Source organism: Amborella trichopoda, chromosome 10, assembly GCF_054954075.1.
Source record: "Amborella trichopoda isolate Santa Cruz 75 chromosome 10, AtrichopodaSantaCruz75HAP2 v2.0, whole genome shotgun sequence".
NCBI lineage: Eukaryota > Viridiplantae > Streptophyta > Magnoliopsida > Amborellales > Amborellaceae > Amborella > Amborella trichopoda.
Window position 1 is genome coordinate 39,443,089 of NC_142345.1, and position 107,770 is coordinate 39,550,858.

The 107,770-nt window shown below is 36.8% G+C and overlaps 3 protein-coding genes across 29 annotated transcripts; 2 read left to right on the forward strand and 1 right to left on the reverse strand.

Annotated features, from left to right (window-relative positions):
* Positions 1-2,310: 2,310 nt before the first annotated feature.
* Positions 2,311-19,206, forward strand: LOC18434041 (NAD(P)-binding Rossmann-fold superfamily protein). Of its 2 annotated transcripts, none has more exons than XM_011624977.3 (10): positions 2,311-2,504; positions 9,301-9,436; positions 9,538-9,626; positions 10,415-10,470; positions 10,554-10,609; positions 12,456-12,549; positions 17,729-17,808; positions 18,239-18,281; positions 18,507-18,598; positions 18,741-19,206. In XM_011624977.3, exons 1-10 carry the CDS (start codon positions 2,440-2,442, stop codon positions 18,912-18,914), a joined length of 885 nt encoding a protein of 294 aa, XP_011623279.1. In that variant the 5' UTR covers positions 2,311-2,439; the 3' UTR covers positions 18,915-19,206. The 2 variants fall into 2 exon arrangements, with proteins under 2 accessions (XP_011623279.1, XP_011623280.1); XM_011624978.3 differs by having other exon boundaries at positions 9,304-9,436.
* Positions 19,207-20,494: 1,288 nt separating this feature from the next.
* LOC18434040 (proline dehydrogenase 2, mitochondrial) lies at positions 20,495-27,065 on the forward strand. 2 transcript variants are annotated; one of them, XM_020667011.2, is made up of 4 exons: positions 20,495-21,128; positions 25,184-25,829; positions 25,946-26,186; positions 26,454-27,065. In XM_020667011.2, the coding sequence occupies exons 1-4, from the start codon at positions 20,589-20,591 to the stop codon at positions 26,569-26,571; spliced, it is 1,545 nt and encodes a 514-aa protein (XP_020522670.2). In that variant the 5' UTR covers positions 20,495-20,588; the 3' UTR covers positions 26,572-27,065. The 2 variants fall into 2 exon arrangements, with proteins under 2 accessions (XP_020522670.2, XP_006844178.3); XM_006844115.4 differs by having other exon boundaries at positions 26,887-27,065.
* A 1,592-nt stretch (positions 27,066-28,657) lies between these two features.
* Positions 28,658-71,649, reverse strand: AAPT1 (aminoalcoholphosphotransferase 1). Of its 25 annotated transcripts, none has more exons than XR_016042046.1 (20): positions 71,413-71,649; positions 68,223-68,437; positions 59,864-59,914; positions 57,929-57,963; positions 53,692-53,767; positions 53,576-53,598; positions 53,372-53,472; positions 47,435-47,529; positions 41,758-41,826; positions 35,750-35,825; positions 33,891-33,954; positions 33,770-33,810; positions 33,586-33,670; positions 30,562-30,624; positions 29,843-29,901; positions 29,676-29,728; positions 29,439-29,511; positions 29,316-29,361; positions 29,020-29,078; positions 28,658-28,918 (listed from the first exon to the last, which is right to left on the reverse strand). XR_016042046.1 is itself a non-coding variant. In XM_088848804.1 (19 exons), the coding sequence occupies exons 2-18, from the start codon at positions 68,275-68,277 to the stop codon at positions 29,340-29,342; spliced, it is 1,041 nt and encodes a 346-aa protein (XP_088704930.1). In that variant the 5' UTR covers positions 68,278-68,437; positions 71,413-71,649; the 3' UTR covers positions 28,658-29,078; positions 29,316-29,339. The 25 variants fall into 25 exon arrangements, 9 of the variants coding, with proteins under 9 accessions (XP_088704930.1, XP_088704935.1, XP_088704931.1 ...); XR_016042048.1 differs by having other exon boundaries at positions 29,283-29,361; XR_016042057.1 differs by adding an exon at positions 31,487-31,636 and having other exon boundaries at positions 28,658-29,078.
* Positions 71,650-107,770: the final 36,121 nt, after the last annotated feature.

Below are 107,770 nucleotides of genomic sequence, written 5' to 3' on the forward strand. Positions count from 1 at the left end.
CCCTACCTTCATTGCTTTGCCCCTAATGGGGCAAATGCTAGAGCATTATTGTAGGGCGGAAAGTGTTGATGGCTATCAAAGGTAGGGTCATAGTGGAGAGACTACTAATTTGATTAGATGTTTCCCAGATGAACAAGAAGTACTTTGGCACCCTATTTGGCCCCCGGACAAAAATCAAGGACCTCTACCATGATAGAAGCATGGAAGTAGTGTAAGGATACAACATTGAGGCAAATGCCTAGCCCAGATGGTTTCGACCCAAAAAATATTAGTGGTATACTTTATAAAATCCAAATTATATACTATGAGACCATTTATCTTTGTCACAAAAAGGTCACAATTACTCATAGCCATTAGATGTTAGATTGGATGGCTTGAGATGTATCACAGAATTTTTTGATCTTTGAATCTAGAAAAAAACACACTCACAACCACCGAAGTCAAAGACAAGCCTACATTATATAAAAATATTCATTATTTGCATCTATTCCATGTTATTTGCCATGTTATTCATGGTTTATCAATCTTTTGAAAAGTACAAGCCCCCCATTACACAGACATATTCATGCTTTGCGTGTATGTTCATGATTTGCATCAAGACTTCTCTCTATATTCCAAAATATCAGCAACTCTCTCTCTCTCTATTGTGGGGTGCCTTGAGTATGCATAAAGAATGAGTAAAAGTGAAACTAAAACATGAAGGGAGGCTCCATGATTTCTAGACTGAAGAGAAGGTATGACTGAGAACTAATTCGAAGTTCATGGGAATTACACGTGTTTCAACACACGTGCCACACGTATCATGTTATGCGCCACATAAAGATGAGTGACTTGCTCTTGGTTGTGCCAAGCACCTCTTATGCATGTGATTACCCCAATCTTCTCACAAAAGTACATGCTGCATGCTTATCAATTAAATTAAAAACAAATACCAATATCCAGTGTTAAATTGAAAAACACTATTATCCATGAATCAGTGTTTACTATCTTGACCATGGTGAGATGAGTGGGTAATTGTTAAACTTGAGCCAACGAATTAAAGATTTGAGAACTTTGAATTAGTGATTTTTTTATTTTAAAATAAAGTTTTTAAGGATGAGTGCATTAGTCTAAAAATCCATTTTAAAGATGAATTTTAGATTTAAAATTTTACAAGTTGTTAACCTCGACATTTATATGGAAAGAAATAAATTTTGAGTATTAGATCATCATGGAAACTGCTATAGAAATTTAGCTGAATCCTACCCTAAATTTGCCAATATATTGTACTCGTAATTTCTAGATCTTCTTTTTCTTCTTCTTCTTTTTATTTTTTTATCTTTTAATTCAACAGTGTGAACCACATAAATTTTTTTTGGCAAATTGTTGTGATCCCTAAATTTGATATTCAAACAAAGAAACAACTCCAATGGGCGTAATTTTATTATGTAATCCGAAGTCTTGATTTTGGAATTCTACAACCAAAAATAATGAGAAATAATAGAGAAGAAAATGATGAAAGGAATAATTAATTGACATTAGTAGGCAAGTTATAAACTGCTCCATCCCAAACCACCCAAACCTAGAGAGATTTGTGTTAAGTGAGAAGTCAACATAAAACTTTGCCACATCTTATAAAGCAAAATGGTAGAACACTATTCATCTAGTCGACTCCAAATAATTGACCTAGATGTCAATGTTGAGAAGGAAAAATTATAATTAAGGGTGCAGTTGGCATACAGATGCATTTGTAGCTGTAGAGGTAAGGTGAACCTTCAAATTTTATCATGGTATATAATTTTGATGTAAAATATTGTTAAGATTATCTCAAAATCTATTTTCATATCTAATTATAAATTTGTAAATTTAAAAAATAGTTAAAATCAATTAGGTCTATAAACATATGAAAATATTGAAAATGGATGGTGTAGATAATATGTTGTAAAATGCACTATTTCTGATATTTACATTTTTTTTATTTTTCATGGTCATACATCTCGATGTCAAGATGACCAATCAAAATATTTTTCAACATTAAAACTATTTTTTTCGATCGATTTTTGAGGTGCATATGTAGTCGTACATTATAAGGTTGCATCCTTATATAAACTTTTTCTTTTATAATTATGATCCACCTCACAACAAAAAAGTTTAAGGATGTCCTCGTCACAAAAAAAAACGTTTGAGGATGTTCTCGTCATTTAACTTAAGATTTGGGTATTATACGTCATGCTCCGCACACTTGGAACGGTAGGGTCACACAAGTAGGCTCCACAAGAAATGCCATCAAAATAAAAGAAACAGAACTTTGAAGAAAAGGAAAAACCGATGCGTGTTGGCTTTGAAAGAAGAGAGAGAAAGAGCAACGATAGGGAGAAATAGAGAGAGAGCAACGAAATAGTGGACTGAGAAGCTTCATTTGATCGAGAATTCGCCGCTGTCACTCGCATAGACACTCTGATGCCCCAAATGAAGATGGTTCTATCTCGTGTGTTGCAATATCATTCTTCTCGCTCTAAATTCTGGTAAAGTATTCATTTTTTTCTTCAATATTCTCTATCTAGGCCCTGGTTTACTTTCTGGTTGGTTATGGGGTTTATAACATGTTATTGTTAAAAACCCAACATCCAGAAACTGTTTCTTGGTTGATTTATTAATGGGTTCTTGGTGCATGGGGCGCCATTGTGTTTTTGAATGGGTGTTGAAAGTTTATGGGGAATTCTTTTTCTTCTCCTTTGTATTATGATAATTGCTAATAAACAGAGACTATTGCATTATCTACCATTGTATTTGTAATGGGAGGTAAGCGTTTCTGGTGAAGTTTACTGCTTTTTTATTGATCATTGAGAAATCCCATCAAGGAAAAAGCTTAAATTTGTAATTCATAGATGCGTTCTGGTGTATGAGGTGGGTTCTGGGCTTGGATTGGAATGGTTTTTTTTTTTTTTTGCTTATATGGATTTAGAAAGTAGAATTTCTTTCCTGCTTGTGTTTTTGCAAATAGGTGGTTAGGGTGGCGGGGGTGGCTTGTGTTCCATTCCTAGGGACCTTTCTCCACTGAACTGAAGACAAAAGATAGAATGACTGCTTTCATTTTGATGTTTTAATGGATATACTTGGTTTTTTTATATATGTTTCATTTCTTGGTTTGAAATGATGAACACCCAAGAGCGACAGATTAGAATTTCTTCTAATTTTCTTTGGGGAGTTGGAGTCGGTTTCATTTTATTAATTTAAGAATGCTGTTCTCTATAGTTATAGTTCATTTTGTAATATCAGGGTACTCTTCTCTCTAGCTGTTTGGTCCTTCCTTTGTTTTATTTGTTGGCACAATGCTTAAGGTCTTTCGGAAGAAGTTAACCATTTCCTCAAAAAAAAAAAAAAAATGCTTAAGGTCTTCCGGAATAGTAACCATCTTCATCTGAGTTGGCTCAACTTGGGCACTAGCCTAGTTCTTGGGACCTATCAGAGTCTTCTTAATTCTGAATAAATTATTTGTTTAAAACCTGGTGGAGTTTATATTAGTCTTGATCAAGTCTTATAGATTCAACCTAGCTTAGGACTAAGTTGAGTCCAAAGCTGACTCCAAGTTTTCAAACTTTGGTATATCTTGGGTGTTTCCCTGTAGGATTCAAACTTGGGGACATGAGCTTTTTGTGTTTTTTATTTTTATTTTGCTTTGTTTTCCTTAAGATACAGGCATTAGTTGCATCTCACTGCATGTCAAGTGATAGATATCTTCTTCCTTATAATGTCAATGGAAGTTTTCCTCCCACTTAAATTGGTGGCTTACTCTTAGGAAAGTCCAAAATTTGAATTATCATTGATTAAGACACTTGGAGATAACTTCCAGAGGAAAAATGCTTTCTAGAGGAGTCATCTAATCTATAAATACCATATTGAATGGATTAATTAAGTATATGTTAATATATTGTACTTAAGTGCAAAGGCATATACCATGGATATATGTTAATATATGGAAGTTCAATTTTGATGGTTGCTCCCTTGGCAACCCTGGCCCCTTTGGCATCGGCGGCATTTTCAGGAATTCTGCAGGCCTAATTTTGTCATTTTTTGCTATTCCCATTGGTGTGTCGGATTCCACCAATGCCAAGGTTGTGGCTCTGCGCAAGGGTTTAGACGTTTCGATCAAACTTGGGGAACACAGTTAATGGTGGAGGGTGACGCTTTAAACACTATCTCATGGGCTTCTGGAGCATCCCCCACTCCATGGAAACTTGACGCCATCTTTGCTGAGATTGTCCATCTATGTACTTTCCTCAAAATTGCTTGGAGACGCACACATAGGGAGGCTAATGCAGATGCGTTAGCCAAGGAGGGTGTGAGCCTCAACCCCCCTTAGAGGGCTAAGGCAGATTCTGTTTTTCCCCCTACTTTAGGGGTCTTAGTGGGGCCTAATGGTGTTGTATAGCTTTCCTGAACCCTTAGGGGTTCTGCTTTAGGCCCCCTGCTGTTTTTGTATCTACCAATACTTTGTACTTCCTTATTTTATTAATACAATAGTCAATTTACTCAAAAAAAAATATATTGTACCTAACATTCAAAGGCATATGGTAGACCATGGAAGATTGAGTAATACAAGCATAAAAAGTGAAAAGAGTAAGCGTCGCAAAAATTCATAAGCTTTCCACCTGTAGTTCTACGCCTCTCTAGCCTCTTCACACTCTTGGCTTAAAATTTCTCACATTGATCTCCTCAACCGTCACTGCAATGCCCAAGCCCTTGAGTTCTTTAATCCTCCACAAATTTCTGCTTAATGCTGGAATCTTCATCATAGACTCTACGCTCGCCAATCCTGCTAAACCTATTCTCATAAAATGGGTTATCCCAGTGTACTTTTGTGAGACGAACCCAAGAAAAGAATACAAAGATAAATGAAAAGAATACAAGGATAAAATAAACTAACTCAGAAACAACTAAATAGTAAATAACATGAATGAGCTATAAAATCAAGAACGTACTAGATATATGGCCACTTCAAGGGCTATCTCCTTTCTACTCAATGTCAATTTCTTCTCTCCCTATCCACTACCTAAGGCCCATTTTTATAACCATCAAACATGACGTGAAAGGAAATAAGAAACAGAACCCATAATTGATGCTACCTGCTACTTTTATTCAAACTAAATCAAACAGCATTTATGGATTCCTAAATACCTCCCTAAGTGAATATCTTTCCCTTTTAACTCATAGTACATGTTCATTATTAACTATTTTCACATGCACCCTTCTTTATTTGGCCTGTTACATGCCACCCTCCCTGGGAGACCCTTGTCCGCAAGTCTGAAATTTGCACATTCTCTAGTCTCGGTCAGCTCCCAAACTGTGCATGCTGGTATGCACCAGGTTCAAGCTATAAAGTTCATCAGGAAGTGGCTTGTATGTAGGTTTGTCTTCCTATTTCTTATAATCTTCCATTTCTTAGAAGTCCCCTTAACATATATACCTTTTACATCTGGCTTCAATGATCAGGGCTATACTTCTCATCAAATATAACTTTTGCATCTGGCTTTAACTTCTCATCAAAATTATAGCGGAGGCCCTTTTCTTGATGTGTGGCTGTTTTGGTAACAACAATTTCACTTGTTGTCTTTTTTATGAAAATAGTTAACTTTCCAAGATCTTCTTGCAGGCATGCCAACGCCAATCATTTCCAAGATTGATGATGGTTTAAGCATTTGTACATCACGGTGAATGTCTTCCTTGCGCCCACTAGCAAAAACAACTGTTAGAAAAGGCATTTGACAGGCCAGTTGTTTGATTAACCAATTTCTCAAATTGGGTATGGTGCTCATGCACTGAGGCAGTTTGACAGCTTTTTTAATGCCCTTGTGAAGTCCTTGAATTGGCTCGAACCATAACATGGGCTGTAGTAAATTCTTTCCAAGGGGAAGTTCCATTAACCTTTTCAAACCATTGTTACCAGTGAACAACTTATTCTTCTAATTAGGAGGCAAGGCATACCTTATTCTCCTCAAGGACTTGATTGAATGCATAGTTATTGTTCAACTCTATAAACCTAGCTAGTCGGATCATTCCCATCAAAGCTGGGGAAATCTAACTTAGCGTTTCAAACTATGTTCAAGGAAGAACTTGAACAAGTTCAAAATGTTTAACATACATGATATCATTTTGATCTTTGGTCAAGGAAGAAGACATGGCATCTAGTTTGCAGCAATTAATGCCTGTATATTTTTGAGGTCCGAGAATGCTATTGGGTAGCATCTTTAACTTGTTTCACTCTTGCTCTAGTTCTTTGATAGCTTTCATTATTTTTTGCCTCTTGGTAAAGGGAAATGTTTGGAAGTGGATGTTAGAGATGGGCAAGGTGTCAGTTCACCCTTACGGTTCGATTCTTGATTTCTGATGTGCTAAGATCCAATGAGGGCAGAGCAAAGAGCATGCGTCAAATAGAATCGCTTTCAAGAAAGAGCATTTATACGAAATGAGACGAACCCAAGAAAAGAATTCAGGCATAATAGAAAATAATTAAGGAATAATTAAATGGAAAAAAAAAACAAGAATGAGCTAGAAAACCAAGAACCCACTTGATAGATGGCCACTTTGAGGTGGCTACCTCCTTACAACATAAGTGTGCTACTTTGAGGAGGCTACCTCCTTACAACATAAGTGTGCTACTTTGAGGAGGCTACCTCCTTACAAGATTCAATGTCAATTTCTTCTGCCCCTGCCCACTACCCAAGGCCCCATTTCCTTTTATTTTTGATAAGCCCAAGGCCCCATTTCCTTAACCATCAAACAATACATAAAAGGAAATAAGAAAACACAACCCATAATTGATCCCATATGCTACTTTTATTCTCACTAAACCAATCTGCTTGCATGCGTTCCTAAATAAGCTTCCTAATCGAATATCTTCCTTATTATCTGGTTTGACATATTACACTTAGTTAACTATTTTGACAGGCACCCTTCTTTATTTGGACCACTATAAGTCTGTAGTTTAAATTCAACATTGGAATTTGCTAGTGATTACTAGTTACCCCGGAATTTGCTAGTGATTACTAGTTACCCCTTTGACTCACATTATTTTGGATGCGAAAGTCCTTTAAACGGGTGCATCCAAATGCATAGAGAAGATAGGGAAGGTGGGTGTGCCTTCTCAATGGCACGGTCCTTCCCCACTAGATCAAGCTTTTTTTTGAGGTTGAATCCCAAATGGAGCATCACAAGACCCATGGGATTCAACAACATGGGAGAAATCCTAGATGAAGCACTCTTTCCCTAAAAGAAAAAGGCTAATCACTTTGGAAGACAACCAATCAAAATGCTATCACCCCAGTTGGAATAGGAGAAGGCGATGACCCGTCATTGGTTTGACTCGTAGCCAAAAAGGATCAACTTCCATACCTGAAGGACTCTAAAATTTACACCATCGGTTAGAAAGAGTAGCTAGTTTCACATTTAGGGGCCCAAATATTCTTGGTTGTCTCCATGCTCCGGGCACATCTGGGATTAGGGTTAGAATCCATGTGCACTAATCTCCTATGCTGAAATCTAAATACTATCCTTCTTGATTAGAACCACAAATGTCTCAACCTTGCATCCCTCCAGTGCCACCTCATGTGCTAGAGCCAACAACCACTCTCCTAGCCCTCTACTTGGGACACAAGCTACCACATTGAAGTGGCTCATCATATCTGTAGAAGATGCACATACTTGTGCTCCGATCTACCAGTCCCTTCTCTTTCCTCTCCATTGATGGTTCAATCCTTGTTATAGAAACCTCCATTCCCCATTTTCTACACTGCTGCTATGTTGTGAACCTGACAACTACTGCCATTTCAATGAGGGCAAATGTTCTCCTACTCATACAACCATCATGGCCATCCCATTGGTGGGCACAGTTGTCAACCTCATTGATACCGCAGATAAATCCACTCCACCTTTATCTTCCCCCACACTCACCCCCAGGTCCCTTGAGGCACATTACTAATATTAGTTAGGGTTCTTGACCTCCAAGCCTCCACCATGACATTGTCTTCCCACATCTCAGCTTCCACCAATTTCTATTTGTTTTCTCTCCTTTGAGGAGCTGCAAAACTTTGTCCTCTAACTCCTCAACTTTGTCTCTTTCATGTCTCTTATTTCTAGGCTCAAGCATTCTCTAAAATCTTTTCTTTTGTTTCATGGTTCAACTCTACCTCAAAGTAGAACCATGCCTCTCTTAAGAGTACTCATCTGCTCCTCATACATCGCTTGCCCCTTTGAATCAGGCACTGCCATTGACCAGCAACAGAGAGAGCTGCTGATCCTTAGTTGCTGATAGTATTGACCTCCTTTTTAGTCTTATAAACTTGCCTCCCTAGAAGACTATGGCATTGATCCAAAATCAACGCCCCTTTACAGCTAAAGCAATGAACTTCAGGATGGATAAAAAATTGACAACAATTGGTTGTTGACCTTCCTCCGACCTCAACTCAACGTCATTGACTCTACTGCACACCTCTCCTATAGCTTTGAAGGTTGCTGTTGACCAGCTGTGGAGAGGTCTCAAATATTCCAATATCCAAGCTCCATGTTCTTTAACATCTTCTGTAATTCTCCCCTTTATTGGGGCCAATGAGAAATTGTCCTCTTTAAGAGGATCCTGCACTGAGAGAGAAGAAAACAAACAACATAAGTTCTGAGTTCTCCCAATTTCCTGCCTGTGTATTGGCAGTTTCAAGGATGCTGGGAATGGTTGTGAAGTTATTATCAATTCTACCAATGATGTCTCACCAGTTCAGAAAACTTTAATCAAGAGTATGATCAATTTCTATGATTATCTGTGCTAAAACCTTTGCAATGGTTTACTACATGCATGTTTGGGGGATGATATTTGATCGTTCATGTCAGACATTTTCTCTCTCTTGAACAATTATCTTTCACTATTTTTACTAGATGAAACATGCTTTTGGAAGAACCTTGAAATTTCTTTTAAAATAGATCTTCATAAAAAAACCTAGAAGGGATAAATTATGTGAAAGTCTGATAAAGAAATTGACTAAGGGAGGGAGGTTGGTGGTCTTTGGTCCTGATTGGTGCATCCCCGGAACTGCATTGTGGCAGTAATGAACATGTTTCAACCTGGGTCCCTTCTTTTGAAGGGAAAAACCTAGAATTTAATACTTCCTTGCAACATGTCTTGAACATAATTATTTGAATTTATTGTTCCTTGCTGTTTCAACTTTCAAATTTTATATTATGCCGTTTGAAATTGTGAAACATTGGTTTGGCTGCTGACTGCATGTGCTTTTCTTCACTTTTGGAATTAGATATTTTTGGCTTTTGTTGCAGCAGTATTGCATGTTTATCTACAAAGGGAAGATTATTCTCAACTGGTTCTGATCACATTCCTGGCAAAAATATTGAAGAACCCGTGAAAGTTGAAGAAGCAGAAACAGTAAATGTTTTGCCACCTCCGTCAGAGAAGGTTAGAAGCAATGTGAACTCAAATGATGCTCTTGTATAAGAATGTTATTCAGCGCTGGGCTTTGAACACTTCCTGATTATGATATCCTTCATATGTTCCAGCTACTAGTGTTGGGTGGAAATGGATTTGTCGGTTCACATGTGTGCAGAGAAGCTTTGGAACATGGGTTATCTGTCAGTAGTCTTAGCAGGTATCATATTCTCTTCAGCTATAATACATGCAATGGTGAGATCATCACTGGGAAATTGTTAACATTCAACTGAATAAAATTTTCTTTTCCTCAATTGACTTGCTGTAAGACTATAATTTTTCGTTAGTTGGATATTTCATTGGTGAAGGAATACTAATATAAAAGGCAGAAAACAGTTGAAACTCCTTAGTTGGGAAGATATTTGGTATTTCCTTTCCATCTTTAGTCATGTGCGCACATTTTAGAATAAGTACCACCAATTAAGATTTTGTGCATTTCTATTCCTTAAAGTTATGCATGGCTATCCCTCGCACTTAATGCTCCCCTTTATTTTGCTATTATTCCTCTCCTTGGACGTCCAGTTCATTTCAAACTCCCAATGAAGAACCATGGTTCATCCAAAACCAAATTTTTGCAAAATGCAGACTTACTTTCTTGAATATAGGGTGTGCTCATGTGTTGGGACTAAATATTCTGGACTCGGTTGAATTCGAGTGATTTGTGCTTAGGAACTTCTTTATTTATTTCCATGTATATATCAAACAAAATTGAATGTGAAATGCAAATCAGAGTAAAGATTCAAGATTAAGCCATTACTAAAGAGGACGCATCTGGACATCTGTTGTGGTTTATTACTTTATTACAACTGTTATTATTACTATTATTATTGTTCTTATCGTTGTTTAATACAGTCAGATATATGTTTCAGTTTTACACAAATGAAGAAAATGAAAAAGAAAAATTGAATGATTAAATGCTCAAACTTTATGCTTACCTCGATTTCTCAGGTCTGGAAGATCATCTGTACATGGGGCTTGGGCAGACCAAGTCATATGGCACCAAGGTTTGCCCTAGGGTTTTTTATTTTATTTTTTTAAGTAGTTTACAGTGCTAACTAGAAGGATGATAATCATACTATTGATTCAGGAAACCTTCTTGTACCGGAGACATGGAAGGATGTGCTGAATGGGGTAACTTCTGTGGTATGTGATTTACTTCACTTTTACAGAAAACTGCAAATGTCTTCAGGGTTGCCTCATTTTTTGTGAAGCAAGGCATGGAGCTGACCTGTAAAAGATCAGATATAATTGTTATATAACTGACATATACGTTCTGAAGTTTCAAAAAGCTGTGATTGCTCTACATTAGTTTCATCATAGAAATGGAAAAATTGGATGTAATCAGTTCTACGATGCTTTCAAAGAAATTACTGATTGTGAGTTTGGTTAGGAAAAGATTGAACTCCATTTCAGTGGGCTAATCTTGTAACTTTTCAACGGGACAAATTATTGAGTACTTGCCTAAGGATTCTATTGTCATTACTTCTATTGACATGTAATAGAGTCATCTATTGCTTTTATGTCTTGGAAATGTCTGAACCATCATGTGTGTTATGTCAGTCTTCTTTTTCATGGACATTCGAATTGAACGAATAATTATTTTCTTTTTAGTAAAATCTAGTCTTTCTACACACGTGATCAAGGCCTTACTTCGAAAAGGCTTCTTGGAAATAGTCTCTTAGGAGAACACTTGGGCAGATCACTAAAGTGATCTCCATTCCCCATTTGGGGGCATTAGGGGAATTTGTTTCACCCCAAACTTTGCATACATTCTCTTGGACTTGGTGAAGCATCCCATGACAAAAATACAAGAAAAACAAACACACGCAAAAATTTTTCTTTTTGAACTCAGTTAGCTCAAACTGCCCATTTCATTGGCAGCTAGATTTATTAGCCCTTCAAGAGCTGAAAAACCAATTTTTTCTTTTTCGTTGTTCATTTGGTGATTATTAGACAATCTACCAATTTTTTCTTTTTCGTTGTTCCTAAATCGGACAGCCTATATTCACTACGTTTTCTCCCTCCTCAAAAGAGCATTTTTCATCTTTCTGATTTGAATTCTTTTTAAGTTCTTCTTTGCAGGGTCCAAGAGGATATGTGCTCCAAATTTGGGGCAAAACAAATGCCCGTCAGGTCTCCAAATAAGACCATTATCTTTCATTTCTCACCTATCCATTTTTTATTCAAATCTGAAAGCAGATAGGCTGAGTTTGTGCCAACAAATTTAACTCATTTACCGAGTCATCTTCTCAACAAAATTGAAGTGACTGGAGTCTAAGTTAGTTTGGCACGAGGACATGGTCCAAGGACTATGCTTTTGGTCCTATGTTGCAAATTTGTGAGATATATGGTTAGATATTGGCATTGTCATTTATTTTTATAGAATAAATGAAAAATTGCAGGATATATTGTTAGGTATTGGTAATGTCATATAGCTTTCTGAAATGGAAATGAATTTCCATATTTTGTCCAAGTACTAGGAATAAACATTGGAGTTTTAGAAAGGAAATTCATGATTTGTGGCATCTCTTATCCCAATGTGCAGTTGTTTTTGTTCATTTTTCATCTATCGATTAAATGGTTGATCGATTTGAATCTTTGTACCTCTACTGATCACATCTAGGACTAATATCTTTTCTTCATCATAATATTCTTCTTGCTGTCGGTTTCTCTTGGTCTTTCATAATTTAAGGTTTGTGTAAGTTTTAGTATTGGTCCTTATATTTTGTGTTTGGTGGTAGCCTCTTTAATTGCAATGGAATGCCGTATTCTAGTATTGTCTTTTTGCTAAGCATTTGGAATTCTATACTTTCATAAAATTTGAGCTAGCTTGTTCTTTTAGTATGTCCACTAAAGGTTTGTCTGGGATAATTTTGTGATACTTTCTAAATGATGAAATCACTCTTCCATTCTTCTTCTGTTTTTCTATTATTTATCCCAACACTATGGGTGTGATATTTCCTAACTGATTTGAGGAAAAACCTTTCAGATATCTTGTGTTGGTGGTTTTGGCTCAAATTCATATATGTACAAAATCAATGGGACTGCAAACATTAATGCAATTAGAGCTGCTGCAGAACAAGGTATCAATCATCTCTGATCTGGTTTATTTTCAATCATAAGTTTATTTTCAATCATAACAAACATTGGGTCCTTGACCATTGAACAGTAAGTAAAAATGGGACCGTGTAGCAAATATGTACTTTTTGCTGCTCAATTTAACACAATGCTACAGGACTTGCCTCGGCCAAGGGACTTGGCCCTTGGTGTCTCGGCCGAGCCTTGAACAAGGCTGAAAAGCCCTAATAAATTAAAAAATAAGAAATTTTGAAAAATAAAAGAAAGGCCATAAAAGTACAATAAAACCAAAAATAACCTTAAAAGCTTAAAATAAGCTTAAAAAAATACCAAAAAAATTAAGTTACAATTTGGGACATCTTAAAAAATCCAAAAACATGAAAATATAAAAATAGGGATTATGGAAAAAAACACTCATCAGTCTTTGTCAAGAACATCCAAATTATATTACAATATACATACATATATATATATATATATAGCATTTCTATTATGTGTTCGCCGTATACCAATGAGGCTGAAGGGCAAGTTCTACAGGACAACAGTAAGACCAACTTTTCTAAATGGGTTGGAATGTTGGGCGGACAAAAAACAATATACCCATAGAATGAGTGTAGCGGAAATGAAGATATTGAGATGGATGAGTGGCAAGACAAGAAGGGATAGAATTCGCAATAAATCTATTCGAGAGAATTTGGGCGTGGCACCAATAGACGATAAAATGAGAGAGTAGCTTAGGTGGGCTAGCCATGTGTGGCGCCGACCAAGTACAACACCTGTTAGGAGGTGCGAATTAGTACAAGTGGAAGGATTGAAAAGGGCAAGGGGTAGACCCAAAAGAACATGGTTGGAAGTAGTCCGAAAAGGTATGGGAACTTATGGCCTCGCTGAGGATATGGTCTTTAATAGAACGGAATGGAGAACTAGGATTCATGTAGCCGACCCCAATTAATTGGGAAGAGGCTAAAATGATGATGATGATGATGATGATATAGTACTTCTATATTTATTACAAATCTTCTGGATTTTTTAAAATTGTTTTTATGTACTCAGAGTTATAGCATAACTGGGGGTTACTCGCAAGTTACTTGCCCAAGTCCGACTGGATTCGGGTGAGTCTTGTAACATACTGGAACTTCCACCAAGTTTAAGCTAAACCGGTGACATGGGCCATCGTCATAGCATGGGTGAGGACTAAACCCCAATTTTGGGGTTTTACAGTGAATAATTTCAGCAATGAATTGCTGGACATTGTGAATGGCAAATGCAAGAGAGAAGGAAAGTCTAGTAACTGGGTGCTCCCAACAAATGGATTGAAGCTAAATTTTAACGGAATTTCAAAAGGTAACTAGGGTTGCCAATGTAGGAGGGATAGTGGGAGATAACTAGGACAGGACATTGCTAACTTTCTCCAACTCATTGCATCAGTGCAATTCAATAGATGCTGAGGCTTGGTCCTTCCAGTGGGTCTGAAAAAACTAACTACTGAGTGGAGTAGAATCATTTATGAAGGGGTTCAGCCTGTGCACTTGCTTGGGTGAGTGGAAAGGACGAAGTCACTTGGATACTGATAAATGCATCCAATGAAATTTCTGATCTTTCAAGTAGTAAAGTTATAGAATTCCAATATATTTAACGGGAGTCTAATGAGTTGGCAGACACTTTTGTCAAAGTAGGAGGTCCAAACTCTTCTTTATTTTTTTGCCCAATTTGTTAGTAGTGACCATCATCATCGTCAGAGCCTGTTTTTCCTAACTACTTGGGGTTGCCTACACAAACTTGGTTCGCCATTCTGCTCAATTAAGGGACACCTCGGTGAAGCCGTAAGTCCCCATATCTTTTTCTCACTACTTCCAACCATGTCCTTTTAGGCCTACTTCTTGCCTTTTTTGAGCCTTTCACTTGAATTGACTCGTACCTTCTAATAGGTGTTGTATTGGATCTGTGCCACACATGATCAGCCTTAAGTCTACTTTCTCTCTTCTTATCGCTTATTGTTGCCACGCCTAAATTCTTCTGAAGGTATTCACTTCAAATTATATCCCTTCGTGTCTTGCCACTCATCCATCTCAGCATCTTCATCTCATCTACACATTCTATGGGTATGTCGTTTCTTAACCGCTCAACATTCTGCCCCAAAAAGCAAAGCTAGGCTCACAACTATCTTATAGAATTTGCCCTCCAGCTTCATTGGTATGTGGCGATCACATAAAACTATGGTTGCACATCTCCCTTTCGCCCACCCAACTCTAATTCTATGTGCATCATCTTCCTCATTCTCTCCATTTTCCTGGATTATTGATCTAAATTATTGAAAATGCGCTCTTTTTGGTATTTTTTTAACTGTCAATCTTAACTATTTCCCCGTCTCAACTCCTATTATTACTAAACTTACATTCATATACTCTGTCGTAGTTCGACTAATTTTAAAACCTTTAGATTCTAAATAATACCTCCAAAGTTCTAACTTTGTAACGACACCGTTTCGGGTCTCTTCGATCAAAACTATGTTGTCAGTAAAAAACATATACTACGGTACCTTATCTTGTAGGTGCTTAGTTAAGTTGTCCATAACTAAGACAAAAAGGTGTGGCTCAGTGCTGACCCCCAATGTTAACCTATTGTCATTGAAAAGTCACTCGTCTCTCCACTAGTTGTTTGTACACTAGTTAGTACCCCCTCGTACATATCTCTCAGCAAGTCAATGTAGTGTCAGGAGACTCATTTCTTTTCCAACACCTACCAAATTAAATCTCAAGATACTCTATTATAAGATTCCTCTAGACCAATGAAGACCATGTGGACGTCTTTTCTTTTCGCCTTAAACTTCTCAATCAGTTGCCTAAGTAAAAAAATAGCCTCAATTATGGACCTCCTTGGCAGAATACCTAATTGTTTTTCTTGCCTTAGTCAATGCTCAATCACTCTATCCTACAACTTCATAGTATGGCTCATACGTTTGATCCATTGATAGTTCGCATAATTCCGTATGTCTCTTTTGTTCTTGTAAATAGGTACCATAGTACTTTTTCTTCATTCGTCTGGCATTTTCTTTGTTCTCAACATCTTGTTGAGCAACTTGGTCAGCTAGTCAATGCCAATTTCCCCCATGCACTTCCAAACCTCTATCGGAATGTCATTTGGTCCTAAAGCCTGTCTTATCTTCATCCTCTTCAAAGCTTCTTTCACTTCTGATATTCTAATCCTATGAATGTATCTATGACCTTTGCTTTCATTTATGCTAACTGTTCCTTCTACCGCTATGTTCCCATTGTGTTCGTCATTTAATATTTTTTTAAATAAGCTCTCCACCTTTTGTTGATGTCCTCATCTTTCACCAAAACCCTTTGATCTTCATTCTTAATGCATTTAATATGGTCTAGATCCCTATACTTTTTCTCTCTCAATTTTGCTAATTTGAGGACATTTGTTTTACCTTTTCTTGTTCCCAGTTTATTGTATAAATTATTATATGCCTTAACTTTAGCCTTACTTCCTATTTTTTTAGCATTTTTCGTAGTATTTTTATATTTTTCTAAATTTTAATCATTTTTATTACATTGCCAAGTTTTATATGATCATTTTTTCGCTAATCGCCTTCTAAACCGCATCACTCCACCACCAAGTTTTCTTATCAGAATTTCTTTTCTCTCTAGATTCTCCTAAAAATTCTTTTGCCAATTTCGTAATGCAGTCAACCATCTCTTTCCACATAACATTGATCTCGTGTTTAGATTTTTATTTTCCTTCTTTAACTAATTTATCCATAAATAAGTTTATTTTCTTAATTTTTTAAATTCCACCACCTAGTTCTTAGACACCTATTAATTTCACCCCTTCTCTTCTATATCTTTATGCAGACATCCATAAGCACGAGCCTATGTTCGGTAGTCAAACTCTCGCTTGGAATAACCTTACAGTCTTTAAATGATGGTCGATTTATCTGCTTAATTAGGAAGAAGTCTATTCAGCTTTTATGTGATCCACTTTTATAGGTTATTAAATGTTCATCTCGCTTTTTAAAGTAAGTGTTTGCTATTTCTAGGTCGTAGACGATAGCAAAATCCAGAATAGCCTTACCCATCTCATTTCTTTCACCAAACCTGTTCTCCCATGTATCCCTCATATCCTCTACTATCCTCCTCTACATATCCGTTTAAGTCCCCTCCTAAAAAGGTACTTTCTCTATTTGGTATGTCTTGGACTAGTCCATCCATTTCCTCCCAAAATTATCTCTTAATTCTATCCTCTAGTCCTCAGTACTAATTACGTTAATTATCTCTTCCCCTACTACAAGTTTAATTAATAGGAGCCTATCATCTATTCTCTTGACATGAACTACTTTATCTTCTAAATCTTTGATGTTTACTCTATTTCTATTATTATCCTTTCCTGTGTACTAAAGTTTATATCCATCTATTTTCTTAGCTTTTTTTTCTTTTCACTTAGTTTCTTGTAGACAAGCTATGTTTACTCTCATTCGTCTCATTGTATCCACTAACTCTGTACTCTTACTTGAAAGTGTTCCTACATTCCATGTGGCTAGGCGAATCTTATTCTCTTCGCTAGGCGAATTTGTTAGTGGTGACCAATTTTATTAATAGATGCATATAATATAGATCATAGATTGAGCTGAGTATACTCATTGCAAATTTGGGGCGATGTCAATCTTAGTGCATAAATTGCTTGCTTGTCTGAATTTTTGAAGAGACTTTTGAGAATATACAACATATACACCACTGTACAATTTTTGAATCAAACTTAATTGATGGGTTGTGTTTGGTAGGAACTTTGCCACATCTTTTCATGAATCCCTATAAATAGAGGAATAGGATTCACATAGCCAACCCCAAATAATTGGGATAAGTCTTGGATGATGATGATGATGACGTCCAAGAAAGAAAAATCTGAACAATTTAAAATAAAGGTAATTTTTTATTTATCAACTGCTGAGCCACACCATTATGGTTGCCTTCTAGCTGGCAAACTTTATATGTTTTCTCCCTAGTGTGATTTTCGTGTTATTGATCGCTTATTTAACCATTCTAGGGTGGCACTCCAACTTAGTATATTTAAAATGTCTCTCTAGTCATATTGACCATATCTATTGTTTTGAGCACTCAAGTCATTACATTTTAGATGAATTAGTCGTTTATTTGTGGTTTCCCATGTTTCTCTTGGCAGGTGTGAAAAGATTTGTGTATATCTCAGCTGCTGATTTCAGTATAGCAAATTTTATCTTACAAGGATATTATGAGGGAAAGGTACTATTTAACAATTCTATATGGATTTTAAATTTTTGCTCGTCAAAACAAGACATAATGAGAATAGTAAGAGAAATAGAATGGCTAAAATGAGTTGGGAACTCGAATGCTGAAAAATATGGGGACACGGCATCATGTCATGATATTATGTAGGATACTTATCTTGTTCTTATGTAATTTTTTGCCAAAAAAATGTTACTGATATTGTAGTTGAATGATAACAGAGTCAAAAGAGGTTTTAACCGTTCAGGCTATGGGGTTCTCTAGGCGCAGCATAATTAAGTTGCCTCATATTTCTCCATAACTGCAAGAAATGTTTAATTATTTAGTGCATCTTCATATCAATGATGGCCTGTTCTATAGCCTTATGCTTTTGTAGCTCAGATTTTAAAAAGACGAATAAATTTCTCATCTGATATTGTCGACGCAGAAAGCTGCAGAAGTGGAACTAATGTCGAAATTCCCATATGGAGGTCAGCTTCTTATTCTCATTCTGGTGTTAGTAAATACCATTGCTTAGGGATTTTTATTCATTTTTTCTATAATTCTATTTTTTAAAAAGCTTGTTGATTCTACATCTTTTTCTTTGCAACTTGCATGTTGTTATTCTTACTGAAAATTCGGTTGCTTATTAGATTTGGTGGCTCTTTAAGAAAAAATCATTTCTCAAGCCACTTGTTGGTGTTCATCTTCTGCAGGAGTGATTCTTAGACCAGGCTTTATTTATGGAACCCGGCAAGTTGGGAGCGTGAAATTGCCTCTTGGCGTTATTGGGTCACCAATGGCGATGGTAATTTGCCCCCCCTCTCTCTCTCTCACACACACACACATTCATTGGGCGGCTAGTGTTGAGACAAGCTTGCATTTTTAGCTTTTGATAGAATCAGCTCATTGGTTGTAATCTAATTAGCTTTTGTTTTTGAATACGCCAGATTCTCCAACATGCAAAGCCACTCAATCGTGTCCCACTCATTGGGCCACTCTTCTTACCTCCTGTGAATGTGACCTCCGTTGCAAAGGTTGCGGTTCGAGGCTCGACTGACCCCGCATTTCCTCCTGGCGCTGTAGATGTCTATGGCATAATGCGCTTCGCGCAGCAAAATTGACCACCTCTTTCTCCCTCTCTCTCTCAATGCAATTCAAGACATCCCATCCTAGCATGCTTTTTGTTAACCCAAGAGTGGAATCTTTTCTTGTGGGTCGATGGAGGATCAAACTTTTTTGAATGTTTGGTGCAATTTATGTCTTCATAGCAATAAGAGGCCTTAGGCTGTATATATATTTGTTGAGACTTTTTGTTCTAAATTTTATGGAGATCCACCCTGAACTGACTCAATAATCACTCTTGTAACGATCGATTTGCTCTACTTGGCACTTTCAAGTGCAATTGCTGTTTAACCTATAATTTTCTCAGCCAAGCATGCTAGAGAGAGAAAAATAAAAAAAGTCCGTGAGAATTTGGGCCTCTATCCTTTGGTAAAAATGGAGTCAAAGATTTCATCATAGGGTTCGTTGGTGCCACTATCAAGGCCCCTTCTCATAATAGATCGAGTACTGATCAGCATAAAACCTTTTCCCAAACAACCTTCACCTAAGAGATAGAGAGAATACCGATCAGCATGAAACCTTTTCTCAAACAACCTTTACCTAAGAGGTTGACAGAGAGAGCACGATATATAACTATGCTTAAGAAAAGTTGTATGTTCATGTGCAATCATTACATTTTGTTTGACATGATAACAAATTAGAGTTATTTCTCTCCTTACAAGAGTCCCCCTGAGCGACTATGGGCTCCTTTAGGTTGGATTGGAGCCCTAATAAATAAACTTTCTATCTTTCATTGCAAATATATAAAAGATAAAAGATAATTTTTATTTCTTGGAACTTTTTTTATCTTTCATATAAAGTAAGAAGTATGGTACATTTTCAATTTCTAATTACAAATTTTTGCAGTTTGAAGAGGTTATATTTATACACGATAAGAGACCGGTTAGAATCTGAATAGCTTGGACCAATGAATTAGACTGTTTACCGAACTAGTGAGGAGTCTGGTTTATTCAAAACTAGTATGATTATTAGTTTAATAGGTTGGATGAAACTCTTCGAAAATAAAAAAAATAATTGCTTAACTTTATTTAGCTGATCCGCCCAATCATAAGAAGCTGTTCCATGAAGCCAATTTGTCAAACATTGATTTTAAGTGTTGACATTGATTTTAAGTGGTTTTTTACTATAATTTATTTTTGTTCTGGATTAGAATAGCTGTCACACTTTTAACTAGCCCGGCCCAAAGCCCAATAGTTATATTAATATAAATTAATACTTCTTAACGACATAAGTAAAATTGGTAATATGCAGATATGGTTAGTACATAGAAGTTATCTCGAAATAAATTCTAAGAATATTTTATTAATTACATATTCAAATAAAGAGAACCCAACCTTTCTCTATAAAATGGTTGCACAAGGCACCATTTCCTAATTTCTACACTCCAGCTCATGGCCAAACTTATCGGCTCTCCTTTCAACCTCCTCCCAAGACTTGCCCTTTCTCTCACCCGCTCTCTCTCCACCATTGATACCACTCCTGTAAATTTAGCAGACCACCCACCATCACCATCGCCATCACCATTACCATGCATAGAGAATAGTCCTCTAAATGTAGCTAATCACCCATCATCAACATGCATACATAGACCCCAAAAATTAGCTGATCATACATCATCATCATCCATAGATTTCCAAAAACGCCCATCAACCCCTCCATCATCATCATCATACATGGCTACTACCCCACAAAAAGCAACTACCTCATCACCATCACCCATAGACAAATACCCATCATCGACATCATCATCTATTGGTATCAATGAATATTCACCATCTTCATGCATCGATTTTGATGTATATCCATCGACCCCATCATCCAACATAGGACCTCTTGATCTCAAAAATGGAGAGGCCCTGTTCTCTGGCATGTCATCAAAAGAACTGCTAAGATCTCTGATCAATTTGAGCCTTGTTGCTTATGAGCCTTTTGTTGACGCCGGAATCCGGCTGATGAAATCTCCATCTTTGCTAGAAAATCCGATTTTTCGGCAACTCGGCTTGCCGATTATAAAGAAGACTCTGTATGATCACTTTTGTGCAGGGGAGGACATGGAGGAGGCGAGAGGGACTCTAGAGAGGCTCTGGGGTGTGGGTTTGAGGGGAGTTTTGGATTATGGATTGGAGGATGCAGAGGATGATTTGGGTTGTGATGAGAATCTGGATCAGTTTCTCAAAACGGTTGAGATGGCAAGTTTTCTTCCACCTTCATCAGTGAGTCTCTCTCTATCGAAAATTCTATTCGTATTTTCTCTCTCTCTCTCAATGCTTCAAAAATACAAGGTCTTGGTCTCTCTCTTAAATTCCATTTTGTGTTCTCTCTTTCAAAGTTTCAAGTTTCAACAAAGTAGGTCTTGGTGGTGGGTTATCTTTTGCAACCCATGTTGGAGATTTGAATCAATCTTAACTTTTCCAAGAATTGTGGTTTCCAAGAGGGAAGGAGTTTAGTTTTTGTGGTTCACTGATTCCTAGGCAGATTCTTGTGTAAATATTTGCCCCCACCTCTAAAGCTCTCTTTCATGGGGTGCCAACGGCTCATGTCCGGCTCCATACCTTGACCTAGATTTGCTGACTCGAAATCAATGTATTAAATTATATTTAACTATATTTTATATATTGTGACTTAAATACACTATATTTTATATATTGCGACTTGAAAAATACTACCAGACTTAGATCCGAATAGTATTTGGGTCCCAAACTTGGACCCAGATATGACCTGTCGGATCCAATTTTTCGACCTATACCCAGACTACCCCTCGAGTCCCCGGTTAGGTCGGGGTCCATTGTTACCCCTAATTAGACTCTTTTTCCATATTTTTTTTTTTTTTAACTTTAAATCTAGTATGGTAACAGTAGGAGAAAAGTCTTGCTAACGGTCTAACCTCTTCTTCCCCTAGTAATAAGGGAAAGCTTTCTATGTTCCCTCTACACCATAGAAGTTCTATCAAGTTTTCTATTTTTTATCAAGAGAGCTATTCACCGTTCGATCTTATTTTATTTTTCGTTTTTTTAATACATTTTTTTTTAATATGAAATTTCGTACATGCCATCTTTTCATTGGGATGCACCTATAAAAAATATTAACAATAATTTTTCGATAAAAAAGAATGATCAAAATACCCGTTAAAACTTTCAAAAATATTTTAATTATTTTATTTTATTAAAAATATTTTTTTTATATTTTTTGTTAGTGCGAGTTTAATATAAGAAGGAACATTCAAAATTTGGTGTCAAAAGAATTAATAAAAAATAAAAAATAAAATAATGTACAAACGTGACATTATGATTGGGACAATCTTAACCCTCCACTAAAAAATGGACGATTGGATAAAGGGGAACATAAAGATGTACATTGAAAGCTTTAATAAAACCTCTTCTTCCCCTGAGGAATAAAGTCAACATATACACGTCACATATTCGTCAGTGTCGAGGAAGTACCCTATTTACCAGGGTTTTAAATTGGGTAATTAATCTGGAAATTTGAGGACTTTTAGGAGAAAAGCGTTCCAAAAATTCATTTTAAGACATTAGACCTTATGAGATTTTATTTTGACTTTAGCCCTCCTGTTTTTTATAGAGTCGATTTGCCCATTTTTTAAAAACAAAATCAGAGTTCACGTTCCGATCTCTTATTTTCTTACCATGGTTTCTTCCTTCTCATATCCTTTCTTTGAAGACCCGGCACATTCTTTCAACATAATCTTCCATTTCTCCAAGATTTTTTCTTAGAAATCCAACCTTAAACAATCAAATTAAGGGGCACCTCAAATTTTGTTATTAGATGCAATTTTGGTATAAAAATTTTTTAGTATGGTTTGAGAGTCTATATTTATCTTTAATTATAAAATTTTGAACTCCAAAAATGTAAATGTTTTAAATCAAGCATATCTATAAACGCATGAAAATCATAAAAATGGACCGTTCAAATAATGTGTTTAAAAATATACTATTTTTAAGACTTGAAATCTTTTTTTTTATATACCTATGTATCTCAATGTCGAGATGATCAATTAGATGTTTCTCCAACATCAAAACAACCTTTTTTGAAGGATTTCAGAGGTGCCCTTTAATTCGTGAACCGTATATAAACTTTTTCCTTCTTTCATAACCTCACATTCTTTATCTTAAGACCCATTTCATTTTCCCCTCCTCTCAAATCTTCTATTTAAAAATACTTCACATTTTTATTTCCTCTCATATTCTCTCTCTAAAACTAAAATTAAAAGAAAAAGAAGAAGACAAAGAAAGCAAAGAAAAAAAAAATTATAACGTACATTTAGAAGCCTCAATATTATGATTTCTCTATTTTCTTTAGTTTTTCTCTTTTTTTTTTCTCTTATTTTAATTCCAAAGAGTATATGAGAGAAGGCAAAAATGATGTTGGGTTTCTTGAGAGAGAATACGCAAGTGAACAAAATAGTTTGAATGCCCAGAGAGAATGTGAGAAGAAAGAATGGCGAGTTCGGTTTTTAGAGGGAGTGTGAAAGAGGTAAGAGCTTAAAAAAAAAAAAAAAAGTAAATTTTAGGAGAGAGAGACAAAAGGTGAGTAAGAAAAAATGACAAAAAAAAATACCTGACTTTAAATATGATAATATTGGGATTATTTTAAATTTTAAGAATCAAATACGATTTTCTATGTTAATTACACATTTTAAAACACATATCCACAATGTGGTCCAGCCCCCCACTGGACTAATCTTGATTAACAGAATCGAGATATCTGGATAGGCATGCAAAAAATTTAAAATAACAAAATAAAGTAAAACAAAAAAAATTGCATTGAAAAATCTTCCTCATAAATAATATGGATAGTTTACAAATAGACTATTTATCTTTTGTACATAGAGGTTACAATCATTATTGTCTTTTAAATTTTAAAAAAGGGGTTGTAAGAGTGTCATTAAATAGATACAAAGTTGAAAAAAAAAAAAATGTCAAAGTTCGTGACTTTTCCCAAACCATCCAATTTGATATCTAATGAGTGGGAATGAATATGACCTCCATCTACAAACGAGAAACAACCATTAAATAATAAGCATATTATTTTGCGACTCATCCCAAACCATCCAATTTGATATCTAATAAGGGAGAATGAATATAACCTCCATCTACGAACGAGAAACAACCCTTAAATAATAAGTTGCACATAGGATGAATTCTTAATTCCTGATTCCAACAGAGAATCCGCCGTGCGGCGCACTGAATAATAAAGAATTTTCAAAATCCTCTTAATTCAGGTCCTAAAAACCGTAAGACAAATTATGACCTCTCATTGAAATGATGGAAAGTGATTATAGAGAGATAGAACCCACCATTTTGTAATGTTCTTACCAAGTCGGTTTCGGCTTTCTATCCATCACCATCAATTTCGATGACAATGGGATCTTGCATGGTCAATGCCTAATGTCACTTTCTACTTGGTTTTACCTGTGACTTCTTTAATAGTCAATCAACGCAGTAAACTTCAATTGACATATAAATACTACATACACTAAATAAATAATTAGTGGGTGCAGTTTCTGTGAGGCTCAGGCCTCACAAAAATAAAGTAAAGCCACACCTCGAATCCTTGTCCAGAAACCACTTTGGACATCGGAGATCTGCATCATGGCTCTAAAATCAAGTCTAATATTTACTATAAATTTTGAAGCTAAAAAAAGGGGCAAATGTGTTTCAATGTTTCAGAGCTTTGAATCTAACTAATTTTTTAACAACCATAGCGGTCAAGGATAAGATGGTCAAATTTAAAGGATTTCCATGCCTGCAATTTTACGTGATTTTTTAGGTGAGTATGTCCATAATTAATAGGGAAAACCTGACCGGCTGTATTCCATCAACAATATATGCAGAAATTTGAGTGTTTTGAGTTTATTTACGAGCATGTATACTATGCTCCCAAGGGTGCATAGATTACTTCTGGTCTCTGAGGAATAAAAAAGACATTATACTCCCGAAAGAGTGGAATATCTTTTGGCTTTATTTAATGAGAACAAAAGAGATTTTATGTCCCTTTCTCACATTAGAAGTCCACTTTAGCAGGATTGAAACGACAGGCGCGCACACACGAGAGTTTTACAAGGGTCACACTTGATATCACGCTTATGTTTTCTAAATAATTCAAGTTTGGCTTATTTTTCTTTGTAACAAAACATACCTTGATATAATTCTTGGGAATTTTCATTTTCATAGCCAACTTTCATGGGTTTAGATTCCATCTTCCTTTCCATTGTGAAAATTAATTTTCGACGAATTTCTTTTACTATCAGGTGAGCTTCGCCTGCGTAAAGATCACCGCGATCTGCCCTCTCTCTCTCCTTGAAAGAGTAAGTGATCTCCTGAGGTGGGAGCACAAAGACCCGACACTCCGCCTTCCATGGAAACGTGACACACTCCCGATTCTCTCTCCTTCTAGCCCGGTGTACCATACACCAAACAAGCCTGAGTCACTATCCCAGACAGAGGAGGCTAGACTCAACTTAGCTCACGAAAGGCTCGAAAAACTCTGTAAAAAATGCAATGAGTTTAGCAGTCCCTTGCTTATCGATGCCGAGTACACTACGGTGCAACCAGCCATAGATTATCTCTCTAATTATGCTTCAATTATGTTTAACAAGGATGAAAATGCCCTTGTTTATGGTACTATACAAGCGTATTTGAAGGATGCCAAGGAGAGGTTAGTGATGGTGTTAGGGGAGGCAGAGAAGAGGGGGATTTCAGTTGGGTTTAAGCTTGTGAGGGGAGCATATATAAGTCGGGAGGTGGCCCTTGCTAGGTCGTTAGGTGCGCCATCACCGATCAATCCATCGATTCAAGCAACACATGGCGTGTATGATTCATGTGCTTCTCTAATGCTCGAGAACATTGTGAAGGGCCGGGCATCTGTTGTTCTTGCTACCCATAATCTAGAATCAGGTAATTGAGTTGGGTTTTAGGTAAACTTTTCATCCTTTCTGTTCCAAACTTCGGTTGAGAGAGAGAGAGAGAGAGATTATTCAATGAGTGCTAAAATTTTGGTCTAAACGAAACAGGGAAAGCAGCAGTTGCGAAGGCAGAAGAGCTAGGACTGAGCAGAGAGAACCCCAGGTTACAGTTTGCTCAACTCAAGGGAATGGCAGACACCCTCTCTTTTGGGCTGAAGCAAGCAGGCTTCCAAGTATGCAAGTACTTGCCGTATGGCCCTCTTGACAAAGTCATCCCTTACCTCCTCAGAAGAGCTGAGGAAAACAGAGGCATGTTATCATCTTCTGCCACCGATAGACTTCTCATGGGGTAAACTTGCCCACTTTCATCCAATCCTCAATTCATGATGTTTTGGTTCATCAGCGAACGCATGTATCCAAATGCAGTCTCCTTTGATAATCCATCTCAAATATTGATGGAGGATCTAAAATTTTACAGGTTGACAACCTCAACTACCAAGATCATGAACCTGGAAAGAGAGAGAGAGAGAGAAGAAAAAAGCCAATTTGAACCTTAAAAATAAGACTATTTAATGTTTTTCGACCATTCATCAGCATTCATTTTCACTATTCACAGATCATTGGATCTGCACAACCTTTTGAGCTGCAAAATCATGGAACTAAAGCAGAAATGCAACGGAGACTACTTGGGATGCATTTTAGATCCTAAGTCCATCGCTAACATAGCAACATAGACTTTCAAAAGGAGACCACATTTTAACAAGATCTCCAATAAGCTTGTCCCATTTGACGATCTGCCACTACTCTGCACACTTTTTACAGATAAGGAATGATTCATATGTATAATTCCGTCTTTTATAAATAAAGTTAAACCAATAATATAAAACTGGAAAACTACATGAAACTACTGACTAAATAGAATTTGAACAAAAGATCCAATTTGTGACTGATGGTTAACAGAACTGATACTTGCTTGTAAAGTCTATGTTTATTTATTTATTTATTTTGGTTCTAATATGCGCTTGGTTTACTGATTGTTGTGACTCTAGGATGGAATTAAAAAGAAGGCTAAAGGCTGCCGTATTTGGAGGTTAGGATAAGGTGAGCCTTCCAGGTGTTGCTACGTGGTCAGGAGCAACCGCGTATTATATCAGTGAAAAGAAATGTGAGGAAATTGTGTATACATTGCACTGTATTGCTGTTAAATGTAAATGGGTTCTTCCTTTGATTCTCTCTCCCCCCCCCCCCCCCCCCCCCCCCCCCCCCCCCCGCCCCTTTCTCTCTCTCTCTCACTCTCTGTGCATGCACACGTGCAAAAGAAAACATGTGTGAGCATGTAGACTTGCAGCATCTCACTTAAATGACTAAACTAGTGTTTTGAAAACCAAAATGGTGGGTCAAACCAGTCAACCCATTGGTTTGGAGCCGGCTCAGAACTACCCAAGCAAGATCAACATTTGTTTGGGGTTTTTTGTTAGAAAAATTAAAAAAGTCGATAAAAACCTACTGGAACTGGGGAAGAATTTTTTGGTCTTGGACAGATAGCCTACAAGTTTTGAGCAAAAGCTAGCTCTCCAATTTCTAAAGGCATTGTCTATAAAGAGATCATTTATCTTTTCTACATGGAGGTCACAATCATTCTTGTGCCTTAAATTTCAAAATGGGTGGTGGTAAGTGTGACATTGAATCGATACAAATTTCCACAAAAAATTCTAAGACTTCGTGACTCAACCCAAATCATCCAATTTGACATCTAATTAGTGAAAATGATTGTCACCTCCATATAAAAAAGATAAATGGTCTCTTTGTAGACAATCCCATTTCTAAAAGACTGAACCAAACCAACCTAACAACCCATAAAAGTGCACAACACAACTTTATGCCATTTGGGGTACCACAATACCATTTACTACAACTGTCTTTGTAGAACTTTGATGTAAATGTGGTATTATGAGTTTGAGAGCTAGAGCTAATTTGATGGTGCCGGATCTCATTCCGCTCCATAAAATTGACAGGAAAATAAGAAATCTTTCCAAATCCATTGTCAAATGAGGCTCCAAAGTGGTTTGTCGAATGTTCAACAAGGCTTTGAAGTGGTGTTTCCAATGTCCGCTACATTGCATAAAGCACCAATAAACTTAATCCCTTTGACTTCCATAGAAGTTTTAGAGCTATCGGACTCTAATCTATCAGCCTAAATATATATTATTTAATTTACATATATTAAGCCATAGTTAAGAGCAGGGCCCATGTCATTCAGCGAGATTAGAACCCCATTATGAGAGAGGGCTTAGGGCATCTATCCTACATATATTAAGTGCAGGACACTTGTCATTGAAGACAGCATGATCCTATTATAAGAGAGGGATTAGATAAGTGACATAGAGAACGGCAAGGCACTTGGAACTAAAGAGGTTCTCAAAAGATCTGCAAAATCTTTGGGGATACTAAGCTACTCATATCTTTGGCTATATCTCAAATTGAAATGTCCCAAAATTCAATAATAATAATAGTAAGGGATGAAAACGATTTGGAGAGAGATTCCCACCTAGTAACCAGCCAATAACCATTGTCCTTCATCTCTATTCATTTAATGATTTCTATATTTTTAAAATTCAATATATACATTTTTCATTTGATCCTAATGGCTCTTAAACATTGCATACCACGTGTACAAATAACAAGACTATCAGATGAAGGAATTATTGGGGTTTTGACTAATTTTAGGGGCAAATTTTCCTTAAGAAGTTTATGTATGGAAGGCAAGAGTACAAAGTAGGAGTTCAAGTTTTAGAAGGCAAGAGTGCTTGTGTACTTGAGTTTATTAACGTTGGGATCAATCACTAATTATATTAAAGTCGGACACTATTGATACCAGATTGCATCATACATGCATAAATTAGTACAAGCATGCATGTGTGATTACGTGCCAAAGATCCATTAGCACCAAAAAGCATAATACAAATACATACGCATGTTAATGGTTTGCGACATGCCATCATGATAATTTCACTTGAAGACTCTGATATTGGTTTTCCAGTGGAGCAAGCTAGTGTTGATAATGTGGGTCAAAAACTGATACTGCAGCCACATTTCACATGAACTTCTCATACATCCAACATTTAATCTTATTTTGCACACAATGTGCATAAATTAGTATTTATTGTGATAGAGAAATGAACCTTCTTGCCGGATACGCAATTCCATATGACATAAGAGGAGAACCCAGTAACTCAGATAACTGTAAAAGACCATCCACTTCATAAGACAAAATTGATTTCTTTCCTGATTAGTTCTAATGAAATCAACTGTTTTTGGGAATGTAAACTCAAATTCCTTGCCAGACATAGAAAACAGAGAGAATTTTGAGTACACCCCTTTTTGAGTTTAAGCACAGTAATGGCCAAATATACCATACATTCAATTCTGACAAGAAAAATCATACCAAATACATTCAATCGTGGCAAGTAAATCATACCAAACCAAATTGCACATCGCTCCTTCAAGCTTCTTTCCTTGTTATCCTGTTAAACAGTAAAAAATAACTGTCAAAAATTCTCTATTGAAAAGATGTAATCCAGGCAGATAGATCCACACTTACCTGAAGCAGTAGATGCCCAATGCAGTAGTGATTTCATGAACCACAGACATGGCGAAATGCATGTAGAGTGCCACTAGTTTAAAAAGGAAAGGAAATCAGACCAACTCGAAAACTTCTCAAAATTACAAGAAATCTTTTTTTGGTCAATGAAAATTATTAAAAACCAACCTACAAAAAAAGGTCAATTTATCAACAGAGATGTACTTATATCTTACACAAGTTAACATATTTACATACCTGTGAAGGCACAATACCCAAGCATAACTATTCGCTCATCGATAAAAGGAGTTCTGTAAAGTGTGCGAAAATAGCCATGGTTAAAACATCATGGAAAATGGTTAAAAAGGGAAACTACACAGAAGATGAACTGTTTTATGTTCAAGAGCTTGGGAATCAATGCATACCCGCCAAGAAGTCTTGCAGAGAGAGCATTCGCAATGGCAAGGGGAAGATACAATAGAGACTGTTCAAGATACATATCAGTGCTTTCACAACGTCTTATTTTATAAGAACCAATTCTATTAGAAATATAGACCTCTCTCTCTCTCTCTCTCTCTCTCTCTCTCTCTCTCTCTCTCTCTCTCTACCATAGTTGTTGAGATCGGGAGCACAGGACTGTAATAGGCTAGAAACTCCCTATAGTGGTGATTGATGTCCGTAACCCTGAATTTTAGGGATCTCGAACGCAAAATGTTGGGGTAGCAGGATCCCAACCTTTTTGGATCGCATGATAAATTCTCAAGGTTCAAGACCCATTTGGCATAAGCATCTCTTTTCTCTCTGAAGAACAAATAAAACATGATTTTGCAGAAAAATTACTTTTCTTTCTTTTTTAATGGATATACATTTAAGAATTGTTTTCCTATAAAAGATTAATCTAAAATGAGTCTGGAATATATCAACTCATCCCTAACAGATTAGGATTCTGTTCCCTCCATATGAGAGCAAGATCCACCCAGGGTACAGCTCCGGAAGCATGTACTCACTGGGATCTCTACCAAGTGGGGAGATCCCAGTAACAATGACACACACACACACACACACGTACATCAACCTCAGACATTAGTGTTGAGCCCCTTAAGCCTTAGGCTTGATTGCAGGCAAAAAAGGTCCAGCTACATACCATACACATTCCAGTTTTCAATCCTTTGGGTTCATCACATAAGTGCGCCAAAATCATCCTTCCCTGTCAACACATTTGTTTTCTGATCAGTGGCGATTAGCAATTTGAGGAATACCACAACTTATAGGAAAATTCTAGCAGTATACATAGATCAAAAGTGCGCATGTGAATGCAAAATCAAAATTTTATGGTTAAAGATGGCCATGTTACATGCCCCACAAGGCCCAGAGGCTGAAGGCAGAGCCAGTTGCCTTCCCTAAACTTTCTAAGCAAATCCTTGTTCCATATGAACATAATGTTTTAAGTATGGGAAAAGTTTATAAAGAACCGTGGCTCTAAACAATCAAATTTGAGCCTATCTCAAAAATTTCACTAGAAGAGGTTGTTTTGATGTTCAAATATCTTCAAATTGATCATCTCGACATCAAGAAGTATGGACACGAGAAAAAAATGGTTTCAAGTTCTGGAAATAGTGTATTTCGTAACGCCTTTTTGGACCGTCAATTTTCAAGTTTTCATAGATCTCTCGATCTACACTATTTTTGAAGCTTTAAACTTTATAAATAAAAATAAAAATATATTTTAAAGCTATCACAAAGATTTCAAATAGTGAAACCACATTTTTGGATACTATTTGAAGGTAGGCTCTAATTTGATTGTTTAGAGCCTAGACTCTATACAAACCGCACCCTTTAAGTGGAAACATGGAAGTTTAGAAGTCTAAAAATTTAGGGACAATTTATATGCTAATAAACAAGCATTCAGAAGAGGCTTATAATTCATGGATCCATAGAAACTCATGAACTACATGACCAGCAGAAAAAGCAGACGTGCTTGCTGACTTCATAGAATTTTTTCTTTTTGAAGTTGTTAACGGTGCTATATTAAAACGGAGAAGAGTAAAGACTCCATAAAATATACCCACCAGATAATTAATGTGAGAAGGATAGGGCCCCCAAAGCTGAAGGTTATCATTTCAGCAATAATGGGTTGGCTTCCCGACCATATGCAGCATAAGGCTGGGGGCTGCACCTTTGACATATATTAAGTCCATGGAGTTCTGAAGGCCTTTTTCCTATTCATGCAAATGGAGGCAACTTTTGACATGACCATCAACTTGGCATGTTGCAACCACATACACTTAGATCCATATGTAGAATTAGAAAAGAGGTTCTATACCATGATGGCATTTTTCAGACAAACAGTAAGTGCTATTACGGTAGACTTCAGGAAAAGAAAAAGATAACGAAGACCATGTCAAAATAAGTCACAAATCCCTCAAAGATTCTATTTATGATAGTTAGGTTCAATCATAATTGTTGGGAACGGGATCAGGAACAGTTCCGGATCAGGGGGGAATCGATGTATCGAGGCTGCCCCGAAGCTCCTTATGATAGGGATTGATGTCTGTACAATATCAAATCTAAGAAACTTGATCCTCTGCCTAGGGATTCAGCTCCCCAATTACATAGGATCAAGTTCCCCAATTAGATAGGAAAAGCACACATGACCATCGACTTGGCATGTTGCAACCACATACACTTAGATCCATATGTAGAATTTGAAAAGAAGTTGTATACCATGATGGCATTTATCAGACAAAGAGTAAGTGCTATTAGACTTCAGAAAAAGAAAACGATAATGAAGACCGTGTCAAAATAAGTCACAAATCCCTCAAAGATTCTATTTATAACAGTTAGGTTCAACCATAGGTGTTGGGAATGGGATCAGGAAAAGTTCCAGGTCAGGGGGGAATCGATGAATCGAGGCTGCCCAGAAGCTCCTTATGATAGGGATCGATGTCCTTACAATGTCAAATCTAAGGAATTTGATCCTCTGCCTAGGGATTCACCTCTCCAATTAGATAGGATTGAGTCCCCCTATTAGATAGGAATAGCACCATAGCCTAGTCACTACATGCTCCTTATATGGGTTTTTAATGATATCTTCTACTGTATAGTTCTCTAGCATGTGCACTCATGGTGTTGCCTGCTAATACACCTGGCTATCTGCCCACGATTCATCAGTTGAAAAAACTGATTAAGTAGGCTGGATTCGATTATAGTATTAAATATAAGAAACGCGATCCCTATGTTCTAGGGATCGAGATCTGAAATTCTAAAAAAGAGATTCGTAGAAGAACCCTTATTGTGATTTTGGGATCGAGCTCCATAATGGATCGCCTACCAAAGTAGGCAATCCCATAGTGGTAGACGATCCCAGTAACTATGGGTTCAACATATACGGGGTTCAGAAATGTCCAAATATAAAAGAGAAATAACATGTTTTTCGTAAAATTAATGGAAGCAGACCAACTGAGGAAACCATCTCATGGATAACAGAGGTCCTTAATGGGTGAACAAGATTGCCATTTGTGCCATCTAATTTTCACCTAGCATTGCAGCATGTTGCACAGATTTGGGCTGACTTCCTAGATATAAGCTTCCTGAAATCCATAATTTTGCACATACCAAAGTACAACCACCAGAGAAAGCAAAGTGCTCTGTAGCTGAGGATACATGCTTCATTACTAAAAAAGAAAAATCCCCTAGTTTCCTGAGAAGAGACAGTGGAAAAAAAAAAAAAAATTGCTGAAATAAATAACATAAAAGATTTCTTGAGGTCCGTGACCTATCCAGAAGCTCACCAATTAAGCTGTTACATTTAAGAATATACAAACTCCCATTGACCTGTGATCACCGCAGGAATTCATTCCTATGAGGTGAATATAGTGCACCTTTGGCAGTTCTACTTCATATTATTTAAAGATTAACTTTCTTTGAAACCCAAAGGAAAAAGAATGAATCAAGTTGCAGCAGAAATACAAGCAAGAAAAACATACATAAACACTTTTTTTTTTTTTGAGAAAAGTTCACATATAAACACATTTCAAGGCAACGGAATATTATCGCCAATGAGAGAACCTCTCCACCCACTTCCTCTTGGCAAGAAAATTAAACATCACAGTAGCTTTCCATTAGTGACGATTTTGGTGGAAGCATTGATGTCATATGAATGTCTTACCACAAGGAAGCCAAATGCAGATCCAGTTCCCAAAACAAGCAAATATGGTTGAGTGTGCACGATATCAGATGGTGATAGGAAAGCCCTGCAGGAAGGACACATTGGATATTCATGCCAGTTGGTGATTCCCATTTAAAAAGCCAACCGTCAGGCAAGAAAGACAATGTGAATTTAAGATATGCACCAGGTTAAAACTCCTCCCAAGAGCGCGATGAAAGGAATTAGCTAAAAAGAGACAAACAAATTAGTTATTATTCATCAATGCAAAACCAATCAGCAAATTATCTATGGGCATGTTTACTTACCATGGCTAATGCTAACAACATGCTTCCCCGTCTGGCTTGAACTACTTTGTAGACATTGTAAACACTACATAGGGAAAAACCAAACAAATAAAACCCAGATGTATTAAATTAAACATTTCAAAGAAAAACAAGCAGTTAGAAAAAGCTTTCTTTTTTTTTATGGAATTTGGCCCGTGAAGAAATTACATACAGACAATGAAGGTATGTAAGTTGATTACATGCACAAAAGAATTCTAGGAGAATGGAAAACTAACAAATATGCACCAAGTGGTGGTATTAAGCCTGATATTGTGAAAACTGATCCTAGAAATGCTAACTCACCACTCATCAGAAATGGAGAAGCCTTCTGCTTCTACTGCTATGGTTCCCAAGTACTCCCCAATGCCCATAATAATATGCATGAGGTAAGCTCTCTAGTGTTAATTTAACAGTATTTCAAAATATAAACCCTATAAAGCATTAACCTCAACTATACCCAACATGAGAGTGCAAATGGATAGAAAAACCGATCCATGGAAATATCCACTGAAGATGGAAATTCAGCGAGTAATTATTTCATCAGAAAGAGAACAATGGCTTGGAAATTATATCATATTTCTAAAAATTGCCCCTAGAGAGGGCCATCTTTCTCAATGCAAGTCAAGAGAAGGCTGTGATCTTAAGGGTTTGGCAAATCATCCAAGGCTTGGTTTTAAACAAGTTTTAAGAGGTTGGATACGAGGATCAGAAAAGAGAATAGCTTAAGAGGATACAATATTAATAAGTGGACAAATTGCGGATTTGCCCTTGCTCATATTCAGATGTAGACACAAACAATAAGTAATTCTCCTCATCAAATTTTTAAACACCAACAGTGAGTTATTTTATTATTTACAATGAGGTTGATTGAATTTCTGGCACATGGACAAGCCAGATGGTAAAATGGCATCCCCTCCCATATAAATTCAACAAGGTAGGAAGAATGAGAGCTTATATAGAAACTCTGGAATGATTAACAGAGAGTTACCATCACCCATGTGCCTAGCATCTTTAGCAAGATTAGTCCCCAAGATTTAATCAAATTTTATCATGGAATGTGTTCTATTGCAGATTAAGTTTCCCAAAGGTGGGATTCAAAGTTGGAGGGGTCTATGAGGGTAAAAGATTGATTTTAAATATACTCCATAAGACTATTATTTTCAGCAAGAAAGTGCAATAATCCCTTCAAAGTTAAAACATTGTTAAAGGCATGTTATTACTCAGTCCATTCCTTCCCATAAGACCAAATGAAACAATCTCTCATAATCACCATATCAAATACACTGCTTTTGTGAATTCGTCTTATGTTGTACAGTTGCAATAATATTTCTCTCCTAAATTCCATATCAAATAAACTTCTGTAGGGCATTTGTCTTATGTCATACTGATTATTTGAAAAAAGAAAGTTATATCTTGGATGCATATCAGAACATCTGACTATTTCAGATTGCTAGTGCCAAGGGAGAGGGGGGCCACAAAGTATCAGACAAGGGGGGAAATATTGTCTGGAAACCTAATTATAACTTTGTTTATTACTGACAAAGGGCTTCCAACCATGCCCTCTTTCCATTAGATCCTTGGCCAAAGTCAAAAATTGAAATCAACAATGTGTCTTGGTATATCTTTTATGCTTTTTTTTGGGTGATTCAGTGGGGATGATGGGTCCCTACCCATAAAGGGTTGCAACATGTGTCTTGGTATATCGACCAAAGAAAAGTAAGGTAAGACTAGCTCAGAATAAACCATAGGACTATGATGCATGGTGCATGTCAACAGTTGCATGCCCTCCAAGCAAAATAAATTCATACTAGCAAGAGAAATTACAAGAAGACCTCACTTACTTGAATGCTACCGTTGGTACCACACCACAAACAATCATAAGAAATAACACAACGCCATACATGGGAACTTCTGCATCTGGAAAAAACAGAAATTTTCAAAATTAGAAATTAGTGACACGATAATCCCAATAGAACATGACATGCAAAATTTGCACAAGCTATCAAGCTAAAAATATCGACAATAGAAAAAACACTTACAAGACATTCAAACAATCGAAGCAATAATGTTATGGACTTAATAAGCCCAATAGCTGCAATATGGAAACTGGAAGTGTTGGACTACAGATACTTTATAGGCTGGTTGAGGAGAGCTGCCTGTTAACATGTCGGTTTTTGGGTCCTCAAAAACCAGAAATATCTTCCTTTTGGGCTCATATAAGTCAACCACAGTAATAACCACATAATTATAGTCAGTGTTGCATCACCATGGCCAATACTGCATAACAGTGGTTAATAAGGATAAGGTCAAACTGAATAATTAATGCGAAAGATTCAACCAAGGCCTAAACTGCCCATGGCCTAAAACCGCTTAACCAAGGTCAGTATAGTCATTGTAATGTCCAACGCTGAAACAGAACTTAGCCCTTTGTGTTCTACAGTTTATCATATAGAGTTCCCATAAAGGCAATCTCAAGCTTAGCCAAGATTTGAAAGGACCCATTTGCTTCAACCATAAGATTAGGAGGCATGAGATGCCCTCACTATCTTTGAGTCATTTAATGTGCCCGACTTGGAAGATCCAAGATGCCGTGGCGAGAACACCCTCAGGGTACAACCATGTCCAATGAAGCATTGTATAGGTCCTCTAAGTTGCGCTCTCATAGAAGTTACTGAAAAAAAAAAAGTAGACCACACTTGTTTGACCTTGGACAAGACCAGCCTGGACAAGCTTCGACTTGGTCCAAGATTAGAATCTCATCCTTTTGGTTCCATTTTGCTGATCATTGAGGTTTTTGACCCTAAATTTATTCCTCCTTGCCTATGGCTTCATGTGGCTAGTTCTTTTTGCTCGCTATTCCTCTCTTGGACTGCAGCATCCCCACCCTCCCCCCTCGCCATGTTTCCTCCTCCCTTGCTGCTAGGCCGGCGGCACCTCTTCATCCTTCTTCGGTGAACCATAAGCGTCAGGATGATTGGACGGTTGCTTCCAGGCATCAGCATTGCGACCGTCAACCTTTTCGTTCGGGGCCCCTGTGATTCCTTGAATGCGGGTCTCCCAATGTTCGTTCCCCCTGACCTTTCCCTGGCTGATGCCTCATGTCCCTCCCTCGGTAATTTCTTCGCTGCCACGCCACCCCATCTGCTCCCCCGCTGCCCTCTCTTGCTTGTCATCATAGTCCCCCCTTCCACATCCGTACCTGCCCTTATCCTCGTGTCATCCTCTTCTCTCTCTCCCTCCCCCTCGTTCCCTCTCTCGCTTCCCTCCTTTCCCCCCTCTGCTTCACCCCTTCCCCCCCCCCAGCCAGATGCCATGTGCCCTCCTATCTTCACCCATCCGCCACCCTAACCTCCCCATTGCTTCTCCCCAAGGTACGTCCTTCTGACCTCCTGTGCCAGGTGTCGCTGACGGAGTCTCTGCCCCCACCTCCGACTGTCAACCTGTCCATTCCCTCATCTTTTCCTAGGGATCCTTACCATGCCCCTCTTCTACTCCATCATCCCATGCTTTAACTTGCCTTTCTGCCCCCTCGTCATCCTCTTCGACTCCTTCCTTGCTGCCTTTTGACTCTCAACCTCTAACCCTTGATACCTTCACAGGAGCGACAAGCTTTACCCCTCTCCTACGTCACCTCTGCTTATTGACTAGTCTTCCCTTCACGCTCTTTCTCCTCCTCGCAGCTCTGTCTTCAAGCAGTTTCAGCCCCCCTTTCCCCCCTCTGTTGCTTTACCTTCGCCACTTGACCCTTCACCACCTTATCCCTCTTCTGGTCGACCGGAATCCATTCCTTTTGATCCCGGGGTAGCTAAAGATCCTCCTAACATGGCTTTCTCTCCCCCCTCTGGTGACTATTTTTGTCCCTCTGGGGATCTAGTGTTATGACGTATTGATGACCATTTTTACATTCCTCTCCAACCTTTGGTTGAACCTTTCACCCCCCCTTCTCCCCTCTCGGCCTACCCTATGCCTCTTGGTCTGTATATGCCTGCTCTTTCAAGCCAACGCATCCCCCTGTTTGCTACCCTTGTTCCTATTCCACTCTCTTCTCCTGTTTTCCCTTGGGTTGCTTCTCCTTTGTGCACCTGGCCAGGTCTCCCCTGGTCCTTATTTCTTGCTTGTTTCTCCGTTCTCTTTGCTGCCTCCCTCTCGTTATGACAAGACCTTTGGTTACCCCCCCCCTCCGTCTCTTGCTATTATTCCCCGGCCCAATGTTGTGCTTGCTACACTCCCTTCTTCTAAGCCGCTTTGCTCCCCTTAGCCTGCTGGCTCTCCCTCCCTTCTTTTGCGCCCTTCTCTGCACGACGAGTCCCCTCGCCAGTTCTCCCCAACCTTCCCCCCTGCAGCGAGCCTCTAGTGCCTCTTCCTTTGAGGGAAACTGTCTAAATGCTCTTGCCTGCCCCTCTGGGAACCCCTCTTCATCAGACAACCCTTCTTCTGACCACTCTCCCCACCCCCCGATGGGCTCGTCCTTTGTAGATGGCATGGATGCTGCGCAAGGCAGGATCCAAAATGTGCTCAAAGTCATGAGCTTCCCCTACAACGGCCCTAAAGGCCAATTCCATGTTTTTTTCAAAGCTGATACTCAATCTAGGTTTTAGGTAAGTAGAAAAGGGATGCGAGAGGTTTCAAATCTTGCTTGTAGCATTAAATATGACAAAGTTTCCTCTTTCTCTCTCCCGCTTTCCCCTGTAGTGGGTGATGCTCCGTTCTCTTCTGTTTTTCTGCCTAGATGCTCCCTCAAGAGCTCCCCCCTCATTATTTATTCCAAATGATTTTTGTCTCTTGGAACATTAGAGGGATGGTATGCCTCACAAGAGAAACACGGTCAGGGACTGTTGCCTCAAGCACCGCCCTTCGGTTCTTGCTCTTACGGAAACCAAACTACCTTCCCCCACACTACTTACAAGTTAGAGAAGTGTGGGGTCGATGCCCTTGCTAGTGGGAGTCTTTACCCACTGTGGGTGCCTCAAGGGGCATATGGGTCATCTAGGCCCTACTGCCCACTCTTTGTCGTTCTCTCATATTGCTTCTTTCTCTGTGTCGCTTGTTCGCTCCCGTATCTTTGATGTGTTGGAATGGAAGTTTAGTGTTGCTTACAGTCCGAACTCTGACTCCCTTAGACCTCTATTTTGGGACGAACTTAACCTTGTTGGGCTGGTTAGACGGTTTCAAACTTCAGCGCAAACTTCAACTGTTAAAGGGGCATCTCAAATCCGGGAGTAGTTTGTTGCCTGGATCTTTTATCGCCCAGATTCTTCCACGCTCCAGGTTATTCAAGATTTGGGTCTCTTGGAAGAATCCAGGCTTCTTTTACCCCATGAAATGCAACTGAGGTTTGTTCTCAAGATTGAGTATTACTTGATCCTCAAAAAAGAAGAGATCTTTCAACATCAGAGATCCAGAATGTCCTAAGCCTTTTCAACTGCCAGTGGGTCTTGCCAGCCAATGTACCCCAGCACTTAAACTCCCTTCAACCTTTCCTGTGGCCTAAAGCAGGCATCTCCCTTAGGAAGTCTTCAATGGCAACAACGGTTTGGGCCTTGTGGATCGAGTGCAATAACAGGATTTTTTGGGACGAACACTTATCAGGGGAAGGCCTTTTCACCAAAATCAAATCCTCGATAGTTTTCTGAGCTACCAACCATAAGAGTTTCAAAGGGGTCCCACCCTCTGCCTTCTACCAAAATTCGGAGGCCATTCTTCTTTCGAGCCCTAATCATGTTCTTCGGGCTCCTATTTTGGAGCCCTCGTGCCTTGGGACAATTCAAACTCAATTTCGATGTCTGTTCTCTGGGTAACCCCAGCCCATCGGGAATTGGCTCACTCATCAGAGACCCCAATGGTGCCATCATCGCTTTGGCTTCCATGAACATCAGCCATGCCGAATCCACCACTGCTGAAGCTCTTGCTCTGCTGGACGGAGTTAGGCTACTACTACCCTTCAGGCATACCCCTATTGTCATTGAGGGTGACTCAAAGAAAGTTATTGGTTGGACGTCTAAAATTTCTCCCTTCCCTTGGACTCTAGCTCACATTGTTTATGAAATCGATCAGCTTTGCAGGGATAGGCACATCTCATGGAAGTATATTTGGAGGGAATCAAACCAGGAAGCCGACACCCTAGCAAAGGACATAGCTCACTTGGTTAACTTGCAGATTTTTCAACGGCCCATTTTTGGATGGCTCCTAATGTTATGACATTGTAATCTTTGTAAGAATAGCCTTTGCTAAGTTTTTTGTTGTTCATGTTACTCCCCTTTGGGGGCTGTTGTACATAAGGCAGCCGTGTGTGGATTGCGAATTTTTTGGGTTGGTAATTTCTTTTCTAATTCAATACAATGTTAACATAAAAAATAAAAAAAAAACGTCATGAAAGAGTTATATGTGAGGGGCATGGGGTAGAGCGATTAGGCTGAAAAGAGAGTGAGCACCATTACCGTGGTGAAAAGTCACGTGACTCCATTAAGTGCACCAAACAGTCATAACCACGGAAAAGGTTGAAAAACACTGCTCACTGCAGCCAACAGTTGAAACCAAGGCTAAAGGTAGGGGAACATGATCAATAAGAAGAATTTACTGCAGCTAGAAATGCAAACCAATTCAAGGTCGATCAGAAATTTGGCCAGCAAAAAGAGTAGACTTCAGCCCAAACCTCAACCTCAGCCTCAACAATGGTGACAGCCTGGCTTGACTCAGTCAGCCAACAGCACATGCATGTGTGTGTGCGTTTTAAGCACACATATAAATGGAAAGACACCCAGAAAGCCCCAGATGTCTCTCTTCCGAGTTCCCATTGGTCCAAGGAAATCTCCTACTTATAAAGCCACACGGAAACTTGTCTCCAGGCAACCTCAGACTTAAAACAGTTTTTCTCAACTTTGTCTTACATCTAAAACTTCCCAAACAAAGTGCAAAATTCCATTTGTTGTTTTGAGACACTTCCCAAAACTATTTGAGACACTTCCCAAAACTAACATAGCATTGCTAATGTAATGGCATCACATTGAGCTCTGTATAACACAAACAAAAACTGCAGGGGAGACTTTTTTCCAAATCAATTGTAAAACAGGGATAATGAGAGGTGTTTTGAATGTCCGCTCAATGGAAAATGGGCATGGCATAACCATACCCTGCTGACTGCCATTGGAACATTAGGGATAGTGCATGGTAATGTATTCAATACCACTTTCCATATGCAGCCTTAATGTTGGCAGAAAGAAGAAATTTAACTCACTGTAAAGATCCATGAATAAAAATCATAACAGCTTCCTTGTTTCAAACATGTAAAATGGCTTCAGGTAGGCTTCAAGGCAGACATATAACTGAAACTTGTAAGCATATCTATCTATCTATCATAATATAATTTCAGATACACATACCGACTTTAAAGACTACGAGATAAAACTAGAGTTCTATCATTTTCTTTTTCTTGGAAAAACAAGTGTTTTATCATTATAAATAAGAATTTTATGTTGCGACAAAAATATTCCATAATGAATCATTCAAAAATCAAAACAGTTACTAGAACTAGGAGTAGAAACTCTAAGTTCTAAAGAGAACACTTCGAACACAAGTACATTTAAGTGTTGAAACTAAGCACGTGTCAATAAAATGCAGAAGAATAACAAATGCATGCACATCACAGTACCTAACCTTGATTCCAAAAATAAAAGGGCAAATTGACCTAATTTATGTATCAAATTAATTACTAATTACAATCTTCATAAAAAGCAATGTATTGCCCTAGCATAGTAGATACATTTCAACAAACAATCCAACCATAAAAATCGCATATGATGCATAATTCTAACAATCTTTATGGGGCCTACTTAAAGTCGTAAAACTATACCAGGAATAAAAGTAAGCCAACTCAAAAAGGGTAGAGACTTCCTGAAATCCTGCACCCACCATTGTGCACCTAAAATTACAACGAGAAATCAGAGATAAGACCAACATTTTTCACAATACGTATCAGCAAACTGCACGCAAGCTTCTGAAATCGATTCTCTTTTTTTTTTTTGACAGAAAGTAACATAGGTTCTGAAATCCTCTCTCTCTCTCTCTCTCTCTCTCTCTCTCTCTCTCTCTCTCTCTCTCTGTGTATGTGTGTGAACGTGCACGCGCATTTGTGTATAAGGTGCATTTCATATTATGCGTCAACCTTCAAAAATCAAAGTAAGGAGCACCTAAAACCCTGCCCGAAGATGTATTCCGGTCCAGAAAACACTACGATGTCCTAAAACTATATTTCCACCCCTAATTATGAAATTCAAAACTCTAAATTGGTGCAGATTGAGCAGAAGTCAAAATTATACACTTGAAATTCTTGATAATGGACGGTCCAAATAATATGTTAGGACTTAAAATCCTCGTTTTTCTATATCCATACATCTCTTGATGATCAGTGGAGGTTTTTTCAACATCAAAACAAACCTTTTCTTAGCGGGTTTCTGAGGTGCATCTGACGTTTACAGCAATGTTGACACCATTGTTCCAAAAAATGCCCTCTGCAGTGCCAAAGCATCCAAAGGGCCCTAGGCCGCACGCCTAGGCCAGCACGGTCCTTTCAGGGGGCCAGTCCCTGGGCGAATGCCCAGGCAGCCTACGCAGTCACACAACGCCCAGTTCTAGGAGGGCGCCCAAAGGCCTACGCCCTCTTTTGTAGAAATAAAAAAGCCCCTCTGGGAGTTTGCGTATTTTCGACCCACAAAATAGAGTAAAAGGGGTTTTTAGGGGTATACTAAACTCCCAAAGTGAAAAAAAAAAAAAATCCTCAAATTTAAACCCTAGAAACACCCCAAATCGATTGATTGTTTAAAGTTTCTTTGAAACAAAAAATAATTGTGAACCAGCATCCAAAAGCTTACCCTTTCTTATTGCTATTTTTTTAAGAGTGCTAGCGAGGCCATTAGAAGACTTTTGGGATGATTTATAGCTCAACCAACATCAAAGAATAGAGATCGTGCAAAAAGGTTAGATTATAAATTACAATCTATATTTGAGATTCCTTTTCTGGATTTGAGATGCCTTCCTCGGGATCTACTGGTCGTGGGCATCCGTGATCGAATTGTTGTGTTAACCTAGATAAAAGTGACAAAAACAAAATAATGTGCAATTTTTTTGGACATGTCTCAAATGCCAGAATACATAGGTTCCAAAAATATCTTGCCGGTATTAGAGAGGATATTATCCCATATAAAAAAGTTCCCAAAACTTGTAAAGAAAAAGATTGTTAAGTACATAGGAGCTGAAAAAATAAACAATTAATGAAAGAGAAGGATATAGCAGAATTCAGGGTGGGGGTTAATATTTTTGATGAAGATGATGATGAGGATGATGAAGGGGAAGAGGAAGTTGGCCAGGTGGCAATCTCTCGGAGTTCTGGAAGGGGTTTTGGGTCTAAGAGGCCTTGTATGAAAGGTCCATTGATGCTTTCTTTATACCTAACCCTGAGGCCGCAGCTGAGAAAGGGACGAGCAAAGGGAAGAAGCAAGTGCCATTAGAAAATAAAATCAAGAAGGAAGATAGACATCAGGTAATTAACTATATTGCTGGGCAGTTTTATCAGGTGCGCATTCTTTTAATACCGCTCGCTTAACTAGCTTCCATGCAATGTTTTGCTTTTTTAGTATGCTTCTATACCATGTTGGGCGCAATTGGCCAAATTGGGCAACGGTTGAAAGGCCCAACCCCATATGAGCTTTTAAAGCTACTACTGAAGAAACAGGTAAAACACACTAAGGAGTACCTCAAGTCCCATTAAGCAAGAGTGGGCTCAATCTTGGGTTTCCATAATGATTAATTCATGGACTGACAGGAGGAAAAGGAGTATCATGAACCTGTTGGTGGATTGTCCCTTGGTACAATACTTTTTAGATCCATTGATGCTTCTCAAGAAGTTCGTGATGCACATTATATATTCTCTTTTGTTGATAAGGGCATTGAGGAGTTTGGAAGGAGCATGTAATTCAAGTTGTCATAGATAATGCTGCTCCTAATTTAGCTATAGCTTATTTGCTTTGCCATAGGAGGCCTCGTATATGGACAACTTGTGATCCACATTGCATAGACCTTATGCTTGAGGCTATTGGCGACATGCCGAGTGTTAAAGGCACACATTGTAAGGCTAAGGAGGTCACAATTTTCATGTACATCCATAACTATTACCCTTAATATGATACACAAGTTCACAAAAAAGGAGAAGCTAGTTAGTGCCAGGGTCATTAGATTTACTATTGCTTCCTCGAGTCTTATATATAATAGGACGATCCCATTGACATACATGTTCACTTCAATGGACTGGTGCAAATGCAAGTGGTCTAGGGATCCCAAAGGAAAGAGGGTTTGTGATATTATTTTTTCTAAGGTTTTTTGGCGTGGGGTATAAAGTACACGTTAACCGTATTCTACCTTTGGTCAAGGCTTTGCACTTGATTGATGATGACAAACTATGTTCAAAGAGTTGGCTTCCTAACTACCTGGTCAGGCCACTCAGGCGGCTGGGAGGCCTCACGGGCCCAATGCGGGGCGCTGACCCTGGGCGGCCTACTAGTCGCGTAGGAAGCCCTTCTGATGAGGGCCAGAACTGACATTTCCCCCCTTGAAAGGGGGTGGGGGATATAGTATTTGAGGTGCATTTTGGCCCCCTCAAAACCCCGGACAACTATTCCTTTGCCTAAAAAACAAATTTTTTAGCGCAAACTCAATATCGTTTTTAAGGATGGAAAATCGTAATCAAAATTTTGGGTTTCTTGAGGAATCAAGAGGTATTCGACCCAAAATTTTTTGGGGATTAAAGAGGTTGCAAAAGAGAGCTTTTGGCAACTGAAAGTGGCCAATTCAAGCCTACTTCGATTGGTTTTCGAAAGGTTAGTAAATTTAATTGTTTATGCTTAGGGTTTCACATTTTTTCTTAGCATTGCGTTATTTCATACTTTTTATCATTTTCTAGTTTTTATTTTTGAAGTTTGGCTTAATATTTATGTTGAAACTTCATTAGTGTTGTTTTTTTTTTTTTTTTTTTTTAAGGTTTGCTATTTTTGTGATTATAATATATTTTTGGCTATGTTTCTACTTGATAATGCACATTTGAAAATTTATAATATATTTTCTACTATATTGGCATTGTTTCTAATTTATGATGCAAATTTGAAATTTGAAAACAACCCCACAACCTCCCTCAGCTTTTCTTTCTCCTCAACCCCTCCATGCAGTAGCCGCCCAGGTCATGCTCCATCTTCTTGAACATTGGTAACAAGCCCTCTATGGCTTGATATATGATGCACTAGACGGAGCTAAGAAGGAAAGAGAAAAGAGTTTGGGCAATGATGAGGCCAAGTATGACCAAATTTGGGAGATTATAGCTGAAAAGTGGGAAAGGCAAGCAGCTTCATAGACCATTGCATGCAGTTGGGTACCATTTGAAGCCAAAGTTTTTTAAGCTGACCTGTTTATTGAGAGGAAAGATACAATTATGGATGGAATTAATGAGTGCCTTGAGAGACTTGTTCCTATGCCAGAAATACAAAATAAGATATATGCTGAGGAACTCATTTGGTGTAAGTGTGCATTAAAGTCGTTCCGGAAAGAAAAGGAGGTGCGACAATGGATCAAATCAGATCCATGTAATATATTTCAGTAGAAAATTTTGTTTCAAGTTTCTAATGACTAATGTTGTATTTTAGATTCGCCAAAATTCTTTATGATAATGCTAAATGAATTATCGAGATTGCAAGCAAGTTGCAGCCCACTAGAGGAGGCAACATGGAAGTAGCGCTCCAAACCTCCAGAAGATGGTTGTTCAAGGTCTTGAGTTTAACAACTAGCACTTCTAATCGTGAGCAGAATTGCAGTTCGTATGAAATGGTATGTTTAGTTGAGATTACTTTCTATTATAGAAGATAGAGAGATTTAGTACGAATTTAATTATGCTTCTACAATTTTAATTTAATTCTTTCAATGAATCGGGCTTGGGCTGGAGTGGTTAGCAATTGATGTTTAGCAGTTCCACATCTCAAGCTTAGTTACTATCATTGAACTGCCCAAAAAAAGAAAAAGTTCTCTTTAAGTCCAAATTTTAAAATCTAGAGGAGTCCAATAGTAGTACTAGTAGTACTCATGCATTTTTTCTTATAGGTGAGAAGTAGGCTTGAGCAAATGAAGATCAATGAATTGGTATTTGTTAGAGAGAAATAGAGGCTTAGGGAGATGTTCAATCAGGAGAAGAAGGATCTCATTACTTCTAAGACACGGACCATGCTACTGAGTGGTTGGTTGGAGACCCTGGGATGGAAGAGGTCTTCCCTAAGGGAAGTTTGACTTAGCATATGATTGAGGAGGCTTCAGGTCCAGCTTCTGATTCTAGAAGGCCACTCGAGCATTAACTGCAGCTGGTACTTCACAAAGGGTGATGAGGTATACAGAGCAGGATAAGGGAGATTCAGAGGAAACTGATGAAGAAGGACAATATGTTGAAGAGGTTGATGATTTTGATGATGATGGCCTCGATACAGATTGAAGTGCAAGTGATGATGACGATTTTGGCTGATTATGATGGAAGAATCAAAGATCTCCTCTATCTTTTGTATTTCATCTGAACTTTTATATTGCATCATCTTGAATTGGTTTTATACTTTTATTGGAGAATTCGAGTCCATGTGACTATTCCTATGTGTGTGTAACTGTGTTTCATGATTGTATGTTACAATGGTGAATTGATTGGGGAGTTGGAGACAAATACAGTATAAACGTGTTTACGTTTTTCACTAAATTTTCAATGATTTGAAGTTTAAAATATATTCAAACATTCATGCATATATATTTGTGTAAAAAAAGTAAACATATAAATGAAAAAAATACAAAATTAACAAAACTACTGCATATAAGTGCGCATTTGGACAGCACATATATGCATATTTCTGAAATTTTTTCACTTGAAGGCACCTAAGGTTCTTGGTGCCTGCCAGGCTGGCTGCCTAGGAGCCACCTAGAGCTTTCTGAAAAAGAAAAAAATAAGAACTTTCACCAGAGAAAAGGTCCAAATGAGTCCCACTCCAACAATGAATGCATATCATCCATTTGGTGGGCATCTAAATCTTGGCCTTTAAGATTTCAAAAATCATTATTGTCTTTTCTAAAATTGTCCATCTAATGATGAAAAGGCTGTAATATCTGGGGACAAAGAAATTCCCCAAGGCCCAGAAGTAACAATCCCATCAAATGGACAGCCTACATTCGTTGTGTTGAAAAAAAAAAACAGTCATTTGTTTTTGTTCATAGGGATAAAAGAGTGTACGTTTAAGATATGGGGTCAAACAAGTGCCCTTAATAACATTTTTGAAGATGTGTTTTACTATATAATTATGAAACCATTTCACAATATAATTCCCCATATAGACACACGCACTTGTATATATGTACACACATTTATATACACATAACCATTCAAAATTCAAGTACAAAGTTAGCAATGGAATGCAAAGTCATGGAAACCAAAGTCCAAGAGGATGATAGGATGAATATCATACCGACGATAGCAGTAAAAAAGTGGGCCATGTAAATCAGCATAAGACCTTCTGTGGGCCCATTTACTTCTGGAAGAATTAGGGTGTTTGTGAAAAAGCTGTTACAACATTCTGATGTCAGAAAGATGCCTTAAAAGTCATGCTGATATGCTTTAGTTGATTCATAATCCAAAGACAGGGCATATTGGCAGTAAGAAACGTGCAGAATTTGAAACACGCAATTTCATGTAGGCTTGGGGTAAATATGATAGTTCTCTATCTACAATTTAGGGAGAAAAATATTTGTGAGTATGTCTTAAGAAAAAAGGAAAAGGTGCGACTTATTTGGCTAAACCAGAGGAGATAATCCAGTTGATACAGTGTTCATAAACAGGCACCCATTGTCATGTCCTTTGAATGTGCCCAAAACATCAGATCAGTTCCATACATTTTTCAGAATTCCACTCGGCAGGCAGAGAATTCTACTACACATACAAGTCACAACATGAATAGTGGTTCGCTCGTAGTGAAATTTATGGAACTGCAAGAAGTTGTAACATAAGAAAGGGTGTGGTTTGCATAAGGTTGCGACCTTAACAATCAAATTAAGGTGCACCTCCAAATTTTATCATAATATGTAATTTCGGTGTAAAAAATTCTTAGGATGGCCTGAAAATCTATTTTTGTCTCTACTTATAAAATTTTAAACTCCAAAAATGGTTCAAATCAAGTAGATCTATAAACATATGAAAAACTTGAAAATGGAGAGTCCAAATAATGTGTTGCAAGATGCACTATTTTTTAGACTCGAAATCTTATTTATATATATATATATATGGGAAATGGTAGCATAGGCCCACTAGCCTACAACTACATGTAGGCCCAATGACCCAGAATGAATCTGGGCCGATCTAATGAGTAATGATCAAGATTTCACTTCGTATTTTAATTTTAATTTTAATTTTTTTATATAAATCCAAATCACTTGAAATTTTGAACGTGTGTTCTTTAAAAATATTAGAATCCAATAAAAATATCAAAAACATATTTCGTGAAAAATAAATCGATCAAAACACCATCGAAATATTGCAGAGGATTTTGGTCAATTTATGTTTTGCGAATTATTTTTTTAATATTTTTATTAGGTGCGCGTTAATGAGAAGAACAAACGCCTAAAATTTCACATAATTTGGATTTGTAGAAAAAAAATTAAAATTAAAATACGAAATGAGGTCGTGTCCATCAGATCGACCCAGATTGAATCTGGGCCGTTGGGCCTATATGTAGTTGTAGGCTAGTGGGCCTACGCCAGCATTTCCCTATATATATATATATATATATATATATATATATATATATATATATATATATGTCCAAAAGGTACATTAAATGCTGTTTTATATTTATTTTTTTCTTGAATTTGTATTTGCCAATATCCTGATTTCATGTCAAATTTGGAAAATATACAAGCATTGGCTACTCTATCTAGTAAATCCTTTTTATTGGGAATAGGATATCTAATCCATTGTAACACTTTATTTAAAGGTTTATAATTAATGACTAATCTAAGAACTCCTCGTTCCTTTTCAACATTTTTATTGACATAGAAAGCTCCACCTACTCTCATGGACTCTCGTAGCAATTCCTCTCGCAATGAGAAACGCCCGTTGACAATAATACCATTTGAATGTGAGAACCCGCCTTTGACAACCCTTTCACCTTCCATCTCTCCTGTTCACCAAATCACTTATCCAGACACTAATACATCCACTCTCGCCTATACTCCAGCTCAATCAAAACCAAACCAAAGGCCTAATGTTCCTCGCTCTACATATATTGAAAGAGCATATCTTATGGATATTACAATCGATGACCACCATACTAGTATGGACCCTATTAAACTTGCTTCACTATACCTTATAAACCATTTGAATCCAACCAATGGAGTCAAAACTCGTGAGTATTATGAAGCCATTCTTATGGAAACAGGATCCATCTCTGTTGTCCATTACTACCAGCAAAATACCAGAGTAATTGCATATTCAAAAATACAGATCAAGAAATTGCTTTCTTATGATGAGTGGGGTTGCAATTCTGCTCAAGGCAAAAAATTACATAATCCTGATTTTTCATACAAATATTACAAGTATGCCGAGTACATAGAAGCATGGCATAAAACGTTTTATTACCAAAATCCTAACAACACTCATAGTTGGTATATTCAGTTTCGTTTATCCATTTTCGAAAGATTCCCCAACTGGTTTAAAAATTGGTTTTTAGTTTGGGGATCAACTACTGCAATTTTACCTCCTGCTTTCCAAAAAGTACAGGAACAATTCGTTATATTCAATAATAGTGATGATAATACAGACAATCACCTATACTTTGTTGCACTATACCAACTCCCATGGATTATGAAATGGGAATACTCAATCTCTGTCAATAATACAGCCGACCATACTTATATCCCACGCCTGGGAAAAACCATCTCAGTAAAATGGTGGGACATTTTCAATATGGATCCCACAACCATAGTTCCCAAACGCATACCTCCACAAAAACCTATATATAACCCCAGTCCAAGTGGACATAATACAGCCACTACTTCCTTTGACTTCCCCACATATTTGAGAAATATGCTACAAACAAACCCTAATGCTTCCAAAGAAACCTTGGAACAACAAATGAAGGAAATCTTTGCAGAAGCAGGAAGAAAGCCGGTCTCATCAGATGAGACCGTACAATCAACTCACAACAATAGATACTTTCCCCTGGAAGAAACAGATCTTGAAGAAGAAGATGATCCAGACGAATTCAGTCAAAGACCATGATTCATTGCTGCCACTCACTCATATCACTGTGTCAAGATGCTCTCCACCAGTATACGACAAACCAAGACTGTGTCAAGATGCTCTCCACCGATATACGACAAACCAAGATTTTGCCAAGATGCTCTCCACCGACACAAAAAGACAAACGACTACTATTCAAGGATACCATTACTGTAGCACCGACATAAAAGACAAAGTTGCATACTATTCACCGATGCCTTTTTGTCCACAAGCGCCGACAAAGACAAAAGACTTTTTACTTTTTGCATTTCCATTTTGTTTTCTTCCGCCGACAGCATCTTCTTTATGTCACATCCCTTTACGCCTTATCATCCTTCCTTCGCGACGAAGGAAATCCTTTTCCCCCTCTATATAAGAGCCTCTCATTCCTCAGAAGAGGCAGGTCACTCAGGCGCTCTTCCTCGGACGCTCTCCTCTCCTCTCTTCTCTGCAGTCCTCTCCTCTCTTCTCTGCAGTCCTCTCCTCTCTTCTCTGCAGTTCTCTTCTCTCTTCTCTGTACTTCTCTCATCTCTCTCTCAGAAGATACTCTTCTGTCTTCTACCTGCTCCATCCACCGCAACAGCTATCCTGACCTCATAGCTCATGAATACCAGGTCACATAATTCACCTTAATTTCCAGGTTCTATATTTTCCTCTTTTTCCATATTCCTAGCATGTGTGATTGTAATCTTCGCTCTCTCCCTTCCTATTGCCCTCAACACTGGAAACTCTTTTCCAGTTATTGCATATGTAAACAGTAAGTTTGTTTTTACAGTTTGTTATACAGTTTGTATTTGTTATACAGTTTGTATCTGTAACAGTTTGTATAAGTTTTCTTATAATTTCCTTTTCAATGTATCTGTATAAATTTTTATATAAGAATGTGATGTGATGTTATGCAATTCAAAATAGTGTTTAGTATCAAAATAAGTAATCTCAACCACACACAGTGGTTAGTCATAGATATATCAATCATACCTTTTATTTGCATAATTCTATTCTGTCTAAACTTTTATAGAATTTTACAAGAAATACTAAAATATAACAGCTTAATATTCACATACTTATTGTAAACAATATATAATGTTTTTACTGTAGATCCCGGCGCGTTTTGAAAATATATATATATATATATGGAAGATACTACAAAACGCCTATAGACGAAAATGAACAGTGATTTCACCTACCCTCATCACCATCCATACTTCATCGCATGGTCACAGTTGTCTGGTAGTGTTTCATTTTTCATTTTTTTTAGTAATCGAAATGATCTGAAATTTTGAGCGTGTGTACATCTTAGTGAGGCGCACCTAATAAAAATATGAAAAAAATAATTCGCAAAATATAAATTGACCAAATTACCCCCATAAAGTTTCAGGGGTATTTTGGTCAATTTATATTTTACGAATTATTTTTTTATATTTTTATTAGGTGCACCTCACTAAGATGTACACTCCAAATTTCAAGTAATTTGGATTTGTAGAAAAAAACTGAAATTGAAACACTATCGGACAACTGTGACCATGCGATGAAGTTTGGATGGTGATGAGGGTAGGCGAAATCACTGTTCATTTTTGCCTATAGGCGTTGGGAAGAGTTTTCCTATATATATATATAGGAAAAATTTTATATAGAGCTGAGGCTCTAAACAATCAAATTCGAGCCTACCTCAAAAATTTCACTAGAAGAGATTGTTTTGATGCCTAAATATCCTCAAATTGATCATCTCGACATCAAGATGCATGGACATAAGAAAAAAATGGATTTCAAAGTTTGAAAATAATGTATTTTGTGATACATTTTTGGACCGTCAATTTAAAAGATTTTCAAGTTCTCATAGATCTCTCGATCTACACTATTTTTTAAGCTTTAAACTTTATAAGTAAAGATGAAATATATTTTAAGGCTATCATAAAGATTTCAGTATTGAAACCCCATTTCTCGACACTATTCGAAGTAGGCTCTAATTGTCGAGATGATCAATTAGAGGGTTTCTCAACATTAAAACAGCCTTTTCCGATGGATTTTTTAGGTGCACCTTAATTCTACATTTTAAGGTTGCAACCTTATATAAACTTTTTCCCTTAAAAAATTCAAAATATATTTTCAAATAACTAAGTATTCTCAGCTCCAACGAGGAAACAAACATGTGTTTCAAACTTGGTATTTTTGTCACAGAAAATTTATTACTGAAAAGGAAATGGCAATCGAAAAGAAAATATATCAGCTGATTTGAATTATTTTTCCTTCATCCAGTACCATCAGCTTCCGATAAATCGTAAATCCTCTTCTGATTATTCAAATTTAACGAACTTTCCAAATTCCATATCCCAAAGGTTGTTTGACTCCAAAGCAACTAAGAAACGAGACAACAACTAAAATTCTGAACTCGCATATTGGATGAGCAAATTAGTTAATTTAAGAGATGTCTTCTTCAGCACTCACTTAACATTCTAGTTATTTGAATACCAGAAATACTTCTAAATTCCATATCCCAAAGGTTGTTTGACTCCAAAGCAACTAAGCAATGAGACACAACAAAGCTGGTATTTGAATACCAGTAATACTACCCAAATTCTGAACTCGCATATTGGATTACCAAATTAGTTACTTTAAGAGATGCCATTTTTCAGCCAATCACTCACTTAATATTTTGGTTATTTGAATACCAGTAATACTTTTGTTTTATCCATAATCTTTTTTATTTTGAAAAATGTTTTTCTAGTCTTTAATCTGGCAATAAAGTTGTTTAGAACAAAGAAATTTTTATTAAATTTGAGCAAATATACTTCATTTGGCAGTTTTATCATAATGGTAAAAGCAAATTCAGACTGGGAGATGCCACGTAATGAATAGACTCTATGCAGACTACCGTAAGATACGAAGATTTTTCTTCTTGTTTTTTTCTATTGATTAAAAAAATAAGAATAAGCACTTGAGCTCTTCACTTTTAGCCCGCAGAATCAGGGTTCAAATCACATATCTGCCTTTAGAAAACAAACTATAAAAAGCAATACAAAAAGCACTTACAGATGTTATTCTAGTCATGAATGTATCATTGCATCATTGCATCATTGCAAAGATGCACAAGTCACATACATAATAAGTACAAGGATAAGTTTCCACTTACTGCTCCCATGTGGCAGTGTAAAATGTAACTGCTGCAATTACCCAGAACCAGAAAATATTCCCTCCACACATAACAGAGCTTCCAAAAGCTAAGGCCTCAAACTTTGAGCAGCAGTGATCAAAAACAGAGAAAATCAATGTTAGAATGAGCGACAAATCACAAGATCAGAGGTCAATCATAGGAACCTTAAATTTGTCAACATACCGCACAAGCAAGGGCATCACATCCTGCATTATTTAAAAATTTAACCAAGTTAGACACTAGAATTGTGTTTTGAGTATTCACTAGATATAGACTACCTACAAAGAAAAGAAAATCACCATGATCAAAAAGTTCTCCCAAAGGACTGGATGAGTTCGTACGCCTTGCTTGCTTCCCGTCAACAGCATCAAAAGTCTACGATTCAAATATATGCAAAGGAAACTGAAGCATAATATAGATATTCAAACAAATTATAAAGATAAAAATGTGCATGCAAGTATAAGAAAACATGAACATAGTATGTCTCAATGAAGAAATTACAACAAATTACAAACAGTGCTAGAAACACTGACCGGTTAGAACAGGAACCAATTGATTAGATCAGAACCGCTTGGGTCCTAACTCCGGTTAGGCCCGGTTTTGAGTTTATAATATATCCTAGAACACCCACCAAAAATCTCCGACCCAAAACCGGCCGGTTAAGGGTCAAACTGGCCGCTTTTATAGCTAACCGACCTGTTTTCTGCTAATCGAACTAGTTAGCGATATATCGGGTGTTTTTTACAAATAACGGGCATGTGAAAATAACAGACGTTATTTTTCAATGGAGGCCATTATATGCTGCAGGCACCAGGCACCAGGCACCAGGCACCAGGCACCAGAATCCACTTTTTCTACCTTTTTTAATTCAGTTTCCTGCCATTTTGTGATTTATTGCTGTAGATCACTATCTAATGTTTATAAAACAAGGAATTTGGAATGAAACATAGAAAAAGAAAGAGTTTCTGTGGATTGAAACAACAGGTTTTCACGGGTTTTGAAATTTCCACCATTTTTTCAATAAAATCTTCAATACCAAATGGTTCTTGATGAAATTTGGGGGTTTTGATATATAACTGAAGCATTTACCAGATATCTATTTCAATTTGTTCAAACAACAAAGGAACCTGCTGCTGAAAACGCTGTTGCTCAAAGAACCTATGTTTGATCCAAAAAAGCAGATGTTTGATCAATTTATTGCTCGTCTTTTATCAAATTGAGTTGTGGATTTTGATCATCAAGGCTTCATCTGTCAAATAAAATAGGTAAGTTTATTTATAATTGAATACATTTTTTTATATAAATTTTTTTCTTGCTCGATGTCATGAAAATTTCATAGATTTGAAATTTCCAACATTTTTTCAATTAAATAAAAAATACCGAATATTTTTTTATGAGATTTGGAGCGTTTGAAAGACGATCAAAGCCTTTACAATGCATGTGTGTTGATTTGTTCGATTATCCGAACATTGAAGGGTCGTTTCTTGCTCGAAATGTTGCTCGAGTTTAGGTGCTTTCGAGAAATCGATTTTACTAAAAAAAATTATTTTGCTTAATAAAATTATGTTTTTTGATGAACATGGGAAGTGTTTTTCTATTTTTCTTAATACAATTATGTTTTTTGATAGAATTATGTTTTTTGATAAAAATATTTTTTTGATGAACATGACAAAAAAACCGATTCTTCTTTTTCTTAATGCTATATTTTTTTCTAACAAAAAAAAAGTGTATGATATAGTACATGATAATATTGTTTGATTTTTTGCTCGATTTTTTTTAAAAAAAAATTTAAATGCATGATATAGTTCTATATGTAATAATGGAAATGGGACATTTTGGTTTTTTAAGTGCATGAAAAAATTTTAGTTGCCTTCTGTTCAATGAAACACTACACCATTGTCTTGTATGTACTTGGTTCTTCACTCTTTTCAGTTTTTTTTTTTCTTTTTTCTATCAAGGTTTTTGAAAGACAACTATATTTTGCTTTTTAGAGCCTTGGGCGAGAATATATTTTGTAGCCAAAAAATATGCGTGTTCAAATGGTTCTTGAAAGAGAGATTGAAGGCTTGAAGCGTGTTCGTTTGGGAAATCAGGTAGCATAGATTTTAAGTAACCAAGGGCTTGGAAAAGCCTGGTTTGAGTAATTTCGGGATGCTCCTGGTTTGATACACTGTAAGCATACAGGCATTTGTTTTGAAGGAACTTGGGCAGTACGTAATCTAACTTCAATCTTAGATTGAAGATAACCACTATTCAGAGGTATTAATGGCTGTCGAGTTTTCTTCTTCAAAGAACTCAACTTGCTAACATTGTTATTTGGTTGTTGGAGTCTACTTTCTTATCATATGTGTGCATAATATGGTACCCAGACTTGTGTACTTTTGTAGGTAATAAGACAATATACACTTAATTATCTTTTGGGCAGATATCTTAGTTTAATGACAATGGTAGTATGAAAATGCCGCTGACATGAAAAACAATTGTGAAGTATGACTTATTTATAATGATATTACTAAGTACAACAATGTCAAATGCCATTTGAAATGATGCTTAATATTGAGGCAAACATATCCCAAATAAATTTGTTATTTATGGTAGACCACGAAGGCTAGACAAGTGTAGGAGACTTTGGCCAAGGGGATACCAGGGGAAATGTTCCTGACTGGCGAGGGGGCACAGCTGCGGCACTACAGAGTCCACCAAACCTTACTCAGAATTTTAACCCATTGAACCCTGATAGCAAAACACAACAATACCTTAACCCTCCTCGCCACTCTTATTACTACTAGCTATTGTTAATTAGACTTTGTAACTCCATCAATAGAATTAATGTCAAATTATAAAGGATGCAGTTTATATAGGGCTGCAGCCCTATTTGTTGAAGTTGGGTTGCAGCCTCCTACACCATTCATCTATACCGACGGTAGAGATTTTTCACACTACCCAATAAAAACCTAGAGAACTGGGAGCCCTGTGCCACCTGTCACATTTTCTTTTATGGTCTCTTGTAAGTTCTGTTTCTCTCTCTCTATAAAAAATTAACCTTTTTTCTTTCTCTCTCCAAATAAACCCATAAAATCTCTTGCTCCCTCTCTCTCTCTCTCTCACCCATGTTTTCTTCTGTTTTTGCAGATCCTTTCTCAGAAGAGGACCTTGACGATGGCTTCCCAGCTACAAGAACCGCTCACAACACGTGCTCATCAATCAAGAATAGTAAATCCCTGGAACCCACTACTCTACCTCTAAATTTTTATCAAGAATACTTCAACCTACTGCTCTCTCTCATTTTTTATCAAGAATGCTTCAACCTACTGCTCTACCTCTAATTTTTTATCGAGAATACTTCAACCTACTGCTCTCTCTCTTTAATTTTTTTATCCTAAAACCAGTTAATTCACTCTCTCTCAAAAAAAAAAACAAAAATTTCTACCGGAGCAAACCAGTCAGGTTAACCACCCGGTTTAGCCCGGTTCCGATTCTAAGTGCTCCCTGGCCCATATCAGGTTAACCGTTCCGGTTCGATTTTGTGAATACTGATTACAACTTTGTATTTCTTGCAATATACGAAGGGATTCTCACAGCAAGCACAAGCCAGTAATTTCAGAACAGTGCCTTCACCTTTCTCCACTCATTTGGCATGAATGAATGGAGGACATAACAGCAGGTTTATAATCGCCACCTCCCATCCCCCAACCATTGACCTTGTTGAAATATATAGAATGTCTAATTTAATTCTTTTGGGTTTTCTTTAATGTAAAATTAGAAGGGAAGTGAACATTGTTGTTACCGTTCAGTCCTTGAAGAGGGGGTTTATGAAATTACGTTTGCATCATATTAGAAAAAGTGCAAAGATTTGGATCATAATTCCTAATATCATTATTACACTGAGTTCACTGACCTTGTTACAAGACCTCCAAAGGGTTGCATAGCTTTCTCCACATTTGAGCCAACTCAATTTCCGTCAAAAGAGCCAATTGAATATGGTAAATGAATAACAAGGCTTACTCTGAGGTCAACCATCTTATTTTTGCAGAACCATGGTTAACAACAGAATTTTTGTAGGATTGTCTAAATTGACAATTATATATTAATTTTTAAATGCAAAACCAATGATTCATGAATCTTGGAATATCAGGTTCTGAGATGTTGCAGAGAGTGGCGTAGAAGGAAGATTTACTATATCAAAGGCAATATCTCGCCATGTGAAGATAGAATACTGCGAATGCTGAGTACTAGACTCAAAGTGAACAATTGTTGCATCCAAACTATGTTGTCTGTCTAGTATTAATCGCTATATGATCCAAACAGAAATTAAAAACGATGAACAAAGGCCAATATATTTACGTAAGAAACAAAGTGAAGTAGTGCATATGAATAGAAGAATGAGTTCTTTCTTCAAAATAATGGGAAAAAATAATTAAATGATATGTATACCGAAGTCATAGTGACGAAACAAGGACTAGTATCAAGGAAGAAAGTGAACTTAGACAAACCTGATATAAAAATAAAAGCAATCCATGTGCAACATGAACCCACCTTGGAGGAGCAGTATCCAAGAAAGGCGAATACATCTGCGAGAGAAAAAATATAGATTTAGGCTAAAAAGTTGAGGCCAAAATGTGGGTGTCGTACAAACTAGAAGAATGCCTCCAATGATAGGAAAGCTTACAACTAGTGCAATATAAACAGCAAGTAGCAATACCTCCAGCATAAATTAACGAGAAGTAACATAGAGTGAATATTATATTCAATAGAATATCTGGAATGAACGATATTAAACAGAGTGATATTTATTGCAACCAACCAAGATCAGAGGAAAAAATCGAAGTTTTTGTCAAGAATTCAAAGTTAAACTAGTGCTAACTTGCATAGAAGTAGGAATATATATATATATATATATATATATATATATATATATATATATATATATATATATATATATATTTATAACTTTTTACAATACATTTCAAGAATACCTGAAAGTTAGTTGCTACATGCCTACTGTTTTGCAAAGAAATGTGGATGCTCTCTTCTAGGGTTTGGAGCTCGAGATGATAAGAGTCTCTCTAAGTCTTCTTCGATGAAGATGACAAACAAAGACAAAGGTTTCAGGCTTCACAAAAGCTCGAGGCTTAACAGTCTCTGTGTTCCTCTCTAAACCATGGAGCCTGAACCTCTCTCTTATCCCTTATACCCCTTTTCCCCCACCATTAAATGTTGAGCAGGAAACCCATTTGAACAACACTCCATTTAATGAAGAACCAACCAATACATGGCCGTGAAGTTGGCCGCAGTTATTGGTAAGTTCTTCCATAAAGCCCTAAAACGACTCTTCCTAAGAGCAATGAGTCTCAACACACCAAAAAATCTTCATCACTCATCCTTTCTGGCCTGAAATTGCTAGCGAAACACTGAAATCCATGAAAACTTGGTCTATAATGATGGTATCAGGCAACTTTGTAGCAATTTCAGAGGATTTCCTGGCGAGTACATCAGAATTTCCGGCAATTTCAGATGGATTTCTGGCGAGATTTCCTGCAAGGTCTTCGTTTGTAAGGTGAGAAAAGAGGGGGAGAGTGTGAGAGAGAGAGTGAGAGAGTGAGAGAGAGAGAGTGAGAGAGTGAGAGAGAGAGAGAGAGAGAAGTGCGTCCCATAAAGCCCTAAAATGACTCTTCCTAAGAGCTCTAAGTCCAAACACACTATAAAACCTGAAATAGCCAGGGAAAATGCTGAAATCCATGAAAACTAGGTTTGCAATGATGGTACCAGGCAATTTTCTGGCAAGCTCAGAGGATTTTCTAGTGAGTTCATTATAAGTTCCGGTGACTTCAGATGGATGTCCACAACATGTCCAGCAAGGTATTTGCTCGCTAAGACAAGAAAAGAGGGAGAGAAATGAGGTGTGGATGGGTTGGGCCTTTTTCATTGGGTGAATAGTTTCAATCTCACTCCATAGAGATGCCATTTCATGAAGATGTGTCTTCAAACTTTTTTGGGGGATTTGTATTTCCAGAACATGAGCCCTTTGTGAAGACTTGAATCCAAGTTTTGTGCCCAGAAATTGAGAGGCAGAAGGGCAAAAAGGGCATCAATTCCTGGGCATGCATTTCATCGAGATATATTTCCATGGATCCAAATGACCCCTAAATATTTAGACAATCTAGAATCATGCTAAAATAGGAAATCAATCCATAAGGATTGAATTCCCTTATGGAAGGGAAAATATTTAAGGGAAAGAAACAAAAGAAGAAAAATTGGTTAACAAAGAAAGATCAGCAAGATTTCATGAAATGTATGGATACAACAAATACTTGGAACAGCCAAAATACTGTTCTTCCTGTTAGGAATTCATCGCTCTAGTATATAAACACTGCCAGTGAATTGCCCAAAACATAACAATAATGAGGCACAATAATTAAAGATGCAATGAATAGCACCACTTTGAATTTAAGAACAAAGAAAGTGACTTACATATGCCAGGAGGACAGATATCACCAAGAACATAAAGCCCAAAAGCGTAATCTAAGAAACATAAAAAATGCATCGTCAATCTCAGAAGGGGCCATGCAATGGAAAAGTACTCAACTTTGAATTAGCTGCAGTCTTTAAGTAAGGAGTAATTATAAGTACTAACATACCATATTTGGCCTGAGGAAGGCTCCAAAAGTTTTACCATGTAAAACCAATATTCAAAGTTAGTAAATTTCAACAAAAACAAAAATAGAAAACAAAATGGACTTAACTGAAAACAATTTCATATAAGCAGATTAAATGCCACAATAGTCAAAAGCCTCATCCTATTTCTTAATAAATTAATTGACGACATAATATCTGCCAATAAATACACGGAAACTCTGTATGCCTCCAGGCTCACCAAACAATAACACTCAGAAGCTTTGCCCATGAACTGATTAGAAGATATCACATGAATGGGATGAACTAAAGCTGATTTCTAATTGTTGTTTACACATAAAGAAAAGATCTTTGGAATTTTGTTTTCCCCGTCATTTTTAAACTACGAAAATGACATTGAACAATGCAGAAATATAACTGTAGATAAATGTACTCACATTTGCAGTTACAGTTTAAACATAAATCACAAACATGCAATCTACATTTCACCACGCCCAAATTTTTCAGATGCTGCTTTCGAGGTAAATGGCTTAACAGTTTGTATGTACCCAAATATGCTATTTTATTTAATGGTGAGTGGATAAAAAATATCCGAAGGATCTATATGTGTTTGGACGTTGTGAGGTTTTTCCAACAAAAATTAAAAAAGCTATCAATTCTTTCGTGAAATTGGCATCTAAAAAATTTCTAGTCGGACTCAAATGTTTTTTGCTCACAGCATTCTTTGGGCTTCTGCTTATCAGACACTACCTCTCTTGGAGCCCTTCCTTGCCCAACAGCCCCCAGCACCGCTCTGTGTCTCTGCATCTCTGAGCACAGTAAACGTGCCCCCCGCACCCCAACAAAAACAACAAGCGAACCTCTCTACCTACAACAAGCAAAACATCTCTACCTAAAAGCCATAACGGAGCTTCCTCACCCCAGAGCTACAACATCAAAACCCTTCCTCCCTAAAAATATCAAAAACCCTCTTTCACCTTTTGGGTTTCTTTTCTCTGGAAAATAGGCTCAGGGCTCTTGTACATCTGCAAACCAGGGCTTTGTGGAATCTAGAAAAAGATGAGAACTAAGACAGTTTCCAATTTTGTTCTCAATGTTGAATCCTTTGCTTGCCCTGGTATAAAATTTCGGAATGCAGCTATAATGTTTCAAAGTAAAGGGGATTTTCCTTTCCATCATGCTTTTATGGTACTAGTGAGATGTTCAACCTAAAGTGTTCATGGTTCAATAGAGGACTGCACATTGAACAGAGGTCTTAGGTTTTTCTGTTTTCTCCCAACAAAATCAGAAACTCGGGTGTTCTGGTTTCCCTCATTGGAATTGCAAATTAGAGGTTCTACCCCTACGTTAAGCAGCAGCAGATTTGTGGGTTTCTTTGTCTCAAAAAAACCAAGAATTTGTTTTCTCTTTTTATTTGCTTTTTTTCATTTTCCTCAGCAAATGGGAATAGGGCTCGCAGGCTTGATCACAGCCCTTGTCGCCCAGTGAATCTTCAAAGGTGAAAATTGACGAACCACCTACCTGGTATTTCGGAGGAGAGAGAAATGGAAGATCTTGCCTCGTTCGGTTTAGAGAGAGACAAAAGTGTACTTTTCTATACTCTTCCTACAGCCAAGCGGTTCATAGACACAATAAAATGAAGTCCCAGTATTTTTAAGTTTAATGTGAGAAACTTAAAAGCTTTTTGAGTGAGAAAATTTTTTAATCATGCATCCATACTGGCCCTTAATCACGAAATAAGAAAAGTTAAATATTTAAAAACCAGGGATAAAAAAATTCAGTGACTCAGGCTCATACATGCAAAGATCTTTGGAGCTTTTTTTATCATCTTCATTTTTTAACTTAGAAATCCTCAAACAAGAAGAAATGATAATACAGAAATATAACTGCAGATAACATTATACTCATATTTACAGTTATGCATAACTCGCAAAATCCATCTTTCCCACTCCCAAATCTCAATTCGTGGCTGAGGGCCGACTCGGCCAAGTTTGTGGCTAACTCAGGCTCAGGAACCTAATGAATCAGAGCCCGAGTCAGGACTTTTAATCATTGTTAAAATCCAAAGAAGAAGGCCTCCCTCCATCCTCAACAAACCTAAAAGTAACCTATATATACCAAAGGAATAAAACCAAATTTCTCAATTCGAAAATTTCTCGTCCACTTTGTTCCATCCATAGACTAGAAAGTTAGGAAGGCCTGAGAAGATTAGGGGGATATCAGAAGAGTTTAAGTAGCGCAGTCCACAAGGCACAGGCGAACTGACAGAGTAAAAACAAGTGAGCATTGGACTCCTCATCTTCCATACACACGGCACATCTATTGGGGCAAGACATGCCTTTTCTCTGGATTTGATCAATGGTCAGCACCCTTTTGCGAATGGTGATCCAAGAGAAGACTTGAATTCTCGGTGGAAGGATATGGATCCATGCTTTGGATGCGAGGGGGAGGATAGAAGAGACAGGATTGACGTTCAAGGTGAGGGCGCAAAAGAAAGAAGACACCGAAGAGGGAGGAAAACAGAGTGAAGCAAACCACTGGGGTATTGGCGAGGGTGGCCTTGATAAGCGTGAGCCTACCTGCCTTGGATAGAAACCTGCGCTTTCCAACCAGCGAATCTGGGGTCGAACTTATCAATAACATGGCTCTATTGCGAGAACCGTGACTTTCCGAGGCAAAGTGGAAGGCCCAGATAAGTCGAGGGCAATTCCTCCACTGAATGTCCCCATCTATCAGCTAGAGACTCTATTAGGGATGGCTCCATGTGGATCTCCATCATTAGACTTGGCGAGGTTCACCTTGAAACCAGTTGCCATCTCAAAACATTTGAGGAAGAGTAGTAAGTTGTTGTTGACCTGGTTTTAAGACAAGAGTGTCATCTGCAGACTGAAGGTGGGAGATTATTGGGCCAAGACTGATGGATTGGTATCCTTTCAAGAATCTCGTTTGATAGAACCTAGATATGGAGTTGCTGAAGACCTCGGCCGAAATGGCAAGCAAGAAGGGCGATAGAAGGTCCCCTTAGCAAAGACCTCTAGTGGCTGAGAACTAGCCTTTTGGGGTCCCATTTATAAGCACCGAGAATACATCGCTGGAGATACAGCCCTTGATCCAACTTCCCCACTTAGGTTCGAAGGCCATCCGTCTAAGAGTCTTGTCGACGACCAGTCTACATGGTCTTAAGCTTTTTCCCAGTCAAGTTTAATGATAAGACCCGGAGACTTTGATATGGATCGAGAGTGAGTACACTCTTGGGCTTATAAGAGCATCATCGAGAATCTGCCAGCCTTTTACGAAGGCCCCCTGGTTGGAGGAGATGACCCGGCTGAACACAGCCCTGAGTCTCGAGGCAAGTACCTTGGAGAGCAGTTTGTAGGAGCTATTTACTAAGTTGATGGGCCTGAAGTCCTTAAGCTCCTTGCCCCTTCAATTTTTGGGACATGGGCAAGGAATGTAGCATTCATGGCTTTGTTTATCACCCCTCTAGAGTGAAATTCAGAGAAAAAGTCCAAGACATCAGTTCAAATGGAGTCTCAAAATGATTTGAAGATGGCCATAGGAGACCCGCTGGAGCTCAGTCAAGGCTAAGATCATTTAAGGCCGCAAGGATGAATCAGAGAAGACACATTCCAGCCGCAAAGCTTCCTCAGGAGGTAGATAGCAAAATGCAAGGTTATGCATGTAGGGTCTTGGGCCAATGGGGATAGTAAAGAGCTTGGAGAAGAAGGTGATAGAGGCTTGTTGTATCAGTCGGGGTTGATCGAGAATGAGGTTGTCAACTTTCAAGTGAGATATGGCATTTTCTCTCTTTCTGCAATTCGCTATCTTACGAAAGAAGTAAGAGTCCAAGTCACCTAACGTTAACCATTCGACTTTGGCTCTCTAGGACAAAAAAATTTCCTCCTTGAGAAGAATAAGATAGTATTCATATTTGGCCTTGGACCACAGGTCCCTTTCGTGCTGAGAGAGCTGCCCCACCTCTTCCAGTTGGTCCCACTACTGAATGGAATGAAGAAGAGCGTCCTTCTGGGTCTGAAGTTACCCTAGTGTTGGGATTTCCATATTTTCAGCGAAGATTTGAGTAGCTGTAGCTTCCTTTGAAGTCGGAAACCAGCTCATCCACTTACCAAATATTGATAAGAGTCCCAGCAGGATTGGACAAGGTTTGCGAAACTTGATTCGTGGAGACACCATATTTCAAATCAAAAAGCCCCAGCAATAGCTTGGGCGTCTAGGAGGATAGGGCAATGGTCTAAAGTTGCTTTAGGCAGAACTGAGGAATGCGAGCCCAGGAAGTATTGGTCCCAGTCAAGGGATATGAGGCAGTGATCGAACTTGGAAAGGGAGGGATTGAGGGAGTGATTTGACCAGGTGAATTGGGCACCTTCAAGAGGCATGCCAAGCAGATGGTTTTAGAAGACAAAATCGGAGAATTGGACCATTGCCAGGGAGATTGTGTGGTTAGAGTTACAGTCATGAGACCATCGGGTCACATTAAAGTCTCCTCCCAGGCACCAGGTGGGGGGGATTGAGGAAGTAGTAGATTGTAGCTCCGCCCAAACCGAAGGCCTAAGGTTGTTGAGGTTGGGACCATAAACCGTCGTTCATTTCCCTTGTAGTCCATCTAAAAGCCTGGAGAAAACCATTGTAACTGAAAATTGGTCGCTGAAAGAGCTCGCAATGGAGTGAAGTGTGGGGTTCCAGAGAACCCATATTCCTGCTGATGCCCCTATAGCTTTGGGGGCAACCCAACTGCATTGCCTATGGCCCCAGATTTGGCGGATTTGAGGGAGGATGGGAGTTGGGAGTTTGGTCTCAATCAAAGCAAGAAGGGAAAGGGAATATTTGGCACAAAGGTCTCTGATAGCTCTTCTTTTCTGGGTTTGACCCAAGTCATGAACATTCCACATGAGGATCCCTATAAGGAAAGGTTGGAAAGGTCACTGCACCTAGTGAGGTGTCTTGGAATGGAGCTGGCCAAGGGGCTATGGATGTGGATGGGGGAAGGCTTGAGCAGATGAGGCTTGTCATAATTGACCCCAAAGGCCATAAGATTTGATACTTTACGTTTTCCTTTGATCTTGGCTTTAAAAGGAGATTTGGCTGCTGCAGTAATGAAGTCCTCTAGTATCTTCTTAGGGCCCTTGAATTTGAAATCCATTACTTTCAGAACCTCGAGAGCATCTCCTTGGGCGCAGTCGAAGTTGTATACAGAACTGGAGTCCACCGATGTTGCTGATGTATTCTTTGAACTGTTTGAAGACCCCCGAGAGGAGTTGGGGGGAAGCCATAGGAAGAGATCAGCCCGAGAGACAAAGCAGATCCATTGGGAAAAGTAATAAGGACCGTATGTTTAAATGGGGAGGACATCGATGCAGAGTGAGGTAATATGGAGATTGGAGTGGGGTAATATGGAGATTGGAGTGGGAGAGAGAGTTAAGGGGGATAGGATCAAGGGTTGGAGGGTCGGGGAAGATGAAGGGGTTTTGAAGGAGGCCTGCTGGGAAGAGCCGCCAAGAAGAGGTGGACAAGGCTCAAGCGAATCCATCGGCAAATGAGGGATGAATGCAGGAGATTCGAAGCAGGTTTGGGGCATCATGGATCCCTGTTAGGTGGTAGTTAATACCGAGGAGAAAGAGAAGGGGGAAGGAGGGGGTACAGAAACCACCTGTGAGCAGCAAAAGAGAGGTTGGGATGACTTAAGGTTTGGGGCTAGAGGGGAACGGGATGGAGACAAAGGCAAAGGCTGAGCAGATAGAGAATGACCACGCAGGGGTTGCAGGGGGTAAGAGGGGAGTTCAATACATGGATGACAGAATGAATAGTCTGAAGAGGAGGGTTGGGGTTGGGGAGAGAGACGAACTGGGGAGACGAGGGGTGAGAAAAAGAATAAGTTGCAAGACCTGGGCACAGGACGATGGACACGGGAGAGGGAAGATAGAGGCAGGTGTCCTCTTCATAAAATAACTATGGGGTAATGAGAAGAGAGAGTGGAGGGGTTTCAGAGGCTGGAGTTTTAGCGATGAGTGCAGGAGATGCAGAGGACAAGGCTCCCAATGAGAGAGGGGAGAAGGAGGGAGAGACAACACACCGAGTAGAGGTGCAGAAAGGTTTAGCCTTCGTCGTTGTTGTGGTACCAGGTTGTTGGTCTCCGGTCATCGGAATAGACGAGTAAGGGGCCAAAGGATTAGAGGAGCAACCTGTCTTGGGCCAGGAGGGCATACGCTTGCGAAGAGAGAAGATGAAGGGATTGTTTGAGGGGGAGGTGGCCATGAGGTTTGGCAAGGGCGAGAGGGTCGATGGGGGCAGGGTGGGAACTCGAGAAGAGACACTTGATTAACAGAACTTTTGACCGAGGGACAAATGCCACCTATCAGTTCGAGATGGGGGCGTAACCATATGTCCTATCAACGCCGGGATCAAGCTCGATGCACTGGAGGGGTGTGTTGGGGAGGCGGCGCACGACTGCAGGTAGATATCGGGGAGGTCGACGCATGTCTGCATAAAGCTGTCGGGGTTGCTGGCAATTGCATGGGTAGGGTTTGGCTGGAGAATGATGCATGGCTGCATAAAGCTACTCGATATGATGACCTCTGCAAAGGATGGGATTTGAGAACGAGCCGAGGGTTAGAGGTTGCTGGGAAAATGTGGTAAGATGTGCTCCAAGAGCCTTTGGATTCCTCCGATGTGTGATCCAACGGTTGCGATGTGCTCTGTGTGGGCTTTTGCGGTTGACTGCAGTCCAACCTGAGCGGTGTATGGAATTACTACTATGCTCCATTACCTTTTGACCCAGTGTGGAATGTTAATGTGGGACTTGGTAAGAATGGAACTCTAGATCACATTGTGACACCTGTCACCTGGTAGTTAATTTTTTTTCTGTTCTTTCCTTTATTTTACCCATTTTTTCCTTTTTCCCAATTTTCATTCCATTTTTTATTTCTATGGTTGAATGCTGATTTCCCTCAATAACAATCATTAACAGTATAAAACAAAAATGAATGTATCAGCCCCATTATGTTTCTAATAACGGTTTCTTAAACCATGTTCCCAACCCGACCCCATCATTACCATTCACTCCAAATTCGACATATTTACCAACCGCTCTTGATGTAGGGTTAACTAACATAATCTATTCAAGCTTCTGTTTTCATTATGGAAATTTCCATGTTGCTTGTATTATGGTAAAAAGAATGACACAAAAATAGGAATTCTAATGCCAGAGAACCGTTATGTAGGGATGACTGTAAGTTACCCAAATCACCCTTTGTTGGATGATACTGAGTTGATCAAATGGTCTGCTTTTGAAATTTTTAAGTTCAAATTTCCTAAGTACATGGAATTATTTCATTTTGGCTAAGCCAAACACTTGATGTGTTGAGACCTTATCATAAAGAAATTTCTGGAGCTGGATATTTCATTTTGGCTAAGCCAAACACTTGATGTGTTGAGACCTTATCATAAAGAAATTTCTGGAGCTTATTTCATATGTGAAGCAAGTCTGGATACATTTAAGCAAGGCATCTTAACCACTCCTTAATAGTTGGTAATCAAATCGATGACCCGGCTAGAAATTTTAGGTTCCCTTACACACAATAAGAAAATCCATTCCTCAAAGCAATCTTTATCCATAATGGAATTTTGAATTCCACAGCCAGATGTTAAGGGGCTTTATGCCACAAATTTTTATTTTATTTCGTTTACTCCAATGAATTGTAAATTAGTTGGGGGGGGGAGGAGAAGAAGTCTTATGGATGACCATATTTTGACTGACTCCATGCTAACAGGCTTTAAGAAATATGGAATGAGCTATTGACCCATTCACCTCTGTCAGTTGCCACACCATTGGATCAAAGGACCATATTTTGACTCAAAGTTAACATGGAAATACATCAGTATTATTATGACCTTTAAAAGGAAATGCTTAATAACAAGATAACCATACAAAAGCTGTAAAAAAACATACATGTAAAATAAAGTCAATATCTGGTATGCAATTACAAACTACATTCTATTTAAAGAAATTCCTTGTGAAGGAATGTTGCAAACAGAATCATTACTTATTCAGTTAGATGGCAATTTTCAACTACTAACAGAAAGCAGATTTTTCTCAAAGTACTGAAAGAAAAGCATATTATTTACTATCAAATCAACAGTGATAAAAACTTCAATAACTAACCAAAGTCAGATAACTTACGGCATCCAAAGGGGGAATAAAGACACAAAGCGACTCCAGAAGGGTTGTAAGACATGTTTAGCAAGAAAAGACTTATCCACACCACTGTATTTATATCTGTGGAGAGCCCCTACACCATGATGGCCAATGTAGCCCATTTTGATGCTCAGCTCAGGCCTTCCAAATGATCAAAGTGATGAAAACTTAAGTTTAACTTATGAACCACGACTTCTTATCTGGTTGAAAAAAGGCACCAAAATCAACTTACAAGAAGCAAATTTTTACAATAAAAGAAAATAGTGATTACTACATCGTGACCATCATAAATGATTCATCCAAAAGATATCAAGAAACAGGATTTACGGTTCCATATCAAATTCAATGACAAGTGATGAAGGATTTTTACAGCAAATGCTTACAATTTTTAATTTTTACAGTTACTTTTTTTGGGGGGGGGCTATTTGATTAATATTTAATATTTCAATTATCTTATCACTTGAAATGATTCAAGTTCCATGACTTGTTCAACATATAAATTCCAAAATCTAAAACCATAGTAATACATGTCTCAGGCCTTTTAATCAAGATACATTTTACAAGTATTAGATTCCTTTGTGGTTTTATGTCACATTATAGAAGAGTTTCTTTACCGCCAGAGACTCTGCTGGCAAAAAGAAATGGTGTTGTCCTGAAAAGCCATTTAACAGATGGCCCGCATGGATATTCACCTATAGATTTTACATCAACTAAGTTTTGGAAAATTGTTTCATGCAGGCTGGACCGCATTTCTACAATATGTGGTCCCAAGGTATAAAGCATCCATCTTAAAGATGGATGCAAATAGGTGGTCCATCTAAAAACAATTGAAACTAACGGCCCAATTGTTTTCTTCATAAAATCATTATTTTTATTTCTTAAATTTATTTATTTATTTATATTCATGATCTCCATGTTAGAGATTACATGTCCTTGAAAATTGGGTCCGAAAATCCATCTCAAAAATAGACTTTTAAGAGTTGACACATTTCTACATCGACTCAGAGAAACTGTGTCCTTAAATTTTCAAAGTTTACTGCAAGAACACTAGCCTCATCAATCACATTCAAAAACTCTCTCTGTAAATGTATGAGAATATTTCATGCGAGTTGAATGCTAGTGATTAACATAGGGCCATCGCTCATTCAATTTCAAGCTCACAGGCTCCAGAATAAATGAAGTATCAGAATGTAGGAGTCCCCATTTTCTTAAAGGGGAACAATTCCCAAATACGTTATATTATTATGCAATTATGACTGTACCACACCATGCATTTCATGCTTAAATGCCATAGTTACTATCAACTACAATATTTAGAGACACAACATCCATTACAAGACATAGTTACATCTGCTTCATATGTTCTAACATACCTCAGTCCTTCAAAGTCTTTCATCAAAATCAATGGTCATATGTTCTAACAGGCCTCAGTCACGACAAGTACCCGGCTTAATTGGTTAGCGCTTGATGATTTTCAACGGTACGTCCTAGGCTCAATTCCTACCAAGGGTAGGGGCCCTCTCCCCACTAACTCGCCCAAAAAAAAAAACAGGCCTCAGTCCTTCAAAGTCTTTCATCAAAATCAAAACCTCAATCATGGCTGACATTGATTCAGCCCATCTAGTCCTCGATACCATGACAACTCAAATAGCATTATAAGGTTATTCCATCCTAATAAATTACGTACCACTATAATCAAAAAGGCCCTGCTACACCACAGTTCAATCGCACAAGTCCAAATAATGGTGTTAGCCAGTCTGTTTTCATCTAAATTGGCTCAAAGTACGATGTTTAATGAAAAAAGTTACATGTTACCCTATGTCTTCAGTTGAGTAATACAAGAAATATGATTTTTTGTCATTGTAATATGAAAAAGATGTTCATCCAAAATTCCAAATCGACCCAACATGATTGTATTGCTCTCATATTTCACTTTCATTTCATTTTGACCGATCAAAGTTTGTGGTTTTAGTCAATAAACTAATAAAAGTAACTAATTATTTATTTTTTATTGATTCTGATTTATAGGATTATAGCTACAGTACCAAAAGCTTACCCTGTATAACATGCCACAAGCCCAACAAATTGGACATTAATTCCCAGTGTGCCAGGACTCGCCTTGGTGGCAAGTTACTCGGCCGAGTCCTACACAAGGCCAAAAGGCCCTAAATAAATTTAAAAAGGTGGAAAATTTTGAAAAATTAGAAAAAGGTAGTAAAAATAAAATAAAACCAAAAACAACTTTTAAAAGTTAAAATAAGCTTAAAAAGTAGAGAAAAATGGATGTTAAAGGAACTGATTTACAGTTGGAAATTTAAAAAAAAAATTAAAAAATGGAAAATATAAAAAAAGAGATTACGGCAAAATATACCCACCAATCTTTGCTAAAAAAATCCAAATTATATAACATTCCTACATGTTTTACAATTTTTTAAAATTTTTTATATACCGAGTTGTACGCACAACTCAGGGTTACTCGGCCTCACCCTATTAACCTGAGTCTAAATGAACTCCATCGAGTCCCGTCACACTGTTTATTCCCATCCAAAATGTCAATCCGAAACAAGCAACTCAACTGGTTACAGGAAGTTAAAAACAGCTAAAAATAAGAACTGAAATTGTGATACTAAAAAAGAAGAAAAGATAAACGATTTTGATATAGAAAATGGCTAAGAATTCTAAATCACAAGTTCCAAGTTCCATAAGAGTAACACAGACCAATAACTAAATCTATCTCCAAGCACTCATACTAATCATCACAAGTCCAATAAACTGCAATGACTAACAATCTTTTATGATCAATGCCATTTAAATTTTTAAACAAACCAATGACTGCGTGAAACAAGATAAAAAAGATGCATGAAACAGGCATCAATTCTAGCATGCAGACCAACAAAACCTCTAAATTTCCATGTAATACCACCCATTAAACATGATTTATTTGGGATCAAATCAAGAAAACAAATTAACTGATCCCATGATCCGATCAACAGAAACGAATCAACAAAAAGCAGTGAACTAAAAAACAAAGAAGATATAGTCTAAAAGATGACCCAAACAAAATAGAGACGTATACACCATGGAAAAGCATTCAAAAGAAATAATGATCCAGAGAAAGATACAGAAAGCATGATTCACAAAAAGGAGAAAAATTAGTGGAAGAAGAGTGACTTACGGGATCGGTTTCTTCCTTTGCTAAAGGAAATGGAGATTCAGTGTCTTGTTATTGTCCTCTAGAGAGAGAGATGAGAGAGAAAGAGAGCGAGAGCGAGAGCGAGAGCGAGAGCGAGAGAGAGAGAGTTTTGGTCATTTAAGCAATGGAGCAGGTTCTGAGAAACAGAGCGCGGGCGGCTCGACAAACGGCCACTGCCCGCCTTGATTTTTTCAGATCGTATTACGAAACTACCACTGTCATTAGAAAAACTAACAACCGTGGCTGTCAAAAGATTCTATGCTCCCGCGGGAGCATAATAACCAAATTTACGTTCACACTTTCAATGCTCCAAAATTCTGTGGACGTAATTTCTTCTAGGAAAGAATAACTTCAACTAGATAAATAATTAAATAATAAAATAGTAATAATTTGAGAACTCCCCTATGTGTCTTGAAAATAATGCCAAAAAGACACCCTTTAGAAGTTTTGGTTAGTTATAAGGGCTTGAGAACTCAAAATCTAGCTCTCTTTTAAACTAATTATGTCAAGTGGATTCCATAAATAGAAAAATAAAAAAACGTCTATGTAAGATTGCAATCTTATACCATAAAACTGAGGTGCACATCAAAAATTCAGTAGAAAAGAGTGTTGGAAGCTAGAAAACCTTCTAGTTGATAATCTCGACCTTGAGATAGGTGGATTTAAAGAAAAAAGGTGTTTCAAGTCCTATAAAATGTGTATTTTGTAAAAATTTATTTGGATCGTTCATTTACAAGATTGTCAAACAAATCAGGCATTATGATCGAACTATGGCGGTCCAATTTTTCAATGATCAAATCCTTTCTTGTATTTGGGAAGGCATTAACTTTCCTAGAATCCTAATACTCTATGAAATACTAACAATTTGTATCAAGCAGCACAAATATATATATATATATATATATATATATATATATATATATATATATATATATATATATATATATATATATATATATATATATATATATATATATATATGTATGTATGTGTGTGTCTATGTGTGTGTGTGTGTGTGAAAATGGATCTGTAAGCGCTTGGACTAATAGTTACAGTGTTGGTCAATGGTTCAGATTAAATATGGGTCATTTTGACGGTCACAACCTCATTTTTTATTTGAATTTTCATTTTTTTTCTACAAATCTCAATCACTTGAAATTTCAAGCATTCATTATTCTCACCAAGACGCACCTAATAAAAATATTAAAAAATAATAATTTATAAAATATAAATTGATCAAAATACCACTAAAAAGTTTTCAGGGTATTTTAGTCAATTTATTTTTTACATATTATTTTTTTATATTTTTATTAGATTCTACTTTTTTAAAATAATAGACGCTCAAAATTTCAAATGATTTGAATTTGTAAAAATAAATATGAAAATTAAAATACGAAATAAGGTCGTAACCATTAGATCATACCCAGATTCAATCTGGGCCATTGACTAACACTGTAACTATTAGCTTGTGGGGCTGACATGATCAATCTCTTATATATACAATACATAATATAAAAAATGAGGCAGAGATAAGTAAGATCTATACAATACATAATATAAAAAAATGAGGCAGAGATAAGTACAATGAGGTGTCTTTGGGGACCCTTGACCTAACTTGACACTTTGCATCCCATTAATCTACTAGTACTACTAATAATAATTACAATAATATAATAATAAAATAATAACAGAAATAGTATTAATAATAGTGATATAATAATAATAATAATAATAAATTAATGTGATGCTAAAAATTGTGAATCGTGCTCCCCTCGTCCAAAATCTCATTCACTGGATCCATAAAGATAGCATTTCATTAGTATTGTGACTACATATGAAAATAAAAAAATCATATAAGCCAATGAGATTATATCAGGGAAATATAGAATGAGATCATTTATGTTTGGTACAAGGTGGTCGCATTAATCTTGACCGAACGTGGGATGTGAAATTAGGTGCTTGCAATTATTTCATTGACCAAGCTCAAACTTCAAAAGAAATTTTCTCCAACTTTGTGACACATCCAAGCTATCAAATTTCACATCATATGGTTGTAAACAACTATGACCACCTTGTATCAAAGATAACTGGTATCATTGTATACAATCCCATTAAATTATTAGCGGAGTAGGTTGGATTTAAATTTTTGCACACATGCTCATTTCATTGTGTGTATGAGAAGGGAGCAAAGTAGGAAATGACTTTTGAATTGCTCAAAGACCTCTCTTTCTTCTTTATCCTCTAAAGTCAACATTTTCTTCTTTTGTAAAGTTTCAACTCTCACATAAATTTATTTGAGAAAGTATAGAATGAGACCATTTACCTTCAATACAAGGTGGTCACAATAATCATGACTATCGGATGTGAAATTGAGTGGTTGCAATTATTCCATTGACCAAGCTCAAACTTCAAAGGAAATTTTTTTTAACTTTGTGGCACATCCAAGCTATCAAATTTCACATCAAATGGTTGTAGGGAATTGTGACTACCTTGTGCCAAAAATAAATGGTCTCATTGCATACAATCCCAATTTATTTATAAAACATATTCATCTTCCAAGAATCTCTTACATTATTTATCCAGATCCAAGAAAGGGGTTGAGGTCGTGGTGGTAGCACACCCCATAACTCAGCTCCCGACAATTTCAAAAAACACTAATTGATTCAAAACGGGAAGCTGCTTGTCATCCCCACTGAATTACTCAAAAAAAAAAAATAGAACATTTTTTTGAAAAATATACACCTGAGAGAAGAAATATGAGTACCCAAATAAAATATGAAAATTAAAAATAAGAATTAGAATAATTTTTAAACTATAAGCTAGAGAGAAGAAATTGGGCCCCAAACTACAAAAAATTAAAATTAAAATTAAAATAATTGTTTAAAAATGATATAATTTAGGAATAAAAAATTATACTTTTGTTGAGAAGTAGAAGTTCAAAAGATCTGATACCATAATAGAATATGAAATCCTTAAAAGAGAGTGAAAGACTTCGTTTTTATTCATTATCCGACTATTTACAAATAGTTTACATATATATACAGTTGACAGGAATACCTTTAAAGATAAAAAATGAAAGAATGCCCCACACAATATTACTAAAGACAATCTCAATCTCTCGCTCTTAACAACGGCCTCGTCAAGAATGAAAGAATGCCCTACACAATATTACCAACTAAACCCATCTTAATATTCTGCAATGCTCCTTTTTAACAAGAGAAATGATCATATAAGACCTTCTTCCACCCATGTGTGTAGGACCCAAAGGATCACATTCAAATTAAAATGGATTTCTAGAAAAGTCAAGTCTCACATTCATATAATAACTTTTCTAGAGATCCGTGCCAATTTTAATAGTGATCCTTTGGGTCCTACACACATGGGTGATGGAGGGTCCTATAGGATCATTACTCTTTTAACGATCACCCAGCCAAAAATACTAAAGAAGGAGATAGAACAATGTAAAGAGAGATGAAAAACACACTTCTTATTCTCCTCGTTCTTCTTCTTTATTTGAGAGAAAATCATTTCTCTCTTCTTATTCTTCTTTTTCTGTTGTTTTGATCCTGCAAAAATCCACTTGTAATTCCTCTTCATTCTACAGTTCTGATGCGGTAAAACCCTCTTCTTTCATTACACATTTATATTCTCTCTCTACCATTCTCTATTTTCAATCGGCCTCTGCTCCTATCTATGTTTCTACAGCGTTCTCTGCTTCTCTCGCTAGTACCTCATTTTCTATCTCCTTGTCTTTTCTCTCTCTCTCTTTAAACACTTAGCTTTTGAACTATGTCGTGCATGTGATTTTTTGCAAACTTTGCTTCCTTATCTGTTGCACGTCTTGTTGTTCTTCCAATAATAGTCGTATCTTCTCTCTGTTGCCACAAACATAAAGCTTTATCTTTTGTCCATTGCAGTTTTCAAGGCAAGCCTCTTTTGAGTATAAAAACAAACTTTTGCTCTTATTTTAATACTTGTCTTCTCTTCTCTCTCTTGCCACGAATACAGAACTTTGTCCTTTTCAGTTTTCAAGGCAAGTCACGTTGCTTATAAAAGCCTCTTCGTACCAAAGTACTACCTTCCAAAGTCGACTCTGAAAGTTGTTCTCAAATACCAAAGTTTTTTTGGAAATCTTCTAAAATCACATTCTTGGTCATGGCCTCACTAAATTTTCCAATGTTTATATCAATTAAACTAAATATGGACGACTACCTCAAATGGAAAGAACAATGATTCAATTGTATTGAAGGGTTAAACTTTGAAGGTCACCTTGATGGATCTAGTCGGCCACAAAATGAATTTATTTATGAGAAATCAAAATAAAATCAAGGCACCAATCTAAAACTATCATTGAACCCTAAATTTCTAGAATGACGAATGAAAGACAAAACACTATTGAGTTGGCTACTTTCTACTCTATTCGATGACTTGCTCACTGAGGTGATGCACCTGAAGGCAACTGACAAAGTGTGGGAGATGCTTTATAACACATATCAGAATGAAACATTTGTCAATGTTCTTCAACTTAAAATTGAATTGATCAGTTTACAAAAGGGCTCTCAATCAGTGACTGAATACCTAAACAAGTTCAAAACTATATGCGACCATCTTGTTGCAATTGGTAGTCCTGTAAGTGATCAAGATATGATCCTCTATACTCTCAAAGATCTTGGTCCAAAGTTTAAGTCCTTTGAGACCTCCTTGGTGACCAAACCTCAATTTCCATCCTTTTCAGAGCTTCGATCTTCTCTTCTCATATATAAGGCTCGGTTTGTATCTTCATAAGTGATTGAAAGTAATCCTCAAGCCTTAATGAACACATCATCAGAACACAACATAGAGGACGATATAGTCGATGATGTTTCAATTATGGAAGTAGAGGTCGCAACCAATTTCAGCAAGGCATCTTTGGAAGAAGTCCATCTTACCATCAACCTTTTCAGGCAAGAATGGGTATGCAACCTAGGGGAACTTGCCCGTATTGTGGGAGACATGGAACATTGCTAAAAATTGCTGGGACATTAATGATTTCATCAATCTATCAGCCACTGCCCCAACTAATCGTTCTTGGGTTATGGACTTTGGTGCAATTGCTCATATGACAGATGACAACTCTCAAATTCAATGTATGATTCCTTACCATGGCCCTTGCATGGTTTTTATTGGAGATGGTACTATCTTACCTATAACCCATATTGGAATTATGCATATTTCCACTGCTTTGGGTCCTTTAAATATCCCTAATGTTTTACTTCTCTCCAAACTGAAGAAAAAACTCATGTATGTAGCTCAACTTGCTAAAGATTTTAAGTGTTGTTTTGAGTTTACTCATCATGGTTGTGTTGTGAAGGATCTATAAAATGGGAAGGTGATTGCTGAGAGGAGGCCTGTGTGTGCTTCAGAATGACCGACTCTATGGCGTTGCCACAACCATCTCCAAAGCTAGAGGATGAGCATTTATTTTGTGGCACGAGCGCCTAAGTCATCCAACTTTTACTACTGTTAATCATCTTGGAAGAGAATTATCTTTACCTAATTTTGTTAATGACCTATTTTCTGATTCATCGTGTTCTTCTTGTCAATTAGGAAAACAATATGAGTCTATACTTGACTCAACTAATAGAAAGCCTAATGGCCCCCTTGATGTAATTCATAGTGATGTTTGGGGTCCAGCTCCAGTTTCTTCCTTATCTAATTCTAGATTTTATGTTATTTTTGTGGATGATTATACTTGTTATATTTGTATATGTTTCTTGAAGCAAAAATCTGATGTGTTTAATTATTTTATTAAATTTCACGCTTATGTTGAAAGTCAATTTGCTTGCAAACTCAAGGCCTTAAGGACTGATGGTGGAGGTGAATTCACCTCTTATGTTTTTAAAGAATATTTGAGTACGCACGTAATTCATCATCAATACTCATGTCCATACACCCCAGCACAAAACATTGTTGCTGAGCGCAAGCACCGTCATATTGTTTAAAGTTGCCTTTTCATGATGTATGCATGTGGCTACCACAATTCCTTTGGCCAGAAGCCTTTTCTACTATTGTGTATCTCATTAACAGATTATCAAGTTCTACGCTATCTTTCATATCTCCATTCCAAAATCTTTTTGTTAGTAGATCAAATTACTCATTTCTTCGTATCTTTGATTGTGTATGCTTCCCACATATTCATTATTCTCAAATAAATAAATTTTCTCCTAAGGCTCATAAGTGTGGGTTAGCTGGCTATAATATAGAACATAAAAGGTTATCGATGTTATGACAAAGTCGCAAGATGTTTTTTTATTGTAAGCCATGTAACCTTTGATGAAACTTGATTCTACTTTAAAACCCACTTCTCTCCAACTAACACAAGTAATGGTATGTCAAACAATGTGCCTGTACCTACTTCAATGCCTTTTCATTGTAGGAAAACATACACTCGCAATCTCCTATCCCTTTTGAGGTTATAGATGAAGCATCTCAATCACCCTCATCAGTAATCTCCTCACTCTGATAGGTCTAATCTACAACTTATTTCCTAAGCAGACATTTCACCACTACCTTCACTTTCTTCTATTCCAAACTTAAATGCATCTCCCATAATGCAATATGATTTATCTGAAAGACCCTTAGAAGTTTCACCTATTCCCCCACGACGTACTTCTCGTTCAACACAATCTCCTAAGCGTTTGCCAGACTACGAAGTTTACTCTGCAACTATTTCTTCTCCCGACACTAGCTCCAAGCCCATAAAACAAAGTACCATATTGAAAATTTTTACCTCGGAGAGACCGTCTTCCTATCATCAAGCATTTGCAATACAAGTTTCTCACATTCCAGAACCCACCACCTATGAAGAAGCTACCTCTTACACTGGGTGGTTGGCCTCAATGAAAGAAGAGATTGATGCACTTAAAAGGAATCATACTTGTGAATTAATATCATTGCCTTCAGGTAAAAATGTTGTGGGCTCAAAATGGGTATACAAGATTAAGGTCCGTTCAGATGGCTCAGATGAAAGGTTGAAGTCCATACTAGTGACCAAGGAATTTAATCAGGAATATAGTATTGATTATAATGAAACCTTCAGTCCAGTTGTGAAGGTACCCTCTATTCGATGTATCGTGGCTCTATTCTCTATGTTTAATTAGAAACTCCATCAACTTTATGTGAAAAATGCATTCTTTCGTAATGATTTGAAAGAAGAGGTGTACATGCAACAACCTAAAGGATTTGAAGATTCTTTATGACCACATCATGCCTACAAATTAAAAAGGTGATTTATGGACTCAAACAAGCTCCTCGAGCATGGTTTGAAAATTTCAGCTGTCTACTGAATAGGATTGGTTTTCTGATAATCAAGGTTGAGTACTTCCTATTTCTAAACAAATCATCTTCAGGTAATATCAACCTTTTAATTTATGTGGATGACATACTGGAAATGATATTAAAGGCATTGAACTTATAAAGAATGAATTGAAATTGAACTTTGAGATGAAGGATCTTGGAGAATTGAAATACTTTTTAGGTATTGAAATTCATCAGACTAAAAAAGGCATTGTTCTTACCCAACATAAGTATATTCTTGATTTACTCTCTAAAACAAGGATGGTGGGATGCAAGCTTATTTCCACCCTGGCTGAAGTCAATAAGAAGATAAGGATCGAAGAAATGGAGTTGTTACATAATCCTTCCTTGTACATAAGTGTTGTTGGCAGTCTTCAAAATCTTACATCTACACGCCTTGACATTGCTTATGCAGTGAATACAGTGTGCCAGTTCATACATGCTCATCGACAAACCTCATTAGGAAGTCATAAAAAGGATTTTGAGGTATTTAAAGGGTTCTATACATGATGGTTTATTCTACACTTCCTCTAGTTCACCTGACCTCAAAACATACTAGGATGCTGATTGGGCAAGGTGTCCTAATTATCGTAGGTCTATTACAACTTTTTGTAGCTTTTTAGGAAAGAGTCTAATTTCTTGGAGTAGCAAAAAGCAAACCTCAGTATCAAAATCCAATACGGAGTCAGCATATCGAGCAATGAGAATTGCATATCGAGCAATGAGAATTGTCACTGTAGAAATCACTTGGCTACGTATGGTCCTCAAGGAAATTGGTTTTTCCACAATTAAGCCCAGCATTCTAGCTTGTGATAATCAAAGTGCTATGCGACTGGCCACCAATTCTATCTTCCATGCTCGTACTAAACACATAGAAGTTTATTATTACTTCATTAAAAAAAAGGTTTTATCTGGTACTATTTCCATTGCATTTGTTCCTTTATCCCATTAGCTGGCAGATATGTTTACTAAAGCTCTGACAAGACCAAGACATCACAAGTCCACCGACAAGCTCTCAATGCACAAGGTGCATGCTCGGCTTGAGGCGGGGCATTAAGAAAGAGAGACCGAGATTGTCTTTAGTAATATTATGTAGAACATTCTTTCATTCTTTATCCTTAAAAATATTTATGTCAATTGTATATATATATGCAAACCATTTGTAAATGGTGCGATGATGAATAGAAATGAAGTCTTGCACTCTCTTTTCAGGGCTTCATATTCCATTGGTGGTGACAATAAGACCACCAAAAAGGAGGACACAATCGGACCACCAAAAAGAAGGATACATGGTGAGCGGTTCCCACAAGAATCCATCAAATTCGATTTTGATGGGACCTCTATTGATAATCCCGGGGATGCTGGTGGTATTATGATTAGAGATTACTTAGGGAATGTGGTGGTTACCTACTCTGGACCCTAAGGTACTGCTAATGAGGCAAAAGTGAAAGCAGAATTTCAAGATCATTGAGGCAAAAATGCTCGGTAATATGGTAATTGTGCAATTATCAAAGGCAAGCCCCTTATTTGTATTAGATTGTCCAAAAAACGAGTAGTATATTCCTTGGAATATAAAGTTTATGCTATTTGAACTACAATAAACCTATGGTAGATTGGAAATGTCATTCTTTCATGTTTACGGTGAGTTTAATGAGTCGGCCAACTCATTAGCTAAGCATGGGGTTACCCGCGATTTATTGGTGGTGAATAGAGATGCTCGATTGTATGATAGGGGTGGCAATGGGTGAGGTCCGGGTCTAGAACCCAACAAAAATATTTTGGATATAATATTTAAAATTTATATCCACATACATCATTTACATATATGAGAAAATTTATCAAAATACTATTTATTTTAAAAATACTATATATTTTTGGAACGTATGTATACATGTTTGTATGTATGAATATGTATGTGAATGTGTATGCATGCCTATGTATGTTCGCCCTAGACCCGGACCCAATCTGTATCCGACTTGGTGCACGGTTTTGGACCTGGACCCTACCCACCAATCCCAAAACTTGGTCTCGAACCTGGACTTGGATCGGGTCGAGCGGACCTGATTGCCACCCCTATAGTATGAGGCAGTAATGGATCATGAAATCAGTTTATTTTGATCATATGGTACTGTATTTGGAATTAGTAATATTGAAGTAAGTTTAGTAAAAAGAATGTAGGAAATTTCAATTTAAATACTTTCCCGGCATGCAATGACACCAAGTTTGAAAGAACCCAACTAAAGATTCTTTTGTTTTCCAGCATATTCCACGAGGCTAAAGACAAACCTAAATATCAGCACCCTAAGATGGGTCCCTTTTATTAGGGTTTGGGAAGTTCAAGCAAGCGTGGTCACCATGCAACATATTTCTATCACAACCAATGTAACTCTAATTAAGATTTTGGTTGAGAAAACACCACTATTGAGCTTTCTCAATTATCAACATTATTACAGTACTTTTATTCTCTAAGTAATTTGATTAAAGTATGCATTATTTGATAACCATACATTATGGATCAAGGCCAAACTGAGCTATAAAATGCAAGGGCCCCTACTTAGTTTTATTGGAATTTCATGAAAATTACTGGCTTAATATTTTTGGAGTTTGATGACTCGAATCTTGGACATTATGCTTGTGATGCTCTAACCATTAATCCAATAGCCAAAGTCCAAAAATGCCTTTCTTCCTTCATAAAATAAAAAATCAGGCCCATAAGTTTGTTGGGGGATGACAATCCTTTCTTTTGGCAATTGTGTATTTTATCAAGATATTAACGTGTTGGTCTTTTTGCATGAAATTATTTAGATAAATATCTAGACTTAAAATACCAAATTAGTGTCTTATTTATTATGAAATATTTTTGTATTAATATTAGTAAATATGGAATCAAATTATACACGAAATGAAAATATAGGAAAATTTTTATATAAGATGTCAACCTTATACTTTAGAAGTAAGGTGCACCTAAACAACCCATTGAAAAATGTTGTTTTGTCATTAGAAAATTCTCCAATTGATTATCTTGATCTCAATATATATGGATATGAAAGAAAACATGAATTTCAAGTCCTAAAAATAGTTCATCTTGTAATACATTATCTAGATCATCTATTTTTAAGATTTTCGAGTGCTCATAGATCTATTATACTATTTTTGGACCTTTCAAGTTCATTATCAAGATGAAAAATAGACTTTTAGGTCATGATAAGAGCTTGCACAATGAAAATATATCTTTTAATGAGATTTTGAGGTGCACACTGTGTTTGTTTAAGGTATGACACCTTATACAAATCTCACCCAAATATAAATGTGTTAAACATTTTATAAATGATAAAGTTCACAATAATTTCGAATGTACGTCAAAATAAGGTATCCCAAAGAGTATATTCATGCTAGTAACTTCACTTATATAATCATCATGAGTTTCTTGCATATTGCTCATGGTTTGCCATAATGGTTTTTAAAATGAGTTTTAGGTGAAGACATGTTTACACTCATTTTCACATGGATAATATTGCTTTTGGATTACATAAAAAGGAGAAATTATGAGAGATCCCAAATCATCCTAAAATCTATGGGAGTCATATGAAAAATCATTTCTAAGCATTATATTGGCCATTTCTATTTTTTTTATATATATTTTGTCATATTTTCAATAATTTTTTAGGGGCCTTTTGTGGTGGGCTAGTTGGATTTTAAGAACTCGCCTTGCCACGAGGCCGAAGTTGAGTTAATCGAGTGGACCCAGCCGAGTCATGAAACATTGGTCAAGATTATAGTTATTTGAAATTTTACTCTTAAATATGATTTTTAAGGCAAACTTGCAAAACTGCATATGAAAATGTGCATCATTTGCAATTTTAGTGTTAAATATGATGGTTCAGAGAGACATTCAAAACCGCGCATAAGCTCACACACTAGAATCTTGTAGTTTTAAAATCTCTTGAATAATACAGAATCCCCTAAAATTTTATATGAAATAGAAGCAAAGCAGCCAATTCAGTTTGCTTTGTTTATTTTTATACGGCGCGGTTTGTATAAGGCCGAGGCTCTAAATAATCAAAGTGTACCTTCAAATGGTGTCGAGAAATGTGGTTTCAATATCGGAATTATTTGTGATAGCCTTAAAATATATTTTCATCTCTAATTATAAAATTTAAAGCTTCAAAAATAGTGGAGATTGAGCAGATATATGAAAACTTGAATATCTTGAAAATTGACGGTCCAGAAATGTATTACAAAATGCACTATTTACAAAACTTGAAATCCATTTGTTTTTTCATGTCCATGCATCTTGAGGTTGAGATGATTAATTTGATGATATTTGGGCATCAAAACAAACCTCTTCTAGTGAAATTTTTGAAGTGCACCGTAATTTGATTGTTTAGAGCCTCACCCTTATATAAACCTTTTTCTCTTTGATAATATTCTTTATTTTATTTTCCGGCTTGAAAAACTTGCCATAGGGACTAGGCATGCACTTGGTGGAGCCTCCTCCTCAAATGTTATCTCAAGAGCCTGGTAGTGGTCAAGCGATTGCGAGTTGCATCTCTAATGCAATCTGCTTGATTATTCAGGTGATTTACAAAAGGATGGGTTTCAATGAGTCAGCCGACTCATATGTACATATGCGTCTCCCTATAAAATCCATTTTAAAGATGGATTTATATTTAATTCTTTTTTATTCATCATCTAGGATGGAGGTTGGTGAGTATACGGACTCTTGTGCCTGCTAACTCACGTGGTTTGCATCTACTTTTTTTCATCTTTATTTTTTCCCTTTTTTTTTTTTTTTTTTATATTTATTCTCTCTCTCCCTATGTATATATCTCTCTGCTCATGCCTTCATTTTGTGTCCTCTCTCTACAAGCTAAGTTGAGTGAGAACTACCCAGCCCACTTCTCGAGCTCGGTATTGATGTGTATCATGGCAGCCGTGCAATCTTTGTGTTATGCAATAATTGTGGATTAAGAATGATTGGTGTGGAAATTTGGATAGAATGTCGAGCTTCTTGCTACTGTCGACGCTATCTATTCTTTCTATTTCTAAAGAATATACAACATAGACAACAGTCAGAAGCAAAATATTCCGTCCAAGTTTCCATGTCGACATTTCCCAATCCACAATTATTGCATAATAGAAGGATTGACAACTGCCATAATACATGTCAGTGCCGAACTCAAGAAGTGGGCTGGGTAGTTTTGATTCAGCTTAGTGTGTAGAGGGAGGATACAAAATGAAGGCACGACAATATATATATATATATATATATATATATATATATATATATATAGCAAATATAAACAAAAAATAAAATAAAAAGAAAATAAAAAACAAAGATCAGGAAAAAAAAATAGACGCAAAATCAGTACAGAAAAGCTTCACGAGTAAGCATGCACAAGATTCCACATACTCACAAACCTCCATTCTAGATGATGAACTTGACTCCGAGTTTGAGGTGTATTTTTTGATCGCCACATGGTAACAAACCTGCTGGCATTTTATATGTAGAAGATAATAAAATTGTAATTCATTATGTTATAATTATATATTTTTTTATTATTCTTCTATTTTTGGGGTATCAATGGGAAGAAGGCCCCCTGCTTGAATTTTCATTGATAATAAAAGAAAATATAGCTCATAAAGTTGCAACCCTAGAATAGGGCATTTGTGCCACATCATTAAGTAACACAAGAGAAAGAACATCTGGGGGTCTAGATCTACAACACCAAATAGCGGCATCAAAAAAACTTGTAGCTTTCTTAGTGAGTATATGAATCACTATATTAGCTTCACGTTACATGTGGACTGATGATCTGGTCAAAAAAGTTATAGCAGCAATTAACAACAACAATATTGAGCACCTATGGAGTTTTGCAATGATCATGGATTACATTAACTAACAATGATGAATTACTCTTGCTATGTATGGGGAAAACAATTAAGCTGAATGGCCAAGTCCACCCTTGCTTGCAAGGTATGAAACACTGCAAAATTATTTGATGCTATTATAAAGGGATTATCAAAAGTAGCAATAAGGGAGCCATCATCACTTCTAATTACGCGTTCGCCACCTGTAAGATCAGGATTCTGGAAAGAAGCCCCATTGTTATTTAACTTTGAGTGATTTGGATAGGGAAAAGACCATGCAACCGGAACAGGATGTCTGACTTTTTGTAAGCTCCATATAATCTAGAAGTAATTTATGATTGTTCTTTCTGACAAATAGAAGGTCCAAGCTTTAGCATCCAATATCTCTTTGACATGAGAGGTAATTCTTTGAGCAAGTTTTCTCATCTGGATATCTTCCCCTGAAAGATTCGATGAATTCGAAAATTTATTATATTATTATGTTATTTTAATATTAACAGTATTATTGTATTATATTGTATTCTTTCGTATGCTTACACAAAGTCATATTTTAGATAAGCCAACTTGTTCTTTGACTATGTGTACCTATATTTTGACCATCGTTCTTGCTTACAGAAAACATGACTATGGGTCTAAAAAAGTTGCGAAACATGTTTTTGTACAAAATATCCAGGGTATACAAAAACTGATTTTGGATAACTTAGGATCCAAACGACCCATTAGCACTTGGGATATCTGTGTTTATTCTCTTTATGCTTTATTAAATTGGTAAATGAACGTCCTATCCTCCTTAACGAAGATATTGTAGCTTGTATATAAAATAAATTTATTGTAATAACCCTGTTTTATATCAAGAGAGTATATTAATAAAATAATGTCACAATTAAATCGTGTTGTTGGGGTTTATCATTAATATTGTATAAAGTCTAAGAAAATTGTCTAAAATCTTGGGCAAAAAATGATAGGACTCCTATTTGCCTAGATTTCATTTTTAATGATAAGCAGCATGCTTCTATAAAAAATAAACAGTTTTATACTATGGGAAAAAATTTATACAAGTCCGAAGCTCTAAATAATTAAATTAAGGCACACCTCAAAAATTTCATTGGAAGAGGTTGTTTCGATACCCAAAAATGCTCAAATTGATCATCTCGATCTCTAGATGTGTGGACATGAGAAAAATGGATTTCAAGTTTTAGAAATAGTGCATCTTGTAATGCATTTTTGAACCGTTAATTTTTAAGATTTCCAATGCTCTTAGATCTGCTCGATCTACGCCATTTTTGAAACTTTGAATTTTATACTTACAAATAAAAATAATTTTTCAGACTATCACAAAGATTTCCAATACTGAAAGAACATCTTTTGACACTATTTGAATGTGCGTCTTACTTTGATTGTTTAGAGCCTTGGCCTTATACAAACCACACCCTATACTATATCCCTTAAAGAAAGGAGCAACTTGGGAACCACACCCTATACTATATCCCTTAAAGAAAGGAGCAACTTGGGAGAATTTTTGGGATCCACCTATTAATCACCATATGATTATTTTTTAAAAAGAAAATTTGGATTTTTAGTTCTTCAACACTTAGATCTCACTTTCAAAAAATTGGAGAACAATACTTTTTTTGCCTTTATATTATTGGTTAAAAAGTTTTTCAATAGCCTCAGTAAGGGTATGACCGTTGATGTTGTACATAAAATTAGAACTAGGTGGGTGAAGTTGAGAAGTGAAACCGGAAGTTTATGTTATTGCCGCATACCAATAAAGCTGAAAGAAAATTTCTATAAGATACTTGTGAGGTTTGGATTGCTTTATGGGGGTAAACAAACAATGCAACGCTCATGCCCTCCCCACTGTCCATTCAAATTAAAGAAATGGACGATAGGGATGCGTTATTTTGCTTCTAGATAAAAAAGAGAAAAGCCAGTCTCCCTCCTGCTCTCTCTCTCTCCAATTTCGATTGAAATCTCTTCCACCCTCTCTCTCTCTGTCCCTCCTCCTTGGGCCAAAGACAAAGCTTTGGAGCTGGCCAAAAGCTTGAGCATTTGTCCGGTCCTGAACCGGACCACAAACGCAGACTAGGTTGACCCCCCACCCGGACCACACTTGTCGAGACAAGGTCCTGATGGACTTGGACCTAATCTACTAGGGTAGTAGATGGGTCTAGAGTCCAACCCGGGTCGGGTTAACTGGACCCAATTGCTAACCCTATTTTTACGTGAGTTTGCCAATGCATGCATCTATCCTTGTTTTTAAGGGTTTTAGGACTTGAAACACGTCCCAAAGCATTGCAAATTCCACTATCCCTCAAACCCATGAATTTGGTCCCCAAAAAATATATGTCTAGTGATTTTTGAAGAACTAGAATATATGTTCAAAGAAAAAGTAGGTGTATTGAATCCTTTTTAACACACCAAGTTCATGCTTTTACTTGTTTTGAGATTTATAATGCTTTTGTAGAATTTTAGATCCAAAGTTCATCTCCAAGATGAATGATGAATTTTGGAAATAGGCAAAAAGCATATAAACAAATGTCCGAATCTTAGCAAAAGATCTCTTTAAATTTTTTTTCATAACAACAAACTTTTTCACGAGGGCTTTGACAAGACTTAACAAACGCACCTCTGCACGCTCCCAAACCCGGACTTTTCCAAATTAGCTAAAATGTACAAAATTATTGGGACCTCCAAACCAGGCCTTCAAAGAAGCTTCTCAATCTGAATTCAATGCAAGCAAGCAAACACTTTTGGGCTGGTAGTGGCAGTGGTGTTGCTTTTAGGGGAAGTCAAGATCTGAATGGATTGCAGCCCTAACATGCACTTGTCGCCGCATCCACTACCAACTTTTTACTATGATTTTAATTGTAACCCACTACCAACTAATCATGGGGTGCACTGTTGCCTTTGTCAAGTGTGATGCACTCTAATGCTTGTCTCCTAGAGAGAGAAGAGAGAGAGAGTCGGGTTAAGTAGCGTCTAGTTTTCATAGCTCTATGTCGCAAGTTTCATTTAAGAACTAAGATTTCAAACTCTAAAAAATATATGTATTACAAAAACATTATCTGAACCATCTATTTCATCTTTAAAATAGTTGTTCAGATTTGTATCATTTTTTGAGCTTCAAATTTCATAATCAATGTTGAAAATTGACTTTAGAACCATAATAGAGATTTTGATGCTCAAAATACTTTCTCAAAGAGGATTCGAGGTGTGGCTTTATTTTATTTTCATAAAACCTAAGCCTTAATAAAAATGCATCCCAGAGTTTATTGCTTGTTTAAGAGAGAGAAAGAAAGGAAATGTTCAATGTTGCAAAACACGTATATTCGCATATTCTCTACTTTGGAGAGAGAGAAAGATAGAGAGATTACGATTAGATGCATGTGAACCTGGAAAAGGTTAATGTCGCAATCATGCATTCATGCGAAAAATGTGATTGCATGTTGTTTTGCGTTTTCTTTATTCATGGCCATGATGAGAGAGAAGGTATAACTATATCACGAATTTTATTGTTCAAAAAATTATCAAAAAGCATTTAAGAGATGAAAAGTGACACTAACCCATTTCTGTTCATTTAGTTTTAAAAATCAAATCAAAATATACTAATTACATGCTGCAACCGTTGAAATTTGAGGTGTATTTTGATAAATGAGAAAAATATTAACTAGTTGAAATTCTATGCATACTTTGATAATTTTTCTACTACTCCTCCTTGCTATGGTTCTTTATCTCCTCTTATAGTTTGATATTGTGGTACTATTAAAAAGGGATTGTATATTGCGAAACTGTTTATTTTTGTTACAACAAGGTCACAATTATTTCTAGTCATTAGATGTCAAATTGGATGGCTTGGGGTGTGTCAAGAAGTCTGAATTTTTTTTTTTTGTTTGAATTTTGAATATAGTCAATGATTATCTTACGACCACTCAATTTTGAAGTTGACAAATAAGAGTGACTATGATCTCCTTGTCCAAAAGTAAATCGTCTCTTTATGTATTTTTTCCTATTAGGGCATCCCATGCTTTAACATTACTTTTGAACTTAGGTGTCAAAGTAAGCATGCGAAAAGATTTTGTACTTTGTGGGAGTATACTGTCCATTTACTTCTTAGGTTAAAACCTAATCTAAACCCAAAATTTGATAATGTAAACTCTTCAACCCACAAACCAACCTTAATCAGAGAAATTTCCAAATTGTACTATCTATGGGCTTGAATTAAGTAATGCCTTAATAGAGACCCCCCAATTCTTGGAGAGTAAAATCTAAGTGTTAGAGAGCTCAAGATCCAAACTTCTTGAAAATAATCATCTACTAAGTATTAGGTTGTCCTCGAAGTTTGAGATCGAGAAAATATTCCCAAATAAATCTTTTTTGCCTGAGGGAGTAAATGTATATTCTGCTCCGGCACACAAGCATAGTACATGCTCTCAATAAGTATACTCTCACTTTTGAGTGCCAACATGCTCATCCAGATCGCCTGTTTGGATTCGCAGGAAGGGAGCACTTTGAGTGATGGATAGCCCATAGTCGATAACACTACTTGGGAAGCACTTGAGTGATGAATAGCCCACAGATTGATAACCCTACTCTTTGGATTTTATGATATTTTCATGAACATTTGATCATATTAAATGTTAAGGTATAGATTCCATTAGCTAATAAAATTAATGTACAAATGTGCTAGGTTATTTAAAATGGGAAAAGTTTATAAAGAGCCGAGGCTCTAAACAATCAAATAAGAGCCTATCTCAAAAATTTCACTAAAAGATGTTCTTTTGATACTCAAATATCTTCAAATTGATAATCTCCACATCAAGGTGCATGGAAATAAGAAAAAATGAATTTCAAGTTTTAGAAATAAATACAGTGCATGAACATAAGAAAAAAATGGATTTCAAGTTTTAGAAATAGTGTATTTATAACATTTTTTTGGACAGTTAATTTTTAATATTTTCAAGCTTTTATAGATATCTTTAAACTTTATAAATAAAAATGAAAATATATTTTAAAGCTATAACAAAGATTTCTAGTATTGAAACCACATCTTTTAGCACCATTTGAAGGTCAGCTCTAATTTGATTGTTTAGAGCCTAGGTTCTATACAAACCGCACCATATTTAAAATTGCCCTCAAAAGACTTTGCTAGTTTTTAAAAATTTCTTTAAGTTTAAGGAAGGCCTTAGCAACCCCTTGTTTAGAACACATATTTGTGAGGGATATCTCGACGTCATCAAACACCACTTGGCACTTATAAGTTGTCTTGTCATTGCTTTATTTGCTAATCTAATTAGAAAACAAATTTTAAAGTTGTCTTGTCATGGCTTTATTTGCTAACCTAATTAGAAAACAAATTTTTAAAGTTGTCTTGTCATTGCTTTGTTTGCTAATCTAATTAGAAAACAAATTTTAAAAGTAGTAGCCCATTTTTATTTATTTTTGTCATATTTTTTTATCGTTGAGACGACGCAAATATGTGTACAAATTTTTGTATCAAACAAACCCTAAACCCTGTAGACTAACGTAATGTCTGGATTATAGTCCTTGCATTATAAGTAGGGTGCAATTTGTATGTATAAAGTTGAGGCTCTAAACAATAAAAGTAAAACATACTTTCAAATTGTATCGAGAAATGTGGTTTTAATACTGAAAATTTTTGTGATAGCCTTAAAATATATTTATATTTTTAATTATAAAATTTAAAGTTTCAAAAATAGTTTAGATCAAACAGATCTATGAAAACTTAAAAATCTTAAAAATTGACTGTCCAAAAATGCGTTACAAGATGCACTATTTCCAATACTCGAAATCCATTTTTTTCTCGTGTCCATGCACCTTGATATCGAGACCATCAATTTGAAGATATTTGCGACTTGAAAATCTTGAAAATTGACTGTCCTAAAATGCGTTACAAGATGTACTATTTCTAATACTCGAAATCTATTTTTTTCTCATGTCCATGCACCTTGATATCGAGACCATCAATTTGAAGATATTTACGCATCAAAACAACTTCTTTTAATAAAAATTTTGAGTTGGCTCTAATTTGATTGTTTAGAGCCTCTGCTCTTTATATACTTTTTCCTAAATTATTTATCCCTTATAAATTGATAAACTGATAAACTTTCCAAATAACTAAAGATTGCAGTAAGTGGCGGCCCTTCTCACTTACTTTTTCTTTTTTATTTTGAATTATTTTTCTTGATGAGCTTTCTCTCCCAAAGAATGGAGGTCAAAGTTGTCTATCATAATGTTTCTCTCTCTAAGATACTAGACAATGTTTCTCTCTCTAGCACACCAGATTTGACGGCTCATCACACTCAACTGTTTGGAGAGTGGGTGAGATAGTAGATGCGGAGACTCGGCCTCGTAGTGGTGGATAAACAAAAACAAAAACAATGAGTACTCCTTGAATCACTTCTTTCAATGTGGAGTTAGGTTTACCACATATTTTAATTTCAATTTGGGACCACAATTCCATGCTTTTGGATTAAGTTTTCTTCTTATTTTGTGTTTTTCCCACATATTCAATCCTCAGTTTGGAACCACAGGTTTGTTCTTTTATTTTTGTATGTGTTTGAAACAAGTTTTTTTTTTTTTTTGGGTAATTCAATGGGAGACATGGCCTTATTTGTTTTTCGTTAAATAATAATAAAAAAAAAAATACAGTTCATAAACTTACAACCCTACAATAAGGCATTTCGGCAGCATCATGATCGTTAAATAATAATAGAAAAAAAAATACAGCTCAAACTTATGACACCAACCACAATGGGGCATTTGGACGGCATCATGAAGTGAACATGCATACATGAAACATGTTGATCTCTCTCCCTTATTCATGCATACATGACATGTTGATCTCTGTCCCTTATTCATGCATACATGTTGAAGAGGAGAAAAACATGAATTGAGATTAAGAGGAGAAAAGCATGAATTATATGGATGCCGACATGCATTTGCACTATGCACATAGGTGTAGTGCGTGCACATAGTGTATAAGGCATCAACTAGGGATGGCAATGGACCCGGACAAAACCCAGGACCCAAAGGGTAGACCCGACCAAGGTCTGGGTATAGGTCCAAAAATTAGACATGGTGGGTCGGTTCTGGGTCCAAATCTTTGACCCAAATACTATTTGGGTCTGGGTCTTCGGGTCCTAATTTATGAACAATAGTTAAACATATTTTAATTTGCATTTTAATTTTTGGGTTGGGTCCGGGTCCAGGCCTGTCTCAACCCAACCCATTGCGAACCCAAACATCAAACTAAACAATAAAAATAAGACATACCTTCAAACCACAGTGAAAGATACAACTTTGGTGCCGGAAATCCTTATGATGGCATTCTCCCTATGATTGTATGAGAACACCATTTTCGGTACCAAAGGTGGATCTATTTGAACCAGTGTTTAACAAATTGAACCAACCTTGGAAATTGGCCAAGGGCCAGTTCTGAGTAACCGGTAAATTGGCCGGTTCAAACAGCCTAATTAGGGGCAATTCAAGGCCAATAAAAAAAAGAGTTAAAAAAAGGTACAAAAATATCTAAAAAATAGGTAACATATATTTAAAGTATGATTAAACAAAACATATCTAAATACAGTTGAAAACTAGTAAAAAAAAAATCGATTTTAAGAAATCGATTTGTGCCTACGAGTATTTTTGAAATTTCTCAAAAAACATGAGAAAACATAAAAATAAGTATTCATGGCTAAAAAAATTTCCAATCTTTGTCAAAATGATAAACAACATTCAAAAACACATTATATACAAATTCTTTATTTTTTGGGATTTTATATAATTTTTTGAATTTTATTTTAAAATACCCAGCTGGATCACCAAAATCGGAACCAACTAATGCCCAGTTCTGATCATATGGGCCCGTTGCGAGTTGAACCAGCCGAGTTTGCGGACACTGCAACACTTAATTATGAAATTTCCAACTCCAAATAATTGTGCAGATCCATAAACAATTGAAAATCTAGATAATTAAGCTGAAATCCATTTTTAACATCCAATAATTGAAGGTACAAATGTTGAAACAACTTTTTTCGGTGGGCATTCGAGGTGGACCTTTTATATATATATATATATATATATATATATATATATATATATATTTATAGAGAGAGAGAGAGAGAGGGAGGGGGGGTGAGGGACATTTTGAGAAAAAGCAATATAGATAAACAGAGAGGAAGACCTCTAGGCCCGGCCAAGGAAGGTGGCTGGGTGACACAATATGATATCTAAATTTGATTCTTAGCAGGGTTCTAAGTTAAAAAAAAAAGAAAAAGGAAAAAAGAAAAAAATTAAAACTACATTCTTTGCACACCATGAGTGCATGTATGGGTTATATGCGTTGTGCTGTCCATAAATAGCACGAGGATGGGAAATCCAGTAGCCCTTGTGCTTCTTCACCAACCCAATGGATTGAGAGAGAGAGAATATGAAATGCTCCCTCTCTCTATAAGCGATTATAATGAGATATTCTCTCTCTTTTAACGATTAAGGTGTGAGAGAGAGAACATGAAATGTTAATATGTTATAGCGATTGATGTTCTTTTGTCAAAAAAAAGAAGAAAAAGATGTGTCACAGTATCACCTTTTGGAGAGAGAGCGCCACCTTTTTAGAGAGTGAAACGCCCGACTCACATGTCTCAGATGTATTTTCGTTTCAAAATTTTAGGGTCCGATAATCTCGACCATGACAATGATCTAAATTTGATTTTTTTTTTTCTGAAACTCAAAATATTTTTTTTGAATTCTATTTTCCACCATGCATTTTAACGTATAACATGTTTTTTGCTTCCATCTTATAGATAAAGGGTTCATAGACAACGGATTGATCGCACGGTAATATATGAAGGAAAAAGTTTATATAGAATCGATGCTCTATGTCTAAACAATCATATTTGAACCCACCTCCAAAATTTCACTAGAAGAGGTTGTTTGATGCCCAAATATCCTCCAAAGGATCATCTCGACATCAAAATAAATGGACATGAGAAAAAAATGGATTTCAAGTTTGGAAATAGTGCATCTTATAATGCATTTTTGAACGTCAATTTTCAAGTTTTCATAAATCTGCTCAATCTACAATGTTTTTTAAGCTTTAAATTTTATGATTGAAAATGAAAATATATTTTAAGGCGATTCAATATTGAAATGATATTTCTCGATACTATTTGAAGGTGCGCTTTACTTCGATTGTTTAGAGCGTCGGCTCTATACAAACCGCACCCATAGATGAATCAGCTAACTCACCAAAACTGTGCCCATGAAATAAATATAGTAAAGTAAGACGGTACATGAGATAAAATGTGATGGCATCATCTCATCTTTTTGGGGAGAGAGAGATTGGTGTGGAAACATCAACTTATTCATGGCATCGAATCATTCTGCATGACGTGAGAAACATCAACACACACTGAGGCCGTAAGTTGCCACTCCAAACTCAGTCCTTGGTGATAATTATGAGTTATTTTTAGTGGGGAGATTTATTCCATTATCAACATCTTTGTCTTTTTTATTGGGAATTTATTGGACCATGACCATGACTTGATACATTTTATTTATATATTACTTATTGGTGGGGTTTTGGTATGTCAGCCGTTTCACTTGTTTATATGCGTCCCCGTCAAAATTTATTTTAGAGATGGATTTTAGATGCAAAATTTTTGGAGTCGATACTCCCAAGTCCCAACCATGGCAATTATGGATCTAGATAAATAAATAAAGTTTTGAATTTCAAATGGTATTTTTGGAATATTTTTTTGTGCCATTCGATTTGCTTCTTCAAAGTTCATTAGATTTGCAACATTTTGGAGCTGCAAATAAATAAATCAATAATAAATATATGGCGGAATTATCCATCCAGTGTTTTAAGATGTGTTTTACCTTCTAAATCCATTGAAACCCTAGGTGGACACAGGAGCTGGGGACTCACAGCCAAATTTTCTATTATTTACTAATAAATAAATTTTTTATAAGCGCAGCTGATATGAATTTATGTTATGCAAAAAATTGCATAAATGTGAAAACTCTTATAAATGATAAAGTTGATAGCGATTTTTAATGTATTTCAAAGTTAAGATCTCAAAAATCACTTGATAGCTAAACTCATATATCCATCCTCAATTCTTTTTATGTTCGCCTCATCGAGATTTGATAATTATTTTCAATATATGACATTTCTTTTCAAATTCAAATTGCTGATTTTACTTTCAGATTGCATACAAGTCACTTATCAACAAAAGTTTTTATCACAATAAGAAGAACAAGTTTAAAATAAGGAAATTTTGTCAAATTATCCATGAGAGATGAATAATTTAACATCACACCCGAGTTTTTTGATTTGGCTTCAAAATGCATGTAGGAAAGCATATGACCTTGAGTTGCAATCGTTACCAATGACAAGGAAAAGAGCCCGGGATTACTAGTTGTGTTTATTGTGATCAAAATGAAAATAAAATAAATTCTTAAGAAATAATTGTCACCAAGATTCATTGTGATCGAAATGAAAATAAAATAAATTCTTAAGAGATAATTGTCACCAAGATTCACCCCAACTTGGGGAAGGGGAAAGAATTTCAACGTCGGTATCAGAATTTTAGCAACGTGTAAGCATCGTTACATAGAGAGAGAGAGATTTTGCCTTTTAGGAAGCCAAAGGGAAGTTCCCTAAACCAGAAGAGCGGAAATTTATGAAAACACCCCTAAACTATGACTAGTTTAACAAGCCTAAGCTCAACAATGTCTAATTCTCCGAAATTCATGCCGATAAAATGGTAATACCCCCACACCCTAGTCACTGTAGTTTTCAGTTTTCATTTCCACCGACACCACCCCACTAACACTATAAAAAAACTAACCCTTGAATTATTTGAAGAAATAGGTAAGACCCCGTCTTTCTCACTGAATTAAAAAAAAAAAAAAAAAACATAATTACGAGTCTCTAAATTTCAGTACTTCACCATGATTCATCTGCATCTAGTAATAGTAAAACCTCTCTCTCTCTCTCTCTCTCTTCATGCACACACATACATGCCTCTGTAAATTGCAAAGGAACGCAACGCTGGTGAGGATGGTGACATCCTATGGTGCTTTGATGCAACTTCAACAAACGGCATTCATTAACCATTCCTCTAAATCTCATTCGAAACTCAATTATATACATATTCGGAGATCTCGTTACAGCAAAACTTTAAGGAAAAAAAAAATGAAAAGAAAAAGAAAAACAGAAGAAGAAGCTATTCTACTATGGTAAGCTAGGAACTCATTTCTCAACCACTTAGCCGCAGGCCAAACTCCTAAAAAGAAGAAAAGAAAGGCCCAATATTCATGCCTTTACTCTTGATCATGCGTCGAAGGCTTTGCCAAAAACGTCGGCGTTTGCTCTCCGGCCATGATCACGACAAACTTCGGCTCCATATCGAGAGGTGAGAGAGTCTCAATTGAATTTGCTGGTTTCTCAGATTGTTGTTCCTCGGATTCTCCAGAGTTCTTCCTATAGGAACACAGTAAAATTAACAAGGCAAAGGCTATCAGACCCAATATGAAGGCCAAGCCTCCAAAGAGATAAGGTACTGGTGAATGCCACAATGAAAGTTTTGGAGCACTAGCATTGCCATTGATTGGCCTCATTTCTCTTCTAACCCCTCCTTCCCACTGAAAAGCTATGCATGTATGTGGAAGAGAGTGAAAATTAGACCACTATTTATAGAAATAGAATAAGAATGGAGAAATAAAGTAATGGTTTATGCACCACCTGTGCTTGTTTCCTTGTCAACAATGTGGACCCTCAGGTTTGGCTAGTGGCCTAGTGCTCCTATGATGTCTTCCTTTTTTTTCCTTGTCTTTCTGTTGCATTGTGGCCCTTATTGTCCTTTTATCTTTCCCATTCTGTTCCTTTTTACCTTTAGTGCCCTTGCTTTGGTATTTAACATTTAATGCATACTGAGTTTAGCGTGCTCCCGTGGGAGCATATTATACAGTAACTAGTTTTGGCCAAAGATCGGCTTAGGGTAATTTTTTTATTTAAGTTTTTGAGATCTATCTAAGAATCACTATATGATTGCTATTGATAATAATAATAAGATTTCGAGTTCTTCAATGCATAGATCTTACCCTAGAAAAAATTGGATGATCTTTATTCAATCTTGGGATGTTATTTTTCTTTGAAGTGATATTTGAAAGTTCTTTTGTTTTGCAGTTGGTCATCATGGTCAAGAGGTTACAAGCCAATTTGATTTCCTAAAGATAGTCCTAGTTTGACTTTAACCTGAGGGAGCAAATAGATAGCATGCTCCTTTCCGGGGGCAAGAAATCATTTCACTTTAATATAGTATAATAAAAATGATTGTTGCCAAAAAGATTATACGCTCCCTCGAAAGCATATCGCAATTCACTCCCTAATAAACTCCGACATAGGAGTATTTTTAGGATCCCAATTTTTTGTGTGTACCCTACCTCCTCCCCAAAAAAAAGTATCATTGGCACCTTTTATGTACCTGAAAAACATAATCGTTTAGAGATATAACATCCCACTATGGAACAAAATTTTGGATGGTCCACTTATAATATTTAGAAATATAACATTTTGAGTTCTTTTATCTTGAAAATACGAGTATGGTGATCCTCTAGTGGATCCCAAAATTTTAGATCAAAATAGTCCTCTGAACCAGGTCATTTGATTGAGGGAGTAAGTATACATGTGTGAACGTGCTGGAGTACACAATTTTGTGCGATTTTATTGTGTCTGGGTTTAATGTGTGTGGAGTCCAGGAGAAGGCAGGACGATGAAGCCACCCTTCCACTGGTCGGCCACGCACTCATTTCAGCCGGTTTCACACTCCATGCTGCTCTCCCTGTTAATCAAGGGTATAATGGTCATTTTTTTAGGACTCACTAAGACCACAAGAGACACTTAGGGGGCAGCTCCAAAGTCTAGGGAATGAAAGTTAAGGGTGTTTTGGTATTTTTCTTTTATGTATTGGACTTATCAATATTTTAAAAGCTGGATTGGTGGGTTGAAATTGTCATCTATTGGTTTTGGGTCGAGCCAGCGAAACCATATAATAAAAAAGAAACGAAAAAAATATAAAATAAAATTTGAAAGTTTAACAATATCTACACAAGTAGAAAGTTCATATATGGTTGCAACCTTATGCTCTAGGAATGCGGTGCACCTCAAAAAATCTAGTAGAAAAGAGTGTTTCGAAGTTGTAAAACGTTCTAATTGATAATGTTGACTTCAAGATGAATGAATATAACGACAAAACAAATTTTAAGTGCTAAAAAGAATGCATTTTGTGACAAGTAATCTGGACTTTCTATTTTCAAGATTTTCAAATGTTCATAGATCTACTCAATTTGCACTGGCTTTTGAATTTTAATCTTAATTAACATTCAACATGAATTTCAAGCTATTGTAAGATTTCCTACACCAAAATTACATGTTCCGGCAAAATTTAGAAGTGCGCTTTACTTGTATAGTATAAGGTGGGCAGCTTATACAAACTGCGCCCTTTAAACAAAGCTTAGGAAGTTCAAATCATAGTAGAAAAACTGTTATTATAATATTTTGTTATATTATTCATACACCCATATATGTCTGAGACCTAATTTAGAGTGGTTTGAAGTTGAACCAACAATTTTTTAAACCCTAGGATTTACAAAAGGCAATTGCATGAAATTTGGGGTTATTATGGGCAAATTGTTAAAAAAAAAAAGATACAAATTTGGGCAATGCTTTTTCTCATGTTATGGTTTTAGGGTTAGCAGGTGTGGATAAATGGTTGGTTTCACAGCTCCAATAAAAAAAAAAAAAGTAGGGGCATTGTGCCTTACTCTCATAGGAGGCCTCTACTCTAATTTTTCAATGTAAGCTTTAAGGTAAGCCAATGACCCTCTAAGGATGAAATCTTCAAGCTAAAATAATAAAATTTTGATAAACAAATTCCTAGGGGATGTGGTGGAGGCCCGTGGCGGTGCCAGCGGAGCGCCACATCAGCCGGCAGCTGACATGGCGGATTAGGATCACCTGCAAAAGGAGAGTGGGAGGGTCCCACATTGGAAAAGAGATTTGTAAATCTTGGCAATGGGGCCTTGAGCACCAAGCCAAAGGTCCTTAAATAGTGCTTAAAGTTGAAAATAAGGTAAAGTAATGTGTTTGTGATATTCTAGAATCAAGTACCACCTCCTTGATTGCATTATATCACTCTTGTTGGGAATATTATATCCATAGTGGTGAATTTTACTTGTTCAGCCCCTGATTCCATGAGCTTTTGGTGATCATGAATGAATATTTCAGTGAAATTTCGGCGAAATTTTGGCCTGAGTTGCAGTGTTGGACCCATGGGTACAAGAGCACATTTCAAATTGGGAGAATATTTAGTTGAATTTTGTCTCTTAAGTTAGGCATCTAAAATTCGGTTTTCATAGTCCCAATTAAATTAAAGTATTGTTTTGGGTGGATATTTAGCCCCTTGGCCACCGAGGATTGTATTCTATAACACCATTTATTCTTGCGACAAGGAGGTCACGATTGCTTCTAGCCATTAGGTTACAAATTGAATCGCTAGGGATGTGTCATAAAGGGATTTTTTTTAAAAAAAATTGAGTTTTTTCAGTGACACACTCATGATCATCCAATCTGAAATATGACCGACAAGAGTGGCCTCCTCATTTCACAAAAAAAGGAGAAATAAACAACATAACTTCGCCCGGGAGCAAAAGAATTTCTAACTCATGTGGCTTTGGTGCGCTTTGAAACAAGGTTAACTTTTATCAATTTAAATTGTTTTTCCATAACTTAGAGAGAGAGAGAGAGATGGATGAGTGATTTCTGCCCTTCTGTTCTTTCGTTAAGTTTGGGTTTTGAAGAATGTAGTTTGCCTTACAGGAAAAGATAGAGTCTCACCCCCAATTCTTATCCGAAAAATACTTTAGATATGAAAATTTCTTAAGATGGCTCTAAAATCTGTTTTTATTACCAATTATGAAATTTATTGCTCAATAATTGGTACTGATTTGTAGATCTATGAACACTTGAAAATGGATGGTCTAGATAATGTACTACAATATACACTAATTTTAGTGCTTGAAATCTTAACTCTTTTTCACTACTATGATGATCAAGGTCGAGATGATTAATTTGAAAGTTTTTCGACACCTATAACTTTTGGTGAGTTTTGAGGTAAGGCTTTACTCTTTTCCATAAAACCTTAGACTTATTTTAACCTTTTTGAATAAACTTGAAACTCTGGAAAGTATTTGGCGATTTTAACAAAAAGATATTTTGTGAAATATTACGACATTCATCTACTTGTTTTTCTTAATATTTTTTATCAACTATATTAAAATGAAAACCATTAAAATTTTGAACTAGGAATAATATGGGGAGAATTTCTATTTTTTTAACCATATCTCTTAATTTCTTACCTTTTTTTTCCTTTTTAAAAGAAACTCAAGTTTTCCTTTTTTTGGTAGAAACAAGATAAATTTGTGCAAGAAAACCCCATGATGAAATTTGTCACAATGTCTCCTAGGTGCCCAATCTGTTGAGACATACACAGCCAATAGGAGAGCATTTTGGTGATTGCTTTCAAATGCCCTCCAACCTTCTTTCATGGCTTTTTTGATACATAGTGCTACCCCCACTTCATGTCTCATATTTGCCAAAGTTTCAAGGCTTTAAACCACTTTAAGGGTGCGTTTGATTACGGAGAAAATAGGAGAAAGTCCCCCACTTTCCCTTGGACCGTAGCCTTTCTTTGGTTTGGAAGTAAAACTCAAGAAAGTTGCCGCCCATCGATAGGGGGGGCAATGGACCAAGACCTGACCCGGGACCCAATGATTGGACCCAACTCGGATATGGGTCCAAAAATTGGGCCCGAGAGAAAGTTGGTACGATTAACAAGGATTGCAATTTGTATGGGGATACTAATAAATTTCATTTTTTAGAGAGATGAGAGAGAAGGGTAACAGTCCATTACTACGGTAAGTATGTATGTTGGGTTTATATGGCTTTTAAAGGCCTTATGAATGCTTGTAAAATGAAATGATATAGTGGAACATGAACTCAGTGGGAGTATTGGAATATTTTGTGAAATATTATGGAATGCACAATATTTTAATTAAATTTAATTTATCTAATTTCTATTGATGGAAAAATAGTTAAGGAAAATGGGATAATAGTCCATGCACCTTCCATAATGTTGATGGCCCATCTATGGAATGGATAGCTCAGATCTCGCACCCCACAAGTCACCCTTGATCGATGGTCTATGTTCAATCTCACAAGAAGAGGCAAGCCAAGGAAAACTCTAATATTGTTCAAGCCTATAAAAAAATGGATTGTCTCTATCCAAATCTCTACACACCTTATCTTTCTATATCTCTCTCTAAATAAAGTTTTTCTACCTCATGTTTGATCTCCCTCTCTCCCACATTGTGAAAAACCTAAGGGTTTAGGTTATGAAGTTCTTCTCTCTCCTATTTCTCAAATATGGATTTATAGTTAAAGGTTTTAGGGTTTAGCAAAAAGAGAATCAATCTCTCTCAAACTAGGTTGCTAAAAGAATTCACTTAGGGTTTAGCTCAGATCTCGCACTCCACAAGTCACCTTTGATCGATGGTCTATGTTCAATCTCACAAGAAGAGGCAAGCCAAGGAAAACCCTAATATTGTTCAAGCCTATAAAAAAAGGGATTGTCTCTACCCAAATCTCTACACACCTTATCTTTCTATATCTCTCAGTGTGGCTTGGCAGAAATTTTCTTTCTCGGTTCGAGATTGAAGCTAGACCGTTGATCACGCGCCATAGGATGGTGGTGACTCGGTGTGGGGTGTAATAAGCTCGGTTGAGGTAATCTCCGGTACTCTACCTTTTGTTTCTTGCAATCTTATCTTTTATTTTCAAGCATAATGCATAGTTGTTTCAATGGCATCAAGTTGTTAAGATCTTGGTTTTATTGCTATATTGATTTTATTTTGAAAATTATCTTATTATAATAAAGACCACCAATAAGTGATCTTTTGCCAAAAGAAAGGGGTGAAGAAAAAAAAAATATATATTAATAATGTATTCCTCTGTAAAAGATCACATAAGTCTTTCTTTCAAGGTATGTTGCATGCTTGTAGAAAGTCTGGGTGTAGGAAATCAGGAATGGTTATTCATTGTGTGATTGTTTTGACTGATCTAGAGAGAGAATTATCTAATGGTACTAGTCTTGTGCAAGGGGCATGTGAGCCATGAAAGAGCCATTAAAGCTCTGGCTCTCTTTGCCCAAATGATGCATAGAGGCATCAGACCGATTTAGTCACATTGGTTATGGTCATATATTTCTCTTTTCTGGAGTAATAGTATCATTGTAATTTCAATCACTATTGGATGTCTTAACACAAAAAGATAATGGATATGTAAGTGACCTAGCATGACAAAGCACTCTCCGAGGGCATGGAATGTCTAATTTTTTGGTCAGAATCTCGACTGTAATGTCTCTGTTAGATTCTTTGTTCAAAATACGTGAAAACCCCATTCAATTCTGGATGGAAACGGTTGTGAATTCTTCCCCAAAACTGGAAGATCATTTCGAGATCTTCGAGCATATTCGAGGGGTTCAATGTGACTATTGTCACTTCAGCCAAAACACAAGCCCTAGTACTACCACTTGGATCTGGAACCTACATGCTGATGCTCACGATTTCAATAGGCGTACCAGTGAGTGATTTGGAGGAAATCTCTCAAAAAGTATTTAGTACTCATTTCTGTCAACTATCCATCATCTTTCTTTGGTTGAATAGTAGATACTTCCATGGTACTCGTTTTCCCAATTATGAAGCTTGGTTGAGCGATCCTACTCACATCGCCTCTAGTGCCCAAGTGGTTTGGCCATAGATATAACAACAAATTTCAATCGCAATTGTACATTTTATAAGAATTGCATTAGATGGGTTGTAGCAAAAAAAATCTTATTCAGAATTATATGTTTGGCACATCAAGTCAATAGAATACATAATAACGATTAAGACAAGCAGATTCCAGCTTTTTTCATACCAAACAGGCGAAAATACATACACCACAATTTATCAAATAAGGTTCATGGCTTTCATGCTACCATATTTCAATGTCATCTTTCTAGGAAAATCAACGGTAGGGATTTTCCTAGGGAAACTGCATAGAATGTTACCAAGGCACCCTAAGTATCGTTTAAACTCAATAGCTCAAAAAGGAAAAATATACAAAGAGATTATTTACTTTTAGTACAAATAAGTCATAATCACTCATATCTATCATATTTTAGATTGGGTGGTTGTAAGTGTGTCATTTACTAGACTCGTAGTTTAAAAAAATCTCATACTCAGTGACTCGCCTCAAGCCATTCAATTCGACATCTAATAGCTTAAATGGTCTCATAGTATACAATCCCCAAACCAAAATACAAAGAAAAAATAAAAAGAAAAAGCAAAAGCAACAAATTTGCCTGAAACTGAAACATTCTAATTAAAGGAAATCAACCAACCTCTCCATTAGTGGTTTTTTTGGCAGTGAACATGAAAAGGAGTCTAAGCCTATGAGGCTATACTTTTGTTCTCTCTTTTTGTGGAGTTAGTGTGCAATTACATCAGTTTATCCTAATAAATAGTGCTCAACTTTCAATTTGAAAGTGGTGTTCAATGAGTTAAAGTGCTATGGAGTGGGTGTAAGTGATTAATCCATATAACTAACAGGTTTGTAGCTGACCTCTGTGTGGAGTGTGTGTATGTGAGAGAGAGAGTACATTATTCATGATAAAAGCTGAACTGAGTTTGAGGCAATATCTTACAATTGATTTTAATTTTAAACGGGTTTATGTGGTGTTTCAAAAATGATTTTATGAAGTTTTAAGAGCTGATTGTGTAGGTCCATCAGTTTCTTGTGTCTAATTCTGATCAACACGCTGTTCAATCGGAGCTTATCTTATATTTCTCAGTGAGTTTGGCACTCTTTAATTTCTTGACCAGAACCTACTGGCAGCAGTAAAAAGATAAAATTGCCCTTGCAGGTTTTGACTGCAATTACACAGGGGAGTCCAACTTTTTGCCATGGTTTATACTTTGTGTCTATGAACTTTGGCCACCCACTCTCCCCTACCTCCCTCTTTCAATAGTAGATCAATTGTTGAGTTCTTCGTCTACCATTACCCCAAATTTTGGATTGAAATATAAATTTTTTAAGTTTCAAACAGGGGAAATTTGTTGCTGCAAATTTTTACCTCAGTTTTTGAAAATCTGTTATTTCTTGTTGTTTTTAACCGTTCGTTCTGAAACTTGCGCCGTTGTCTTTTGGTTGAGTTCCTATCACAAACTAACTAAAGCCAAGATTAGCCTGCCCATTTTACTTCCCAAAAGTTTCTGCATCTTTGCAAAAGCTTAAGCAATTGCCTTGCTTGCCTCGGTTCTATCCCATACTTATTATACTCACCCAAACTCAATTACATTTCAGAGAGTTGGTGTCAATGGCCTCGAAGACAATAAGGAGCATCCCGAGTCTTGGACTCCAATTGAAACATGGCCAAAACTGTTTTCGAACAACTTGTACTAAGAAATTCTGTGTTTACCATTTTCTTATATACAGACTCCAGAAATCCGGTGATCACTGTTCGAGGAGGCCTTTTGTGAGAGAGCAAGTACCCAGTCATTTTTCAATCAATTGCTACTTGACCACGTCCTCTAATTCTGTAATCAGGGTTATAAGCAATTTCTCTTGTGGTTTAGACAAAACCAAGTATTTTATTTGAGTAGTTTTAGAAGCAATCCAAAGCTCCAAAAAATTGCGAAATACGATTCCAGTGGATTGGCAAAGAAATTGACCAACAAAGTGATTTCATATACTGGTTCTATGGTAATATAATGCAACCACACTTCTAGAAAACTATATTTAATACATTTGTATGACTCCAAATTTTTCACACACACTCCCTTCGTCCCAATAATCAATACCAAAAAAATAAAATTCAATTTGCACCTTAGATAGAATAAAAAATGAGTGCCCTCTAACAATGAATCTCGACCATCTATTTGGTGAATATCAAGATCTAGACCTTTACAAATTAGAAAGCATTTTTTTCTTTTTTTGTGATTGTTAATCTAATGATACTAAATATATCTAAAAATTTTGAAAAGAAAAAAAAATCAGTCTAATGCCTAGATCTAAGTATCTCATTAAAATGGACGGTCTATATTAGTTGGGCTCAAAAAACATCTTTTGAGGTGTGTTTTCAAAATTTTCTTTTTGGTGATTGTTCATTAGATTAAAAACAATGTATATTTAAAAAGGAAAATGACCTTCTGAGACCCTCCCACACCCATGTGTGTAGAACCCTAAAGGATCACTATTAAAATTGGGACAGATCTCTAGAAAAGTCAAGTCTCACACCCATGTGATAACTTTTTTAGATATTTGTGCCAAATTTAATGGTGATCCTGGTCCTACACGCATGGGTGTGGGAGGGTCTTATAGGATCATCACTCATTTAAAAATTGGGGTTAAATAAATGGGTTTTTAACATGGTTTTTGTAAGTTGTTGCATTATATTATTAACGAATGTTGGGTTTGGTGATACCCAAATCACTACACCCATATTTTATTCTAAAAATTAAGGGTATTATGAGAAATAGAAAATAGACTTTCTTTGGAAGGAAGAAAGTGATATTTTTATAAGAAAGTGAAGGAAAACATAATATCCATCATTTGAGGGTCTCCCTTTGGGGGTTATAGGAATGAATCTCCAATATGGAGATGGGTCTCCAAGAGAGAGTGACATGACCTCTAAGAGAGGAGCGGTATTCTCACGAGTTTTTGGTTGGTTAACTTCCGCTTCTAGGGAGAGAAAATCTCTATGTCGCTCTTGAAGGTATTTTTCCAGTAATAGTATGGCAGTCGGAAAGAGGATGTTGATCGACAGTATTGCTCGGCGGGAGAGCGGGTTTAGAAGGGAAGATCGGTGCTGGTTTTAAATCATGTGTTGTTGTGATGTGCTTTTTATGTTTCCTTTATTTCTTGCACTCGATTTATAGTTGTATTCATCTACTTCGCATTTGACCAATTGAGGACACGATCTTGGGTGGGATCCCGATATTTGGGATTTTCGGTTCCGCAAGCTAAGGGTTCCCGAAAACCCTACAATGGAATCACTGCCCTTCCACTTTTGCTGAGGTAATTTCTAAGTGCTTGTAACCCTCAAACTTAGCCTCCTTCACACCTACCCCGACCTAAAACCCACCTTTGACCCCACCTAGCTGCACATTCCTACCCTATACTACATTAGGGGCAATACTAGCATTGTAGTTCATAGTGCACCATGTCCCATACTCCATGAACCCTAAGAGATAAACTAAAAATAGGGAAAATTATAAAATACACCCTAAAACGGACTAGCTACGCAACTAACCGCATACCAATTTTTTCTCACACTTTTTTCCCCCAAAGAACCTTTCCTCGCAAAACCCCCCAACCCAAAAGTAACATAAAATAGGACTAAAATATCATCATTTCTTTTCACATGGCCTTCTCTCTCCAATTTCTTTTCACACGACCTTCGGCTCTGGCAATGAAGGACTGCGCTTTGGCAATCCTAATGCGCGCTCCAGCAATCACAATGTGCGCTTCGGCAGTGCATTATCTAACCCGCATCGCTCCGACATACTGAGAACTGCGCTCCGACAATCTGAGAATGCACTCTGGCACTGAAAATACACACTCCGGCAGTTTCCTTCGGCAATGTAGCACAGCGCTCCGACAGTGCTTCTTAACACTCCACTCCGGCAGTAGTATACTGCTCTTCGGCGCTACTCTATTTGGGATCGTGAATTGATTTGGTTTGTATGGGAAGGGCATTTCCATCCAAAAATTAAGTACTTTTTACCTTGGGGGGGTTTTTGCGAAGAAAGGTTGTTTTGGAGAAAAAAGTGTGAGAAAAAATTAGGGTGGGGGTAAGTTGCATAGATAGTTCATTTGAGGGTGTATTTTGTAATTTTCCCTTAAAAATAAATAAAAAAAACCATAATTAGCTAGCATTCAACCTACTCACTTAGCATTCAACCCACTTAATGGAACCAAACCTTGCCCGTTAGTAAAACCTACCAAATCAGACTAAAGACCCTCCTAATTAGGCTTAACCCACCCCAATACCTTATAATCAGAACTAAAGTTTAAGAGACTGACTTAGCATGACTAGGCTCTAATCCCCCTTCTGACAGCACAAACCTAAGTTTGACCTATTAAATAATCCTTTTAAATAAATAAACAAAATAAATCTAAAAGGGAAATCATTAAGAAGACAAATAAATTACGCAAAAGCCCCAAAAAATGCCTCAAAACCCCCAGTGAACAGTAAGATTCGAGGTGGGAGAAGGAACCATGTCAGTCTAGGCCCACCACTTACCAACACTGCAATGTGCACCATTAGATACACGAAATGCATCATTGGGTACGTAATTTGACGGCTTAGATTGAACCGTCACTTTCTGTGAGGGCAATTCTCTAGACACTATAAATTGCCCTTCAAACCTCAGTTCTAGGGTTGGAAGTTGGAACCATATATTTTTTTAACGCATGTCCACTTTTCCCCACTTTGATCATTTTGCTTTCAAATCCTAGAAACTCTACGCTCTTGAGTCTAAACCACCAGAACTCCAAGAACTCTAAAGACCCTAAAACTCTAGGGAACCCCTATCCAAGCCTTCTAAACCCCAATGACCTAAAAGACTTGCAACTAAGCCTATGGTTACCATAAGGTGGTCCCCCAGACATCATAGGCACCTTGACCTCCAAGGCTTCATTTCTCCATCAAACTCTTTTCAAACTTCAATTTGAGCATCTCTAGCTCGAAATTCTGAAATACTACAAGGGAGGGTCCCTTCGACCAATTTGTCGGACGGGTCCCAACTCTGGGTGTCAGGCTTGTGTGACCAAGTAGACTGGCACTCATTCATTTTCTTTGTTTTTTATTATCTGTTTAGTTCATTTTCAAACCGCTGTCCCTGATTCCTAGAGCTTCTCAAACGTTTCTTCAGTTTTTGGTAAACTCTATCCGGTATGACTGGCCGACCATAGAAGGAAGACCACGGTCCCCCTTTTATTTTC

Coding starts and splice junctions, on each gene's coding strand:
- LOC18434040 (XM_020667011.2), top strand. CDS start 20,589: ATGGCTACTACCCCACAAAAAGCAACTACCTCATCACCATCACCCATA. Junction 21,129..25,183: donor GTTTTCTTCCACCTTCATCA/GTGAGTCTCTCT, acceptor TTTTACTATCAG/GTGAGCTTCGCCTGCGTAAA. Junction 26,187..26,453: donor ACCGATAGACTTCTCATGGG/GTAAACTTGCCC, acceptor CACTATTCACAG/ATCATTGGATCTGCACAACC.
- LOC18434041 (XM_011624977.3), top strand. CDS start 2,440: ATGCCCCAAATGAAGATGGTTCTATCTCGTGTGTTGCAATATCATTCT. Junction 2,505..9,300: donor TCTTCTCGCTCTAAATTCTG/GTAAAGTATTCA, acceptor CTTTTGTTGCAG/CAGTATTGCATGTTTATCTA. Junction 12,550..17,728: donor TAGAGCTGCTGCAGAACAAG/GTATCAATCATC, acceptor TTCTCTTGGCAG/GTGTGAAAAGATTTGTGTAT.
- AAPT1 (XM_011624976.3), bottom strand. CDS start 68,359: ATGGGCTACATTGGCCATCATGGTGTAGGGGCTCTCCACAGATATAAA. Junction 41,827..47,434: donor CTTTTTTACTGCTATCGTCG/GTATGATATTCA, acceptor TTGTAATTTTAG/GTGCACAATGGTGGGTGCAG. Junction 29,512..29,675: donor TGGGTATTGTGCCTTCACAG/GTATGTAAATAT, acceptor TTTTTAAACTAG/TGGCACTCTACATGCATTTC.